This window comes from Hordeum vulgare, chromosome 4H, assembly GCF_904849725.1.
Source record: "Hordeum vulgare subsp. vulgare chromosome 4H, MorexV3_pseudomolecules_assembly, whole genome shotgun sequence".
NCBI lineage: Eukaryota > Viridiplantae > Streptophyta > Magnoliopsida > Poales > Poaceae > Hordeum > Hordeum vulgare.
Window position 1 is genome coordinate 12,159,223 of NC_058521.1, and position 144,179 is coordinate 12,303,401.

Genomic DNA, 144,179 nt, shown 5'->3' on the forward strand with positions numbered 1-144,179 from the left:
TTCATGGAGCATCAAAAATCGACTCGGGACCCCAAAACAATGCGCCATAGCACATCAAATTGGCCCGGAACAACAAAAACAACGAGTTTTCGCGATTTCTCTATAGCCATGCACATGGTTCGTGGAGCATCAAAAATCGACTCGTGACTCCAAAAAAGTGCGCTATAGCCCATGAAACTACCCTGAAAGACAAAAACACCGAGTTTTCAGTTGTCTTGATAGTCGTGCACAGGGGTTCGTGGCATAAATATCGACTCGGGACCACAAAACAGTGCGCTATAGCCCACGAAACTGGCCCGAAATGACAAAAACGCCGAGTTTTTGGGACGTATCGATAGTCGTGCACACGGTTCATGTGGCATAAAATATCGACCCAAGACCCCAAAGAGTATGCAGTCCATGAAATTGGCTCGAAACGACAAAAACAACGAGTTTTTGCGACGTCTCGATAGTCGTGCACATGGTTCACGGAGCATCAGAAATGAACCCAGGACCCCAACACAGTGCGTTATAGCTAAGAAACTCGCCCGAAACGACAAAAACACAGGGTTAATTGAGCATCGAAAATAGACCCGGGACCCCAAAATAGCCCACGAAAGTGGCCTAAAACGATGAAAACACCGAGTTCTTCCGACGTATCGATAGCTGTGCACTCGGTTCATGGAGCATCAAAAATTGACTCAGGGCCTCAAAACATTGCGCTATAGCCCATGAAACGGGTCCGAAACGACAAAAATAACGAGTTTTCGCGACATCTCAATAGTTGTGCACAACGTTCATACAGCTTCAAAAATCGACCCGGTACCCCAAAACAATGAGCTATAGCCCACGAAACTGGCCTGAAACGACAAAAGAACGAGTTTTTGCGACGTCCCGATAGCTGTGCACACGGTTCATGGAGCATCAAAAATCGATCCGGCACCCCAAAAGAGTGCTCTGGCCCGAAACGACAAAAACCACGAGTTTTTGCGATGTCTCGATAGCCTTGCACAGGGTTCATGAAGCAGCAAATGATGGCCCGCAACGATCAAAACACCGAGTTTTTCCGACGTGTCGATAGTCGTGCACACAGTTCATGGAGCATAAAAAATCGAATCGGGACCCCGAAACATTGCGCTATAGCCCCCGAAACTGCCCCGAAACAACAAAAACACCGAGTTTTTGTGACATCTCGATAGCCGTGCACACGGTTCGTGGAGCATCAAAAATCGATCCAGAACCCCAAAACATAGCGCGATAGCCCACGAAACTGGCACGAAACGAGAGAAACAACCAGTTTTCCCGATGTCTCGATAGTCGTGCTCATGGTTCATGCATCATAAATAATCGACCCGGGATACCAAAACAGCGCGCTATTGCCCACGAAACTAGCATGAAACGACAAAAACATCAAGTTCAAGTTTTTGTGACATTCCGATAGACATGCACAGGGTTCATGGAGCATCAAAAATCGACCCGGGACTCCAAACAAGTGCGATATGGCCCACGAAATTGGACCGAAACGACAAAAACACCGAGTTTTTCCGACGTCTCGATAGCCATGCACATAGTTCATGGAGCATCAAAACTCGACTCGGGACCCCAAAACATTGCGCTATAGCCGATGAAACTGGCCCGAAAGAACAAAAACAACGAGTTTTTGCGACGTCTCAATTGTCGTGCACAAGGTTCATGAAGCATCAAAAATCGACCCGCGACCCCAAAACATTGCGCTATAGCACATAAAACTGGCCCGAAACGACAAAAACAACGAGTTTTTACGACGCCTCGATAGCCGTGCACAGGGTTCGTGGAGCATCAAAAATAGACTCGGGACCCCTAAACAGTGCGCTATGGCCTGCGAAACTCGGTTGATGGAGTATCAAAAATAGGCATGCACACGGTTGATGGAGTATCAAAAATCGATCCGGGACCCCAAAACAGTGTGTAGCCCACAAAAGTGGCCCGAAACGACAAAACACCGAGTTTTTCCGACGTTTCGATAGTCGTCCACACGGTTCATGGAGCATTAAAAATCAACTCGGGACCCCAAAACATTGCGCTATAGCCCACGAAACTGGCCCGAAACGTCGAAAATAACGAGTTTTTGCGATGTCTCGATGACTGTGCACAACGTTCATGGAGCAGCAAAAATCGACTCGGGGCCCAAACCAATGCGATGTAGCCCACAAAGCTGGCCCGAAACGACAAAACAACGAGTTTTTGCAACGTCTCGATAGCCGTGCACATGGTTCATGGAGCATCAAAAATCTATCGGGGACCCCATAAGAGTGAGCTATAGCCCACGAAACTGGCCCAAAACGACAAAAACACCGAGTTTTTGCGATGTCCAGATAGCCGTGCACAGGGTTCATGGAGCATAAGAAATAGACTCGGGACTCCAAAACAGTGCGCCATACCCATGAAATTTGCGTGAAACAAAAAACACCGAGTTTTTCCGACATCTCGATAGTCGTGCACACGGTTCGTGGAGCACAAAAAATCGAAACAAGACCCCAAAGCAGTGCGTTATAGCTCACGAAACTAACCCGGAAAGACAAAATCACCGAGTTTTTGGGACGTATCGATAGCCATGCACATGGTTCATGCAGCATAAAAAAATGGACTCGGGACCCCAAAGCAATGCGCCATAGCCCATCAAACTCGCCCGAAACGACAAAACAACGAGTTTTTGCGATGTCTTGATAATCGTGCACATGGTTCATGGAGCATTAGAAATCGATACGGAACCCAAAACAGTTCGTTATAGCCAAAGAAACTGGCCCGAAACGACAAAAACACCAAGTATTTGCGATGTCTTGATAGCCGTGCACCGGATAAATGAATCATCAAAAAATCAACCCGGGACCCCAAAATAGCCGACGAAAGTGGCCCGAAACGACAAAAACACCGAAATTTTCCGACATCTCGATAGCTGTGCACACGGTTCATGGAGCATCAAAAATCGACTCGGGACCCCAAAACAATGCGCCATAGCCCATCAAACTGGCCCGGAACGACAAAAACAACGAGTTTTCGCGATTTCTCTATAGCCATGCACATGGTTCGTGGAGCATCAAAAATCGACTCGTGACTCCAAAAAAGTGCGCTATAGCCCATGAAACTACCCTGAAAGACAAAAACACCGAGTTTTCAGTTGTCTTGATAGTCGTGCACAGGGGTTCGTGGCATAAATATCGACCCGGGACCACAAAACAGTGCGCTATAGCCCACGAAACTGGCCCGAAATGACAAAAACGCCGAGTTTTTGGGACGTATCGATAGTCGTGCACACGGTTCATGTGGCATAAAATATCGACCCAAGACCCCAAAGAGTATGCAGTCCATGAAATTGGCTCGAAACGACAAAAACAACGAATTTTTGCGACGTCTCGATAGTCGTGCACATGGTTCATGGAGCATCAGAAATCAACCCAGGACCCCAACACAGTGCGTTATAGCTAAGAAACTCGCCCGAAACGACAAAAACACAGGGTTAATTGAGCATCAAAAATCGACCCGGGACCCCAAATAGCCCACGAAAGTGGCCTGAAACGATAAAAACACCGAGTTCTTCCGACGTATCGATAGCCGTGCACTCGGTTCATGGAGCATCAAAAATTGACTCAGGGCCCCAAAACATTGCGCTATAGCCCATGAAACGGGTCCGAAACGACAAAAATAACGAGTTTTCGCGACATCTCAATAGTTGTGCACAACGTTCATACAGCTTCAAAAATCGACCCGGTACCCCAAAACAATGCGTTATAGCCCACGAAACTGGCCTGAAACGACAAAAGAACGAGATTTTGCGACGTCCCGATAGCTGTGCACATGGTTCATGGAGCATCAAAAATCGATCCGGCACCCCAAAAGAGTGCTCTGGCCCGAAACGACAAAAACCACGAGTTTTTGCGATGTCTCGATAGCCTTGCACAGGGTTCATGAAGCATCAAATGGTGGCCCGCAAATATCAAAACACCGAGTTTTTCCGACGTGTCGATAGTCGTGCACACAGTTCATGGAGCATAAAAAATCGAATCGGGACCCCACAACATTGCGCTATAGCCCCCGAAACTGCCCCGAAACAACAAAAACACCGAGTTTTTGTGACATCTCGATAGCCGTGCACACGGTTCGTGGAGCATCAAAAATCGATCCAGAACCCCAAAACATAGCGCGATAGCCCACGAAACTGGCACGAAACGACAGAAACAACCAGTTTTCCCGATGTCTCGATAGTCGTGCTCATGGTTCATGCATCATAAATAATCGACCCGGGATACCAAAACAGCGCGCTATTGCCCACGAAACTAGCATGAAACGACAAAAACTTCAAGTTCAAGTTTTTGTGACATTGCGATAGACATGCACAGGGTTCATGTAGCATCAGAAATCGACCCGGGACTCGAAACAAGTGCGATATGGCCAACGAAATTGGACCGAAACGACAAAAACACCGAGTTTTTCCGACGTCTCGATAGCCATGCACATAGTTCATGGAGCATCAAAACTCGACTCGGGACCCCAAAACATTGCGCTATAGCCGATGAAACTGGCCCGAAAGAACAAAAACAACGAGTTTTTGCGACGTCTCAATTGTCGTGCACAAGGTTCATGAAGCATCAAAAATCGACCCGCGACCCCAAAACATTGCGCTATAGCCCATAAAACTGGCCCGAAACGACAAAAACAACGAGTTTTTACGACGCCTCGATACCCTTGCACAGGGTTCGGGGAGCATCAAAAATAGACTCGGGACCCCTAAACAGTGCGCTATGGCCCGCGAAACTCGGTTGATGGAGTATCAAGAATAGGCATGCACACGGTTGATGGAGTATCAAAAATCGATCCGGGACCCCAAAACAGTGTGTAGCCCACAAAAGTGGCCCGAAACGACAAAACATCGAGTTTTTCCGACGTTTCGATAGTCGTCCACACGGTTCATGGAGCATTAAAAATCAACTCGGGACCCCAAAACATTGCGCTATAGCCCACGAAACTGGCCCGAAACGTCGAAAATAACGAGTTTTTGCGATGTCTCGATGACTGTGCACAACGTTCATGGAGCAGCAAAAATCGACTCGGGGCCCAAACCAATGCGATGTAGCCCACAAAGCTGGCCCGAAACGACAAAACAACGAGTTTTTGCAACGTCTCGATAGCCGTGCACATGGTTCATGGAGCATCAAAAATCTATCGGGGACCCCATAAGAGTGAGCTATAGCCCACGAAACTGGCCCAAAACGACAAAAACACCGAGTTTTTGCGATGTCCAGATAGCCGCGCACAGGGTTCATGGAGCATAAGAAATAGACTCGGGACTCCAAAACAGTGCGCCAAACCCATGAAATTGGCGTGAAACAAAAGAACACCGAGTTTTTCCGACATCTCGATGGTCGTGCAGAGGGTTCGTGGAGCACCAAAAATCGAAACAAGACCCCAAAGCAGTGCGTTATAGCTCACGAAACTAACCCGGAAGGACAAAAACACCGAGTTTTTGGGACGTATCGATAGCCGTGCACATGGTTCATGCAGCATAAAAATGGACTCGGGACCCCAAAGCAATGCGCCATAGCCCATCAAACTCGCCCGAAACGACAAAACAACGTCTTTTTGCGATGTCTTGATAATCGTGCACATGGTTCATGGAGCATTCGAAATCGATCCGGAACCCAAAACAGTTCGTTATAGCCAAAGAAACTGGCCCGAAACGACAAAAACACCAAGTATTTGCGATGTCTTGATAGCCGTGCACAGGATAAATGAAGCATCAAAAAATCAACCCGGGACCCCAAAATAGCCCACGAAAGTGGCCCGAAACGACAAAAACACCGAAATTTTCCGACATCTCGATAGCTGTGCACACGGTTCATGGAGCATCAAAAATCGACTCGGGACCCCAAAACAATGCGCCATAGCCCATCAAACTGGCCCGGAACGACAAAAACAACGAGTTTTTGCGATTTCTCTATAGCCATGCACATGGTTCGTGGAGCATCAAAAATCGACTCGTGACTCCAAAAAAGTGCGCTATAGCCCATGAAACTACCGTGAAAGACAAAAACACCGAGTTTTCAGTTGTCTTGATAGTCGTGCACACGGTTCGTGGCATAAATATCGACCCGGGACCACAAAACAGTGCGCTATAGCCCACGATACTGGCCCGAAATGACAAAAACAACGAGTTTTTGCGACGTCTCGGTAGTCGTGCACTTGGTTGATGGAGCATCAGAAATCAACCCAGGACCCCAACACAGTGCGTTATGGCTAAGAAACTCGCCCGAAACGACAAAAACACAGGGTTAAATGAGCATCAAAAATCGACCCGTGACCCCAAAATAGCCCACGAAAGTGGCCTGAAACGATAAAAACACCGAGTTCTTCCGATGTCTCGATAGTCGTGCACTCGGTTCATGGAGCATCAAAAATTGACTCAGGGCCCCAAAACATTGCGCTATAGCCCATGAAACGGGTCCGAAACGACAAAAATAACGAGTTTTCGCAACATCTCAATAGTTGTGCACAACGTTCATACAGCTTCAAAAATCGACCCGGTACCCCAAAACAATGCGCTATAGCCCACGAAACTGGCCTGAAACGACAAAAGAACGAGTTTTTGCGACGTCCCGATAGCTGTGCACACGGTTCATGGAGCATCAAAAATCGATCCGGCACCCCAAAAGAGTGCTCTGGCCCGAAACGACAAAAACCACGAGTTTTTAAGATGTCTCGATAGCCTTGCACAGGGTTCTTGAAGCATCAAATGATGGCCCGCAACGATCAAAACACCGAATTTTCCGACGTGTCGATAGTCGTGCACACAGTTCATGGAGCATAAAAAATCGAATCGGGACCCCAAAACATTGCGCTATAGCCCCCGAAACTGCCCCGAAACAACAAAAACACCGAGTTTTTGTGACATCTCGATAGCCGTGCACACGGTTCGTGGAGCATCAAAAATCGATCCAGAACCCCAAAACATAGCGCGATAGCCCACGAAACTGGCACGAAACGACAGAAACAACCAGTTTTCCGATGTCTCGATAGTCGTGCTCATGGTTCATGCATCATAAATAATCGACCCGGGATACCAAAACAGCGCGCTATTGCCCACGAAACTAGCGTGAAACGACAAAAACTTCAAGTTCAAGTTTTTGTGACATTTCGATAGCCATGCACAGGGTTCATGGAGCATGAAAAATCGACCCGGGACTCCAAACAAGTGTGATATGGCCCACGAAATTGGCCCGAAACGACAAAAACACCGAGTTTTTCCGACGTCTCGATAGCCATGCACATAGTTCATGGAGCATCAAAACTCGACTCGGGACCCCAAAACATTGCGCTATAGCCGATGAAACTGGCCCGAAAGAACAAAACCAACGAGTTTTTGCGACGTCTCAATTCTCGTGCACAAGGTTCATGAAGCATCAAAAATCGACCCGCGACCCCAAAACATTGCGCTATAGCCCATGAAACTGGCCCGAAACGACAAAAACAACGAGTTTTTACGACGCCTCGATACCCGTGCACAAGGTTCGTGGAGCATCAAAAATAGACTCGGGACCCCTAAACAGTGCGCTATGGCCCGCGAAACTCGGTTGATGGAGTATCAAAAATAGGCATGCACACGGTTGATGGAGTATCAAAAATCGATCCGGGACCCCAAAACAGTGTGTAGCCCACAAAAGTGGCCCGAAACGACAAAACACCGAGTTTTTCCGACGTTTCGATAGTCGTCCAGACGGTTCATGGAGCATTAAAAATCAACTCGGGACCCCAAAACATTGCGCTATAGCCCACGAAACTGGCCCGAAATGTCGAAAATAACGAGTTTTTGCGATGTCTCGATGACTGTGCACAGCGTTCATGGAGCAGCAAAAATCGACTCGGGACCCAAACCAATGCGATGTAGCCCACAAAATTGGCCTGAAACGACAAAACAACGAGTTTTTGCGACGTCTCGATAGCCGTGCACAAGGTTCATGGAGCATCAAAAATCTATCCGGGACCCCATAAGAGTGAGCTATAGCCCACGAAACTGGCCCGAAACGACAAAAACACCGAGTTTTTGCGATGTCCAGATAGCCGTGCACAGGGTTCATGGAGCATAAGAAATAGACTCGGGACTCCAAAACAGTGCGCCATACCCATGAAATTGGCGTGAAACAAAAGAACACCGAGTTTTTCCGACATCTCGATGGTCGTGCACAGGGTTCGTGGAGCACCAAAAATCGAAACAAGACCCCAAAGCAGTGCGTTATAGCTCACGAAACTAACCCGGAGGGACAAAAACATCGAGTTTTTGGGACGTATCGATAGCCGAGCACATGGTTCATGCAGCATAAAAATGGACTCGGGACCCCAAAGCAATGCGCCATAGCCCATCAAACTCGCCCGAAACAACAAAACAACGAGTTTTTGCGATGTCTTGATAGTCGTGCACATGGTTCATGAAGCATTAGAAATCGATACGGAACCCAAAACAGTTCGTTATAGCCAAAGAAACTGGCCCGAAACGACAAAAACACCAAGTATTTGCGATGTCTTGATAGCCGTGCACAGGATAAATGAAGCATCAAAAAATCAACCCGGGACCCCAAAATTGCCCACGAAAGTGGCCCGAAACGACAAAAACACCGAAATTTTCCGACATCTCGATAGCTGTGCACACGGTTCATGGAGCATCAAAAATCAACTCGGGACCCCAAAACAGTGCGCTATAGCCCACGAAACTGGCCCGGAACGACAAAAACAACGAGTTTTTGCGATTTCTCTATAGCCATGCACATGGTTCGTGGAGCATCAAAAATCGACTCGTGACTCCAAAAAAGTGCGCTATAGCCCATGAAACTACCGTGAAAGACAAAAACACCGAGTTTTCAGTTGTCTTGATAGTCGTGCACAGGGTTCGTGGCATAAATATCGACCCGGGACCACAAAACAGTGCGCTATAGCCCACGAGCTGGCCCGAAATGACAAAAACGCCGAGTTTTTGGGACGTATCGATAGTCGTGCACACGGTTCATGTGGCATAAAATATCGACCCAAGACCCCAAAGAGTATGCAGTCCATGAAATTGGCTCGAAATGACAAAAACAACGAGTTTTTGCGACGTCTCGGTAATCGTGCACTTGGTTCATGGAGCATCAGAAATCAACCCAGGACCCCAACACAGTGCGTTATGGCTAAGAAACTCGCCCGAAACGACAAAAACACAGGGTTAATTGAGCATCAAAAATCGACCCGTGACCCCAAAATAGCCCACGAAAGTGGCCTGAAACGATAAAAACACCAAGTTCTTCCGATGTCTCGATAGTCGTGCACTCGGTTCATGGAGCATCAAAAATTGACTCAGGGCCCCAAAACATTGCGCTATAGCCCATGAAACGGGTCCGAAACGACAAAAATAACGAGTTTTCGCAACATCTCAATAGTTGTGCACAACGTTCATACAGCTTGAAAAATCGACCCAGTACCCCAAAACAATGCGCTATAGCCCACGAAACTGGCCTGAAACGACAAAAGAACGAGTTTTTGCGACGTCCCGATAGCTGTGCACACGGTTCATGGAGCATCAAAAATCGATCCGGCACCCCAAAAGACTGCTCTGCCCGAAACGACAAAAACCACGAGTTTTTGCGATGTCTCGATAACCTTGCACAGGGTTCATGACGCATCAAAAGATGGCCCGAAACGATCAAAACACCGAGTTTTTCTGACGTGTTGATAGTCGTGCACATAGTTCATGGAGCATCAAAAATCGACTCGGGACCCCAAAACATTGCGCTATAGCCCACGAAACTGGTCCGAAACAACAAAAACACCGAGTTTTTGTGACATCTCGACAGCCGTGCACACGGTTCGTGGAGCATCAAAAATCGATCCAGAACCCCAAAACATAGCGCGATAGCCCACGAAACTGGCACGAAACGACAGAAACAACCAGTTTTCTCGATGTCTCGATAGTCGTGCTCATGGTTCATGCATCATAAATAATCGACCCGGGATACCAAAACTGTGTGCTATTGCCCACGAAACTAGCGTGAAACGACAAAAACTTCAAGTTCAAGTTTTTGTGACATTTCGATAGCCATGCACAGGGTTCATGGAGCAGGAAAAATCGACCTGGGACTCCAAACAAGTGTGATATGGCCCACGAAATTGGCCCGAAACGACAAAAACACCGAGTTTTTCCGACGTCTCGATAGCCATGCACATAGTTCATGGAGCATCAAAACTCGACTCGGGACCCCAAAACATTGCGCTATAGCCGATGAAACTGGCCCGAAAGAACAAAAACAACGAGTTTTTGCGACGTCTCAATTGTCGTGCACAAGGTTCATGAAGCATCAAAAATCGACCCGCGACCCCAAAACATTGCGCTATAGCCCATGAAACTGGCCCGAAACGACAAAAACAACGAGTTTTTACGACGCCTCGATAGCCGTGCAAAGGGTTCGTGGAGCATCAAAAATAGACTCGGGACCCCAAAATAGTTCGCTATGGCCCGCGAAACTCGGTTGATGGAGTATCAAAAATAGGCATGCACACGGTTGATGGAGTATCAAAAATCGATCCAGGACCCCAAAACAGTGTGTAGCCCACAAAAGTGGCCCGAAACGACAAAACACTGAGTTTTTCCGACGTTTCGATAGTCGTCCACACGGTTCATGGAGCATTAAAAATCAACTCGGGACCCCAAAACATTGCGCTATAGGCCACAAAACTGGCCCGAAACGTCGAAAATAACGAGTTTTTGCGATGTCTCGATGACTGTGCACAGCGTTCATGGAGCAGCAAAAATCGACTCGGGACCCAAACCAATGCGATGTAGCCCACAAAACTGGCCCGAAACGACAAAACAACGAGTTTTTGCGACGTCTCGATAGCCGTGCACATGGTTCATGGAGCATCAAAAATCTATCCGGGACCCCATAAGAGTGAGCTATAGCCCACGAAACTGGCCCGAAAGGACAAAAACACCGAGTTTTTGCGATGTCCAGATAGCCGTGCACAGGGTTCATGGAGCATAAGAAATAGACTCGGGACTCCAAAACAGTGCGCCATACCCATGAAATTGGTGTGAAACAAAAAAAACACCGAGTTTCTCCGACATCTCGATAGTCGTGCACAGGGTTCGTGGAGCACAAAAAATCGAAGCAAGACCCCAAAGCAGTGCGTTATAGCTCACGGAACTAACCCGGAAGGACAAAAACACCGAGTTTTTGGGACGTATCGATAACCGTGCACATGGTTCATGCAGCATAAAAAATCAACTCGGGACCCCAAAGCAATGCGCCATAGCCCATCAAACTCGCCCGAAACAACAAAACAACGAGTTTTTGCGATGTCTTGATAGTCGTGCACATGGTTCATGGAGCATTAGAAATCGATCCGGAACCCAAAACAGTTCGTTATAGCCAAAGAAACTGGCCCGAAACGACAAAAACACCAAGTATTTGCGATGTCTTGATAGCCGTGCACAGGATAAATGAAGCATCAAAAAATCAACCCGGGACCCCAAAATAGCCCACGAAAGTGGCCCGAAGCGACAAAAACAACGAAATTTTCCGACATCTCGATAGCTGTGCACACGGTTCATGGAGCATCAAAAATCAACTCGGGACCCCAAAACAGTGCGCTATAGCCCACGAAACTGGCCCGGAACGACAAAAACAACGAGTTTTTGCGATTTCTCTATAGCCATGCACATGGTTCGTGGAGCATCAAAAATCGACTCGTGACTCCAAAAAAGTGCGCTATAGCCCATGAAACTACCCTGAAAGACAAAAACACCGAGTTTTTAGTTGTCTTCATAGTCGTGCACAGGGTTCGTGGAGCATAAATATCGACCCGGGACCACAAAACAGTGCGCTATAGCCCACGAAACTGGCCCGAAATGACAAAAACGCCGAGTTTTTGGGACGTATCGATAGTCGTGCACACGGTTCATGTGGCATAAAATATCGACCCAAGACCCCAAAGAGTATGCAGTCCATGAAATTGGCTCGAAACGACAAAAACAACGAGTTTTTGCGACGTCTCGGTAGTCGTGCACATGGTTCATGGAGCATCAGAAATCAACCCAGGACCCCAACACAGTGCGTTATAGCTAAGAAACTCGCCCGAAACGACAAAAACACAGCGTTAATTGAGCATCAAAAATCGACCCGGGACCCCAAAATAGCCTACGAAAGTGGCCTGAAACGATAAAAACACCATGTTCTTCCGATGTCTCGATAGCCGTGCACTCGGTTCATGGAGCATCAAAAATTGACTCACGACCCCAAAACATTGCGCTATAGCCCATGAACCGGGTCCGAAACGAAAAAAATAACGAGTTTTCGCGACATCTCAATAGTTGTGCACAACGTTCATAGAGCTTCAAAAATCGACCCGGTACCCCAAAACAATGCGCTATAGCCCACGAAACTGGCCTGAAACGACAACAGAACGAATTTTTGCGACGTCCCGATAGCTGTGCACACGGTTCATGGAGCATCAAAAATCGATCCGGCACCCGAAAAGAGTGCTCTGGCCCGAAACGACAAAAACCACGAGTTTTTGCGATGTCTCGATAGCCTTGCACAGGGTTCATGACGCATCAAAAGATGGCCCGAAACGATCAAAACACCGAGTTTTTCTGACGTGTTGATAGTCGTGCACATAGTTCATGGAGCATCAAAAATCGACTCGGGACCCCAAAACATTGCGCTATAGCCCACGAAACTGGTCCGAAACAACAAAAACACCGAGTTTTTGTGACATCTCGACAGCCGTGCACACGGTTCGTGGAGCATCAAAAATCGATCCAGAACCCCAAAACATAGCGCGATAGCCCACGAAACTGGCACGAAACGACAGAAACAACCAGTTTTCTCGATGTCTCGATAGTCGTGCTCATGGTTCATGCATCATAAATAATCGACCCGGGATACCAAAACTGTGTGCTATTGCCCACGAAACTAGCGTGAAACGACAAAAACTTCAAGTTCAAGTTTTTGTGACATTTCGATAGCCATGCACAGGGTTCATGGAGCAGGAAAAATCGACCTGGGACTCCAAACAAGTGTGATATGGCCCACGAAATTGGCCCGAAACGACAAAAACACCGAGTTTTTCCGACGTCTCGATAGCCATGCACATAGTTCATGGAGCATCAAAACTCGACTCGGGACCCCAAAACATTGCGCTATAGCCGATGAAACTGGCCCGAAAGAACAAAAACAACGAGTTTTTGCGACGTCTCAATTGTCGTGCACAAGGTTCATGAAGCATCAAAAATCGACCCGCGACCCCAAAACATTGCGCTATAGCCCATGAAACTGGCCCGAAACGACAAAAACAACGAGTTTTTACGACGCCTCGATAGCCGTGCAAAGGGTTCGTGGAGCATCAAAAATAGACTCGGGACCCCAAAATAGTTCGCTATGGCCCGCGAAACTCGGTTGATGGAGTATCAAAAATAGGCATGCACACGGTTGATGGAGTATCAAAAATCGATCCAGGACCCCAAAACAGTGTGTAGCCCACAAAAGTGGCCCGAAACGACAAAACACCGAGTTTTTCCGACGTTTCGATAGTCGTCCACACGGTTCATGGAGCATTAAAAATCAACTCGGGACCCCAAAACATTGCGCTATAGGCCACAAAACTGGCCCGAAACGTCGAAAATAACGAGTTTTTGCGATGTCTCGATGACTGTGCACAGCGTTCATGGAGCAGCAAAAATCGACTCGGGACCCAAACCAATGCGATGTAGCCCACAAAACTGGCCCGAAACGACAAAACAACGAGTTTTTGCAACGTCTCGATAGCCGTGCACATGGTTCATGGAGCATCAAAAATCTATCCGGGACCCCATAAGAGTGAGCTATAGCCCACGAAACTGGCCCGAAAGGACAAAAACACCGAGTTTTTGCGATGTCCAGATAGCCGTGCACAGGGTTCATGGAGCATAAGAAATAGACTCGGGACTCCAAAACAGTGCGCCATACCCATGAAATTGGTGTGAAACAAAAAAAACACCGAGTTTCTCCGACATCTCGATAGTCGTGCACAGGGTTCGTGGAGCACAAAAAATCGAAGCAAGACCCCAAAGCAGTGCGTTATAGCTCACGGAACTAACCCGGAAGGACAAAAACACCGAGTTTTTGGGACGTATCGATAACCGTGCACATGGTTCATGCAGCATAAAAAATCAACTCGGGACCCCAAAGCAATGCGCCATAGCCCATCAAACTCGCCCGAAACAACAAAACAACGAGTTTTTGCGATGTCTTGATAGTCGTGCACATGGTTCATGGAGCATTAGAAATCGATCCGGAACCCAAAACAGTTCGTTATAGCCAAAGAAACTGGCCCGAAACGACAAAAACACCAAGTATTTGCGATGTCTTGATAGCCGTGCACAGGATAAATGAAGCATCAAAAAATCAACCCGGGACCCCAAAATAGCCCACGAAAGTGGCCCGAAGCGACAAAAACAACGAAATTTTCCGACATCTCGATAGCTGTGCACACGGTTCATGGAGCATCAAAAATCAACTCGGGACCCCAAAACAGTGCGCTATAGCCCACGAAACTGGCCCGGAACGACAAAAACAACGAGTTTTTGCGATTTCTCTATAGCCATGCACATGGTTCGTGGAGCATCAAAAATCGACTCGTGACTCCAAAAAAGTGCGCTATAGCCCATGAAACTACCCTGAAAGACAAAAACACCGAGTTTTTAGTTGTCTTCATAGTCGTGCACAGGGTTCGTGGAGCATAAATATCGACCCGGGACCACAAAACAGTGCGCTATAGCCCACGAAACTGGCCCGAAATGACAAAAACGCCGAGTTTTTGGGACGTATCGATAGTCGTGCACACGGTTCATGTGGCATAAAATATCGACCCAAGACCCCAAAGAGTATGCAGTCCATGAAATTGGCTCGAAACGACAAAAACAACGAGTTTTTGCGACGTCTCGGTAGTCGTGCACATGGTTCATGGAGCATCAGAAATCAACCCAGGACCCCAACACAGTGCGTTATAGCTAAGAAACTCGCCCGAAACGACAAAAACACAGCGTTAATTGAGCATCAAAAATCGACCCGGGACCCCAAAATAGCCTACGAAAGTGGCCTGAAACGATAAAAACACCATGTTCTTCCGATGTCTCGATAGCCGTGCACTCGGTTCATGGAGCATCAAAAATTGACTCACGACCCCAAAACATTGCGCTATAGCCCATGAACCGGGTCCGAAACGAAAAAAATAACGAGTTTTCGCGACATCTCAATAGTTGTGCACAACGTTCATAGAGCTTCAAAAATCGACCCGGTACCCCAAAACAATGCGCTATAGCCCACGAAACTGGCCTGAAACGACAACAGAACGAATTTTTGCGACGTCCCGATAGCTGTGCACACGGTTCATGGAGCATCAAAAATCGATCCGGCACCCGAAAAGAGTGCTCTGGCCCGAAACGACAAAAACCACGAGTTTTTGCGATGTCTCGATAGCCTTGCACAGGGTTCATGAAGCATCAAAAGATGGCCCGAAACGCTCAAAACACCGAGTTTTTCCGACGTGTCGATAGTCGTGCACACAGTTCATGGAGCATCAAAAATCGACTCGGGACCCCAAAACATTGCGCTATAGTCCACGAAACTAGCCCGAAACAACAAAAACACCGAGTTTTTGCGACATCTCGACAGCCGTGCACACGGTTCGTGGAGCATCAAAAATCGATCCAGAACCCCAAAACATAGCGCGATAGCCCACGAAACTGGCACGAAACGACAGAAACAACCAGTTTTCTCGATGTCTCGATAGTCGTGCTCATGGTTCATGCATCATAAATAATCGACCCGGGATACCAAAACTGTGTGCTATTGCCCACGAAACTAGCGTGAAACGACAAAAACTTCAAGTTCAAGTTTTTGTGACATTTCGATAGCCATGCACAGGGTTCATGGAGCAGGAAAAATCGACCTGGGACTCCAAACAAGTGTGATATGGCCCACGAAATTGGCCCGAAACGACAAAAACACCGAGTTTTTCCGACGTCTCGATAGCCATGCACATAGTTCATGGAGCATCAAAACTCGACTCGGGACCCCAAAACATTGCGCTATAGCCGATGAAACTGGCCCGAAAGAACAAAAACAACGAGTTTTTGCGACGTCTCAATTGTCGTGCACAAGGTTCATGAAGCATCAAAAATCGACCCGCGACCCCAAAACATTGCGCTATAGCCCATGAAACTGGCCCGAAACGACAAAAACAACGAGTTTTTACGACGCCTCGATAGCCGTGCAAAGGGTTCGTGGAGCATCAAAAATAGACTCGGGACCCCAAAATAGTTCGCTATGGCCCGCGAAACTCGGTTGATGGAGTATCAAAAATAGGCATGCACACGGTTGATGGAGTATCAAAAATCGATCCAGGACCCCAAAACAGTGTGTAGCCCACAAAAGTGGCCCGAAACGACAAAACACCGAGTTTTTCCGACGTTTCGATAGTCGTCCACACGGTTCATGGAGCATTAAAAATCAACTCGGGACCCCAAAACATTGCGCTATAGGCCACAAAACTGGCCCGAAACGTCGAAAATAACGAGTTTTTGCGATGTCTCGATGACTGTGCACAGCGTTCATGGAGCAGCAAAAATCGACTCGGGACCCAAACCAATGCGATGTAGCCCACCAAACTGGCCCGAAACGACAAAACAACGAGTTTTTGCAACGTCTCGATAGCCGTGCACATGGTTCATGGAGCATCAAAAATCTATACGGGACCTCATAAGAGTGAGCTAAGGCCCACGAAACTGGCCCAAAACGACAAAAACACCGAGTTTTTGCGATGTCCACATAGCTGTGCACAGGGTTCATGGAGCATAAGAAAGAGACTCGGGACTCCAAAATAGTGCGCCATACCCATGAAATTGGCGTGAAAGAAAAAAAACACTGAGTTTTTCCGACATCCCGATAGTCGTGCACAGGGTTCGTGGAGCACAAAAAATCAAAACAAGACCCCAAAGCAGTGCGTTAGCTCACGAAACTAACCCGGAAGGACAGAAACTCCGAGTTTTTGGGACGTATCGATAGCCGTGCACATGGTTCATGCAGCATAAAACATCGACTCGGGACCCCAAAGCAATGCGCCATAGCCCATCAAACTCGCCCGAAACGACAAAACAACGAGTTTTTGTGATGTCTTGATAGTCGTGCACATGGTTCATGGAGCATTAGAAATCGATCCGAAACCCAAAATAGTTCGTTATAGCCAAAGAAATTGGCTCGAAACGACAAAAACACCAAGTATTTGCGATGTCTTGATAGCCGTGCACAGGATAAATGAAGCATCAAAAAATCAACCCGGGACCCCAAATAGCCCACGAAAGTGGCCCGAAACGACAAAAACACCGAAATTTTCCGACATCTCGATAGTTGTGCACACGGTTCACGGAGCATCAAAAATCGACTCGGGACCCCAAAACAGTGCGCTATAGCCCACGAAACTGGCCCGGAACGACAAAAACAACGAGTTTTTGCGATTTGTCTATAGCCATGCACAGGGTTCGTGGAGCATCAAAAATCGACTCGTGACTCCAAAAAAGTGCGCTATAGCCCATGAAACTGCCCCGGAAGACAAAAACACTAAGTTTTCAGTTGTCTTGATTGTCTTGCACAGGGTTCGTGGAGCATAAATATCGACCCGGGACCACAAAACAGTGCGCTATAGCCCACGAAACTGGCCCGAAATGACAATAACGCCGAGTTTTTGGGACGTATCGATAGCCGTGCAGACGGTTCATGTGGCATAAAATATCGACCCAGGACCCCAAAAGAGTATGCAGTCCATGAAATTGGCTCGAAACGACAAAAACAACGAGTTTTTACGACGTCACGGTAGTCGTGCACATGGTTCATGGAGCATCAGCAATCAACCCAGGACCCCAACACAGTGCGTTATAGCTAAGAAACTTGCCCGAAACGACAAAAACACACGGTTAATTCAGCATCAAAAATCGACCCGGGACCCCAAAATAGCCCACGAAAATGGCCCGACACGATAAAAACACCGAGTTCTTCCGACGTCTCGATAGTCGTGCACTCGGTTCATGGAGCATCCAAAATTGACTCGGGGCCCCAAAACAATGCGCTATAGCCCATGAAACGGGTCCGAAACGACAAAAATAACGAGTTTTCGCGACATCTCAATAGTTGTGCACAACGTTCATAGAGCTTCAAAAATCGACCCGGTACCCCGAAACAATGCGCTATGGCCCACGAAACTGGCCCGAAACGACAAAACAACAACATTTTGCGACGTCCCGATAGCTGTGCACACGGTTCATGGAGTATCAAAAAATGATCCGGGACCCCAAAAGAGTGCTCCGGCCCGAAACAACAAAAACCTTGAGTTTTTGCGATGTCTCGATAGCCTTGCACAGGGTTCATGAAGTATTAAAAGATGGCCCGAAACGATCAAATCACCGAGTTTTTCCGACGTGTCGATAGTCGTGCACACAGTTCATGGAGCATCAAAAATCGACTCACGACCCCAAAACATTGCACTATAGCCCATGAAACTGGCCCGAAACGACAAAAACAACGAGTTTTTGCGACCTCTTGATAGTCATGCACAAGGTTCGTGGAGCATCAAAAATCGACCCGGTACCCCAAAACAGCCCACTAAACTAGCCCGAAACGATAAAAACACCAAGTTTTTCTCACATCTCGGTAGTCGTGCACAAGGTTCGTGGAGCATCAAAAATTGACTCGGAACCCAAAAAATCGCGCTATAGCCCACGAAACTCGCTCGAAACGACAAATCAACGAGTTTTTCCAACGTCTCGATAGTCGTGCACAAGGTTCGTGGAGCATCAAACATCGACTTGGGACCCCAAAACACTGTGCTATAGCCCACGAAACTGTCCCGAAACAACAAAAACAACCAGTTCCCCCGATATCTCGATAGCCGTGCTCATGGTTCATGCATCATAAATAATCGATCCGGGACACCAAAACAGTGCGCTATTGCCCATGAAACTAGCGTGAAACGACAAAAACTTCAAGTTCAAGTTTTTGTGACATTTCGATAGCCTTGCACAGGGTTCATGGAGCATCAAAAATCGACCCGGGACTCCAAACAAGTGCGAAGCCCACGAAATTGGCCCGAAACGACAAAAACACCGAGTTTTTCTGACGTCTCGATAGTCGTGCACACGGCTTGTGGATCATAAAAAAATGACACGGGACCCCAAAGAAGTGCGTTATAGCCCACGAAACTGACCCGAAACGAGAAAACAACGAGTTTTTGTGACTTCTTTATGGCCATGCAGAGGGTTCGTGGAGTATAAAAAATCGACCCGGAACCCAAAACAACGCGCTATAGCCCATGAAACTGGCTCGAAAAGACAAAAACACCAAGTTTTTGCGATGTCTCGATAGCCGTGCACACGGTTCTAGGGGCATCAAAATTGACAGAGGACCCCAAAAGAGTGCGCTCTAGCCCACGAAACTGGCCCGAAAGGACAAAACACCAAGTTTTTTTATTGTCTCGATAACCCTGCACAGGGTTCATGAAGCATCAAAAATCAACCTGGAACCCCAAAACAGCCCACGAAAACGGCCCAAAACGACAAAAACACCGAGTTTTCCCATTGTCTTGATAGCCGTGCACACGGTTCATGGAGCATAAAAAATCGACCCGGGACCCCAAAGCAATGCGCTATAGCCTACGTTACTGGCCCGAAACAACAAAACAACAAGTTTTTACGACGTCTCAATAGTCATGCACATGGTTCATGGAGCATCAGAAATCGACCCGGGACCCCTAAAACAGTTCGTTATAGCCCAAGAAACTTGCCATAAACGACAAAAACACCGAATTTTTGTGACGTCTCGATAGCCATGCACAGGGTTCATCGAGCATCAAAAAACGTTCCGGGACCCAATACAATGCACTATAGCCCACGAAACTCGCCCGAACCGAAAAAAAACATCGAGTTTTTGTGATGTCTTGATAGCCGTGCACAGGGTTCATGAAGCATTAAAAAAACGACCCCAGACACCAAGACACTGTGTTATAGCCCACGAAATTGGCCCGAAACGACAAAAACGCCAAAAAAATTCAACGTCTCGATAGCCGTGCACACGGTTAATGGAGCATCAAAAATCGACTCGGGACCCCAAAACATTACGTTATAGCCCACGAACTGGCCCGAAACGACAAAAACAACGAGTTTTTGTGACTTCTTTACAGCCGTGCACAGGGTTCGTGGAGCATCAAAAATCGACCCGGACCCCAAAACAGTGCACTATAGCCCACGAAACTGACCCGATGCGACAAAAACAACAAGTTTTTTCGATGTCTCGATAGTCGTGCACATGGTTCGTGGAGCATCAAAAATCGAGCCGGGACCCCAAAATAGTGTGTTAGCCCACGAATCTGGCGTGAAACCACAAAAACACCGGGTTTTTCCGACATCTTGGTAGCCGTGCACAGGGTTTGTGGAGCATCAAAAATCGACTCGGGACCCCAAAAGATTGTGTAATAGCCCACGAAACTGGCCCGAAACGACAAAAACAACGAGTTTTTGCGACGTCTCGATAACCGTGCACAAGGTTCATGGAGCAGAAAAAATAGACCCGGACTCCAAAATTTTGCGCCATACCCATAAATTGGCCCGAAACAAAAAACATCGACTTTTTCCGACATCTCGATAGCCATGAACAAGGTTCGTGGAGCACAAAAAATCGAAACAAGACCCCAAAGAAGTGTGTTATAGCCCCACGAAACTAACCCGGAAGGACAAAACACCGAGTTTTCGGGACGTATCGATAGCCGTGCACATGGTTCATGCAGCATAAAAAATCGAGCCGGGACCCCAAAACAATGCGCCATAGCCCATCAAACTCGACCAAAACGACAAAACAACGAGTTTTTGCGATGTCTCGATAGTCGTTCACATGGTTCATCGAGCATTAGAAATCGATCCAGGGAACCTAAACAGTTTGTTATAGCCCAAGAAAATTGCTCAAAACGACGAAAACATCGAGTTTTTACGACGTCTCGATTGTCGTGCACACAGTTCATGGAGCATCAAAAATCGATCCGGGACACCAAAACAGTGCGATGTCTCTATAGCCCAAGAAACTCGCCCTAAATGACAAAAAACACCAAGTATTTGCGATGTCTTGATAGCCGTGCACAGGGTTCATGAAGTATCAAAAAATCGACCCAGGACCCCAAAACAGTGCCCTGTAGCCCAAGAAAATGGCTGGAAACGACAAAAACACCAAAATTTTCCAACGTCTCGATAGCTGTGCACACGGTTCATGGAGCATCAAAAATCCACTCGGGACCCCCAAAACATTGCGTTATAGCCCACGAAACTTGCCCGAAACGACAAAAACAACGAGTTTTTGCGACTTCTCTATAGCCGTGCACAGGCTTCGTGGAGCATCAAAAATCGACTGCGGACCCCGAAACAGTGCGTTATAGCCGAGGAAACTGCCACGAAGAGACAAAAACACCGAGTTTTTCAGTTGTCTTGATAGTCGTGCACAAGGTTCGTGGAGCATAAAAATCGACCCGGGACCACAAAACAGTGCGCTATAGCCCACGAAACTGGCGCGAAATGAAAAAAACGCCGAGTTTTTGCGGCGTATCCATAGCCGTGCACACGGTTCATGCGGCATAAAAAATTGACCCGGGACCCCAAAACAGTGTGCGGTCCATGAAATTGGCTCAAAACGACAAAAACTATGAGTTTTTGCGACGTCTCGGTAGTCGTGCACATGGTTCATGCAGCATCAAAAATCAACCCGGGACCCCAAAACTGTGCGTTATAGCCAACGAATCTCGCCCGAAACGACAAAAACACAGGGTTGATGGGGCATCAAAAATCGACCCGGGACCCCAAAATAGCCCACGAAAGTGGCCCGAAACGATAAAAACACCGAGTTTTTCCAACGTCTCGATAGTCATGCACTCGGTTCATGGAGCATCAAAAATTGACTCGGGCCCCAAAACATTGCGTCCCACGAAACGGGACCGAAACGGCAAACATAACGAGTTTCCAGGACGTCTCAATAGTTGTGCACAGCGTTCGTAGAGCGTCAAAAATCGACCCGGTACCCCAAAACAATGCGCTATAGCCCACGAAACTGGCCCGAACCGACAAAACAACGAGTTTTTGCGACGTCCCGATAGCCGTGCACACGGTTCATGGAGCATCGAAAATCGATCCAGGACCCCGAAAGAGTGCGCTATAGTCCACGAAACTGGCCCGAAACGACAAAAACCACGAGTTTTTGCGATGTCTCGATAGCCTTGCACAGGGTTCTTCAAACATCAAAGAACGACCCGGGACCCCGAAAGAGTGCGCTATACCCCACGAAACTGGCAAGAAACGATCAAAACACCGACTTTTTCCGACGTGTCGATAGTCGTGCACACAGTTCATGGAGCATCAAAAATCGACTCGGGACCCCAAAACATTGCGCTATAGCCCACGAAACTGGCCCGAAACGAAAAAAACAACGAGTTTTTGCGACGTCTCGATAGTCATGCACAAGGTTTGTGGAACATCAAAAATCAGCCCGTTACCCCAAAAAACCCCCACGAAACTAGCACGAAACGACAAAAACACCGAGTTTTTTGACATCTCGGTAATCGTTCACAAGGTTCGTGGAGCATCAAAAATCGACTCGGGAACCCAAAAAATTGCGCTATAACCCACGAAACTCGCCCGTGACGACAAAACAACGAGTTTTTACAACGTCTCGATAGTCGTGCACAAGGTTTGTGGAGCATCAAACATCGACTTGGGCAATAGCCCACGAAACTCGCCCAAAATAACAAAAACACCGAGATTTTGCGACATCTCGATAGTCGTGCACACGGTTCCTGGAGCATCAAAAATCGATCCGGAACAGCAAAACATAGCCATGCTCATGGTTCATGCATCATAAATAATCGACCTGGGCTATAGCCCACGAAACTGGCTCGAAAAGACAAAACACCGAGTTTTTCCGACGTCTCGATAGTCATGCACATGATTCATGGAGCATCAAAAATCGATCCGGGAGCCCAAAACAGTGTGGCCCCCGAAATTGGCCCGAAACGACAAAAACACCGAGTTTTTGTGATGTCTCGATAGTCGTGCACATGGTTCAAGGGGCATCAATATCGACCCAGGACCCCAAAAGAGTACGCTCTTGCCCACGAAACTGGCCCGAAACGACAAAAACACCGAGTTTTTTCGTTGTCTTGATAGTCGCGCACACGGTTCGTGGAGCATAAAAAATTGACCCGGGACCCCAAAACAATGCGCTAGCCCACGAAACTGGCCCGAAACAACAAAACAACAAGTTTTTACGACGTCTCGATAGTCATGCACACGGTTCATGGAGCATCAGAAATCGACTCGGTACCCCTAAAACAGTTCGTTATTGCCCAAGAAACTAGCCGGAAACGACAAAAACACTGAATTTTTGCGACGTCTCGATAGTCGTGCACAGGGTTCATGGAGCATCAAAAATCGATCCGGGACCCGATACAATGCACTATAGCCCACGAAACTCACATGAAATGCCAAAAAACATCAAGTTTTTGTGATGTCTCGAAAGCCGTGCACAGGGTTCATGAAGCATTAAAAAACGTCCCCCGACACCAAGACACTTTGTTATAGCCCATGAAATTGGCCCGAAACGACAAAAACACCGAATTTTTCCAGATCTCGATAGCCGTGCACACGGTTCATGGAGCATCAAAAGTCGACTTGGGACCCCAAAACATTACGCTGTAGCCCATGAAACTGGCCCGAAACGACAAAAACAATGAGTTTTTGTGACTTCTTTATAGCCATGCATAAGGTTCATGGAGCATCAAAAATCGACGCGGACCCCAAAACAGTGCGCTAGAGCCCACGAAACTAACCCGAAACGACAAAAACAACAAGTTTTTCGATATCTCGATAGTCGTGGACATGGTTCATGGAGCATCTAAAATCGAGCCTGGACCCCAAAAGAGTGTGTTATAGCCCACGAAACTGGCGTGAAACGACAAAAAACACCGAGTTTTTCCGACGTCTCGGTAGCCGCGCACAGGGTTCGTGGAGCATCAAAAATCGACTCGGGACCCCAAAAGATTGCGTAATAGCCCACGAAACTAGCCCGAAACGACAAAACAACGAGTTTTTGCGACATCTCGGTAGTCGTGCACAAGGTTCGTGGAGCATCAAAAATTGACTTGGGACCCCAAAACAGTGTGCTATAGAGCATGAAACTTGCCCGAAACGACAAAAACACCGAGTTTTTGCGATGCCTCGATAGCCGTGCACACGGTTCATAGAGCATAGAAAAATAACCGAGGATCCCCAAAACAGTGCGCTATAGACCACGAAACTTGCCCGAAACGACAAAAACATCGAGTTTTTCTCAAATCTCGATAGCTGTGCACACGTTTCATGGAGCACCAAAAATCGACTCGGGACCCCAAAACATTGCGCTATACCCACAAAACTTGACGGAAGTGATAAAACAACGAGTTTTTGTGACTTCTCGATAGTCGTGCACACGGTTCGTGGAGCATCAAAAATCGACTCGGGACCCCAAAATAGTGCGCTATAGCCCACGAAACTTGCGTGAAACGACAAAAACACCGAGTTTTTGCGATGTCTCGATAGTCATGCACACAGTTCATGAAGCATCAAAAATCGGCGTGGGACCCCAAAACTTGCGTGAAACGACAAAAACACCGAGTTTTTCTGACGTCTCGATTGTCGTGCACACTCTTAATGGAGTATCAAAAATCGACACGGGACCCCTAAGCAGTGCGTTATAGCCCACGAAACTGACCCAAAAAAAACACCGAATATTTGCGACGTATCGATAGCCGTGCACACGGTTCATGCGGCATAAAAAATCGACCCGGGATCCCAAAACAACGCGCTATAGCCCATGAAACTGGCTCGAAACGACAAAACACCCAGTTTTCCCGACGTCTCGATAGTCGTGCACATGGTTCATGGAACATTAAAAATCGATCCGGGAGCCCAAAACAGTGTGGCCCTGGAAATTGGCCCGAAACGACAAAAACACCGAGTTTTTGCGATGTCTCGATAGCCGTGCAAAGGGTTCAAAGGGCATCAAAATCTACCGAGGTGTCATAGCCCTAGATTGTGGCTTGTAGTTAGTTGCATCAGTGAGCATTCATACATGCATTCAAATCAACTTAATACAATGGGGATGACCTACAATTGGGAAGTGATCAAAACCCGAATGATTTGAAAAATTGACAACAAGGCAATAAAAATTAATACCTTAAAAGGGACTAATAAAATGTTCCACATACTTGGCAAAATAGTGACATCAAATAAATTTTTCAAACCAAAATTTTAAGTCACACAAACATTTTGAAATGGATTTTTGATTTGACCAAATAGCTATTTGGAATGGAATTATTTTGATTCCTTCTATTTTAAAGTTTCAAAAATGTTGAAACTTTTATGTGGCATTGGATATTATTATCTGTGTCACATAATAACATTTTAGGTTTTTATTTTTGGTCAAACAATTTATTTTAAAACCTAAATCTAAATGCCAGAAATAAATAAAAAGAGAAAAAGAAAAAGAGAGAGAGAACCTTACCTGTCGCCTGGCCCAGCCCACCAGGGGCTCAGGCGTCTTCTTCCTCTTGTCAGAAGGCAGAGGAGAAGCTCGCCACGGCGCATGGCCAGGGGCGCCACGCCTCCTGCCTGCCTGGCCTCCCCGCCGCCCTGGTGGCTAGGATAGGCTCGGGAGAGCCATCCCGATTTCCTCCCCCTCCTCTCCATTTCTCTCCCTCTCCTCTGCCCTGCTCTCTCTTTCTTCTGCCGCCATTGGTGAGCTCGGGCTCGAGCTCACCGCCGTGCCTCCGGCCCCTGCTAGTCCTATCCGAGCAGCCCAATCCCTCTGTCGTGACGTGATGCACCTCCCCGTCGAGAGAATCGAGCCGGAGCCCCCCCCCCCTGGCGCTGCCTTCGTCGTCGTCTTCATCTCCGGTCACCGAGATCCGCTGCCGTCGATCTCCTGCCACCGGGCTTCTTCGACCTCCCCGATGCCAAAAATGGAACCCCCGTGAGCCACTGCTTCTTTACCCTCTCTTTCCCCTCGTTCTCCCGCACCGTAGCCCCGTTCCCCACCATGGCCGAGAGCTTCTCGTCGCCGGCCATGTCGTCACCGTCGCTGTGGTGCCTCTCTCGCGCGCTCGGGCTGGGGATCGAGCTCCTAGAGCCGCCAGGAACGTGTTGAGCCCGTCAGCTGCCCTTCCCGTGCCCTGCAGCCTTCACCCGCACAAGGCCGAGCTTCGGCCGCCGCTTCGGCTCGTTGCCGGCACTCTCTCCGGCGACCCTAGCCTCTCCTGATGCCCCTGCAAGATCGGCTGCTTCACCAACTCTGTGTAGCCGTTAACCGCATGCAAAATGGGCCTCTGTAGCGTCGTTTAGTTTATCTCCGGCGAGCCTCCGCCGCGCCCGTGGTCGCCGCCGGCCAGGTTCCGGTAGCCCCGACGTGGCCAACGTATTAGCCTAACTAACCCCCCCCCCCCCCTAGAGCCACTGACAGAGGGCCCCACTGGTGAGTCAAACCTCACTTAGTGCGGGTCAGCGCGGGATTAGCACCTGGGTCACTGACCAGTGGACCCCACTGGTCAGGTTTGACCTGGCCCTGGCGTAGTTGACTGCGGACGCAGTGCTGACGCAGTAATTGATTTTCTATTATAAAATAATTCCAGAAATGTCTAAAACTTCTAAAAATCATAGAAAATAATCTGTAAGTCCAATGAAAATAATTTATATAAGAAAAAGGATCAGAAAAATCCAAAGAATCTTATTGTGGCATTTTCATGCTGGTTTGAGAAAGTTAACAACACCAAATAGGCAAAATGATGAAAAGGGTAAATTTAATAAATAGTTTGGAGATGGAATTTGATTCTTATTTGAATTCCACTTCAATTACTGTCGTGGTTTTGTCACGGCAGATGTCCTTGTGAGAGGACTTAGTACTGGAGCCATCGCACCTTGGTGGCGACTCAAAGGGGTTAAGCGGGAGAGACACGGCGATTTACCCAGGTTCGGCCCCTCGTGAGGAGGTAAAGGCCTACGTCCTGCTTTGGTTTGTATTGATGTGGTTTCGATTACAAAGAGGGCGTAACTCGCCGAACCTAGCACTCGATGATTTCTAACCTTCCCTCTCCTCCCGTGAGACTCGCCTTTATATACAGGTCGAACCCCTAGGGTTTACAAAGGTGCCTTCCTTCCTACAAATCGTGACCCCTGTGGTCTCTAAGTCGCCGTTTTTCCAAAGCTTGGAGACCTTCCAGAAATCATAAACCGTCATACGACCTTGATCCGGTCAGGACAAGGCCCAAATAATTGTTTGGGTGAATCTCCTGATTGGTAACCCGGCCCAACTAGGGCGGTCATTAACAGGTAATATCCCCAACATTAGGCCCCATATTGACATGAACTTCTTTTCACGCCAATACACCCGCTTAGTTGAAGGCGATTCATTCCTCATTTTTCTTCATACGTCAGAAATTGTAGCCCGCCATCTGGCACCGAAAAACTCTTTAAGTCGTCAAACCATTTCTTGTTGGCCTCTTCTTATCCCTCGATTTTCGGGAAGACTGACATAATCCCAACGGATCTCAGCGCATTGTTATCCCAAAATCTTTGGAACGCATTGATAGCGAATCATTTTATCCACCGGCGGTTCCCGCACGCGGCGCCTCGATTCCAGCGCCCGCCCTGATAAATAGACGGGGGGGACAGGACTGACGCTTCCCACCTACCAGTCTCGTCAATCTCCTCCCCATTATCACCGCGAGAAACTCTCATCGCCTCCCGAGGGCTCCGCCGCCGACCGTTCTTTCCGCCTTCGCCCGAGAAGCTTCGGCGCCGCCCATAGGCCTTCGCCGTCGTGAAGCTTCGCACCGCGGCCGATCCGTCCGCCGCCATTGACCACTGCACGTCGTCGACCATCTCGCCGTTCGCCACGAGCTCCACCACCGTCAAAGATCTCTTCGCTCGACGGGACCTCCGTGCTTCTCCAACAACCTTCGTTGCCGTCGGCCTTCTCTGACCAAGAGCATCAGGTTAGGCTACCGCCCATTTACGAATAGATCCAATCCTCGTTTGAAGCTCCAGCGCCGCCATGTTCTTGATGTTCTTCGCGAGCATATGTTGCCTGAACTGATTAGCACAAATGCCGACGAGATAACTAAATGCTTCGAATATCTTCATTTATCCGCTCTTACTTGCGAGCCTATTATAACGTTTCATCAAGCGAAGGGCGTCACCTCGTCCTAGTGATAAATTTGTTGCGCCCAGCCATTTTTCTCATGTTTTTCCATCTATCCAGTAGATCCATAATTTACCTACTGTTTTGCAAAAAGTTGTTTGTAGTCTTTACACTTTGACGTTTTGAACAAACATCTCCATCATCCTTAGAACGTAGCTCCCGAGAATAACCAGACTTCGTAAGTCGCCATAGCAACCCAACTCGGCTCTTGATATGGCGGGTCAAGTTTCCCTCTCCGTCCGTGAACAAATTACTTGGCGCGTTAGATGAACTTATTTCACCCCTTACAGTAGATGTTCAAGGCGTATAAATCCATACTTTACTTCTTTGTAGCATGGGCGCCGTCTTCAAAAGTGACTGGCTTCCTACCAAGGTCGATGACACCATACTAGCAGACTATGTGAAAACGGGCAACTTGGACCCTCTGAATGTTATCGGCTCGCGTACCGGGTTCGGAGAAGATCTCCCTAACCCCAAAGAAGGGGAAATAGTCGTTTTTGTTGAACACCTGGAGCGAGGCTTTAAGCCACCCGGATCAAAGTTTCTTAGAGACGCCATGGCTTTCATGAACGTCCGCCTCCAGGATTTGGGACCCAATTCCATAAGTAACTTATGCCAATTCCAAGTGTTCTGCGAGGCTTATCTGCGGATTGAGCCCTCTGTTCCTTTATTCTGGCACTTTTTCCATCTGAATCGCCAAACGGAATTCCACAAAGGCCCCAGCCTGGAACTCGGCGGTGTCAATGTCTAGCGCCGCAGGGATAGCCCATTTCCCTCACTCGCCATGCCCAGCCATCCCAAAGGTTGGGGCGAGTCTTGGTTCTACTGTCAAGAGACTTCTCCGAGGAGGAGGAATCAGAATTCATCCCAGTACTGTCCGAGTTAAGATCCTTGACAAACAACGGCCTTACTGGGGTTGACCTAATCCGCTGCTGGGTCGAATGGCGTATTCTCCCTCTGAGTCGCCGGGACTGTCTGATGTGCGAATTTGATGGCACCCTAGATCATCCTCAATGTTATTTCCATACGGCTTTAACAGAAAAGGACATCGTCACCATTATCAAGAAGCTGAGTGGCGAGCCTGCGGGAATATGCGGCCAAATCGGCCTCAAGCCTTTCTGCAAAATTAACCCGGCACCCAACGTGAACAAATCTAACCCGCCTTTGGTCTTTACTTCTTATGCTTCATTTGTATTGTGGTTTTTGTAACATATGCTATTTCAGAAAGGCGATAAGTTTTGGTCCAGGAAGCCCAAAAGGCCAGCCATGAAAAATGTTAAGCCACCTTCAAAGAAAACCAAGGGTAAGGGCAAAGCTGCTACGGCTGAGCCATCCGAAGTCGATGAATCTCAAGTCGGCGATGCACTTTCGGAGGTAAAAGTTCATCCTCTTTTTACTTGCCATTCACTACCGTTAATCTTTGTATTTATATCTCTGTCTCTCTTGAAATAGACTGAAGACAACGAAAGCCAGGAGGACTCTGTTGAGGTAATTTCTGTTTCCTCCGATTCATCTCCTTCTCCACCTAAGCCGGCCAGGCGAGTTTCTGGGAAAGTTCCCTTCTCACACCCAAATGCTTGTTTGGACCCAAATTTCCTACTGAAGAAAGCACAACATACTTCTAATCGGAAGACCCGAAGTCATTCCGGTGATCTGGTGTCCGACTTACCAGCAACGAACAAAAGGAAACTAAATGAGGTACTTATGAATAACAATTCTTCATGTTTCTTTGGATCACATCTGTAACCCGCCTATATCTTTGACGTATAATTCTTGTAGAAATCTCCTCCTACATCTGGCGACTCAGTGATGTCGACACTTCCGCCAATGATTCGAGTTCCTGGGTAAGTCTTTTGATAATCTTACTTTGAATTCTGAGGGTAATAGACTTCCAGTTCCTTAATGCGCTTGTCCCTTCTTTTAGGGCACAGGCCAAAAAAAGGAAAACCAACGGATCAACTCCTGTCACAACTTCAGAGCCCATCAAAGAATCAATGCCGACTCAGGACAACCCGGACCAAGGCGAGCCTGAAAATCAAATGGATCTTCCAGACTCGCCCAAGGAAGCAATGGATGCCCCTAAGTCGCCAAACCCATTGATGACAACAGAAGACCCGGATGCTGTAGTTATTACTGGTACCGGCTTCTCTAAGCCGGCGGCAACGGTTTTGTCAAGGCATGTGGCATCCTCCTCTCAAGCCATTCCCGAATCTGGACTCTCCAAGGCGAGGCTTTCTGAATATGAAAATCTCGAGTTCAAGGAACTCTGCTCTTGCTTTTCAAGTCGCCTGGAGGCGAGCTACGAGATGGAGAAAAGCCTGCTGCGGATGTTAAAAAACAAACATGAGGTAAGTTTGGTTATATTGTATTACTTCCTTTAACCCCCAAGGGCCGGGTCATCAGTAAAAAGATGAGCCGGGTCTTGATAAAAATTTAGAAAAAACTTTGCGACCAGTAACCCCCAAGGGCCGGGTCATCAGTAAAAAGATAAGCCGGGTCTTGAAAAATTTAGGAAAAACTTTGCGACCAGTAACCCCCAAGGGCCGGATCATCAGTAAAAAGATGAGCCGGGTCTTGAAAAATTTAGGAAAAACTTTGCGACCAGTAACCCCCAAGGGCCGGATCATCAATAAAAAGATGAGCCGGGTCTTGATATCGTATAATTTCATCTGAAAATAAAAAATTATACATTAGCCCCCAAGTGTGAGGGATATTTGCTTGCAATAGTTCTGAGACTTGCCCCTTTTTTGTACTTTCAACAGGAAACTCTTGCTCCGACTGAATCGGCGCTTGGCGATTTAAAGAAAAACTTATGTGGTCAGCAAGATCCCGAGCTAAGTCGGAGGAGAAATATCAATTGGCCTTGGCTGAGCAGGAAAAACTAAAAGTCGATCTGAATAGAGCTCAAGCTGACCAAGATGCTGCCATAAAAAGAGCAGAAATGGCTGAAGCCAGGCTGGATACTGTGCAACAAGAATTGTCCGGCTTAAAGCATCATATCTCAAACATGACGTAAGCCGTCTTTGGTAAGCTTACTTAAACTTTTGGTCTTTTCTGCCTCCTTTTTCCTTTTTATCGTAAGTCGCTGATTATCATGACCCCTTACTCAGGTCCGAGAGCCGCCAACCTTCAGGAAGATTGTGTGTTGATGCTAAAGGCGATTTACACGTTGACAGAACAACTGTACACCGGCAGTGTATTAACTGTTAAGGTTGTGATGGGTGCCAAAGAGCCAATAACTTCCATAAAGAAGGTGCTTGGCTTCCTATCCAAACTTCCCCCTCAAATTGGCGAGTTAACTCGGTCAGCCGCCCGAAGAGGTGTTCTAACTGCCTTGAGTCGCTGCTTGGCGTATGCTCCAGAGATCAACCCGGAAGAGGTAGCGGCAGGCTTTCCGCAACTCAAAGATGATGGGTCAGAATTCGTTGAAGAGGACTATCAACATGTTGTCAAGGACTCCCGACTGGCAGCAACCCAACTCGCAGCAAGTCTTGATTTATCAAAGTATCAGGCGGCTTATGACAGCAAAAACAAGAAGGTCAACCCGCCTGCCTTTGTGACGACCAATTTAACTCCTCGGCGACCCAAGAACCCTTTTGACTTGGAAGCAGACCTGGCATCCATCCTGACTGATGAAGAGGACTTCGCAGCTCTGGCTAAGTGCAACTGGGTATTGGGCGACTTGCAAATTGAGGTCGGCCAAAGCTCGCAGCCAAATGATCCTATGATAACAACAGAATAAACCTCATCGATTTGGCCTGAGAGCCATGTAATAGGTCTTTTTCATAAGTCGATACTGTTTTTGTGATACTCTTCGAAAGAATCTTTATATCGCCCTTAAGGCGATTCGAAATATTTGACCTGCCATTTGAGAATCCTTTATGATGCTTAATCCGTCATGGACGAAGTAATTCTGATCATCATCCTGACTTAAGCTTTGAAAACAACATATGTGAAATCAAATAAATGATAACAAATATTTTCAAGAAGAATCAGAAAGAAAGGTTAAAAACCCTCATGGCTATGCCAAAAAAAAGATAAAAACCGCAATTTCGTCGGCTCATAAGTTCGCGACAGAATGGGGCGAGTCAGAAAGCTCGAGCACACACCCAAAACGATGATTTCATCGGCTCATAAGGTCGCGACAGGACGGGGCGAGTCAGAAAGCTCGAGCACACACCCAAGAATGAAGGTTTCGTCGGCTCATAAGGTCGCGACGGGATGTGGCGAGTCAGAAAGCTCGAGCACACACCCTATAATGCAGGTTTCGTCGGCTCATAAGGTCGGGACAGGATGAGGCGAGTCAGAAAGCTCGAGCACACACCCTATAATGCAGGTTTCGTCGGCTCATAAGGTCGCGACAGGACGAGGCGAGTCAGAAAGCTCGAGCATGTTGGAAATATGCCCTAGAGGCAATAATAAATTAGTTATTATTATATTTCTTAGTTCATGATAATCGTTTATTATCCATGCTATAATTGTATTGATTGGAAACACAATACTTGTGTGGATACATAGACAAAACACTGTCCCTAGTAAGCCTCTAGTTGACTAGCTCGTTAATCAAAGATGGTCAAGGTTTCCTGGCCATAGGCAAGTGTTGTCACTTGATAACGGGATCACATCATTAGGAGAATCATGTGATGGACTAGACCCAAACTAATAGACGTAGCATGTTGATCGTGTCATTTTGTTGCTACTGTTTTCTGCGTGTCAAGTATTTATTCCTATGACCATGAGATCATATAACTCACTGACACCGGAGGAATGCTTTGTGTGTATCAAACGTCGCAACGTAACTGGGTGACTATAAAGATGCTCTACAGGTATCTCCGAAGGTGTTAGTTGAGTTAGTATGGATCAAGACTGGGATTTGTCACTCCGTGTGAACGGAGAGGTATCTCGGGGCCCACTCGGTAATACAACATCACACACAAGCCTTGCAAGCAATGTAACTTAGTGTAAGTTGCGGGATCTTGTATTACGGAACGAGTAAAGAGACTTGCCGGTAAACGAGATTGAAATAGGTATGCGGATACTGACGATCGAATCTCGGGCAAGTAACATACCGAAGGACAAAGGGAATGACATACGGGATTATATGAATCCTTGGCACTGAGGTTCAAACGATAAGATCTTCGTAGAATATGTAGGATCCAATATGGGCATCCAGGTCCCGCTATTGGATATTGACCGAGGAGTCTCTCGGGTCATGTCTACATAGTTCTCGAACCCGCAGGGTCTGCACACTTAAGGTTCGACGTTGTTTTATGCGTATTTGAGTTATATGGTTGGTTACCGAATGTTGTTCGGAGTCCCGGATGAGATCACGGACGTCACGAGGGTTTCCGGAATGGTCCGGAAACGAAGATTGATATATAGGATGACCTCATTTGGTTACCGGAAGGTTTTCGTGCATTACCGGAAAAGTTTCGGGCTCATCGGTAGTGTACCGGGAGTGCCGGGAGGGGTGCCGGGGACCATCGGGAGGGGTGTCACGCCCCAAGGGGTCTCATGGGCTATGGGAAGAGATAAACCAGCCCCTAGTGGGCTGGAATAAGTTCCCACTAAGGCCCATAAGGTTTGAGAAGGAAAAAACACAAGGTGGAAAGAGTTTCCAAGTGGGAAGGTGGAATCCTACTCCAAGTAGGATTGGAGTAGGACTCCTCCACCTCCAATTTCGGCCAAACCTTTAGGTTTTGAGGCTGCCTCCTCCCCTCCCTCCCACCTATATATACGGAGGTTTTAGGGCTGATTTGAGACGACTTTCTCACGGCTGCCCGACCACATACCTCCATAGTTTTTCCTCTAGATCGCGTTTCTGCGGAGCTCGGGCGGAGCCCTACTGAGACAAGATCATCACCAACCTCCGGAGCGCCGTCACGCTGCCGGAGAACTCTTCTACCTCTCCGTCTCTCTTGCTGGATCAAGAAGGCCGAGATCATCGTCGAGCTGTACGTGTGCTGAACGCGGAGGTGCCGTCCGTTCGGTACTAGATCGTGGGACTGATCGCGGGATTGTTCGCGGGGCGGATCGAGGGACGTGAGGACGTTCCACTACATCAACCGCGTTCACTAACGCTTCTGCTGTACGATCTACAAGGGTACGTAGATCACTCATCCCCTCTCGTAGATGGACATCACCATGATACGTCTTCGTGCGCGTAGGAAAATTTTTGTTTCCCTTGCGACGTTCCCCAACAGTGGCATCATGAGCTAGGTTCATGCGTAGATGTCTTCTCGAGTAGAACACAAAAGGTTTTGTGGGCGGTGATGTGCGTTTTGCTTCCCTCCTTAGTCTTTTCTTGATTCCGCGGTATTGTTGGATTGAAGCGGCTTGGACCGACATTACTCGTACGCTTACGAGAGACTGGTTTCATCGTCACGAGTAACCCCCTTTGCTCAAAGATGACTGGCAAGTGACGGTTTCTCCAACTTTAGTTGAATCGGATTTGACCGAGGAGGTCCTTGGATGAGGTTAAATAGCAACTCATATATCTCCGTTGTGGTGTTTGCGTAAGTAAGATGCGATCCTACTAGATACCCTTGGTCACCACGTAAAACATGCAACAACAAAATTAGAGGACGTCTAACTTGTTTTTGCAGGGTATGATTGTGATGTGATATGGCCAACGATGTGATGTGATATATTGGATGTATGAGATGATCATGTTGTAATAGAAATATCGACTTGCACGTCGATGGTACGGCAACCGGCAGGAGCCATAGGGTTGTCTTTATAACTAACATATGTGCTTGCAGATGCGTTTACTATTTTGCTAGGATGTAGCTTTAGTAGTAATAGCATAAGTAGCACGACAACCCCGATGGCAACACGTTGATGGATGATCATGGTGTGGCGCCGGTGACAAGAAGATCGTGCCGGTGCTTTGGTGATGGAGATCAAGAAGCACGTGATGATGGCCATATCATGTCACTTATGAATTGCATGTGATGTTAATCCTTTTACGCACCTTATTTTGCTTAGAACGACGGTAGCATTATGAGGTGATCTCTCACTAAAATTTCAAGACGAAATTGTGTTCTCCCCGACTGTGCACCGTTGCGACAGTTCTTCGTTTCGAGACACCACGTGATGATCGGGTGTGATAGACTCAACGTTCACATACAACGGGTGCAAAACAGTTGCACACGCGGAACACTCGGGTTAAGCTTGACGAGCCTAGCATGTGCAGACATGGCCTCGGAACACATGAGACCGAAAGGTCGAGCATGAATCGTATAGTTGATATGATTAGCATAGGGATGCTTACCACTGAAACTATTCTCGACTCACGTGATGATCGGACTTGAGATAGCGAATTTGGATCATGTACCACTCAAATGACTAGAGAGATGTACTTTTTGGGTGGGAGTTCTTAAGTAATATGATTAATTGAACTAATTGTCATGAACATAGTCTAATGGTCTTTGCGAATTATGATGTAGCTTGCGCTATAGCTCTATTGTTTTTATATGTTCCTAGAGAAAATTTAGTTGAAAATTGATAGTAGCAACCTTTGCAGACTGAGTCTGTAAAACCGAGGATTGTCCTCGTTGCTACGCAGAAGGCTTATGTCCTTAATGCACCACTCGGTGTGCTGCACCTCGAGCGTCGTCTGTGGATGCTATGAACATCCGACATACACGTTACTGATGACTACACGATAGTTCAGTGCAAGATACTTGATGGCTTAGAAGCAAGGCGCCGAAAACGTTGTAAAACGTCACGGAACATAAGTGATGTTCCGAAGAGATGAAATTGTGATTTCATGCTTGTGCCCTTGTTAAGAGGTACGAGACCTCCAAACAAGATTCTTTGTCCACAAAGTAAAGGAGAAAAGCTCAATCGTTGAGCATGTGCTCAGATTGTCTGAGTACGACAATCGCTTGAATCAAGTGGGAGTTAATCTTCCAGATGAGATAGTGATGGTTCTCCAAAGTCACTGCCACCAAGCTATGAGAGCTTCGTGATGAACTATAACATATCAAGGATAGATACTATGATCTTTTGAGTGATTCGCGATGTTTGACACTGCGAAAGTAGAAATCAAGAAGGAGCATCAATAGTTGATGGTTAGTAAAACCACTAAGTTTCAAGAAAGGCAAGGGCTAGAAGGGATACTTCGTGAAACAGCAAAACAGTTGCTGCACTAATGAAGAGACCCAAGATTAAACCCAAAACCCGAGACTAAGTGCTTCTGTAATAAGGGGAACAGTCACTGAGGCGGAGCAACTCTAGATACTTGGTGGATAAGAAGGCTGGCAAAAGTCGAGAGAAGTATATTTGATATACATAATGTTGATGTGTACTTTACTAGTACTCCTAGTAGCACAAGGGTATTGGATACCGGTTCGGTTGCTAAGTGATTAGTAACGCGAAATGAAAGCTACGACATAAACGGAGACTAGCTAAAGGCGAGGTGACGATACGTGTTGGAAGTGTTTCCAAGGTTGATATAATCAAACGTCGCACGCTCCCTCTACCTTCGGGATTGGTGTTGAACCTAAATAATTGTTATTTGGTGTTTGCGTTAAGCGTGAACATGATTGGATCGTGTTCATTGCGATACGATTATTCATTCAAAGAGAATAATGGTTACTCTATTTGCTTGAATGATCACCTTCAATGGTTTATTGAATCTCGATTGTAGTGTTACACATTGGTGCCAAAAGATACGAGTTAATAATGATAGTACCACTTACTTGTGGAACTGCCGCTTGAGTCATGTCAGTATAAATTGCATGAAGAGGCTCCATGCTGATGGATCTTTGTACTCACCTGATTTCGAATCACTAGTGACATGCAAATCATACCACGTGAGCAAGGCCTTGTTTTCATTGAGATGAAATAAGATAGTAACTTATTGGAAGTGATACATTTTGATGTATGCAGTCCAATGGGTGCTGAGGCACGCAGTGGATATCATTATGTTCTTACTTCACTGAAGATTTGAGTAGATACTAGAGTATTTACTTAATGAATCACAAGTCTGAAATATTGAAAGGTTCAATTCTGTTTCAGAGTGAAGTTCGTCGTAACAAGAGGATAAACTGTCAACGATATGATCATAGAAATGAATATCTGAGTTACGAGTTTTGGTACGCAGTTAAAACAATGTGGAAGTTGTTTCGCAGTTCATGCCACCTAGAACATCATAGTGTGATGATGTGTCTGAACATCATAGCCACGCACTATTTGGTATGATGCATACTATGATGTCTCTTATCGAATTACCACTATCGTTTATGGGTTATGCATTAGAGACAACCGCACTCACTTTAAATAGGGCACCGCGTATTTCCGTTGAGATGACACAGTATAGACTGAGGTTTGGAGAAATCTAAACTGTCGTTTCTTGAAAGTTTGGGGCTTCGACACTTATGTGAAAAAGTTTCAGTCTGATAAACTCGAACCCAAAGCGGATAAATGCATCTTCATAGGATATCCAAAACAGTTGGGTACATCTCCTATCTCAGATCCGAAAGCAAAGTGTTTGTTTATAGAAACGGATCCTTTCTCGAGGAAAGGTTTCTCTCGAAAGAATTGAGTGGGAGGGTAGTAGAACTTGATGAGGTTATTGAACCATCACTTCAACCAGTGTGTAGCAGGGCGCAGGAAGTTGTTCCTGTGGCGCCTACACCAATTGAAGTGGAAGCTGATGATGGTGATCATCAAGCATCGGATCAAGTTACTACAAGCCTCGTAGGTCGACAAGGTCGCGTACTGCTGCAGAGTAGTACGGTAACCCTGTCTTGGAGGTCATGTTGTTGAGAAACAGTGAACCTACGAGTTATGGAGAAAGCGATGGTGGGCCCAGATTCCGACAAATGGCTGCAAGCCATGAAATCCGAGAGAGGATCCATGTGTGAAAACAAAGTGTAGACTTTGGTAGAACTACTTGATGGTCATAGGACTATTGAGTAAAAATGGATCTTTAAAAGAAGACAGACAATGATGGTGATAAGTCACTATTAAGAAAAGCTCGACTTGTCGCAAAGATGTTTTCGACAAGATCAAACAGTTGACTATGATGATACTTTCTCACTCGTAGCGATGCTAAAGGTCTGTTGGAATTATGTTAGTAGTTGCTGCATTATTTATGAAATGTTGCACGTAGGATGTCAAAACATTGTTTCCTCGACGGTTTCCTTGAGCAAACATTGTATGAGATACAACCATGAGGTTTTGTCGATCCTAAGGATACTAACAAGTATGCAAACTCCAGCGATCCTTCAATGGACTGGTGCAAGCATCTCGGAGTTGGAATATACACTTTGATGAGATGATCAAGGATTTTGGGTTTGTACAAGGTTTATGAGAAACTTGTATTTCCAAAGAAGTGAGTGGAAGCACTATAGAATTTCTGATAGGTATATGTGGTTGACATATTGTGGATCAGAAGTAATGTAGAATTTCTGTAAAGCATACAAGGTTGTTTTGAAAGAAGTTTTCAAAGGAGTACCTGGATTACGCTACTTGAACGTTGAGCATCAAAGATCTATGGAGATAGATCGAAAAGCGCTTAATGGAAGTTTCAACAAGATGCATGCCTTGACAAGTTTTTGAAAGGAGTTCAAAATAGATCAGCAATGGACTAAGGAATTTTTCTCGATTATGGAGGTGGTTAAAGAGTTTGTCGTAAAGGGTTACGTCAATGCAAGCTTTGACACTAATCCGGATGACTATGAGTAGTGAAACGGATTCGTATAGTTGAGTAGATATTTGGAGCATTTCCGCATAGCACGTAGTAGCAGCATCTATAAGATGACATAAAGATTTGTAAAGGACGCACGGATCTGAAAGTTTCAGAACCGTTGACTAAAACCTCTCTCACGATCAAGACGTGATCAGACCCCATAACTATATGGGTGTTGGATTCGTTGGAATCACATGGTGATGTGAACTAGATTATTGACTCTAGTGCAAGTGGGAGACTGTTGGAAATATGCCCTAGAGGCAATAATAAATTAGTTATTATTATATTTCTTAGTTCATGATAATCGTTTATTATCCATGCTATAATTGTATTGATTGGAAACACAATACTTGTGTGGATACATAGACAAAACACTGTCCCTAGTAAGCCTCTAGTTGACTAGCTCGTTAATCAAAGATGGTCAAGGTTTCCTGGCCATAGGCAAGTGTTGTCACTTGATAACGGGATCACATCATTAGGAGAATCATGTGATGGACTAGACCCAAACTAATAGACGTAGCATGTTGATCGTGTCATTTTGTTGCTACTGTTTTCTGCGTGTCAAGTATTTATTCCTATGACCATGAGATCATATAACTCACTGACACCGGAGGAATGCTTTGTGTGTATCAAACATCGCAACGTAACTGGGTGACTATAAAGATGCTCTACAGGTATCTCCGAAGGTGTTAGTTGAGTTAGTATGGATCAAGACTGGGATTTGTCACTCCGTGTGAACGGAGAGGTATCTCGGGGCCCACTCGGTAATACAACATCACACACAAGCCTTGCAAGCAATGTAACTTAGTGTAAGTTGCGGGATCTTGTATTACGGAACGAGTAAAGAGACTTGCCGGTAAACGAGATTGAAATAGGTATGCGGATACTGACGATCGAATCTCGGGCAAGTAACATACCGAAGGACAAAGGGAATGACATACGGGATTATATGAATCCTTGGCACTGAGGTTCAAACGATAAGATCTTCGTAGAATATGTAGGATCCAATATGGGCATCCAGGTCCCGCTATTGGATATTGATCGAGGAGTCTCTCGGGTCATGTCTACATAGTTCTCGAACCCGCAGGGTCTGCACACTTAAGGTTCGACGTTGTTTTATGCGTATTTGAGTTATATGGTTGGTTACCGAATGTTGTTCGGAGTCCCGGATGAGATCACGGACGTCACGAGGGTTTCCGGAATGGTCCAGAAACGAAGATTGATATATAGGATGACCTCATTTGGTTACCGGAAGGTTTTCGTGCATTACCGGAAAAGTTTCGGGCTCATCGGTAGTGTACCGGGAGTGCCGGGAGGGGTGCCGGGGACCATCGGGAGGGGTGTCACGCCCCAAGGGGTCTCATGGGCTATGGGAAGAGATAAACCAGCCCCTAGTGGGCTGGAATAAGTTCCCACTAAGGCCCATAAGGTTTGAGAAGGAAAAAACACAAGGTGGAAAGAGTTTCCAAGTGGGAAGGTGGAATCCTACTCCAAGTAGGATTGGAGTAGGACTCCTCCACCTCCAATTTCGGCCAAACCTTTAGGTTTTGAGGCTGCCTCCTCCCCTCCCTCCCACCTATATATACGGAGGTTTTAGGGCTGATTTGAGACGACTTTCTCACGGCTGCCCGACCACATACCTCCATAGTTTTTCCTCTAGATCGCGTTTCTGCGGAGCTCGGGCGGAGCCCTACTGAGACAAGATCATCACCAACCTCCGGAGCGCCATCACGCTGCCGGAGAACTCTTCTACCTCTCCGTCTCTCTTGCTGGATCAAGAAGGCCGAGATCATCGTCGAGCTGTACGTGTGCTGAACGCGGAGGTGTCGTCCGTTCGGTACTAGATCGTGGGACTGATCGCGGGATTGTTCGCGGGGCGGATCGAGGGACGTGAGGACGTTCCACTACATCAACCGCGTTCACTAACGCTTCTGCTGTACGATCTACAAGGGTACGTAGATCACTCATCCCCTCTCGTAGATGGACATCACCATGATAGGTCTTCGTGCGCGTAGGAAAATTTTTGTTTCCCTTGCGACGTTCCCCAACAGAGCACACACCCTATAATGCAGGTTTCGTCGGCTCATAAGGTCGCGACAGGACGAGGCGAGTCAGAAAGCTCGAGCACACACCCTATAATGCAGATGATTTCGTCGGCTCATAAGGTCGCGACAGGATGGGGCGAGTCAGAAAGCTCAAGCAACACCCTAAAATGCAGGTTTCGTCAGCTCATAAGGTCGCGACAGGACGAGGCGAGTCAGAAAGCTCGAGCACACACCCTATAATGCAGATGATTTCGTCGGCTCATAAGGTCGCGACAGGATGAGGCGAGTGAGAAAGCTCGAGCACACACCCTATAATGCAGATGATTTCGTCGGCTCATAAGGTCGCGACAGGATGAGGCGAGTCAGAAAGCTCAAGCGCCACCCTAAAATGCAGGTTTCGTCGGCTCACAAGGTCGTGACAGGATGAGGCGAGTAAGAAAGCTCGAGCACACACCCTATAATGCAGATGATTTCGTCGGCTCATAAGGTCGCGACAGGATGGGGCGAGTCAGAAAGCTCAAGCGCCACCCTAAAATGTTGATTATGTCGGCTCATAAGGTCGCAACAGGATGACAAAAACTGTTCATTTAATGAAGAAGCCCCCAAGTCAGGGAGTATATTCAACTTTATTGCTTTATAATGAAACTGAAAAACTTACAAAATGTAGAGCTTAAGAGCTCAAGTGTAATAAGGCCGCAGGTGGGCAATATTCCAGGGGCGAATTGACTCAGCCTCCGTGGTTGGCCGGTTAGGCCGGAGATCCACCAAATAATAAGAGCCATTGCGGAGATTTTTACTGATGACGAACGATCCTTCCCAAGGTGGTGACAACTTATGCATGCCTGCACGATCTTGTATCAACCGAAGAACCAAGTCGCCTTCCTGAAAGGTCCGACTTTTAACCCGGCGGTTGTGATAACGCCGTAGAACCTGTTGATAGATAGCTGAACGGGCCGCAGCCAGGTCACGTGCCTCTTCTAAGGCGTCCAAAGAATCTTGACGCGCCAGCTCATTGTCTTGTTCCACATATGCGGCGACTCTAGGTGAATCATGCCTTATATCAGTGGGAAGGACAGCCTCCGCTCCGTAGACCAGGAAGAAAGGGGTGAAACCCGTGGACCTGTTCGGGGTAGTCCGGATACTCCACAATACTGAAGGCAATTCTTGAACCCAACACCGTGGGGTTTTTTCCAGGGGAACCATGAGTCGGGGCTTAATCCCTCGCAAAACCTCCTGATTCGCCCGTTCTGCCTGCCCGTTAGATTGCGGGTGAGCGACTGCAGAAACATCAAGCCGGATATGTTCTCGACGAGAAAACTCCTGCATCGCCCCTTGGGACAAGTTAGTACCATTATCGGTAATGATGCTGTGCGGGTATCCAAACCGGAAAATCAACTTTTTCAAGAATTTTACCGCTGTCTCCGCATCACAAGCTCCAATAGGTTCCGCCTCAACCCACTTGGTGAACTTATCAACCGCCACCAGCAGATGGGTCTTCTTGTTAGAGGACATTTTTAAAGGGCCGACCATGTCCAGCCCCCAGACTGCAAAAGGCCAAGTGATGGGGATCATCCATAATTCCTGAGCCGGCACATGAGCCTGCCGCCCATAACGTTGGCATCCTTCGCACCGACGAACTATATCTTCCGCATCTGCATGAGCCGTCAGCCAAAAGAAACGATGACGGAAAGCCTTTGACACCAAAGAGCGTGACCCGACATGATGCCCACAATCTCCGGAATGAATGTCATTTAAGATTATGCATCCTTCTTCGGAAGAAACGCATCGCTGAAAAACTCCAGAGGCGCTCCGCTTATATAACTCGCCATTGATGATGACCATGGATTTGCTGCGCCGAATGATTTGGCGAGCCAAAACTTCGTCTGCTGGTAACTCGCCCCGAGCGAGATAAGCCAGATAAGGAAGAACCCAATCCGGAGTGACATGGAGAGCCGCCACGAGCTGGGACTCAGGATGTGGTACTGCCAATTCCTCCTCTGATGGTAGAATCACGGACGGTTTATACAAGATATCCAGAAAAACATTAGGAGGAACCGGCTTTCTCTGGGAGCCAAGTCGCGAGAGGGCGTCAGCTGCCTCGTTGAGGCGCCGATCAACATGGTCCACCTGATAACCATGAAAATGACCCGCCACTTCAGACACAGCTCGTCTGTAAGCCGCCATCATGGGGTCCCGAGAATCCCAGGTACCTGAAACTTGTTGTGCCACCAAATCAGAGTCGCCAAAGCATCTGACTCGTGTTAGATTCATCTCCTTGGCGAGTCGCAAGCCTGAAGCAAAGCTTCGTATTCCGCCACATTGTTAGTGCACGGAAACATGAGTCGGAAAACGTAACAGAATGTATCTCCTTGAGGGGACACCAACACCACACCATCTCCCGAGCCTTCCAGCTGCCTAGATCCATCAAAATAAATAGTCCACTAAGTGAGATCAGGCCGGTCTTTCGGAGCCTGTAGCTCCGTCCAGTCATTGACGAAATCAACTAAGGCCTGGAACTTGATGGCTGTGCGGGGGGTATACTGTATGTGGTGGGGCCCATGTTCTATTGCCCACTTGGCGATCCGCCCTGTTGCCTCCCGATTCTGGATGATGTCCCCAAGGGGGGCAGAGCTAACCACTGTGATAGGGTGTTCTTGGAAATAATGCTTAAGTTTTTGACTCGCCATAAACACCCCCATATACCAACTTCTGCCAGTGTGGTACCGCTGCTTGGAAAGAGTTAGCACCTCGCTGATAAAATATACCGGGCGTTGCACTGGGTATTCCTTCCCTTCCTCCTTTCTCTCAACGACCACTGCCACACTTACTGCTTTGGAATTTGCCGCGAAATACAGAAGCATGGGCTCTTTTTCAGTCGGGGCGGCCAGGACCGGCAGGTTAACCAATTGGCGTTTCAGGGCTTCGAGCGCCTCGTCTGCCTCATTCGTCCAAACAAACCGATCGGATTTCCTCGATTAACTGATAAAGAGGGATCGCCTTCTCCCCCAGGCGACTCACAACACGTCTGAGGGCCGCAATGCGACCCGCCAGTCGTTGAACTTGATTAGCGTTTGCCGGCTTTCCAAGGGATGTAACTGCTTCGATCTTGTCCGGGTTAGCTTCAATGTCGCGCTCCGATACCAGAAAACCCAGCAATTTCCCTGCAGGCACACCAAAAACACACTTGGTGGGATTTAGCTTCATCTGATATACCCGTAGGTTATCGAACGTTTCCTTGAGGTCCTCTAGTAGCGTCTCCCCCTGGTGGGTTTTGATAACAATATCGTCGACATAGGCATGAACGTTGCGACCGATTTGGTTGCGGAGGCAATTCTGGATGCAGCGTTGATAAGTCGCCCCCGCACTCTTCAGTCCAAAGGGCATGGACACATAAAAAAAAGCCCCGAAGGGGGTTATGAAGGCTGTTTTCTCTTGATCCTCCACGGCCATCTTGATTTGGTGATATCCTGAGTAGGCGTCCAAAAAACACAATCGTTCACATCCCGCCACCGAGTCAATGATCTGGTCGATGCGGGGAAGAGCGAAGGGATCTTTTGGACAGGCTCTGTTGAGGTCTGTGTAGTCGATGCACATACGAAAAGTACCATTCTTCTTGAGTACCAAAACCGGGTTAGCCAGCCATTTGGGGTGAAAAACTTCCACGATGAAACCGGCGGCTAAAAGATGGGCAACCTCTCCCCAATCGCCTTGTGTCGCTCATTAAATCTGCGAAGGTACTGCTGGATGGGTTTGCACTTTGGGTCAACATTAAGATGGTGCTCAGCGAATTCTCTCGGCACACCAGGCATGTCAGAAGGTTTCCATGCGAAGATGTCCCGATTATCACGGATGAATTCGATGAGCGCGCTTTCCTATTTGGGGTCTAGACCCGTCCCGATGGTGAATTGCTTGGATGAATCGCCAGGCACGAAATCGATCGTCTTAGTGTCGTCCGTTGGCTTGAACTTGAGGGGCGACTCAGAATCTGTAGTCGGCTTTTTTAGGGGTGACATGTCCGCCGGGTCAACATTGGCCCGATGGTGTTTGAGCTCTTCCGCAGCACAGGCGGCTTCCGCATAAGCCGCGTCCCCTTCTTCACATTCCTTTGCAATCCTTCTATCTCCATCAACCGTGATGGGTCCTTTGGGACTAGGCATTTTGAGCTTGAGGTAGACATAGCACGGGCGAGCCATGAAGCGGGCGTAAGCCGGCCGCCCAAACAGCGCATGGTAGGAGCTTTTCAATTTGACCACCTCGAAGATCAGTGACTCCGACCTATAATTCTGCGCAGTTCCAAATGCCACTGTGATCCTGACTCGGCCTATGGGATAGGCTGACTTGCCTGGGACGATTCCGTGGAAAACCGTAGTTGAAGGCATCAGGTCTTTTTCCAGTAGGTTCATCCTTTGGAAAGTGTCAAAGTATAGGATATTGATGTTGCTGCCACCATCCATTAGCACTTTTGATAGGGTGTAACCCCCAACTTGGGGAGCCACGACCAACTCCAGATCGCCTGGGTTATCAACTCTCGGCGGGTGATCCTCCCTGCTCCACGTTATGGTTTGCTCACACCAATGGAGGTATCTAGGAAGCGCCGGTTCGGACACACTGTACGCCCGGTGACTCACCTTCTTATCACGCCTGCAAGCATTAGTGGTGAAAACATGATACTACCCATTGCTTAACTGTTTGGGGTTGCTGTGGAAGCCCCCATTATCGTCCTGACCCTGCGGAGCCCCCTGTGGGGGTGGCTGCTGGAAGGCTCCTGGCGGGTTATACCGCCGCTGGTGGTGCACCGGGTATTGGCCGCCGCCTGGCTGTGGGCCTCCCTGAGCCCCCTGTTCGGGAAGACCACCAAAGGGGTTCTGTCTCTGGTTGGGTGCGGCGAATTGCTCCTGGCGCTGGTCCGGGTCATCGTTTCGACTCTTCTTGATCGCCTCCGCCCGAAACTCTCGCATCACGAAGCAGTTTTCCCAAGAGTGAGTCGCCGGACCGTCTGCCGTGGCGTGGTGCGGGCAAGGGCCTTTGAGTAGCTCTTCGTAGTTACGCGGCCTCTTCCTGCTAAACCCCCTATTTTTCTTGTTGCCATTGTTGGTGTTGGTATTGGCGACTAAATCCGAGGGCTCTTCTTGTGGCCTTCGCTTGCTGTTGGTCCCTTGATTGTGTCGTTTATGTCCCTGGAAGCGGGTATGATTCTTGGATGACTCGCCCTTCTTGGGCGAATTAGCCTTACCGTCTTCACCAGGATCTTTGGTGTCATCAGCCTCAGCATACCTAGTGAGGGTGTCCATCAGTTCTCCCATGTCTTGGACCTTTCGCTTGAGTCGCCCTAATTTTTGCACCAAGGGTTCGTAATGGCAATTTTGCTCGAGGATCAGCACAGCCTGAGCCGCCGTAATGCCATCTGACGAATGGATAATTTCTGCGACCCGCCGTGACCAATGGTGAGCCGACTCATCCGGGCGCTGGACACAGTGCTGTAGATCGACGATCGTCATTGCGCGTTTGCAAGTTCCTCGGAAGTTTTTGATGAAACGCTCTTTTAACTCGGCCCATGTCTGGATGGAGTTGGGAGGTAAGTTTTTCAGCCAAGTACGTGCTGACCCCTCGAGCATCATCGTGAAGTATCTGGCGCAAACCGCCTCGTTTACATCGAGCATGTCCATGGCGATTTCATAACTCTCGATCCACGACGCCAGCTCAAGGTCTGGGGTGTAATTAGGCACCTTTCTTGGCCCCTTGAAGTCTCTGGGCATCCTTTCGTTACGAAGGGCGAGGGCCAAGCATGGTACTCCTACTCGCCCTCCGCCCCCGACGAGGGGGCCGGGGTGTTTTGGACGTTTGGGAGATCCCGGCCCGGCGGGTTCGGTTCAGGCGGGTTGTCCTGTGGGACGTGTCGTGGTCCGCTGTTTACTGCGGGCTGGTCCTCAGGCCGACTCCTGGTGTAACTTGCCTGGCGGGTGGAATGCAACCTCTCGAGGCTATGTGAGAACTGGGCGTTTTGAACCACCGTTGTCTTCAACATCTCGATGGCGTTCCTTGCTTCTATCTTAGCAGGGGTGTTGCCGTGAATCGGAAGAGACTCCAGATGGCGAGTTGCGGCCAGCACGTTATCCACCGGGTTGGAAAAGAGGCCTTGAGGCGTCCGGAATCGGGGAATGTGACCCTCAACTGGCTGAGCCGGCGGGTTAGGCGGGCGGGCCGGTCCTCCCCCCGGGGCGGCTCCCGCCCCGGGGGTTCGTGGAGTGTCGAACAGGTGGGTCGGGTTGAGATCATGGGGCAGGCGACCCTGGTGTCTCCGCTGATGGACGGTGTCGGATGCGCGCTGCCGTCTCTCGAGCCGCGAGTTGTCAGTGCTTAAACGCATCCTTTCGGCCGTAATTTGAGCTTGCCGAGTCTCGATCCTGGCGGACTCTATCTCGGCATCCCGATGAGCCTTTGCCACTGCCTCTCTGAGTTTCGCCAGTTCCGTGTTTATCTCCTCCTGGTTTTCTCGTGTGAGGGGAGTCGCCATTAGCCTCGTGATTTCCGCCGCTAAATCCACCAGGACTGCGGCCGGGCTCCTGGACGTCTCGCCGGTTCCATCACCTCTAGTAGGGTTTTGTGTGGGTTGAGTCACCCCTGCCATGTAGATGGCGATCTGGCGGCGGGTTCGGTCAAGGACTTCGGGGTCCATGGCCAGCGACAAGCCCCCAAGACAATCCCCATGCAGAGACCGGATTGAATCTGAGTCGCCCATGGATGATTCGTCATCAGAGTTGACCGGTGTAGTTTCCTGAGTCGCCGAGCGCTCTGGCTCCTCCGATCCCTGCGTGAACCCCACAAAGACCGGGCAGTCAGATTTGGCGTTATCACTGGGCGGACGTACCTGGCCGGCTCGACGATGTCGGTGGAGGTGTCCGGCTCAGGTGCGGATGATCCAATCATGTCGATGAAGATGTTGATCTTGCCGAAGGGGACCGTGTAACCAGATTCAATCGAATCCGCTTCAGGTCCCCATCGCTAGTTGTCGATGTAGGTTACCCCGCGGCGGCTCCGAGTCATGATCCCCATCGCGTAACTCCCAAACCCTGGTAGGGCTCCCTTTGAGAACTCAACTCCACCGTGCGTAGGCCCCACGGTGGGCGCCAACTATCGTGGTTTTATCACGGCAGATGTCCTCGTGAAAGAACTTAGTACTGGAGCCATCGCACCTTGGTGGCGACTCAAAGGGTTAAGCGGGACAGACACGGCGATTTACCCAGGTTCGGCCCCTCGTCAGGACAAGGCCCAAATAATTGTTTGGGTGAATCGCCTGATTGGTAACCCGGCCCAACTAGGGCGGGTCATTAACAGGTAATATCCCCAACAATTACTATGCTCAAACATTGGTCAATGCAAATTAGTACCTCAAATTACTAACTCCATACATGTTGGAACAATTTGTTATGAGCATCAGGTCGAATCAATTAAAAGGGTATCCGGAAAAATAACCGGCTTGAAGTGATGTTTGAATCCTAATTCAAACCAACTTCAACTTAAGAAATGATAGCCACATTAGCCCTGGCACCATTCATTCCATGTCTTGAGCATGCATCATAGTGTTGCATTTCCGTGAAGTAATTGTTGCTTGTTTGCCGGTGTTGTTCCCCCTCGGTAAACGATGTTTCCGACGATGTGATCGTTGACATTGATGAAGACTTATTGCTATCTTCAGACGTGTCAGGCAAGTAAACCCCCTTGAGCATATTGAAATAAACCCACTCTCTCGCTCATGCTCTCTTTTACTGCATTAGGACAAACATGATTCAACTGTACATGTTATCGGTAGTTGAACCCATTCCTCTGCATGACCTGATTTTGTCACAGTAAATAGTTGAAACCACTTAGCATGAGTAGCAACTGCTTGAGCCTTTTTGTGCTTACTCATCCATGCTTGTTACAATGCCTGCTATGCTTAGAGTCGTATCGGGTCTGATCCATTTGGATGATGAATCAGAATGGTTGTGTTCATGTCCTACAGTGTGAGAGTAAAAGTGTGAATCCGATTTGGTAAAGGTAGCGATGAGAGGCCATGTAGGAGTACATGGTGGGTTGTCTCATTGGGACCGTCCTTAAGAACTGAGTTCCGTGTGTGTTATCCAAGACAAGATACTACCACACATTGGGATACTTAATTGACCCTCTCGTCTTATTAATCGCCTAGATCTCTGTCCAGGAGTTACAATTAGTTTCTGGTGTTTGTAGGAAAAGTGTTGGTGGCCGTGTTTAGCTCTGCCCGATGGGGTAGGCTTCACTACGGTAGATACACAGTGGCACGGTGTACCAAGTGGCACCCAGATGGTGGGCTTGGGAACCCTGCGCACATCGTTTGGGGCCGTAGAGGAAACCTCGGTCGGACTTCCTTGTGGGTTCAGTCTCAAATAGGCGATAAACCTGGACTAGGGTCTTGTGTGGTTAACGGTCGTAGCGGACACCCACGCCAGTGCTTCCGCTTGAAGGTTGCCGAGATGCATGACGTGCACATGGTGATAAGTGGTGGGAGCGTGTGTGAAGAAGTATACCCCTGCAGGGTGATTTAATCTGTTCGAATAGCCGCGTCCTCTGATATGGACTACTTGGAAACATTTCGTGGTACATAGACAATTTAAATGGATACTCTAAAACATGCAAGATAAGTGTGAGTGCTATGGAAGGCCTTCTCATAGGGAGACGAGAGTGGATCCATAGTGGTGTATTGAATTGGTGAACATGTGGACTCGTGTGCGCTATCCCACCTCAAAGAAAGAACTTGTAGTCATAGTACAGGTTAGCCAAGAGTCAAAGCTGGCTTGCTGCAATCAAACCCCACAATCCTTTCATTGAAACATGATGCATATGTAGATAGTTCTGATGTAAGACTTGCTGAGTACCTTTGTACTCATGGTTGCTTTATTTATGTTTTTGCAGAGAAGACTTAGACTCATTTAAAGGTTCTACGCGATGTGTTCGATGTTGACCGGAATAGCTTGGGAATCCCAGACAGAGGTCTGGCTCCTTTGGTAGGGTCGTAGTAGCTTTTCATGCTCTTCCAGCCACTTTTAGTAGATGTCTGTACCCAGACATGATTTGCTTCCGCTTGTTGTTTGTATGACTTGAGTTTCGGGTCACGAGACCCATGTTTGTAATATCATACTATGTTAACTCTTATGAATCTTTAATAAATGCTTGAGTCATAGAGTTATGTTGTGATGCCATGTTGTATCTACACATATCGTGCATAATGTCTGTATGTTTGAAATGCATTATATGTGTGGGATTCGACACCTAGTTGTTTGCCTTTAGTTGTACTCTTTACAAGGAAATGCCTCTTTGTGCTTCCATCGGGCCTTGGTAGCTTGCTACTGCTCGGAACACATTGATTGACCGGCATGTATCCTTCTTTGCTGTTGTGTCTGTCCCCTCGGGGAAATGTCACGCTGTGTAATGGAGTCCTTGTAGCTTGCTACGACTCGTCTACACACGCTGATGAACGACACCTGCCTTGCTGGGTTATGTATGGCTGTCCCTGTACGGATGTACCACTTGGGTTTATAACTAGTCATGTCGACCCGGGTTCTTGTCGTTTGAACCCTAGCTACACATTCATATACGTGAGCCAAAAGACGCAAACGGTCCCGGCCAAGGTAAGGTGGCGGCCGTGGAGTTTACCGTGCGTGAGGCCGCAAAGTGATGTGATGTGTTACAGGCTGGGTTCTTATGACCTAGGATCTGGGTCCCGACAGCTTTGGTATCAGAGCTTGACTGCCTGTAGGATAACCAAGCCAAACTCGTCGATGTTGAGTCTAGCAACTCTTTAGTTATATAAGGGAATTGTTTGTGGAAGGGAACGTAAGCTCTTTTTACTCCTTTCCTTGTGTCATTCTTATTCTGAGTCACCCTCTTCTTTATTCTACGGGGTTTAAGAATTAGGCTTTCTCATCTATTCATTAGGATGACGAGTTACTATGTTGGAGATTTATAGAAAAGTTGTTGTCTTCCTGGATCAGTGTCTCCATAAGAATTCAATTGTTATGTTGTTAGTTTTCTTGCAGGTTGCCTCATATTTCATGCCCGTACAGCCGTTATGTTGTCCGAGTTTTCCAAAGTTCCCAAATAGTCTGATGCGATTGCAAATTCCTTCCTCTTTTTCCAATGTCTTTCGGCCGGACAAAGCACACTAATAATTGTGTTGAGGTACTCTATTACCCCGACGTTTTGTTGAAGTATTAGGAAAACATGTCACCTCGAAAGCTACCCAATAGTCTAGATGTGTGCTATGTCTTCCAGTGCGATAATTCTGGCCATCATTTTAGAAAAACATCTCGTGATGTTATTTAGTTTTTAGGTATTCGATTCTGGGTCATTGAATCCAAGGATCATTCTGCTCCTCTCTGTTGACAGTGTTGCTAGTTCCTTTGGAATGATTAGTAACCTTGTTGTAGCTCCCAAGGTTCATGGTATATCATTTTTCCAACACCATGAATCATCTTTGGCAGAAGTTCTCCGTGAACTAAAGATCATAACAAGAGTGCTTGTGATGAGTTCTCTACTCCATATTGTGATTCTGCCTACTTCCCCCTTCTGCATGGGTTATCTGGAAGAATTATGTTGAACTCGTTCGACATGCTAATCCATGCATCCACAACTCAAGAAACCACGTGCTCTTGAGTTGGCCCTATCTAGTGTATTCTGACCTTCATCCATGAGAGGATAGTCAATAATAGTTGTGCATTCGTGTCATTAATGTCCTTTATTTCGTGGTCTGTCAAGTTGTTCTATTCTCGAATGATTGGGAGAAGCAAACTCCAGTACCTCATCCATTTCTTGGATTGGGACAAAGTAGTTGTATTCCACAGATCGAAATGCTAACCCAGCTTTTGTTCCGTTCTATCTTGGAGTATTACCCTCTTGTTGTCAAGAATGTCGTGAGAATTGCACCATCTCTTATAAGCTCTTGATGTAGTGATACTTTTCGATATCATTGTTCATTCCTCGGTTTTCGTGTTGGTTGTAACCGGAATATCGACAAGTGAACCATGATGTGTGAAATGAATACTCCTAGCAATGTTATTGCTTGGTAGTTAATGGACAATAAATTCACTCTTATGGTGATGATGATTGAATCGTCATCCTAGTATTGACCGTGCTACCTAGTCCATGTTTCATGGTGCACTTTTCGATCAATGAGTTAGGATTTTGTCAATCCCTCGCTCTATTGATCACATCGTCTTGCCCTGAAAAGCGAGATTGTTCCCGAGCTTAATCAAATATTGGTGGTTCATGATTTCCGAATATCTTCTCGGAAGTATTACCAGGTTGTTTCCTGACTGTTATGATAGCGCTCGTGATCAAGTTGGTTTTTCTATAAACCAACCCCTTCTCCAAGAATCCATACTGTATACCCCGAGCTAGTTGGTTAAGCTAAACAACAACTTGGAGAGTTGGAAGATAAAAGCTTTGCCTAAACTTAGCTCATTTAAAAAGAATATTTTTCCTGTTGTGTGAGTCTGAAGAAAGATGATATTTTCATCGGTTGATTCGTGTGACCAATTGTTGCATATATTATCTTGTTCAATTTTGATTTGAGCATGGGCTATTGTCAAATCAAACTCAGAACCAAAGATTTTCGTAGCGGTGTCTTACTCAGGGTTTTCCTTGAGCCTACACCATTATATTCCTTGATCTGACCAATGCTATTATCCTGCTCACATAGTTGTGGAAATCCATTTATATGGGTATCTTGATGAATTGTTGTTGAGCCCATCGGCAACATTCTAATTTGTTCCATGATCTATGTTGACATTAAGCTAGTGCTAGAAACTTTGTAGACATTGTCTTCGTGTCTCGAGCACGAGGTATATGTTAGGTGTAAGAAGTGACTTCATTTGATGTAAGTTATCGCCGTGAATCCGAGATAAGTTGTTTTGTCTTCTCCGGAATCATCCCAAATCAGTCATGCATGTGCGAGGTATGTCGTGGTTTGATAGCCTTGCAACCTCTCCCTCCATGTGTATCTCCTAGCACACCAAGCCACTAATTGATTTGTTTAAGAAAAAGGAGTTCCTTCCTTAGATCTAATCATATGACTTGTGTAAGGACTTTGGTATTCTTAATGATGGTTTCATTCAGAACTCGGTAGTGTTTTGTTGTAAGATTTTTCATGTGGTCATCATTGTCTTGGGCAGTGTGTTCACATGTGTCTTGCAATCCAGCTCATGTTTTGGAGTTGGCTTTCGTAGTTCATTTCCTGAGAATCACGCAATGTTATCTCGTCGATTTGTGTTGCAAACTTTCTTTTCGGACATGCTGAGTCTGAAGCATCGTGTCACCAACCGGAGCTGAATCTCAGGCAGTTATAATGGTTGGAACTTTCCCCAAGAATTATTATATTGGTCTCTATGTAACCCGGTAAAGTGATGTAATGGCTAACACACCTAGCCGGAAGACTTGATATTATAATATCTTGTATCAGCAATCCTAGCCATCTCCCCGTGAGGACTATGTATGACTTATTTCGGAAGTTGTTCCTCATGGACCTTTTGAGTCCCAAAGTCCGACCTATACTTGATATGCTAAATATCAAGCATGATCTATAATTGGGTTGTGCTAGTACATCAAGGAGAACATTAGAAGCGGAGTGCTAAATGTCTCTCGGTCGATCAACCAGATTTCGTTCCCTTGGCACACCTAAGGTGAAATCTGAGGAAGTGTTGTCTTCTTTTGCATGTGCATCCTCCATCACTTTTCATCATGGTAGTATGTTGTGTCACCAGGATCCTTGGCACGGATGTTGGTAAAACTTGATGAATATGGAAATGCTCAAGTTCTTGAGAGCACGCTCAGACACTAGGTTATATCCTCGGTAATACTTGGAATGTGCCTTCCGTTCGCCAAGTTGTTCTGTAACTCTAGTTTCTTTCCAACTGAGTATGCCATTATTTCAAATTCCTCCAACAATTAATTGTGAATTGCCTTACTCTGGTATGGAGAGTTTCAATGATCTTAGGATCAAAAGTAATTCTTTTTGCCACTTAAGGGAATAACTCTTTGAGTCACCTTCCTAAGGTGCCCTGTTGTGGTATGAAGGGCAACTTAATCCTCGCTACTTTGAAACCTTGCCAGCATCTGTTTTAAGCCTGGATTTGTTGCCTACCAATTGAACCTCTGTCATATGTCTCATTTCCTCGTCCGTGTTATGTGTGTTGTGTCTCAGCTCAAGGGACGTTCCTACGTCTCATTCTATGAGTCGATCTTGAGTTGCTCGATCTTCGAGGAGATCGAATCTTATGTCGTCTCCCTGTTCTTTTGTCGTCAAGCTAGATGAAGACCTCAAGGACAAAGATGTCAAGATCAACATGGTGCGATGAATCAACGTCCTCGGTAGGAGCAAATGGATCGTGAAGATTGTGATAGTAGTGTCCCCTCTTCCTCTTCCCGACTACGCTTGAATCTCGGGACGAGATTCTTGTTTAGTGGGGGTGAGTTGTCACAACCCTAGATTGTAGCTTGTAGTTAGTTGCATCAGTGAGCATTCATGCATGCATTCAAATCAACTTAATACAATGGGGATGATCTACAATTGGGAAGTGATCAAAACCCCAATGATTTGAAAAATTGACAACAAGGCAATAAAAATTAATACCTTAAAAGGGACTAATAAAATGTTCTACATACTTGGCAAAATAGTGACATAAAATAAATTTGTCAAACCAAAATTTTAAGTCACAGAAACATTTTGAAATGGATTTTTGATTTGACCAAATAGCTATTTGGAATGGAATTATTTTGATTCCTTCTATTTTAAAGTTTCAAAAATGTTGAAACTTTTATGTGGCATTGGATATTATTATCTCTGTCACATAATAACATTTTAGGTTTTTATTTTTGGTCAAACAATTTATTTTAAAACCTAAATCTAAATGCTAGAAATAAGTAAAAAGAGAAAAAGGAAAAGAGAGAGAGAACCTTACCTGTCGCCTGGCCCAGCCCACCAGGGGCTCAGGCGTCTTCTTCCTCCTGCCAGAAGGCAGAGGAGAAGCTCGCCACGGCGCATGGCCAGGGGCGCCACGCCTCCTGCCTGCCTGGCCTCCCCGCCATCCTGGTGGCTAGGATAGGCTCGGGAGAGCCATCCCGATCTCCTCCCCCTCCTCTCCATTTCTCTCCCTCTCCTCTGCCCTGCTCTCTCTTTCTTCTGCCGCCATTGGTGAGCTCGGGCTCGAGCTCACCACCGTGCCTCCGGCCCCTGCTAGTCCTATCCGAGCAGCCCAATCCCTCTGTCGTGACGTGCTGCACCTCCCCGTCGAGAGAATCGAGCCGGAGCCCCCCCCCCCTTGCGCTGCCATCGTCGTCATCTTCATCTCCGGTCACCGAGATCCGCCGTCGTCGATCTGCTGCCACCGGGCTTCTCCGACCTCCCCGATGCCAAAAATGGAACCCCCGTGAGCCACTGCTTCTTTACCCTCTCTTTCCCCTCATTCTCCCGCACCGTAGCCCCGTTCCCCACCATGGCCGAGAGCTTCTCGTCGCCGGCCATGTCGTCGCCGTCGATGTGGTGCCTCTCTCGCGCGCTCGAGCTGGGGATCGAGCTCCTGGAGCCGCCAGGAACGTGTTGAGCCCGTCAGCTGCCCTTCCCATGCCCTGCAGCCATCACCCGCACAAGGCCAAGCTTCGGCTCATCGCCGGCACTCTCTCCGACGACCCTTGCCTCTCTTGATGCCCCTGCCAGATCGGCTGCTTCGCCAGCTCTCTGTAGCCGTCAACCGCGTGCAAAATGGGCCTCCGTAGCGTCGTTTAGCTTATCACCAACGAGCCTCCGCCGCGCCAGTGGTCGCCGCCGGCCAGGTTCCGGTAGCCCCGACGTGGCCAGCCTATTAGCCTAACTAACCCCCCCCCTAGAGCCACTGGCACAGGGCCCCACTGGTGAGTCAAACCTCACTTAGTGCGGGTCAGCGCGGGATTAGCACCTGGGTCACTGACCAGTGGACCCCACTGGTCAGGTTTGACCTGGTCCAGGCGTAGTTGACTCCTAACGCAGTAATTGATTTTCTATTATAAAATAATTCCAGAAATGTATAAAACTTCTAAAAAATCATAGAAAATAATCTGTAAGTCCAATGAAAATAATTTATATAAGAAAAAGGATCAGAAAAATCCAAAGAATCTGATTATGGCATTTTCATGCTAGTTTGAGAAAGTTAACAACACCAAATAGGCAAAATGATGAAAAGGGTAAATTTAATAAATAGTTTGGAGATGGAATTTGATTCCTATTTGAATTCCACTTCAATTACTATGCTCAAACATTGGTCAATGCAAATTAGTACCTCAAATTACTAACTCCATACATGTTGGAACAATTTGTTATGAGCATCAGGTCGAATCAATTAAAAGGGTATCCGGAAAAATAACCGGCTTGAAGTGATGTTTGAATCCTAATTCAAACCAACTTCAACTTAAGAAATGATAGCCACATTAGCCCTGGCACCTTTCATTCCATGTCTTGAGCATGCATCATAGTGTTGCATTTCCGTGAAGTAATTGTTGTTTTTTCTTGTTTGCCGGTGTTGTTCCCCCTCGGTAAACGATGTTTCCGACGATGTGATCGTTGACATTGATGAAGACTCATTGCTATCTTCACACGTGTCAGGCAAGCAAACCCCCTTGAGCATATTGAAATAAAACCACTCTCTCGCTCCTGCTCTCTTTTACTGCATTAGGACAAACACGTTTCAACTGTACATGTTATCGGTAGTTGAACCCATTCCTCTGCATGACCTGATTTTGTCACAGTAAATAGTTGAAACCACTTAGCATGAGTAGCAACTGCTTGAGCCTTGTTGTGCTTACTCATCCATGCTTGTTACAATGCCTGCTATGCTTAGAGTCGTGTCGGGTCTGATCCATCTCGATGATGAATCAGAATGGTTGTGTTCATGTCCTACAGTGTGAGAGTAAAAGTGTGAATCCGATTTGGTAAAGGTAGTGATGAGAGGTCATGTAGGAGTACATGGTGGGTTGTCTCATTGGGACCGTCCTTAAGAACTGAGTTCCGTGTGTGTTATCCAAGACAAGATACTACCACACATTGGGATACTTAATTGACCCTCTCGTCTTATTAATCGCCTAGATCTCTGTCCAGGAGTTGCAATTAGTTTCTAGTGTTTGTAGGAGAAGTGTTGGTGGCCGTGTTTAGCTCTGCCCGACGGGGTAGGCTTCACTACGGTAGATACACAGTGGCACGGTGTACCAAGTGGCACCCGGATGGTGGGCTTGGGAACCCTGCGCACATCGTTTGGGGCCGTAGAGGAAACCTCGACCGGACTTCCTTGCGGGTTCAGTCTCAAATAGGCGATAAACCTGGACTAGGGTCTTGTGTGGTTAACGGTCATGGCCGACACCCACGCCAGTGCTTCCGCCTGAAGGTTGCCGAGATGCATGACGTGCACATGGTGATAAGTGGTCGGAGCGTGTGTGAAGAAGTATACCACTGCAGGGTGATTTAATGTGTTCGAATAGCCGCGTCATCTGATATGGACTACTTGGAAACATTTCGTGGTACATAGACAATTTAAATGGATACTCTAAAACATGCAAGATAAGTCTGAGTGCTATGGAAGGCCTTCTCGTAGGGAGACGAGAGTGGATCCATAGTGGTGTATTGAATTGGTGAATATGTGGACTCGTGTGCGCTATCCCACCTCAGAGAAAGAACTTGTAGTCATAGTATAGGTTAGCAAAGAGTCAAAGCTGGCTTGCTGCAATCAAACCCCACAATCCTTTCATTGAAACATGATGCATATGTAGATAGTTCTGATGTAAGACTTGCTGAGTACCTTTGTACTCATGGTTGCTTTATTTATGTTTTTGCAGAGAAGACTTAGACTCATTTAAAGGTTCTACGCGATGTGTTCGATGTTGACCGGAATAGCTTGGGAATCCCAGACAGAGGTCTGGCTCCTTTGGTAGGGTCGTAGTAGCTTTTCAGGCTCTTCCAGCCACTTTTAGTAGATGACTGTACCCAGACATGATTTGCTTCCGCTTGTTGTTTGTATGACTTGAGTGTCGGGTCACGAGACCCCTGTTTGTAATATCATACTATGTTGACTCTTATGAGTCTTTAATAAATGCTTGAGTCATAGAGTTATGTTGTGATGCCATGTTGTATCTACACATATCGTGCATAATGTGTGTATGTTTGAAATGCATTATATGTGTGGGATTCGACACCTAGTTGTTTGCCTTTAGTAGTACTCTTTACAGGGAAATGCCTCTTTGTGTTTCCATCGGGCCTTGGTAGCGTGCTACTGCTCGGAACACATTGATTGACCGGCATGTATCCTTCTTTGTTGTTGTGTCTGTCCCCTTGGGGAATTGTCACGCGGTGTAATGGAGTCCTTGTAGCTTGCTACGACTCGTCTACACACGCTGATGACCGACACCTGCCTTGCTGGGTTATGTATGCTTGTCCCTGTACGGATGTACCGCTTGGGTTTATAACTAGTCATGTCGACCCGGGTTCTTGTCGTTTGAACCCTAGCGACACATTCATATACGTGAGCCAAAACACGCAAATGGTCCCGGCCAAGGTAAGGTGGCGGCCGTGGAGTTTACCGTGCGTGAGGCCGCAAAGTGATATGATGTATTACAGGCTGGGTTCTTATGACCTAGGATCTGGGTCCCGACATGAGGACCCCAAAAGAGTGCGTTGTAGCCCACGAAACTGGCCCGAAACGATAAAACACCAAGTTTTTGCGATGTCTCGATAACAGGGTTCATGAAGCAACAAAAATCGACCTGGAACCCCAAAACAGCCCACGAAACTGGCTCAAAACGACAAAACACCGAGTTTTTCCGTTGTCTTGATAGCCGTGCACACGGTTCGTGGAGCATAAAAAATCGACCCGGGACCCCAAAACAATGCGCTGCTATAGCCCACGAAACTGGCTCGAAACAACAAAACAACAAGTTTTTATGACGTCTCGATAGTCATGCACAGGGTTTATGGAGCATCATAAATCGACCCGGGACCCCTAAAATAGTTCGTTATAGCCCAAGAAACTTGCCGGAAACGACAAAACACCAAATTTTTGCGACGTCTCGATAGCCATGCACAGGGTTCATGGAGCATCAAAAATCGATCCGGGACGCAATACAATGCACTATAGCCCACGAAACTCGCCCGAACCAACAAAAAAACTCGAGTTTTTGTGATGTCTGAGTAGCCGTGCACAGGGTTCATGAAGCATCAAAAAACGACCCCACACAACAAGACCTTGTGTTATAGCCCACGAAATTGGCCCGAAACGACAAAAACACCGAATTTTTCCAACGTCTCGATAGCCGTGCACACGGTTCATGGAGCATCAAAAATTGACTCGGGATCCCAAAACATTACGCTATAGCCCACGAACTGGCCCGAAACGACGAAAACAACGAGTTTCTGTGACTTCTTTATAGCCGTGCACAGGGTTCGTGGAGCATCAAAAATCGACCCGGACCCCAAAATAGTGCACTAGAGCCCATGAAACTGACCCGATACGACAAAAACAACAAGTTTTTCAATGTCTCGATAGCCGTGCACATGGTTCATGGAGTATCAAAAATCGAGCCGGGACCCCAAAATAGTGTGTTAGCCCATGAATCAAGCGTGAAACCACAAAAAACTCCGAGTTTTTCTGACTTCTTGGTAGCCGTGCACAGGGTTCGTGAAGCATCAAAAATCGACTCGGGACCCCAAAAGATTACGCAATAGCCCACGAAACTGGCCCGAAACGACAAAAACAACGAGTTTTTGCGACGTCTCGATAACCGTGCACAGGGTTCATGGAACATAAAAAATAGACCCGGGACTCCAAAATAGTGCGCCATACCCATGAAATTGGCCCGAAACGAAAAAACATCGAGTTTTTCCGACATCTCGATAGCCGTGCACAGGATTCATGGAGCACAAAAAATCAAAACAAGACCCCAAAGCAGTGCGTTATAGCCCACGAAACTAACCCGGAAGGAGAAAAACACCGAGTTTTTGGGACGTATCGATAGCCGTGCACACGGTTCATGCAGCATAGAAAATCGAGTCGAGGCCCCAAAACAATGCGCCATAGCCCATCAAACTCGCCCGAAATGACAAAACAACGAGTTTTTGCGATGTCTCAATAGTCGTGCACATGGTTCATGGAGCATTAGAAATCGATCCGGGAACCCAAAATAGTTTGTTATAGCCAAAGAAAATGGCCCGAAACGACAAAACACCGAGTTTTTATGATGTCTCAATAGCCGTGCACACAGATCATGCAGCATCAAAAATCGATCCGGTACACCAAAACAGTGCACTATAGCCCAAGAAACTTGCCCGAAATGACAAAACACCAAGTATTTGCGATGTCTTGATAGTCGTGCACAAAGTTCGTGGAGTATAAAAATCTACTCGGGACCACAAAATTGTGCGCTATAGCCCACGAAACTGGCCCGAAATGACAAAAACGCCGAAGTTTTTGCGACGTATCGATAGTCGTGCACACGGTTCAAGCGGCATACAAAATCGACCCGGAACCCCAAAACAGTGTGCAGTCCATGAAATTGGCTCGAAACAACAAAAACAACGAGTTTTTGCGACTTCTCGCTAGTCGCGCACATGGTTCATTGAGTATCAAAAATTAACCCGGGACCCCAAAACAGTGTGTTATCGCCAACAAAACTCGCCCGAAACGATAAAAACACAAGGTTGATGGGGCATCAAAAATCGACCCGGGACCCCAAAATAGCCCACGAAAGTGGCCCGAAACGATAAAAACACCGAGTTTTTCCGATGTCTCGATAGTCGTGCAATCGGTACATGGAGCATCAAAAATTGACTCGGGGGCCCAAAACATTGCGCTATAGCCCACGAAACGGGCCCGAAATGGCAAAAATAACGAGTTTTCGCGACGTCTCAATAGTTTTGCACAGCGTTCGTAGAGCGTCAAATATCGACCCAGTACCGCAAAACAATGCGCTATAGCCCACGAAACTGCCCGAAACGACTAAACAACGAGTTTTTGCGACGTCCCGATATTCGTGCACAGGGTTCATGGAGCATCAAAAATCAATCCAGGACCCCAAAAGAGTGCGCTATATAGCCCACGAAACTGGCCCGAAACGACAAAAACCACGAGTTTTTGCGATGTATCGATAGCCTTGTATAGGGTTCATGAAGCATCAAAAAACGACACGGGACCCCAAGACATTGTGTTATAGCCCACGAAACTGGCAAGAAACGATCAAATCACCGAGTTTTTCCGACGTGTTGATAGTCGTGCACATAGTTCATGGAGCATCAAAAATCGACTCACGACCCCAAAACATTGCACTATAGCCCATGAAACTGGCCCGAAACGACAAAAACAACGAGTTTTTGCGACCTCTCGATAGTCATGCACAAGGTTCGTGGAGCATCAAAAATTGACCCGGTACCCCAAAACAGCCCACGAAACTAGCCCGAAACGATAAAAACACCAAGTTTTTCTGACATCTCGGTAGTCGTGCACAAGGTTCGTGGAGCATCAAAAAACGACATAACAACGAGTTTTTACAACGTCCCGATAGTCGTGCACAAGGTTCGTGGAGCATCAAACATCGACTTGGGACCCCAAAATAGTGTGCTATAGCCCACGAAACTGGCCCGAAACAACAAAAACAACCAGTTCTCCTGATGTCTCGATAGCCGTGCTCATGGTTCATGCATCATAAATACTCGACCCGGGACACCAAAACAGTGCGCTATTGCCCACGAAACTAGCGTGGAACGACAAAAACTTCAAGTTCAAGTTTTTGTGACATTTCGATAGCCTTGCACAGGGTTCATGGAGCATCAAAAATCGACCCGGGACTCCAAACAAGTGTGAAGCCCACGAAATTGGCCTGAAACGACAAAAACACCGAGTTTTTCCGACGTCTCGATAGTCGTGCACACGGTTCGTGGATCATAAAAAATCGACACGGGACCCCAAAGAAGTGTGTTATAACCCACGAAACTGAGCCGAAAGGACAAAAACACCAAATTTTTGCGACGTATCAATAGTCGTGCACACGGTTCATGCAGCATAAAAAATTGACCCGGAACCCAAAACAACGCGCTATAGCCCATGAAACTGGCTCAAAAAGACAAAACACCGAGTTTTTCCGATGTCTCGATAGTCGTGCACATGGTTCATGGAGCATCAAAAATTGATCCGGGAGCCCAAAACAGTGCGGCCCCTGAAATTGGCCCGAAACGACAAAAACACCGAGTTTTTGCGATATCTCGATAGCCATGCACACGGTTCAAGGGGCATCAAAATTGACCCAGGACCCCAAAAGAGTGCGCTCTAGCCCACGAACTGGCCCGAAACGACAAAACACCAAGTTTATGTATTGTCTCGAAAACCCTGCACGGGGTTCATGAAGCATCAAAAATCGACCTGGAACCCCAAAACAGCCCACGAAAACGGCCCAAATCGACAAAAACAATGAGGTTTTCCGTTGTCTTGATAGTCGTGCACACGGTTCGTGGAGCATAAAAAATCGACCCGAGAACCCAAAATAATGCGCTATAGCCAACGAAACTGGCCTGAAACAACAAAACAATACGTCTCGATAGTCATGCACATGGTTCATGGAGCATCAGAAATCGACCCGGGACCCCTAAAACAGTTCGTTATAGCCCAAGAAACTTGCCGGAAACGACAAAAACACCGAATTTTTGCGACGTCTCGATAGCCGTGCAGAGGGTTCATGGAGCATCAAAAATCGATCCGGGACCCCAAAAGAGTGTTGTGGCCCGAAACTCGCTCAAACCGAAAAAACATCAAGTTTTTGTGATGTCTCGATAGCCGTGCAGAAGGTTCACGAAGCATCAAAAAACGACGCCACACACCAAGACACCGTGTTATAGCCCATGAAATTGGCCCGAAACAACAAAAACGCCAAATTTTTCCAACGTCTCGCTTAGCCATGCACACGGTTAATGGAGCATCAAAAATCGACTCGGGACCCCAAAACATTACGTTATAGCCCACGAAGTGGCCCGAAACGACAAAAACAACGAGTTTCTGTGACTTCTTTATGGCCATGCACAGGGTTCGTAGTGCATCAAAAATTGACCCGGGCCCCAAAACAGTGCACTATAGACCACGAAACTGACCCGATACGACAAAAACAACAAAAAAAATGATGTCTCGATAGCCATGCACATGGTTCATGGAGCATCAAAAATCGAGCCGGGACCCCAAAATAGTGTGTTAGCCCACATATTTGGCGTGAAACCACAAAAAAAACTGGGTTTTTCCGACGTCTTGGTAGCCGTGCACAAGGTTTGTGGAGAATCAAAAATCGACTCGGGACCCCAAAAGATTGCGTAATAGCCCACGAAACTGGCCCGAAACGACAAAAACAACGAGTTTTTGCGACGTCTCGATAACCGTGCACGGGGTTCATGGAGCATAAAGAATAGACCCGGGACTCCAAAATATTGTGCCATACCCATAAATTGGCCCGAAACAAAAAAAACATCAACTTTTTCCGACATCTCGATAGCCGTGCACAGGGTTCGTGGAGCACAAAAAATCGAAACAAGACCCCAAAGCAGTACGTTATAGCCCACGAAACTAACCCGGAAGGAGAAAAACACCGAGTTTTCGGGACGTATCGATAGCCGTGCACATGGTTCACGCAGCATAAAAAATCTAGCCGGGACCCCAAAACAATGCGCGCCCATCAAACTCACCCGAAACGACAAAACAACGAGTTTTCGCGATCTCTCGATAGTCGTGCACATGGTTCATGGAGCATTACAAATCGATCCGGGAAACCAAAACAGTTTGTTATAGCCCAAGAAAATGGCTCGAAACGACAAAAACACCGAGTTTTTACGACGTCTCGATAGTCGTGCACACAGTTCATGCAACATCAAAAATCGATACGGGACACCAAAACAGTGCGCTATAGCCCAAAAAACTCGCCCGAAATGACAAAAAACACCAAGTATTTGTGATGTCTTGATAGTCGTGCACAAGGCTCATGAAGTATCAAAAAATCGACCCAGGACCCCAAAACATTGTATTATAGCCCACGAAAGTGGCCCGAAACGACAAAAACACCGAAATTTTCCAACGTCTCGAAAGCTGTGCTCACGGTTCATGGAGCATCAAAAATCGACTCGGGACCCCAAAACATTGCGCTATAGCCCACGAAACTTGCCCGAAACGACAAAACAACGAGTTTTTGCGACTTCTCTATAGCCGTGCACGGGGTTCGTGGACCATAAAAAATCGACTCGGGACTCCGAAACAGTGCGTTATAGCCGAGGAAACTGCCCCGAAACAACAAAAACACAAGGGTGATGGGCCATCAAAAATCGACCCGGGACCCCAAAATAGCCCACGAAAGTGGCCCGAAACGATAAAAACACCGAGTTTTTCCGACGTCTCGATAGTCGTGCACTCGGTTCATGGAGCATTAAAAATTGACTCGGGGCCCCAAAACATTGCATTATAGCCCACGAAACGGGCCCGAAACGGCAAAAATAACGAGTTTTCGCGACGTCTCAATAGTTGTCACAGCGTTCGTAGAGCGTCAAAAATCGACCCGGTACCCCAAAACAATGCGCTATAGCCCACGAAACTGGACCGAAACGACAAAACAACGAGTTTTTGCGACGTTCCGATAGACGTGCACAGGGTTCATGGAGCATCAAAAATCGATCCAGGACCCCAAACGAGTGCGCTATAGCCCACGAAACTGGCCCGAAACGACAAAAACCACGAGTTTTTGCGATGTCTCGATAGCCTTACACAGGGTTCATGAAGCATCAAAAAATGACCCGGGACCCAACTGGCAAGAAACGATCAAAACATCGAGTTTTTCCGACGTGTCGATAGTCGTGCACACAGTTCATGGAGCATCAAAAATCGACTCGGGACCCCAAAACATTGCGCTATATCCCACGAAACTGGCCCGAAACAACAAAAACAACGAGTTTTTGCGATGTCTCGATAGTCATGCACAAGGTTCGTGGAGCATCAAAAATCGACCCGGTACCGCAAAACAGCCCACGAAACTAGCCCAAAACGACAAAAACACCAAGTTTTTTTGACGTCTCGGTAGTCGTGCACTAGGTTCTTGGAGCATCAAAAATCGACTCGGGAACCCAAAAAATTGCGCTATAGCCCACGAAACTCGCCCGAAACGACAAAACAACGAGTTTTTGCAACGTCTCGATAGTCGTGCACAAGGTTTGTGAAGCATCAAACATCGACTTGGGCTATAGCCCGCGAAACTGGCCCTAAACAACAAAAACACCGAGTTTTTGCGACATCTCGATAGTCGTGCACACGGTTCGTGGAGCATCATAAGTCGATCTAGAACACCAAAACATAGCGCGATAGCCCACAAAACTGGCCCGAAACGACAAAAACAACCAGTTTTTCCTATGTCTCGATAGCCGTGCTCATGGTTCATGCATCATAAATAATCGACCCGGGACGACAAAAGAGTGCGCTATTGCCCACGAAACTAGCATCAAACGACAAAAACTTCAAGTTCAAGTTTTTGCGACATTTCGATAGCCGTGCACTGGGTTCATGGAGGATCAAAAATCGACCCGGGACTCCAAACAAGTTCGATAGGGCCCACGAAATTGGCCCGAAACGACAAAAACACCGAGTTTTTCCGACGTCTCGATAGTCGTGCACATGGTTCGTGGATCATAAAAACTCGACACGGGACCCCAAAGCAGTGCGTTATAGCCCACGAAACTGACCCGAAAGGACAAAAACACCGAATTTTTGCGACGTATCAATAGCCGTGCACACGGTTCATGCAGCATAAAAAATCGACCCGGGACCCTAAAACAATGCGTCATAGCCCACGAAACTGGCTCGAAAATACAAAACACCGAGTTTTCTCGACGTCTTGATAGTCGTGCACATGGTTCATGGAGCATCAAAAATTGATCCGGGAGCCCAAAACAGTGCGGCCCCTGAAATTGGCCCGAAACAACAAAAACACTGAGTTTTTGCGATGTCTCGATAGCCGTGCACACGGTTCAAGGGGCATCAAAATTGACCGAGGACCCCAAAAGAGTGCGCTCTAGCCCATGATACTGGCCCGAAACAACAAAACACCAAGTTTTTGTGATGTCTTGATAACCCTGCACAGGGTTCATGAAGCATCAAAAATAGACCAGGAACCCCAAAACAGCCCACGAAACCGGCCCAAAACGACAAAAACACCGAGTTTTCCCGTTGTCTTGATAGCCGTGCACACGGTTCATGGAGCATAAAAAATCGACCCGGGACCCCAAAGCAATGCGCTATAGCCTACGTTACTCGCCCGAAACAACAAAACAACAAGTTTTTACGACGTCTCGATAGTCATGCACATGGTTCATGGAGCATCATAAATCGACCCGGGACCCCTAAAACAGTTCGTTATAGCCCAAGAAACTTGCCGGAAATGACAAAAACACCGAATTTTTGCGATGTCTCGATAGCCGTGCACAGGGTTCATGGAGCATCGAAAAAGATTCGGGACCCAATACAATGCACTATAGCCCACGAAACTCGCCCGAACCGAAAAAACATCGAGTTTTTGTGATGTCTCGATAGCCGTGCACAGGGTTCATGAAGCATTCAAAAACGACCCCAGACACCAAGACACTGTGTTATAGCCCACGAAAATGGCCCGAAACGACAAAAACGCCAAAAAATTTCAACGTCTCGATAGCCGTGCACACGGTTAATGGAGCATCAAAAATCGACTCGGGACCCCAAAAGATTACGTTATAGCCCACGAACCGGTCCGAGACGACAAAACAACGAGTTTTTGTGACTTCTTTATAGTCGTGCACAGGGTTCGTGGAGCATTAAAAATCGACCCGGACCCCAAAACAGTGCACTATAGCCCACGAAACTGACCCGATACGACAAAAACAACAAGTTTTTTCGATGTCTTGATAGCCGTGCACATGGTTCATGGAGCATCAAAAATCGAGCCGGGACCCCAAAATAGTGTGTTAGCCCACGAATCTGGCGTGAAACCACAAAAAACACCGGGTTTTTCCGACATCTTGGTAGCCGTGCACAGGGTTTGTGGAGCATCAAAAATCAACTCGGGACCCCAAAAGATTGCGTAATAGCCCACGAAACTGGCCCGAAACGACAAAAACAACGAGTTTTTGCGACGTCTCGATAACCGTGCACAGGGTTCATGGAGCAGAAAAAATAGACCCGGGACTCCAAAATATTGCGCCATACCCATAAATTGGCCCGAAACAAAAAAAAACATTGACTTTTTCCGATATCTCGATAGCCATGAACAGGGTTCGTGGAGCACAAAAAATCGAAACAAGACCCCAAAGCAGTGTGTTATAGCCCCACAAAACTAACCCGGAAGGACAAAAACACCGAGTTTTCGGGACGTATCGATAGCCGTGCACATGGTTCATGCAGCATAAAAATCGAGCCGGGACCCCAAAACAATGCGCCATAGCCAATCAAACTCGCCCGAAACGACAAAACAACGAGTTTTTGTGATGTCTCGATAGTCGTGCACATGGTTCATGGAGCATTAGAAATCGATCCGGGAAAACCAAAACAGTTTGTTATAGCCCAAGAAAATAGCTCGAAACGACAAAAACACCGAGTTTTTACGACGTCTCGATAGTCGTGCACACAGTTCATGCAGCATCAAAAATCGATCTGGGACACCAAAACAGTGCGCTATAGCCCAAGAAACTCGCCCTAAATGACAAAAAACACCAAGTATTTGCGATGTCTTGATAGCCGTGCACAAGGTTCATGAAGTATCAAAAAATTGACCCAGGACCCCAAAACAGTGCGCTATAGCCCAAGAAAATGGCTCGAAACGACAAAAACACCGAAATTTTCCAACGTCTCGATAGGTGTGCACACGGTTCATGGAGCATCAAAAATCGACTCGGGACCCCAAAACATTGCGCTATAGCCCACGAAACTTGCCCGAAACGACAAAAACAACGAGCTTTTGCGACTTCTCTATAGCCGTGCACAGGCTTCGTGGAGCATCAAAAATCGACTGGGGACCCCGAAATAGTGCGTTATAGCCGAGGAAACTGCCCGGAAACGACAAAAACACCGAGTTTTTCAGTTGTCTTGATAGTCGTGCACAAGGTTCGTGGAGCATAAAAATCGACCCGGGACCACAAAACAGTGCACTATAGCCCACGAAACTGGCGCGAAATGAAAAAAACGCCGAGTTTTTGCGACGTATCGATAGTCGTGCACACGGTTCATGCGGCATAAAAAATCGACCCGGGACCCCAAAACAGTGTGCGGTCCATGAAATTGGCTCGAAACGACAAAAACTATGAGTTTTTGCGACGTCTCGATAGTCGTGCACATGGTTCATGCAGCATCAAAAATCAACCCGGGACCCCAACACAGTGCGTTATAGCCAACGAATCTCGCCCGAAACGACAAAAACACAGGGTTGATGGGGCATCAAAAATCGACCCGGGACCCCGAAATTGCCCACGAAAGTGGACCGAAACGATAAAAACACCGAGTTTTTCCAACGTCTCGATAGGCGTGCACTCGGTTCATGGAGCATCAAAAATTGACTCGGGGACCCCAAAACATTGCGTCCCACGAAACGGGCCCGAAACGGCAAACATAACGAGTTTCCGCGACGTCTCAATAGTTGTGCACAACGTTCGTAGAGCGTCAAAAATCGACCCGGTACCCCAAAACAATGCGCTATAGCCCAAGAAACTAGCCCGAAACGACAAAACAACGAGTTTTTGCGACGTCCCGATAGCCGTGCACAGGGTTCATGGAGCATCCAAAATCGATCCACGACCCCAAAAGAGTGCGCTATAGCCCACGAAACTGGCCCGAAACGACAAAAACCACGAGTTTTTGCAATGTCTCGATAGCCTTGCACAGGGTTCTTGAAGCATTAAAACACGACCCAGGACCCCAAGACAGTGTGTTATAGCCCACGAAACTAGCAAGAAACGATCAAAACACCGAGTTTTTCCGACGTGTCAATAGTCGTGCACACAGTTCATGGAGCATCAAAAATCGACTCGGGACCCCAAAACATTGCGCTATAGCCCACGAAACTGGCCCGAAACGAAAAAACAACGAGTTTTTGCGACGTCTCGATAGTCATGCACAAGGTTCGTCGAACATCAAAAATCAACCCGTTACCCCAAAAAAACCATGAAACTAGCACGAAACGACAAAAACACCGAGTTTTTTTTACGTCTCGGTGGTCGTTCACAAGGTTCGTGGAGCATCAAAAATCAACTCGGGAACCCAAAAAATTGCGCTATAACCCACGAAACTCGCCCGTGACGACAAAACAACGAGTTTTTGCAACATCTCGATAATCGTGCACAAGGTTTGTGGAGCATCAAACATCGACTTGGGCTATAGCCCACGAAACTCGGCCGAAATAACAAAAACACCGACATTTTGTGACATCAAGATAGTCGTGCACACGGTTCGTGGAGCATCAAAAATCGATCCGGAACAGCAAAACATAGCCGTGCTCCTGGTTCATGCATCATAAATAATCGACTTGGGCTATAGCCCACGAAACTGGCTCGAAAAGACAAAACACCGAGTTTTTCCAACGTCTCGATAGTCATGCACATGATTCATGGAGCATCAAAAATCGATCCGGGAGCCCAAAACAGTGCGGCCCCCGAAATTGGCCCGAAACGACAAAAACACCGAGTTTTTGCGATGTCTCGATACTCGTGCACATGGTTCAAGGGGCATCAATATCGACCCAGGACCCCAAAAGAGTGCGCTCTAGCCCACGAAACTGGCCCGAAACGACAAAAACACCGAGTTTTTTCGTTGTCTTGATAGTCGTGCACACGGTTCGTGGAGCATAAAAAATCGACCCGGGACCCCAAAATAATGCGCTAGCCCACGAAACTGGCCCGAAAAAACAAAATAACAAGTTTTTACGACGTCTCGATAGTCATGCACACGGTTCATGGAGCATCAGAAATCGACTCGGTACCCCAAAAACAGTTCATTATAGCCCAAGAAACTGGCCGAAAACGACAAAAACACTGAATTTTTGCGACGTCTCGATAGTCGTGCACAGGGTTCATGGAGCATCAAAAATCATTCCGGGACCCAATACAATGCACTATAGCCCACGAAACTCGCATGAAACGACAAAAAACATCAAGTTTTTGTGATGTCTCGATAGCCGTGCACAGGGTTCATGAAGCTTCAAAAAACGTCCCCGGACACCAAGACACTTTGTTATAGCCCACGAAATTGGCCCGAAACGACAAAAACACCGAATTTTTCCAGATCTCGATAGCCGTGCACACGGTTCATGGAGCATCAAAAATCAACTTGGGACCCCAAAACATTACGCTATAGCCCATGAAACTAGCCCGAAACGACAAAAACAATGAGTTATTATGACTTCTTTATAGCCATGCATAAGGTTCATGGAGCATCAAAAATCGACGCGGACCCCAAAACAGTGCGCTAGAGCCCACGAAACTAACCCGAAACGACAAAAACAACAAGTTTTTCGATATCTCGATAGTCGTGCACATGGTTCATGGAGCATCTAAAATCGAGCCCGGACCCCAAAACAGTGTGTTATAGCCCACAAAACTGGCGTGAAACGAAAAAAAACACCGAGTTTTTCCGACGTCTCGGTAGCCGTGCACAGGGTTCGTGGAGAATCAAAAATCGACTCGGGACCCCAAAAGATTGCGCAATAGCCCACGAAACTGGCCCGAAACGACAAAACAACGAGTTTTTGCGACATCTCAGTAGTCGTGCACAAGGTTCGTGGAGCATCAAAAATTGACTTGGGACCTCAAAACAGTGTGCTATAGAGCATGAAACTTGCCCGAAACGACAAAAACACCGAGGTTTTGCGATGTCTCGATAGCCGTGCACACGGTTCATAGAGCATAAAAAATTACCGAGGATCCCCAAAACAGTGCACTATAGCCCACGAAACTTGCCCGAAACGACAAAAACATCGAGTTTTTCTCAAATCTCGATAGGTGTGCACACGTTTCATGGAGCACCAAAAATCGACTCGGGACCCCAAAACATTGCGCTATACCCACAAAACTTGACCGAAGTGATAAAACAACGAGTTTTTGTGACTTCTCGATAGTCGTGCACACGGTTCGTGGAACATCAAAAATCGACTCGGGCCCCCAAAATAGTGCGCTATAGCCCACGAAACTTGCGTGAAACGACAAAAACACCAAGTTTTTGCGATGTCTCGATAGTCATGCACACGGTTCATGAAGCATCAAAAATCGACGTGGGACCCCAAAACAGTACGTTATATCCCACGAAACTGCCCCAAAACGACAAAAACACCGAGTTTTTCTGACGTCTCGATTGTCGTGCACACTGTTAATGGAGCATCAAAAATCGACTCGGGACCCCAAAACATTGCGGAATAGCCCACGAAACTGGCCCGAAACTATAAAAACAACGAGTTTTTTCCATGTCTCTATAGTGGTGCACATGGTTCGTGGAGCATCAAAAATCGACCCGGGACCCCAATACAAAGCTCTATTGCCCGCGGAACTCGCACGAAACGATAAAAACAACGAGTTTTTGCGACATTTCGATAGCCGTGCACAGGGTTCACGGAGCATCAAAAATTGATCCGGGACTTCAAAACACTGCGCTATGGCCCATGAAATTGGCCCGAAAAACAAAAACACCGAGTTTTTCCGACGTCTCAATAGCCGTGCACACGGTTCGTGAAGCATAAAAATCGACACGGGACATGTAGCGACGTCTCGGTAGCCGTGCGTAGGGTTCATGTAGCATCAAAAATCGACCCGGGAGTTCAAAACAGTGCGTTATGGTTCACAAAATTGGTCCGAAACAATAAAAACATCGAGTTTTTGCAACATATCGATAGCCGTGTACAGGGTTCATGCAGCATAAAAGGTCGACCCAAGACCCCCAAAACTTTATGTTGTAAATCACTGTCCGATACCTAGTGCGGCGCCTAAGACAAAGGCACCACACTGCACTGTATGACGTCGAAAGCAATGACATCACATAGTACAGTGTGGTGCTTGACTGTCGCACGCCACACAAAAAGGTCTCGTGAGTGATTTTTTTCAAACACAATTGAGTGTGTGAATTTATTTCGTGTTTAATTCGCCGGACTATCCTTAATCCCTGGACAGATGAGGGAGCAAATTTACAAATTATTATTGGAGACGCCCCTACAAGAGTCATCAATAAAAGTAGTATCAACATTTGTTTGAGGACGGTTTGATAGGAGTGGAAATACCAAGCCGGAGGCCACGTCCTATCCTAGCCTAACCGAGAGGCATTTTGACACGGAGGTAGCAGCAGCATATTGGTCAGACGGATGCGGGCTGTAGGCGACAAAAGCTGTCTAATTTCTGACGGTGCATTTTGACACGGAGGTAGCAGCAGCATATTGTTTTGGCACGGAGGTAGCAGCAGCATATTGGTCAGAACGGATGCGGGCTGTAAGCGACACGGAGGTAGTAGCATATTCGTCAAACTTGTTTTTGTACTCATCTGCCAGCACGCCTTATTTCAGACGCCAACTCACCCAATTTACAAAGCGTTATCCGTGTGCGCTGTGGAAGTGTGGAGTAGAATGGTCATCGTGCATCGCTCGTGCGATTAGAGTACGTTGGCTACTCCAAGCCGAGCCGAGGGGCAGCTCCGGCACGTCATGGGCCGGCTAGGGCCTAGCCGGCTCCGGGAGACCCGGGGGCGCGGTGCCCCCGGAGCCCGAGCAGACACCTCGCCGCAAGACACACAGCGCCGCGCGTAGCAGATCACCCCTTAAATTACTCCGCGGACGCTGACGCCGGCCCGCTCGCGTCATCCACCCCGCGCCCGTCGCCGTCGCCGTCGCGCCCGCTCCACCTCCACCTCCACCCACCGTCGCGAGCCGGGCCACGTCGACGACGGACGGAAGGTACGCGGCGCGCGATTCGCTGGGCCGTCCCCGTCGTGGGCCCTGCCGCTGCGTGGCACCGGCACGCGCAATGACGGCGACCGGCCGGACGGGAGACGCCATACGCTGCCACCCATGGCGATCGATCTCATGGCGGGTGGGCGCGTGCGTGCGTGCATGCGGCAGGCGTGTGGCCGGTGGTAGATCCGGCCGGGCCGCCGGCGGGGGGGACAACCTCGCACGGGCGCCATCATCGCCGGCCACGACTGATTGCCCGGCCCTGCCTCTTTCGGCGGACTACCCTTTAACCAAAAACGGGGGGGCCTCGCTGTTCACTGAGGTGGTAGTGGTAGATCACGGCGACAAAGGCGGCCATGCATGGCATGGGAACCCGGGCCAAGGCCGCGCCCACCCAATGGCAACGGTTTTCCAGGTGGCCTCCTCCTTGTCTGCTGGCCGACATGCCCTTGCCCTTGGCGCACCGTGGTTGCATACAAATATGGATGAGACCACGGCCGATGCCAGCGCGGGCAGGGGTGACTTTCTGCCCAACTTTGTCGTGCTTTCGCTTGTGTACGATCCGTATTGGAGAGGGCCTAGATTATTCGTACTGAGTATTAGTGCACTACTACTGTCTACTACAGTAGTGTAGTAAATCAACTCCAACCACCCAACTTATAGTAGTAGCACAGTAGTACCAAAATTCCGTTCAGTGGACGTTGCTCCTTGGGTAAAGTCGGTACACGATTCCTACGCTTTAACCTTAGGCTTGTTGTTGATAAGCTCCAACACTTTTTCCCCACACAAAAAAGAAGAAACTCCGGCACTTTCCCTACACCTACAAAAAGACCGTAATACCACCACGTTCCTGCTTATGCCACTCGTCAGAATATATAAGTCCGCGAGCCTGCAAACTCTGCCCACGTCAACAATGACTCCTTGTGGCTCACTATCTTGTGTTAAAGTGAGGTGATCATGGTTTTTTGCATGATGGTGACAAAGGGCATGGGTGTGCTGAAATGATAATTTGCCAATTGGGCTCCTGGCTTCTTAGGCTGATCGTAGGGGGAGTAACTTACCAATGCATGTCAAGATAAATTAGCTTATGTACCAAGTGACAAGAGAGATGGTTGTTGTACCATAATATGGTGCCGTAAAAAACAACACACTTCAAGGCAAAATGAGCCTAAATTTGAATAAATGAAGGCATGTATTATACCGTATATATTACTACCTACTATAAATATAGTAACATACTTCCTCCATCCACAAATAAGTGTACATATAGATTAGTACTTAGTCAAACTTTTTAAAATTTCACCAATTTAATAAAAAAATAGTAGCAGCATATATGACATAAAAATGATATATTTGGAAACCTCACGTCAAGACAAATCTATTGATACTAATTTAATGTCATAATGCTAGCACTTTTCTCAATAAAGTTAGTTAAAGTTTAACTAGTTCGACTCACAGAAAAGAAAAATATACACTTATTACCGGACGGAGGGAGTACATTATTATCATCTCTCTGTTACTACTATAAGAGCATCTACAACCAGACCTCTTAAACCCGTTTTAAATATCCGAGAGGTCGTCCGGTAATTGAACGGTCACAAAAATGCAATCCAGACGGACACCTCAAACGAACGGGTTGACCGGTACCCCTCATATCCAACCCAAATATGAGGATGATATGGGGGAGCCCGAGCGTGTCTCTCACGTCGGACCCAGTCCACGCTGGCCCATCCGACCCGACATATATTTCTTCCAATCCGCTCCGAGACCAAACCCTAGCAACATCACTTCACTTCCCTCCACTTCCTTCCACCACCCGAGCTCGCCTCCGTCCATCTCCAAACTTCTCTGGCATGGCGGGCAGTGGATCTGACTCCGACCAGTCTGATCCATCGAGTGGGGTGTCATCTTGTGCAGGTTGGAGTAGGCATTGGTTGTCCGCATTGCACTCTGCCGCTCCCGCGAGGATAGCGCCTCGCCGACGGCAGGATCTGTCTGGTGCGACTCCATAGTGTCGACTCAAAGGGCGCTAAGATCCTCTAACGCTGGATCATCGCGGGAGCCATCAAACCTATCCTTCCCCGCCATCGGTCGGGCGGAGCATGAGTCTCATCGGGACCAATGTGCCCACCGTGGGAAGGAGAGGATAAGGGCCACCGAGCCCCGACTCGTTGCCCACATGGCGGGCGGGAGGCAACTGATGCGGTGGCGCGGGCGGTTGCAAAGGAGGAAGCCATTCGCGTCCACATTGTAAAGAAGCGACAACGGAGGAACAAGCACGTCCTCGCTCGAGAACAAAATTGGGTGGTCCGTGAAATGTCCGGACTGCCTCCAAAGGAGGAAAAGTAGGAAAACGACAATGAGGACAACTCCGACAAGGAGTAGATCCGTCTCAATCCATACCACGTCTTTGACCGGCACTTCCGCGAGAAGGACGATAATGACGCCGGGAAGGGCAAGGGCAGACGGAGATTATCTTTTTCATCATAGCCAAACATGCCAAATTTTGATAGTCCGATGACATCTTGTATGTAGTAGCTAGTGTTAGAAAGAAACAATATATGCCAGGTACCAACGTGTGGACGTGTGCACCAAGTCTTGAATTCGATAGACAAATTCCAACGGGGCGACCCATTTCGTCCGCCGCCGTCCGTTTGGGTCCGTACGAACAAAACTGATGGCCCAACACGCCGAACCATTGCCAAAATGCGTCCGTGTCGACCCATTTCCGACCCAAATTTGAACATGAAACGTGTCGCGCGCCCTCTCGGTTGTTGGAAATATGCCCTAGAGGCAATAATAAAGTGGTTATTATTATATTTCCTTGTTCATGATAATTGTCTATTGTTCATGCTATAATTGTATTAACCAAAAACCGTAATACATGTGTGAATACATAGACCACAACATGTCCCTAGTGAGCCTCTAGTTGGCTAGCTCGTTGATCAGTAGATGGTCATGGTTTCCTGATCATGGTCATTGGATGCCATTGATAACGGGATCACATCATTAGGAGAATGATGTGATGGACAAGATCATGTAGTTCGTCTGCTAGAGCTTTTATAATATCAAGTATCATTTCCTTAGACCATGAGATTGTGCAACTCCCGGATACCGTAGGAGTGCTTTGGGTGTATCAAACGTCATAACGTAATTCGGTGATTATAAAGGTGCACTACAGGTGTCTTCGAAAGTGTACGTTGGGTTGGTACGAATCGAGACTAGGATTTATCGCTCCGTGTGACGGAAAGGTATCTCTGGGCTCACTCGGTAATGCATCATCATAATGAGCTCAGTGTGACTAAGGAGTTAGCCACAAGATGATGTGTTACGGAACAAGTAGAGAGACTTGCCGGTAACGAGATTGAACAAGGTATAGGGATATCAACGATCGAATCTCGGGCAAGTGTCATACCGGTAGACAAATGGAAATTGCATACGGGATTGAGTGAATACTCGACATCGTGGTTCATCCGATGAGATCATCGTGGAACATGTGGGATCCAACATGGATATCCAGACCCTGCCGTTGGTTATTGGCCGGAGAGATGTCTCGGTCATGTCTGCATGTTTCCCGAACCCGTAGGGTCTACACACTTAAGGTTCGGTGACGCTAGAGTTGTTATGGGAATCGTATATGTGGTTACTGAAGGTTGTTCGGAGTCCCGGATGAGATTCCGGACGTCACGAGGAGTTCCAGAATGGTTCGTAGGTAAAGATTTATATATGGGAAGTCCTATTTTGACCACCGGAAAATGTTCGGGATTATTCGGTATTGTACCGGGAAGGTTCTAGAAAGTTCCAGAGTGTGGTCCACCTGCATGGGGGGCCCACATGAACGTGGGTAGTTGGGGCAAGGACCCACACCTCTGGTCAAGGTGCACCAAGATCCTCCCTTAGAAGGAATAAGATCATATGCCGAAGGGATAAGATCAAGATCCCTAAAAAGGGGGGATAATAATCGGTGGGGAAGGGAAAGGATGAGATTTCTTTCCTCCCACCTTTATCAATGCCCCAATGGACTTGGAGGGCGAGAAACCAGCCCCCTCCACCCCTATATATAGTGGGGAGGCGCATGGGAGCCAAACACCTGATTTGATCACCTATGGCGCAGCCCTACCTCTCCTCTTCTCCTCCTCCGCGGTGCTTGGCGAAGCCCTACCGGAGAACCACATAGCTCCACCGCCACCATGCCATCGTGCTGCCGGAGTTCTCCCTCAACTTCTCCTCCCCCCTTGCTGGATAAAGAAGGAGGATACGTCCCCGGGCCGTAGGTGTGTTGAACGCGGAGACACCGTACGTTCGGTGTTCGGATCGGATCTTCCACGATTTGAGTCGTCGCGAGTACGACTCCATCAACCGCGTTCATAGTAACGCTTCCGCTTTGCGATCTTCAATGGTATGAAGATGTTCTACCCCTTTGCTCGTTGCTGGTTTCTCCTAGATAGATCCTTGTGTGACGTAGGAAAATTTTGAAATTACTACGTTCCCCAACATCGGTGTCCGCCCCAACCACCCGCGGTCAACATAATTTATTTCGGCCGCCCTTCACGGGCCCACGCGTCAGCGGCCGCGATCGACCTTTTTTAATCCGAGCGTGTGGTGGGTTCGGCCTTATCTGCTTCCAGAACCCACCCGTCCCCATCTCGCCACCTCGTCGGCGACCAAACCCTACCACCACGTGCCATGGCAGGCTCCGTCCTAACTAAGGGAAAGGTCCCCCGTCTACCCCCGCGCGATCTCCCCATCGGTGTCTTCCCGCCGGCCTCGCGAGCGTGTCAGCATCCCGGTGCACCAAGCGTGGTGGCACTGGGAGCACCGGGCCCCACTACCGTCCCCTGATGTCATCCTCCTGCACCACTGGCATCTGGATACTGAGAGGATCCCGGTGTCGGCCGTGCCGTGGTCGGCGCGAATGCACGCGGAGGAGGCGAGTCGCCGTCGTCGTCTGCTGATGTTGGAGCAGCGGCTCAACCCTTGCTACGCGGTCGACTCTCCCCACTAGGAGCTCTGGTTTGCGGTCGAGCACGAGGAGCAGCGCCGGTGCGGCGTGCGTGGCATGCAGCCAGAAGGCCCTCCATCGCCCCCGCCTGTCGTTAGCGAGGAGGACCGGGAGGCGGAGGCCGTCTACGAGGCGGCGCTGGCAGTCATTCTCCGTGAGAGCGATAGGAAGAGAGGTGCAAGGCCGACGAGGAGGAGGCAACGTACCAGGAGCGGCTCCCGGAGGCCATCGCGCTGTCCGCTGCAGGCGACTGCGTCGTGTCACCTCCGCCGAAGACCGAGCCCACGGAGCCGCAACAGGAGGTCTACGAGTGGACCGGCTGCCTCCGCTAGTGTGTGAGTGCGCCTCCCATCTAGTTGGACGCGACACCGGAGTAGGAGGAAGCCTACCTCCTGCACTGGAAGTCGCAGCACCTGTCGACGGAGCACGTGGAAGGCCATCGGCAGATGGCGCTGGAGAAGAAGGCGGAGGAGGAACGACTAGAGATGGAGGAGGAGGAGCGTCCGTGTTGCGCTCCCACCGCCACCAGCACAACCCACGCCGACAGGACAGACGATGAAGGCGTAGGCAACTGCCCTCTGGAATACGGCGTCCCCCTCGGTCCGCCCTGCGCCTATGTTGGTTGACCTCAGCGACGCCGCCGCCGACGACGACGACGCCTAGGGCTGCTTCATAGTTTAGGTTCTATTTATGTTTAATTAATGTAATGGGGATGCGTGGACTTTTGCGGGCCTTCGTTGCCGGCTTTTAATGTTTAATTAATGCTTGTTTATTATTTTTAGAAATGTTTTTTTTCACGCGAGATAAAAATGGATCGGACCAGCGTTAGACGCAAGCGCCGACCATTACGCCGAAGCGAACGTTGATGTCCGTCGACCTAAACGGACAAAAAACGAACAAAATAGTTGTCCCCTCTTAGAGTTTTTTTTTTGAAAGAAAAATCCTCTTAGAGATAGGTAAATCTTTTATGTTTTATCTCTTATCTCTCTACCTCACGCGTGTATCTCTCCTGGTTATTCCTTAGATCAACCACCTATGTAAACCTACGAGATCCTCTCTCGACTATATCAATAAATACATCGCGAGTTCCTGTTTAAAGGAGTTAGATGCTTTACCCATTTCCAACAGTTGAACGATGAGTGTGCGTTATTTACATAGTTGCATGTAATTGTTTGGATTTAAGATATACTCCTTCGATGAACTAACATAACATTTTTATATTAATTTACGAAGGGAGTACTAATTAAGATGACTGGCCGATGCCGGATTTGCCAAGCCTGGCTGTGCTCTAAGTTACTCCTCGTTGTGACCAACCATTAAGTACTCGATAGTTCATGTGTGTGGCGCCGCATAAACTATGATAGACCCTAATATATTTTTTTCCCTAGATTTTACAGGTGAATGCCTTTTTCCTGTTCAAGTGTATTGTTTCGTTATTTTTTTGGATGGTGGAAATCAATCTTCCTACTCCCTTCGTTTTTAAATATAAATTTTTTAAACATTTTACTACGAATTACATATAATTTAAAATTTATAAAAATCTATATAGTAAAATAAGTTTATATACGTACGTATGTTGTTTGTTGTATAATCTTTAAAATAATTTATATCTAAAAACGGAGGGAGTATATCGGATGGAAAAAGAGCATATGCCATGGCACACACGGTCATCAACCCCCGCAGGCACTATCCCGGGCCACCTGGCAGCGCCGCACACACTATTTTAATTAATCAACAACCAGACCGCAGGAGGAGACCAAGCATTAACACGAGGCACCAGCTTAATTACTTACTACTGTACGTGGATAGATAGAGTTAATTAATTAAGTGCAATTAACCCGCCACCCCCTCGCTTAGTCTAGCATTATCTCCTCCTCCTCCTCCTCCTCCCGTCGCCACCCACCTCGTCGCTCTCGCACCGGCCGCGTGGCGCTCGCTTTCCCTTTCCCTTTCCGCCGGCGCACGTCTCCGCGCTCCTCCACCCGTCCTAACAGCCATGTCATGTTAACCACCGCGATTATCCATCGCCCAATCCCGTCTTAGTTCCGTCCATCCAGCCAGCCAGCCAGCCCGCGTGCGTGCGTGTGGAGTGAGCTCGCCCCTGTCGTCCATCTGTGGCCGCCGATTGGCCGGCCGGCCTCTCGGGATTCTCTCTCAGAACGACTAGAGTGAGAGAGAGAGAGAGGAGGAAGACGCCCTATTGGCCGGGAGCCGCGCGCCCTCCCCCCAGTGGTCAGTCATCTCATCTCGCTCCTCTGCTCCTCCTTTTTATCCTCCTCCGCTCGCTTCTCTTGATTCGTTCCGATGCGGGACGACGGGTGTTTCCATTCTTGGTTCTGGCCGCCGCCGCCGGATGCGCGACGACGGATAAGTTGCCAGGAGGCTTATCCGAATTCCACCGGCTTGGGTTGGGTTGGGTTGGGTTGGGTCGGGGGAGTGGAGACGGAGAGCGAGTGCTGCGGGGATCTCGCTCGTGCGGCGTACGTCGTCGCTAGCCGTTGCCGGCGGCGGGGGGGAGAGTCCCGGCCGGTCGCTGTTAAGACCGGCCGCCGCGGGTCAGGGCGCGATATCCGTCGAATTCGACCGGCGAGGCGAGGAGACGGCGTCTGCTACTGCTTTGCTTTGCTCCGACGGCGGCGGCGGCGGGCGCCGGAGGATTTCCTGCCTCTCTTCCTCGGCCCGGTTGCACTGTTCTAGCTAGAGCATCATCTCCTTTTCACTGTTCTGCTGTGTGTTCCATTGATTGATTCAGGTTAGTGCGTGTCGAACAAACTGTCAATTGACTGTACTGTACTAATCTGTCAGCCGCTGCTACCACCATCACTATGCCGTGAACCCGGAGAAAAGTCGTTGATTGGTTCGATCCTGCTCAGTAGCAGTAGCAGTAATTGCTTCAGTTCCTGGTAGAGTACTCTTAATGATCACGATCCGTCTGTTCTTCTGAGCATCCGGCGCGTGGCAAGTTGAGTTTTTTTGAATGGGCAAGCTCTGAGTTTGCAACGCATCTTCTTCTCCGTTGACCGGCGAGTGTGCCATGTTCTGATGGTGGTGCTGCTGGAACAGCAAAAGAAGCTATGAGCGGCATGGGATCGCGGCCGGGGGAGAGCAACCTGGTGGAGCCAAGAGGGCTGCCGTCCGGCGGCATGGCGATGCAGCCCTGGTGGACGGGGTCCGGGTTCGGGGCCGTGTCTCCGGCCGTCGTCGCGCCGGGAAGCGCCGCGGGGATCAGCCTGTCGAGCAACCCGCTCGGCGGCGGCGCGGCCAAGGGCGCGGCGCAGGGGAAGAAGAAGAAGAAGAAGACGGTCGACGACGACGACGACGCGCGGGGCGAGAGCAGCGACGACGACTCGCCGAGATCAGGGGAACCAAAAGGTTTGTGTCTCTTGTTCTGTCTACTACTTCTACTACTGCATGATTTGTTTATTCCTGTCCTCTGTATTGTTTTCTTTGAAAAATCTTGGATTTTGTGAGCAGAGTGGCTTCAGCAAAATGATGATGAAACTAATGTCCTATCTTCATCTTGTAAACTGAATGTCCCTGAATAGAGAGTAAATATCTTCAGTAACTTATGCACCTGAAAAACTGATGTTATCATTGGATATGATCATGTCTGCAATTCACATACCTTTTCTTTTCTCGACAAGTGAAACATATTAACATCGCGAAAGATATCAATTACACCCGGTCTTTGCACCAACAAGATGTTGAAACACATCAAGGATGCATACAATCAAAAAAGAATATAAAAAGAACAGAAAACAGAAAGAAAAAAAAAGACGCCGTCACGGTGAACAATCACTAGCAGCAGCTGCACTCTAACCACCACCAAAGACAACATTCGAAATACTACAAAATAGGTTCTCTAAAAGCAAATTTACATACCTGATACTCGCTTCCTTGATGTTGTCTGAATGCCAGATGGAAGCTTTGATGAAGAGAAGCAACATGCTGCATCCCGGATGCCTGCTTTGGCGTCGGACTATTTACCACCATACTCACAGCTGGAACTAAGCCAACCAATGGTATGAACTCTTTCCCTACCTGGATTCTTTTTTTTCTGTTGATGTTTGCAAACATATGTGCGCTGTCTAGCGGCGCGATTCATCATCTGAAGGAGATGTGGGTATTGTGCAGGCTTCGGCACCGTACCCGTACCCTGATGCTTACTACGCAGGCATGGTTGGCCCCTATGGCGCTCAAGCAGTGGTATGTTTTTCATGTCAATTTAAACACCGGAAATCATCTCCCCCCTTGTATGAAATTCTAAATTAGCACAGTATATCCGTGCAAATTGTTGTATTACCCGGTAAACCTCGAGCATTTCTGAACTGCCTGCATTCCTTGAGCATTTCTGAAGTGTCTGTTTGCATTCCTTGTGGCACTCGCAGGCTCACTTCCAGCTACCGGGGCTGACCCACTCGCGCATGCCGCTGCCTCTGGAAGTGTCGGAGGAGCCGGTGTACGTGAACGCGAAGCAGTACCATGGCATCTTGAGACGGAGGCAGTCGCGCGCCAAGGCCGAGCTCGAGAGGAAGGCGATCAAGGCCAGGAAGGTGAGCAAATCAGTCTCTCTCCTCCGTTCGTTCCTGCCTGCCTGACCTGTGCTCCGTTGTTCGAGCTCCATTTTATAGTTTGGTAGTAGTATAAGCTCTTGCGTCCGATGCTGCGCGCAGCCTTACCTCCACGAGTCCCGGCACCAGCACGCGATGCGGCGGGCGAGGGGCACCGGCGGCCGCTTCCTCAACACGAAGAAGGACGAGCACGGCGGCGGCGGAGCCGAGGCGGGCAAAGGCGAGCAGAGCGCCTCCGACTACCTCCGGGTGGTGCCGCCGGACCTGCATCTCCGTCAGGCGTGAAGTGGCAGCACCTTGATGCAACCTAGAACAGCGGCTCCTCCTGGCCGCCGGCCGTCGTGCCACGTCGCCACGGCGTGGGGGCTGGTCGGGGATTCAGGGCCTGCTGCTGTGTCCAGGCAATTCATTCTTGGCTTTCGCGTTCTGTTATCACCCCTCTTGTGTTGGATGTGTGCGAGTGGAGAAGAACTAGCAGGCTGTGCGCGTGTGAGATTGATTGTCAGACTCGGGATGGATGGCGTGTGTTTGTATACTGCGGTAGAGTGGGATTTGGCTTGATTTTGATAATTGGGTACTGCACAGAAGAACTGGTGGTGTCAGCGTTCGTCAGTGTCGCGTGCTTCTCGTGCAGAAGCAGGAAGACTGTCTCGAAACTTTCGGATTTCTTCCGGTCTCTTGAGCTCCAAATGTGCATATACTAATAGAGCATCTCCAGCCGCGTCACCAACACCCCCCGTCTAGACCTTTCTTTTATGGTCGGCGCTAAAAACGGCTCATTCATGTTTTCAGGAGCGTGTTTTTCGTCGATGGGGATCAAAATTGGCCTCGACGGTTCCAGCCTGAACCCATAACGCTGGGAGCGCCGAGGAAAGCGCTTTTGACGCGAAACGGATGTAGACCCGTCGAGTCAGCGACTAGGTCCATTCGTCGTCCTCATCGCCTAGTTTCACGCGGAAATCAATGCGAATGTTGCGCCACCGGTCAGCCTTCCATTAATTCTTCACGGGCGACGCAGTGAAGGCGCGACAACACGCGTCCCGGCGACGAACGTTCCGTCCACTTCCATCACACGTTCACACGGCGACACCCGTCAATTTCTTATAAGATTATGTTTTTATTTTAACTTTGTACAAATATCAATGAAAACTATGAATTTCCTTCAAATTTGAGTCATTTTTGGTCGGATTTAGGTCGAGTTTTTTTAAACCGGTTGGGGCCGACCTTTGGGGTGGCGACTCGAAACGCGAGCCCCCCCCCCCCCCCACACACACACGTCGTTTTTTTTGCTGGCGCGCCCCCAAACCGCGCTATTTCACGCACTGGGGGAACGAATGGCTGGAGATGCTCTTAGCTTGAACTACTTCTGTTGATTGTACTACTTGAAAAACACAAATCATCGATCCCTCCGGGCTCCCACCAACGTCCATTGCCACATATGATGAAAACATATCAAGGTCGGCATCTTTATATACATTTCTGCTGGATGTTCATGAGGACTCTGAGTTGGGTCGAGGGTTGGCCCTAAGGCGGGCAGAGCGGGCGGCCTCCCAGGAGCCCCATGAGGCAGGGGCCCCCATCCAGGGTACGTACGTGTACATTAGCGAGGTAGGCTAAACCCCCTACGCTGTAGGACATGGTCTGAACATGGAGAAGGAGGTTGTGTCTAACCTAAGCAGGCAGCGGCTCGTTCCTCGACTCCTCATTCGATGTAGTATTCCGTAGTTGTAGCCTAGAACACACGCTTGTTCGTTTGCCTAGTTATTCCCTTTGAAGACGGCCAGATCTAATCGTGAGTTCGCTTCTTCACAAGGATCACGAGTCGCCGTTTTATCGGCGACCTCCGCTCTCCAATCTCCATTGGAGATGTCATCCGTCATCGACGTACATCACGCTACCAATCGAGAAGGCATCGTATCCGAGGTTTTAATTACTATCCCTATCAGCTAATTGAGTAAATTATCTTTGCTTATATGATGCATAGATTCCACACTCCTCAACGTGTGATGTATTTTATTTTCACCATTATTATGCGTATTTGTGTGTATAGATTATTGATGCATAGATTTGGCACTCCTCAACATGTGATATATTTTTATTTTCACCAGTATTATGTGTATTTGTGTGTAAAAATTATTTCATATGAATTGGTTTTGGATGGATTAAAATTTGTATATATACATGTGCTAGCAAAGTGTCACGTTTATTGTAATGGATCCAAACTGGACTGATACTTGTTCAAAAATTTAAAAAATTACCCTAATTTTGTTCGATATCACTAAAAATATGTTAGATTTCACCTAGTGTATATTCCCTTTTTTTGTTTGTATGGCGTTGAAAAAGGTTGTAGCTGGCTTGGAGAGAATAAGAGATTTTCGTGCAAATTGTCAAGCAAATTAACAAATCTTTTTTCATTACCAAATCTACCTCACAAGCATTAGATGCACATCGGATGGTCAGAAATGAAGGATGGCAGATACGGTAAAGATATTATTACTGTTATATGATAGTTATACATTTACACCTTTGGTTAGATTTTAACAATTCTATGTACTTCTTTAAATATTGATGAACATTTTTAAAAATTTCAATGAATATTTTTTTAAACTGATGAACATTTCTCTGAAAATCGTTGAATCTTTTTGAAATATTAATATTCTATGTTTTTTTTGAATATGGATGAACTTTTTTGAAATTTGATAATGATATGGATGATTTTTTATCAAAATTGATAACACTTTTCAAAAACACATGAACTTTTTTGAATTTATATGAAATTTTTCAAACTTAGTAAAAATTTAAAAAGTTTAACGAACTTTTTCCAAATTGGATGAACTTTTTTATCAGTTTCATTAACTTCTTTTCAAATAGATGAACTTTTTTATAAATGGATGAACATTTTGTAAATATATGAACTTTTTGCAAATGGATGATCCTTTTTCTTTGAATCTCTAAACTTTTTTGATTTTATATTTTTATTTTCGTAACAAATAAAAAATCTGTTATTTTTTCTACTGGATAAACAAAAAAAAAACAGGAGAACAACCTAGTGGGGCGGCCCTTGGCAACGACGCTGCAGGTGCCAGATCGTTAACGAGTACCTGCAGGGCTCCATAGATCCTCCCAAACGCTGGCGGGAGCGGAAAATGCTATTGGACCCATTTTGCGGCAAATAATGCAGTCTCCGCACACTCCACGGACGATATTTGGCCCGGTCCAGTTTGCCTAGCCACCGGTTTTTGAGACCTTTACTATTTGTTTCCTATTTACATTTTTATGTTTCTGTTTCCTCTTCGTTTTTTAATTTTTAATTTCTTTTTCCTTTTTTCAAGGTAATTTTCTCTTTTTTTAAATAATTTCATGATCGAATTTTTTTCTTAAAATGTAAAATAGTTTTTGCTTTTGAGAAAATGTTTATAACTTCAAAAAATGATCTGTATTTTCAGCAAAAGTTCGAAATACCAAAATTGTGTTCAATTTTTAAACTAAGTTCATGTTCAAAAACTATTCTTACATTTCGACAAACGTTCTTGCATTTTGAAAATGTTTCAAATTTAAAAACAATTGTCATTTTACAAACATTGTTTATAAATTCAAAAAATGATTATGTTTTTTTTCTGAAAAATGATCTAGTTTTCCAAAAAATGTTATGGCGTTAACAAAAATGTTCATATTTTCACAAATTGTTAGAAAATTGGAGTTCTAAAAAAGTTCCCTTTATCACAAAGTGTTCGAATTTTTAAAACTCCTGAAAAATGAAAAATTGAGTAATTTTTGAAACTTTGAACAATTTCTTTTGAATTGTTCAATTTTTGGCTCACACTTTCAAAAATTGTTCAATTTTTCAAAATAAAAGTGTTCACAAATGCACATTTTTTGGCTTTTTAAAGTTTGTTCACGAATTTAACACTGTTTGGGAATTTCAGAAAATACTCTTGTTCTGAAAAATTGTTCACGAAGTTAAGAAATGTTCCCTTTCCAAAATTGTTCTTGAATTCTAAAACAGTTGATGTTTAAAAAAAAAAACATCACAAACTCAAAAGGTTAAGTTTTTCAAAATTGTGTTCCCATTCTAAAACTTGTTTCTATTAATTCAAAAAATGTTCGAGTTCAAAATTTATTTTTATTTTCATAAAATGCTCACAATTCCAAATAATGTTCGCATTTCCAAATTTTGTTGAGTGTTACAAAATATGTTCCCTTTCTGAAATATTGCATTCTTATGTTTATGTTCTATAAAAAAATGTTCATGATCTAAAATAAAGTGTTTGTTTTTTCAAAAAATTCCGATTTTTTTTGAATTTGTATACAAAAATTAGACATGATAACATTTCTTGAATTTGTGAAGAAATTTATAAAAGTAGGAACTTTTTGAAAACAAACATTTTTTGGTTTGTGAGTAAAACTACAAAATGTGATCGTTTTTTAAGTACCAAATTTTTTCTAAACTGAAGTGACCAAATTTTGAAATTCTGTTTTTATGGAACTTATGAACGAAAATTGAAAATCCGATTTTTATAAATGTTTTTTTAAATTTGATTTTTAGAAAAAATGAGAAATAAATTTGGGAAAGAAAAATGAAAATGAAATGAAAAGAAAAAAGAACCAAAGAAGAAAAAAGGAAAGGAAAAAAAGAAACAGAAAAAACAAACTAAAAAGTGAAGCATAACTAAAAAACCGGTTCTGGAACTTTCTAGAAATTCTCCAAAACTGTAAAAAAAACATATGGAACCTCTAGAATGTTCCCGAAACCGGGAACACACATAATGCTTAGACGTCCGAGACCAATAGAAAACGCTCGCTCGATCTCTGGCTCGCGTGTGCGAAACGTCAACGACCTGCCGCAGTGCGCCGCGAATAGGAGTTCCCGGTGAAGCACCTATTCGGGTGGTGTTCCTTGCAATCGCAGAGGACGCTTAGCGGGCCGACCGGAACATGAATAAGAAAAAAAACTTGACAATACAAAATAATAGAGGGGATTACCGGAATGCGATCTCATGATCGAAATGTTGCGAGCCCACCGCACTAACCAGTAGACCGAACTAACGTTGTTGATATCCCTGAAAAAACTAAAGTAACCTTGCTGACTAGGGATGGCAATTGGTACCCATTACCCACGTACCTTGCGGGCAAAAACCCTATTAAGGTAAGGGTATGGAACAAAAATTTACCCATGGATATATAAATAGGAAAATCTGAAACCCATCGGGTAGAGCGGGTACGGGTATGGGATCATATAACCCATACCCACATATCCATGTATCCATATAAAATCTTTGTAAAATCAATATTGTGTCTACAATCTACACTATGTCAAGAGTTTGTGAAATGAAAATGTATGACTATGTGTTGTTGTTTATGACTATATGATGTTGTTTATAAGTATATGTTGTTGTTATAATCCGTTTTTATAAACTATGATTATATGTTGTTGTTTAGGACTATAAATTATTTAACTTGTTGATTTACAAACATGGGTGATTTTACCCGCGGTTACTCGTCTACCCTGTCGGATAAAGGATATGAAAAAAAATTGTATCCGTTGACGGGTATGGGTAAGGGTGATGGATAAGCTGGGGGGGCAGGTAAGGGTATGGGGTGGATCCACCCATACCCATACCCTGTGGGTGCCATCCCTATTGGTGACTACTACAAGAACACAGTGCAAGTTAACATTTTCCTTTAGTAAAACACTAACATAAGCCCAATATAAATTATCTGCAAAAAGAAAACGCAAATTCATAAACAGGTTCATCAACTTTTAAGAAATGTTCATCAAATTGAAAAATGTTCATTTAAACAAAGAGTAAATGGAATTCAAAAAAAGTACATCAAAATTTGAAAAGCTCATCAAATTTGGAAAAAATCATCAATTTTGTAAAAAAATCATCAAATTTAAAAAAGCACATCAATTTTGAAAAAAGTTCATCGGTATTGAAAAAACTACAATGAATTTGAAAAAGGTTCATCAAATCCAAAAAAACATCATCGGTTTTAAAAAAACTTTATAATTTTTTTAAAATGTTTATCAATTTTGAAAAAAGTGCATAACTTTTTTATAATAAAGTTCATACAAATTTGGAAAAATTCATTCAACTTAGCAAAAAGAATCCAATAACAGAACAAAATCATTCTAAATAAAAAGAAAAATGAAAAAATATAAAGACATAGAAGAAAAGAGTGAAAAGGGCAAAATGATCACGTAGATGATCGCCGTTTGGTGGTTAGTACGGCGTCATGTACAACAGAAGATCCCTAGTTCCACTCCATCCTATTGCAACTCATTTATTTTTTAGAAAACAGAAAAACAAAGGGCAAGATGGTCCGAGCCGAGTTAGAAGCACCTTCACGTGCCAAATAGGATCCGTCGAGAGAAATTAGTTAGCGAGCGCTTCTTTCGAACGAAATGAGGGAACGTTTCGGTAGCACTCCGCGCGTGACAAGCGATCCCGCGACCGCAAAACAACGAGCGCTCGTAGTGTGTAGTTTTCCCTTTCTGGTTTCTAATTTCATACGTTTTGCAATGTGGCCCCGTACTAGTTGTGTTTTCTGTTTTTCCCTTTCCTTGCGATGCCAAACAGAAAACAAGCAAAAAAAGCACAACCCTTAGAGTTGAATGTGTCATGTTGTACAACATAGAATCAGGACTTCAAAAGCATTTTGAATGTCATGAAGCATGTGAGATGTTCGAGGAGTTGAAACTAGCATTTCAAGTTAATGCCCGGCTTGAGAGGTATGAAACTTGTGATAAGTTCTTCTCGTGCAAGATGGAGGAGAACAGTTCTGTCAGTGAGAATATACTCAGAATGTCAGGGTACTACAACCGCTTGAATCAGTTGGGAGTTGAGCTTCCACCCGAGACGGTTACTGACAGAGTTCTGCAGTCACTGCCACCTAGTTATAAGGGCCTCATGATGAACTATAACATGCAAGGGATGAACAAGTTAATCTCCAAGTTATTCGCGATGTTGAAAGTCACCGAAGTAGAAATCAAGAAGGAGCATCAAGTGTAGATGGTAAATAAAACCACTAGTTTCAAGAAAGACAAGGGTAAGAAGGGAAAATTTAAGAAGATCAACAAGTGAGTTGCCGGTCCCGTGAAGAAACTCAAGGCTGGACCCAAGCCTGAGGCCGAGTGCTTCTACTGCAAGGGGACTGACCACTCGAAGCGGAATTGTCCCAAGTATGTGGCTGATAAGAAGGCTAAAAACGTCAACAAAAGTATATTTGATATACATGTTATTGATGTGTACCTTACTAGATCTCGTAGTAGTGCCTAGGTATTTGATACCGGTTCGGTTGCTCATATTTGTAACTCGAAACATGAACTACGAAATAAATAGAGAGTAGCAAAGGACAAGGTGACGATGCGCGTCGAAAATGGCTCCAAGGTTGATGTGATCGCTGTGGGCACGCTCACTCTTTAATTACCAACGAGATTAGTTTTAAACCTAAATAATTCTTGCTTGCTGCATGCGTTGAGCATGAACATTATATCTCGATCTTGTTTATTTCGAACAGGTTATTCATTTAAATTAGAGAATAATGGTTGTTCTATTCATATGAGTTGCATATTTTATGGTCATGCACCCAATGTGAATGGTTTATTCTTGTTGAATCTTGATCGTAGTGATACACATGTTCATAACATTGATGTCAAAAGATGTAAAGTTAATAATGATAGTACCACTTTCTTGTGGCACTGCCGCTTAGGTCATATTGGTGTAAAGCGCATGAAGAAGCTACATGTTGTTGGACTTTTGGAATGACTCGATTTTGAATCACTTGATACATGCGATCCATGCCTCATGGGCAAGATGACGAAAACCCCATTTTCTAGAATAATGCAGCGGGCAAGTGACTTGTTGGAAATCATACATACTGATGTGTGCAGTCCAATAAGTGTTGAAGCGCGCGGTGGATATCGTTATTTTCTTACCTTCAGTCATGATTTGAGTAAATATGGGTATATTTACTTAATGAAACACAAGTCTTAAAAGTTTGAGAAGTTCAACCAATTTCAGAGTGAAGTTGAGAATCATCGTAACAAGAAGATAAAGATCTGATCGTGGTGGATAATATCTGACTTATGAGTTTCGTATGCATTTAAGATAGTGTAGAATTGTTTCATAGCCCACGCCATATGGAACACCACAGTGTAATGGTGTGTCCAAACATCATAATCGTACCTTATTAGATATGGTGAGTTCTGTGATGTATCTTACTGATTTGCCACTATCATTTTGGGGCTATGCATTAGAGGCAACTGCATTCACTTTAAATAGGGCACCATCTAATGTTGAGACGACATTGTGTGAATTATTGTTCGGCAAGAAACCTAAGCTCTCGTTTCTTAAAGTTTGTGGCTGCGACGCTTATGTAAAAAAGCTTCAGCCTGATAAACTTGAACCCAACGTGGAGAAGTGCGTCTTCATAGGAAACCCTAAGGATACAATTGGGTACACCTTCTATCTCAAATCCGAAGGCAAAGTATTTGTTGCCAAGAATGGATCCTTTCTAGAGAAGGAGTTTCTTTCAAAAGAATTGAGTGGGAGGAAGGTAGAACTTGATGAGGTTACTGAACCGCCACTTCAATTAGAGAGTAGCACAACAGAGAAATATGTTTCTCTGACGCCTACACCAATTATAGAGGAAGCTAATGATGATGATCATGAAGCTTCGGATCAAGCCACTACTGAACCTCATAGGTCGACAAGGACGCGTACAACCCCTCAGTGGTACGGTAATCCTGTCTTGGAGGTCATGTTGTTGGACAATAGTGAACCTATGAGCTATGAAGAAGCTATGGTGGGCCCGGATTCCAACAAATGGTTGGAGACCATGAAACCCGAGATATGATCCTTGTATGAAAACAATGTATAGACTTTGGGGGAATTGCCTGACGGTCGTAAGGCTATTCAGAACAAATGGATCTTTAAGAAAAATAAGGACGTGAACGGTAATGTCACCTTCTATAAAGCATGACTTGTTGCAAAAGGGTTTTCACAAGTTCAAGGAGTTGACTACATGAGACTTTCTCACCTGTAGCGATGCTAAAGTCCGTTAGGATTATGGTAGCGGTAGCTGCATTTTGTGATTATGAAATCTGGCAGATGGATGTCAAGACATCGTTCCTTAATGGTTTCCTAAGGAAGAGTTTTATATGATGCAACCAAAAGGTTTTGTCGATCCTGAAAATGTTGACAAAGCATGCAAGCTCCAATGGTCCACATATGGGCTGGTGCAAGCATCTCGGAGTTTGAATCTTCACTTTGATGAGGTGATCAAATCGCTTGGGTTCATAAAAGTTGATGGAGAATCTTGTATTTACAATAAAGTGAGTGGGAGCTCTATAGCGTTTTGGAGTTCGCTAGAATACGACGACATGCTGAGTTCTCAACGACTAGCATGAATTGAAGGACGATGATTGACGTTGTACCTATTGATAAAGGATTGGACAACTCGACATATTGCTGATTGGAAACAATATAGAACTTTTGGAAAGCATGAAGATATGTTTGAACAAGAGTTTTTCAATGAAATACCTCAGAGAAGCTGCGTACATATTAGGCTTCAAGATCTATAGAGAAAGATCGAGACGCTTAATAGGTTTTTCACAAAGCACATACCTTGATAAGGTTTTGAAGAATTTTAAAATGGATTGATACGTCCATTTTTCATCATGAAACCTTATTGACATTTGTCTTATTATTGTCCATTATTCCCTGTTATTATGTAATTCTTATGTCTTTTTTCTCTTAATATGCAAGGTACATTATGGAGAGGAAAGTATCTCGAAACTGGAATTCTGGGCCGAGAAAATCGAGAAAAAGCAGAAAAATCAAGTTGCTCCAAATGACCTAAAACTTCACGGAGAATTTTTTCTAGAATATATAAGAATTATTGGGCCAAAAATACACCGCTGAGGGGCAGCCATCTGGGCACAAGCCATCAGCCCCCGCTATGCCGTGGCGTGATAGCTTGTGGGGCCCCTGTTGGTCCTCCGATGCCCTTCTTCTCCTATATGGTTTGTTTTACCCTAGAAAAAATCAAGAGATAACTTTAGGGACGAAGTGCCACCATCTCGAGGTGGAAACCTGTGTACATGCCCTTCTGCTCTCCAGCTGAACGATTCTGTCGGAGGAATTCCTCTTCGGGAGGGGGAAATCGAAGCCATCGTTATCACCAACGCTTCCTCCTTCGTGGGAGGACCAATCTTCATCAACATCTACACCAGCACCATCTCACTTCCAAGCCTAGTTCATCTCGTGTATTCAATCTTTGTCTCCAAACCCCAGATTGGTACATGTGGGTTGCTAGTTGTCTTAATTACATCTTGTAGTTGATGCTAGTTGGATTACTTGGTGGAAGACATGATCTTCAGAGTCTTAATAATATTTTTTACACCTCTGATGTTGAACTTGTTGGTGAGATGTAAGTTGTTAATATTGTTCCTGAGGACGTGGGAGAAGTCTTTTTATAAGTAATTATATAAAGTTGGCATTCGTTCGATATTTTGATGATATGTATGTTTTTTATTTCCTTTAGTGGTGTCATGTGAACGTCGACTACATGACACTTCACCATGTTATGGTTCTAAAGGAATTAATTGTGGAGTAACAAGTAGATGATGGGTTGCGAGAGTGACACAAGCTTAAACCCCGGTTTATGTGTTGCTTCATAAGGGGCTGATTTGGATCGACATGTTTCATGCTATGGTTAGATTTATCTTAATTCTTCTTTCGTAGTTGCGGATGCTTGCGAGAGGGGTTAATCATAAGTAGGTTGTTAGTTCAAGTAAGAACAACACCTTAGCGTCGGTCCACCCACATATCAAATTATCAAAGTAGTGAACGTGAATCAACTTAATACGATGAACATGACTAGAAAGAAATTCCCATGTGTCCTCGGGAACGCTTGCCATACATAAGAGAACTTTCAAGCCTGTCATTTGCTATAAAAAGGACTGTGCTACCTTGCTGCACCTTTGCTACTATTGTCACTTGTCACTTGTTATGAATTACCTTGCTACAACACTATCTATCAATGTTACTTACAACCCTTGCATAGAATACCTTGCTAAAAACTACTTATCATTTCCTTATGCTCCTCGTTGGGTTCGACACTCTTACTTATTGAAAGGACTACGATTGATCCCCTATACTTGTGGGTCATCATGGACCAGTCCAAGAAAGGGTTCTTGCTTGTCCTGCAAGGTGTGAAGTTGAGTAAGACTCAATGCCCAACAACTACAGAGTATAGAGAAAAGATGAGTGTCATCCCATATGCCTCAGCCATAGGCTCTATCATGTATGTAATGTTGTACACAAGACCAGATGTCAGCCTTGCCATAAGTATGGCCGGAAGGTTTCAAAGTGATCCCCGAGTGGAACACTTGACAACGGTCAAAAACATCCTTAAGTACCTGAAGAAGACTAAGGACATGTTTCCCATTTATGGAGGTGATCAAGAGCTCATTGTAAAGGGTTATGTTGATGCTAGCTTTGAGACAGATCCAGATGACTCTAAGTCTCAAACTGGATACCTATTTATTCTGAATGGTGGAGCACTCAGCTCGTGTAGTTCCAAGCAAAGCGTGGTAGCAGATTCTACATGTGAGGTGGAGTACATAACTTCTTCAAAAGCAGTGAAGGAAGGTGTCTGAATGAAGCACTTCGTGATGGATCTTGGAGTTGTGCCCAGTGCGCTGGATCCAGTGACCCTCTTTTCTGACAACACCAGTGCCATTGCTTTGGCCAAGGAGCCCAGGTTTCACAAAAGGACCAGACACATAAAGCCCCGCTTCAATTCCATCTGTGATTATATCAAGGAGGAGGACATAAACATTTGCAAAGTACATACAATGTGAATGTTGCACACCCGTTGAGTAAACCTCTCTCACGAGCAAAACATGATCATCACCAGAATTATATGGGTGTAAGATTCATTTCCATATAAAGCTAGATTATTGACTCTAGTGCAGGTGGGAGACTATTGGAAACATGCCATAGAGGCAATAATAAAGTGGTTATTACCATATATCCTTGTTTAGGATAATCGTTTATTATATATGATATAATTGTATTGAGCAGACACTCAGATATATGTGTAGATACATAGACAACACCATGTCCCTAGTGAGCCTCTACTAGACTAGCTCATTGATCAAACATGGTTAAGGTTTCCTAATCATAGAAATGAGTTGTTATTTTATAACTAGATCACATCATTAGGAGAATGATGTGCTAAACAAGACACAACGATAAGCATACATTTGATCGTATCGCTCAGTTTATTGCTACTGATTTCTTCATGTCAAGTATGCGTTCCTAAATCATGAGATCATGCAACTCCCTAACACCGGTGGAATGCCTTGTGTGTACCAAACGTCACTTCTTAACTGGGTGATCATAAAGGTACTATATAGGTACCTTCGAGGGTGTCTGTTGGGTTGGCATGGGTCGAGACTAGGATTTGTCACTCCATATGATGGAGAGGTATCTCTAGGCACTCTCGTAATAAAACATCACAAGAAGCTTGCAAGCAATGTAATTAAGGAGTTAGTCATATGATCCTGTATTATGGAATGAGTAAAGGGACTTGCCAATAACGAGATTAAACTAGGTATGGAAATACCGACGATCGAATCTCGCGTAAGTAACATATCGATGGATAAAGGGAACTGCATACGGAATTCACTGAATCCTTGACATCGTGGTTCGATCGATAAAGATCTTCGTAGAATATGTAGGAACCAATATGGGCATCTGTCTCGGTCATGTCTACCTGATTCTCTAACCTATAGGGTCCGCACGCTTAACGTTCGATGACGATATGATATTATTGAGTTATGTATGTTGGTGGACTAATGTTGTTCGGAGTCCCGGATGAGATCCCGAACATCATGACGAGTTCCGGATTGGTCTCGAGGTAAAGATTTAGATATGGGAAAGTGGTATCCGTTATTCGGAAAGGTTTTAGGTATTTTCGGTATTGTACCGGGAGTGTCGGAACGGTTCCGGGGGTCCACCCAGCCTAGGGGGCACATGGGCTGAAGAGGGAGGCGCACCAGCCCCTGGTGGGTTGGGCACTCCTCCCCTAAAGGCCCATGCGCCCTAGTGGTAGGTGGGGAGGTGCCTTGGAGAGGAGGGACTCCTCCTCTAGGGCGCCACCTCCCTTGTTGGAGGTGGACCGCTCCACTTTGTCGGGCATTGATACGTCTCCAACGTATCTATAATTTTTGATGGTTCCATGCTATTATCTTGTCAAACTTTGAATGTTTTGTATGCCTTTTATATCTTTTCTGGGACTAACTTATTAACTTAGTGCCAAGTGCCAGTTCTTGTTTTTCTGTGTTTTTGACGCTTTTCACAGGAGGATTTTAAACTGTGTCCGAACGGAATAAAACTTCCGAAAAGATTTTTTCCGGAACAAAAGATACGCGCCAGACTTGAGAACTAAGGCAGGGGCCAGCAGGGGACCCCACAAGCCCCCTAGGCGCAGCGAGGGGGCCCGCGCCTAGCAGGCTTGTGGGCCCCATGTGGCTCGTCTGCCCTACCTCTTCCGCCTATAAATTCAGAAAAATTCCACAAGTGCGAGAGAGATCCACGAAAATACTTTTCCGCCGCCACAAGCTTCTGTCTCCGCAAGATCCTATCTGGGGCACGTTCTGGTGCCCTGTCGGAGGGGGGATTCGGATACGGAGGGCTTCTTCATCAACACCATGACCTCTCCGATGATGCGTGAGTAGTTCACCATAGACCTTCGGGTCCATAGCTAGTAGCTAGATGGCTTCTTCTCTCTCTTGGATCTTCAATACAAAGTTCTCCATGATCTTCATGGAGATCTATCCGATCTAATCTTCTTTTGCGGTGTGTCTGTCAAGATCCGGTGAATTGTGGATTTATGAGTTTCTTATGATCTCTCTTATGCATGATTTCATATCCTTGTAATTCTCTTCTAGTTGTGGGTTTTGTTTGGCCAACTTGATCTATGATTCTTGCATTGGGAGAAGTGCTTGGTTTTGGGTTCATACCGTGCGGTGACCTCACCCAGTGACAGAAGGGGTAGCGAGGCACGCATCGTGTTGTTGCCATCAAGGGTAAAAATATGGGGTTTTCATCATTGGTTTGAGTTTATCCCTCTACATCATGTCATCTTGCTTAAAGCGTTACTCTGTTCGTCATGAACTCAATACACTAGATGCATGCTGGATAGCGGTCGATGTGTGAAGTAATAGTAGTAGATGCAGAAAGTATCGGTCTACTTGTTTCGGACGTGATGCCTATATGTATGATCATTGCCTTAGATATCGTCATGTCTTTGCGCGGTTCTATCAATTGCTCGACAGTAATTTGTTCACCCACCGTATTATTTGCTATTTTGAGAGAAACCTCTAGTGAACACTATGGCCCCCGGGTCTACTTCACACCATATTTTTAGCCTTACAATTTTACTTCGTTGCACTTTCCGCCTTCAGACCTCACTTTGCAATCAATCTTGAAGGGATTGACAACCCCTTTATAGCGTTGGGTGCAAGCTCTTTTGTGTTTGCGCAGGTACTCTGGACTTGACGCGATTCTCCTACTGGATTGATACCTTGGTTCTCAAACTGAGGGAAATACTTATTGCTCCTGTGCTGCATCACCCTTTCCTCTTCAAGGGAAAAACCAACGCAAGATCAAGAGACGACAAAAGGATTTTTGTCGCCGTAGCAGAAGAATTTATGGCGCCGTTGCCGGGGAGTATCAAGTCAAGAATAGTCTAACGTCAACATGCCAATTTCTGGCGCCGTTGTCGGGGAGCATCAAGTGAAGCTTATCCAAGTAAGTGTCGCAAACTCATCTCTTGCATTTACTTTTTTGCCTCTCGTTTTTCTCTCCCCCACTTCTGAAAAACAAAAATTTACAAAAATATTTGCCTTTTTTCATTTGCCTTTTTCGTTTGCCCTTTTCTCTCGCTTGCTTAATGTTCGCTTGTGTGCCTGTTTGCTTGCTGAAGTCACCATGACTGAAAAGACCAAACTTTGTGACTTCTCGAATACTAATAATAATGATTTTATTAGTACTCCGATTGCTCCCGCCACTAGTGCGGAATCATACGAAATCAATGCTGCTTTGCTGAATCTTGTTATGAAAGAGAAATTCTCCGGCCTTCCTAGTGAAGATGTCGCATCCCATCTTAATACCTTCATTGAGCTTTGCGATATGCAAAAGAAGAAAGATGTGGATAATGATGTGATTAAATTGAAGCTTTTTCCTTTCTCGTTGCGAGATCGAGCAAAAACTTGATTTTCGTCTTTGCCCAAAAATAGTATTGATTCTTGGAATAAGTTCAAAGATGCTTACATATACAAGTATTTTCCGCCGGCTAAGATTATCTCTCTCCGTAATGATATTACGAATTTTAAGCAACTTGATCATGAACATGTTGCACAATCTTGGGAGAGAATGAAATTGATGATTAGAAATTGTCCCGCTCATGGCTTGAGTCTTTGGATGATTATACAAATCTTCTACGCTGGCTTGAATTTCGCTTCTAGAAATATCTTGGACTCCGCCTCAGGTGGAACGTTCATGGAAATCACATTAGGAGAAGCCACAAAACTCCTAGACAATATCATGACGAACTACTCTCAGTGGCACACTGAAAGTTCACCTACTAGTAAGAAGGTACACCCTATAGAAGAAATTAACTCGTTGAGTGCTAAGATGGATGAGTTAATGAATTTGGTTGCTAGTAGAAGTGCTCCTTTAGACCCTAATGACATGCCCTTGTCTTCCTTGATTGAGAGTAGCAACGCTAGCTTGGACGTTAATTTTATTGGTAGGAATAATTTTGGCAACAACAATGCTTTTACAGGAAACTATGTTCCTAGGCCTTTTCCTAGTAACCCCTCTAATAACTTTGGCAACTCCTACAACAATACTCATGGAAATTACAATAGATTACCCTCTGATCTAGAGAGTAATATCAAAGAGTTTATCAACTCTCAAAAGATTTTCAATGCGTCCATAGAGGAAAAACTACTCAAAATTGACGATTTGGCTAGGAGCGTTGATAGAATGTCTAGTGATATTGATGCTTTTAAAGTTAGATGTGCTCCTCCCAAGATCAATATGGATGAAACTTTGAAATCTATGTGTGTTTCCATGAGTGAGAGCAAAGAAAGAACCGCCCAAATTCGTGCTAGACATGAATGGCTTAAAAGGGCGTGTTCTCGTGATAAGAATCACGAAGATCTTAAAGTGTTTGGTGCGACTCCCATTGAATCTTTGTTTTCTCGTGTCAAACCTAATGATGATGGGGCTGGATACGAATCCACTTTGGTTGAAAAACGCCCCAATGATTCAGGGTCCATCTATCTTGATGCTAAAAGCTGTGAAAGTGGAGTAGAAGATATTAAAACCTTGAGTAGTAATGAAACTACCACTTTGGATTTCAAGGAATTCAATTATGATAGTTTCTCCTTGATTGAATGTATTTCCTTGATGCAATCCATGCTAAACTCTCCACACGCTTATAACCAAAACAAAGCCTTTACCGATCATATCGTCGATGCTATGATAAAATCTCTTGAAGAGAAACTTGAATTGAAAGTTTCTATCCCTAGAAAGCTTCATGATGAGTGGGTACCTACTATCAAAATCAAAATCAAATACTATGAATGCAATGCTTTGTGTGATTTGGGTGCTAGTGTTTCCGCGATTCCAAATTCTTTATGTGATGTTCTGGGTTTTAATGAGATTGAGGAGTGTTCTCTTAATTTGCATCTTGCGGATTCTACTGTCAAGAAACCCATGGGAAGGATCAATGATGCTCTTATTATTGCAAATAGGAACTATGTACCCATGGATTTCATTGTGCTTGACATTGATTGCAATCCTACATGCCCTATCATTCTTGGTAGACCTTTCCTAAGGACTATCAGTGCTATCATCGATATGAAGGAAGGTAATATTAGATTTCAATTTCCTTTAAAGAAGGGCATGGAACATTTTCCTAGAAAGCAAATAAGATTGCCTTATGAATCTATGATGAGGGCTACTTATGGTTTGAGCAACAAAGACGACGATACGTGATTCTATCGCCTTATGCCTAGCTAAGGGCGTTAAACAATAGCGCTTGTTGGGAGGCAACCCAATGAATTTATCTTTTTCTTTCTGTTTTGTTGCGTCCACACCATCATAATTATGTTATGATTGTGTCTTTTGTGTTTCTTTTTGTGTTTGAGCCAAGCAAAACCTTTATGACTAGTCTTGGTGATGGTTGTTTGATCTTGCTAGAAAAAGACAGAAACTTTTCGCTTACGAGATTATTTTCATTTTTATTTAGAAAGAGATTTTCAGTTGATTATTTTTTCTGCTGGTTGATATGCCTTTTGCCCAGGCAGTCATAATTTTTCAGAATTTTTGAGGTACCAGAAGGATACGAAGTATACATATTGCTACACACTGGTCTGTTTTTGACAGATTCTGTTTTTTGTTGAGTTGGTTGCTTGTTTTGATGAAATTATGGATAGTATCGGGGGGTACTAGCCATGGAAAAGTGAGAATACAGTAATCTAACACCAATATGAATAGAAATCAAGTTTGCTACAGTACCTAAAGAGGTGGTAGTTTGTTTTCTTGTGCTAATGATATCACGAGTTTCTGTTTAAGTTTTGTGTTGTGAAGTTTTCAAGTTTTGGGTGATGTTCTCATGGACAAAGGGATAAAGAGTGGAAAGAGCTCAATCTTGGGGATGCCCAAGGCATCCCAAGCCAAATTCAAGGACACCAAAAAGCATAAGCTTGGGGATGCCCCGGGAAGGCATCCCCTCTTTCGTCTTCAATCCATCGGTAACATTACTTGGAGCTATATTTTATTCACCACATGATATGTGCTTTGCTTGGAGCGTCTTGTATCGTAGGAGTCTTTTCTTTTTGTTGTGTCACAATCATCCTTGCTGCACACCTTTTGAGAGAGACATGCACTCATCGTGAATTTACTAGAATGCTCCTCGTGCTTCACTTATATCTTTTGAGCTAGATAGTTTTTGCTCTATGTGCTTCACTTAGATCTTTTAGAGCACGGCGGTGCATGACTTGGTAGTTGGTTTGTGCTATTAAAGTAGTCCCAAAGGTGATAGGTACCCAAAGAGGATACAAAAAAACTTCCATCTTCACGTGCATTGAGTAGAAAGAGAAGTTTGATTCCTCTCAATTAGTTTTGAGACGTGGATTTGGTAATATTAAGAGTTATGTTAGTAGGGTGTTGTGAATCTAGAAATACTTGTGTTGAAGTTAGTGATTCCCGTAACATGGACGTATGGTGAACCGCTATGTTAGGAAGTTGGAGCATAATTGATCTATTGATTGTCATCCTTTGTGTTGTGGTCGGGATCGCGCGATGGTTAACACCTACCAACCCTTCCCCTAGGAGTATGCGTTTAGCACTTTGTTTCGATTACTAATAAAAACTTTCACAACAAGTATGTGAGTTCTTCATGACTAATTTGAGTCCATGGTATAGATGCACTTTCACCTTCCGCCATTGCTAGCCTCTCTAGTACCGTGCAATTTTCGCCGGTGCACAAACCCACCATATGCCTTCCTTAAAACAGCCACCATACCTACCTACTATGGCATTTTCATAGCCATTCCGAGAGATATTGCCATGCAACTCCCACCGTTTCGCCTCATGACTTGTGCCGTCACTCTCATATTTCCATTGCATGATCGTAAGATAGCTAGCGAGATGTTTCAACATCATACGCCAAGCTAGATCGTTGCACATTCCGATACACTGCCGGAGGCATTTCCTATAGAGTCATCATCATTATAAGCTTTGAGTTGTGAGTAAATAAAAGTGTGATGATCGTCATTATTAGAGCATTGTCCTATTTGAGTTAAAAAAAATAAAAAGAGAAAAGGGACAATGCTACTATCTTTTTCCACACTTGTGCTTCATAATAGCACCATGTTCTTCATGATTGAGAGCCTCTTGTTTTGTCATCACCATATGCTAGTGGGAATTCTCATTATATAACTTGGCTTGTATATTCCCAGGATGGGCTTCCTCAAATTACCCTAGGTCTTCGTGAGCAAGCAAGTTGGATGCACATCCACTAGTTCTCCTTTTGAGCTTTCACATACTTATAGCTCTACTGCATCCTTTGTATGGCGATCCCTACTCATTCACTTTGATATCTATTAATGGGCATCTCCATAGCCCTTTAATACGCCGAGTCAATGTGACCATCTCCTCCTTTTTGTCTCACAACTACCACCACACTCTATTCCACCTACAGTGCTATATCCATGGCTCACGCTCATGTATTGCGTGATAGTTGAAAAAGGTTTGAGAAAGTAAGAGTGCGAAAACAATTACTTGGCCAATACCGGGTTGTGCATGATTTAAATTAGTTGTGTGGGGATGATGGAGCATAGTCAGACTATATGATTTTGTAGGGATAACTTCCTTTGGCCTTGTTATTTTGAAAGTTCATGATTACCTTACTAGTTTGCTTGAAGTATTATTGTTTTCATGTCAATAGCAAACTATTGTTTTGAATCTTACGGATCTGAACATTCATGTCACATGAAAGAAGTTACAAAGGACAACTATGTTAGGCAGCATTCCACATCAAAAATTCAGTCTTTATCACTTCCCTACTCGAGGACGAGCAGGAGTTAAGCTTGGGGATGCTTGATACGTCTCCAACGTATCTATAATTTTTGATGGTTCCATGCTATTATCTTGTCAAACTTTGGATGTTTCGTATGCCTTTTATACCTTTTTTGGGACTAACTTATTAACTCAGTGCCAAGTGCCAGTTCCTGTTTTTTCCGTGTTTTTGACCCTTTTCAGAGGAGTATCTTAAACGGTGTCCAAACGGAATAAAACTTCCGAAAATATTTTTTCCGGAACAGAAGATACGCACGACACTTGAGAACCAAGGCAGGGGCCACCAGGGGACCCCACAAGCTCCCTAGACGCGGCTGGGGGGGGGGGGCTGCGCCTAGCAGGCTTGTGGGCCCCGTGTGGCTCGTCTGCCCTACCTCTTCTGCCTATAAATTCAGAAAAATTCCAAAACTGACGAGGGGATCCACGAAAATACTTTTATGCCGCCGCAAGCTTCCGTCTCCACAAGATCCCATCTGGGGCACGTTCTGGTGCCCTGTCGGAGGGGAGATTCGGATATGGAGGGCTTCTTCATCAACACCATGACCTCTCCGATGATGCGTGAGTAGTTCACCATAGACCTTCGGGTCCATAGCTAGTAGCTAGATGGCTTCTTCTCTCTCTTGGATCTTCAACACAAAGTTATCCATGATCTTCATGGAGATCTATCCGATGTAATCTTCTTTTGCGGTGTGTTTGTCGAGATCCGATGAATTGTGGATTTATGATCATATTATCTATGAATCTTATCTGCGTTTCTTCTGATCTCTTATATGCATGATTTCAGATCCTTGTAATTCTCTTCGACTTGTGGGTTTTGTTTGGCCAACTTGATCTGTGATTCTTGCAATGGGAGAAGTTCTTGGTTTTGGGTTCATACCGTGCGGTGACCTCACCCAGTGACAGAAGGGTTAGCGAGGCACGCATCGTGTTGTTGCCATCAAGGGTAAAAAGATGGGGTTTTCATCATTGGTTTGAGTTTATCCCTCTACATCATGTCATCTTTCTTAAAGCGTTACTCTGTTCGTCATGAACTCAATACACTAGATGCATGCTGGATAGCGCTCGATGTGTGGAGTAATAGTAGTAGATGCAGAAAGTATCGGTCTACTTGTCTCGGGCGTGATGCCTATATGTATGATCATTGCCTTAGATATCGTCATGACTTTGCGCGGTTCTATCAATTGCTCGACAGTAATTTGTTCACCCACCACATTATTTTCTATTTTGAGAGAAGCCTCTAGTAAACACTATGCCCCCCGGGTCTACTTCACACCATATTTTCAGCCTTACAATTTTACATCGTTGCACTTTCCGCCTTCAGATCTCACTTTGCAATCAATCTTGAAGGGATTGACAACCCCTTTATAGCGTTGGGTGCAAGCTCCTTTGTGTTTGCGCAAGTACTCTGGACTTGGCGCGATTCTCCTACTGGATTGATACCTTGGTTCTCAAACTAAGGGAAATACTTACTGTTCTTGTGCTGCATCGCCCTTTCCTCTTCAAGGGAAAAACCAACGCAAGCTCAAGAGGCAGCAGAAGGATTTCCGCCGCTGTAGCATCGTTCTGCCGGAAAACTCATCTACTACTCCGCCCTAGCTCGCTAGATCGAGGAGGCGGAGACGTCATCAAGCTACACGTGTGCTGAATGCGGAGGTGTCGTCCGTTCAATGCTTTATCGGGACGGATCACGATTGAATCGTGAAGACATATGACTACATCAACCGCGTTTATAATGCTTCCGCTTAGCGATCTATAAGGATATGTAGAAACACTCTCCCTCTCGTAGCTACGTGTCTCCATGGATAGATCTTACGTAGGAAAAAAATTGTTTCCCGTGCAATGTTTACCAATAAATTTGACCTTTTTTAGATGAATTTATGCAAAATCTTCACACCCAGTTTAAATTTTGCTTTGACCACTAGCTTTATCTTGTTATTTCACACGATTTTTGTGTTGCATGTTTTCTGTTTGATGTTCAGAAATGAGTAAATCTATATCTTCTATTATACTTATACCATACAAACAGGTTCATATGCCCATGTTATGAAAATAGGCAAAAACTTCGCACTCCATGGACCATTTGAAATTTCTTTTGATCACCAGCTTCATCTCACTGTTTCACACGACTTTCCTGTTGTACGTTTTCTTTTTCACGATAGTCGGCAGATAGATCCACGTCTCCGTATTGACCGTACATACATACATGTAACTAATGGGCATCGATGGGCTGAAAAAGGATTCACGTCGAGACGCCCACTCGGTTTTGTGATCGTTGGATGAACATCCAAGGTCTATCACACCTTCTTTTACCTTTAGCCGACCCTTCTCTTCTTCCTTAAGCACCTTGTTTCCGAGTGAGGTAAATGCACCAAGTAAATAAGAGGTGAGGTTAATCGTCTGTACCTACATAGCATGCACAAGGGTTTTTTTTACCCGAGTAGGAAATTGGTTCATAGGACGCTACAAATTTTAACGTGTCGCTGTAGCTCTTTAGCAGGCACGCTAAAAATACAGCACGCTGCTCATATTTAATCATATTTCATCATAGAAAGAAACTACTCCTCGTCGATCATCCAGGAGGAAAGCCTTCGCATACATCAAGGGTACGGTTGCGGGGAAAGTGTATGGCTGGAAGGAGAAACTCATCGCAAAGCCAGGGAAAGAAATTTTAGTGAAGGTCGTCGCACAAGCCATTCCGACCTACGTTATGTCTTGCTTCTACCTTACTAAGACATTCTGTGAGGAGCTCAGTTCGTTACTGGGGAGATATTGGTGAAGCCAACAAGATAAAGAGGATACTATCCACTGGATCAGCTGGGAGAAATTAACAAAACCGAAAAATCAAGGCAGACTGGGATTTCGGGACATGGACTGCTTCAATACGGCGATGTTGTCCAGACAGATTTCGAGGCTGATTAAGTTCCCGGACACGTTGTGTGCTAGAGTCCTTAAGGCCCGGTATTTCCCAATACGCATGTGCTTGAATGTAACGACCAAGATGCGGTCCTTTCCGATCTAGGGGTCGAGGCCCCCGAATAGGAAAGAAGCGCATCTAAGCGTTTCGCAAGCAAGTAACATAGCACAAATAATAATAAAAGTAGACAGTTCGGGATTCAACTGTCTTCTTATTAAACTCAGAGTACATCACAGATACAATCAAGGTAGTTCCGCTACGGACTACAAAACATGGAAAATGCTATGCTACCCTGCTGCAGGCCCACGATCACGACCACACCTCAGTCCTCTGGATAGTTCACGTAGAGGCGGTCTGTCTCCTCGCCGTACTGCCACGCCAACTGGGTGCCGTCGGGATCATCTGCCTCTGGGGTACGTGTACGTGCTGGGAATTTCGGGGGAATCCGTGAGCCACGGGGACTCAGCAATCTAAGACCTTGGTGCCAGAACTAGTCATGTTATTAGGTAGGGTAAGGGTGAAGTGTATAAGGCTGCAGCATCCTAAGCTTGATTAAGTGGCTAACTTACGCAAGGTAGAAGTGAAGGTGGTCTACACTAGCGGTCGGGATTACTTGATCACTAAGTGATCCTGAACACCTATCTACGGCATTCATAACCCCACCGTGTTCCCGGTCGAAGAGAGATCTTCGAAGGGACAGTCACGGTTACGCACACAGTTGGCAATTTTTATTAGTTTATGTTTAATTTCTCTAATACCGGATGTTAACAAAATATTCCAAGTTGCCACATAACCGCGGGCATGGCTTTCCGAAAGATTAAACCCTGCAGGGGTGCTCCAACTAGTCCATCACAAACGAACACAGGCCGCAAAGGCATCCTCTATCACGAATCTCGTGATCTCGTCGGATTCCTTAGAGGAAAACCTTAACTCTGGGGAGAACCAAAGCTTCACTGGGATTCCTATACGCAAGATATACCGCTAAGGTAAGGCAAGGCTAGCAGGACCTCCCGGTGTGTCAACGACCCGATAAGAGCCGCGTATCTCAGTCTCAGGACAACACCGTCTATGCAAAGTGCACAAGGACCAAACCTCAAGTTTCCCTGGGGTGGTCTTGCCGACTGCTAGGTGATTGGACCAACACTCATGAGGAGCACTGGCCCGGGTTGTTGATTAAATTCCTCGGGGTAGCTATTCCCTATGCAGGTTATTAGGTGATTAGCAAATAATACCAATGTTGGGTCCTGCCGGACAAGCCTTAGCACTTCGCGATTTATCGAGGGGGTCCCCATAACAACCCCGAACGTGTTAGGAGCGATCATTATGGAATCAAACACCGGTAACCGGTAACTAAGGCGGCAATAACGGAACAAAGCACCCGACAAAAGGCTAGACCTCCCGTCATTTACCAAGTATATAGGTGCATTAATTAAATAACAGAATTTAAGATAATGATATCAAGCTCATGTTATCACATGAGTCAAAGCACCTGCATCTAGCAATGCTATCATTAGTAGCTGAGCAAAGCCTACTTAGCCATACAAGTTTTGCTAGGAAGGAGAACGGTGTTTGGGCTCATGGCATATGAAGAGGCAATTTAATTTCAGTGGTAGGCAGCGAGCAATAAGACATGGAAACGAAAACTAGCATAACAAGTCTAGAGATGGAATCAAGGTCATATCATCTTGCTTGTGATATCCTCAGCTTGGAATGGTTCTGGTTCGTCCTGCACGTACTCTCCTGACTCCACGTATTCGTTCTCCAAACCCGGTGCTACCCAACATAAGAATAACAGCCAATGAACAGCAGCACCACATGATGCACGAGATGAAAAACGGGCATGCATCACTAATTCTATCACTAGCACAAGCAAATTAAACTACTGCAAGTTTCTGGACAGAACTGTACATTAAGCTATTTTGACATGCATGAGAATGACATGAAAAGATGCGGCTCGTGAAAACGATGCAAAACCATATAAAGAACATTGCAAACGGAGCTACGGATCAACGGGAATCAACGATACAAGATATGAAGCTCTACGTGAAAGATTCAACACCACACTCACAATTGGCACAAATCTGGTATTCCCAGGTTGCCAAGACATGTATCATTCCAACATGAATGGAATGGAGCAAGGAAGAACACCACAACACTCCCTAAGCTCACACAATGACCAAAATGACAAAACTACATAATCTGCCATAATCTGCATCTTAGCTCTTTGGGAGCTACATGCAACATAGCTACATGCCTCCAAACATGACAAACAATATATGTGGTTGTTTCCAACCAAGAACACTACAAGAGCACCAGCAAGAATCACAGCAAAAGGAATTAAACTCTAGAAGATACAAGGCAACAAACTTTCCCAAAACCATCAGATCTCAGGGACTTAGTGAAAATTCCTGCACCTGAGTTTCTGTCTCTGTTCTGAAGCTTTTTGACAGCAATCGAAACACAACCTACTGGACTCCAAATGATTAGAAATTTGACAGGGAGCTTCACAAACATATCAGGTTCCAAATCCTAGCACTGAACTAAGGCTAGTTCTCAACAGAATGACCAGCACACACTCTTCTATAGGGGAAGAAAATGTTTCCAGAATCCAGACTTAGTGAAATTCCAGATTTCATTAATCTGGAATTTTTCAGCCACATGCCCACTTTGTCTAGGCATAGTTTTCACACACATAACACCAAGTGATAAATGACACCACTATGGTGTAGAGCAAAACCCCTACTACTATCACACAAAAAGCTCATGCCCTTGGGCTCCACCTATTCCATGGAATCAAGGAACAAACTTGCAACAAATCTGAATATGTCAACTCCATAAAGTATCCTACTAAGACAACAACTACAAAGGTTGATTTCATGTGCACAATGACAAAGTGACATGGGGGTTTGAACCCCATGTTTGTGTCATGCACATCAACAACACAATTACTTCTCACAAGTCACCCCACACACACAACATCATGCCCTCTCACATATGGTCATGTGAAGGTGCATAGTTTTGCAAGGTGGGAAGTTCCACACACACACACACATATATCATCACCACAAACCCCATCACAGGCTCTCAACCCCAAGAACAACATGAGGGGGAAAACTACTAAGCAAGTAACTTGGAAGAATCACCTCTCAAACACTTCTAGTAGGTACCACATGTGGTGTGCTCTCACTACACACATATCTCCATACCTACACCATCATCTACACTTACAACTCCTATGCACACATGCCTACTTGCAATCACACCATCAACATAAACAAGCAAGATCACATACACACATATCACTTAAGCCACAAACACACACACATATCAATATTCTAGTGTGTGCAAAACACACACACAAATACAACCTGCACCCAGCTACACTAGCAGGAAAAGAATTAAAAGGCCACCTTGATGTCTATGCATAAATAAAAGAAGTAAAATAATAAAAGAAAAGCAAAAAAAAGAAATATGCATCAGGGGCTCCTGGGAATCGAACCCAGTACCTCTGGTACACAGCAACAACACCTAGCCACTACACCACAGCCACTATGTCGACAGGGTAGGGGAAGTAAACAGGGTAACATTTCCCTGTTGCTACTGTGCAATTTAAATCAGCAAAACCAAAAGAGTGCCGAGGGGGGATCGAACCCACGCCCTCCATCAGGCACGCCACGCTAGTTACCACTGGGCTACGAAACGATGTGTGAACCACTACGCGCTGCAAAACAAAAGAGGTAACCTCCCTGCTCATCTGCTACCGGCGACTGACCGAAACAGGGGAGGGGTCTCATCGGCGATGCGAGCCAAATACAGCTCCGGCTCGTGGAGGGGAGGAAGCCCACACCCACATGAACCCATTCCATGTCCCAACTACTCCCGAGGGACGCTACAACGGCGTGTCGACGGTGACCAGCGGCTCCGGCGACAGAGGCAACGCGCGCAACGAATCTACGGCTACGGTGCTTGATCTAGCACAAGGAGGAGGGAGGAGGAGTACTACCTCACATACAGGTCGAGGAAGAAGCGCCCGTAGAGGAAGTAGCAGGAAGAAGGGCGCGGAGCGGCGGAGCTCATCGGAGAAGGAGCGCCTCCGGGAAGAAGACGAAGCAGGGTCGGGGAAGACGATCTAGCGGCGGGAACGAGCCCGTGGAGAGGCCCGCGAGCTCCTGGACCTCTCAACATGGAGGAAGAGGTGCCACAGCGACGATGGCGACCTCCTTCAACCGTCGGCCATGGCGGATCCGCCTCGCTTACCTTGCTGCGACGATGCAGAGAGGAGGGAGATGAGATCTGGGTGGAGCGGCGGCGGGAGGGGGAACCCTAGCCGGGGCACGGACGCCAAGGCTCTTTATAGGGCGAGAGGGGAAGCGAGGGGCGCGCGGTGGCCATGTGCGCGTGCTCTCTCCGGTGGAACAGAGGGGAACGGGAGAGAAAGGATGACAGGAGGGACCCACTACTTCGCTGGAAAGGAGGTGGACGACGACGGACGCGTGACGGGCTGCGAGGGGGAAGGAGAAATGGGCCGCTAGGTGGGAGGGAGCCCACTTAGCGCGCTAGATAGGGAAATAGAGCCCCCTGTCTATTTCCTTTTAAAAATAAAACAGAGAAAGGAAAAAAAATAGGCACATGACAAAGTAAAAGGGTTTAAATCAAATGAAAAATTGTCGTGGACCTGAAAATGAACCAACTATCTAAATAAAATACTTCCAGCATTTATGGGGTTACTTTCATAAATCCAAAACAACATTTATTTAATCTGTTTTGTGATTTATATTCACCCTCATGACCAAGAATCAAACTCCAAATCATCACATCATCATCTCCACAATAACCTCTAAACACAAGACATTTTAAAACAGCTTTTGGGAAGATGGAATTTTGAACATGAGATAATAGGAAAGGGAAAGGGTTTGAAATTGCAATGAGCTTTGAAAATACCTAGCAACCACTCCTACACACCACACCCCATCATCACATGGCATCAACACATGAAATTACAAGACCCACTCTAAGACATGACAAGGTGTAGATGCAAGCAACACAAGGCATGGTAAGAATGGTATGATATGTATGCATGCATGCAAAAGAAGAAATACAAGGTGACACATGAAATCATACATGCATAGATAGTTCTCATGACAAAGTCAAGGTGGTCCCACATGTAAGGTTACAAAAAGGGAAAGCTTTACACTTGGGGCACTACATTGAAGCTACTCCAAAACTGGGCATCTCCTACTCATGGCGAAGCCTGCTGCATGAGCTGGAGCTAGTCAAAGAGGGCTATATATGGCGCATTGGTGATGGCGAAAGTGTCTGCATATGGACGGTGTTGGAATTATGCCCTAGAGGCAATAATAAATGTATAGTTATTATTATAATTCCTGTATCAAGATAATAGTTTATTATCCATGCTATAATTGTATTGAATGAAGACTCATTTACATGTGTGGATACATAGACAAAACACCGTCCCTAGCATGCCTCTAGTTGGCTAGCCAGTTGATCGATGATAGTCAGTGTCTTCTGATTATGAACAAGGTGTTGTTGCTTGATAACTGGATCACGTCATTAGGAGAATCACGTGATGGACTAGACCCAAACTAATAGACGTAGCATGTTGATCGTGTCATTTTGTTGCTACTGTTTTCTGCGTGTCAAGTATTTATTCCTATGACCATGAGATCATATAACTCACTGACACCGGAGGAATGCTTTGTGTGTATCAAACGTCGCAACGTAACTGGGTGACTATAAAGATGCTCTACAGGTATCTCCGAAGGTGTTAGTTGAGTTAGTATGGATCAAGACTGGGATTTGTCACTCCGTGTGACGGAGAGGTATCTCGGGGCCCACTCGGTAATACAACATCACACACAAGCCTTGCAAGCAATGTAACTTAGTATAAGTTGCGGGATCTTGTATTACGGAACGAGTAAAGAGACTTGCCGGTAAACGAGATTGAAATAGGTATACGGATACTGACGATCGAATCTCGGGCAAGTAACATACCGAAGGACAAAGGGAATGACATACGTGATTATACGAATCCTTGGCACTGAGGTTCAAACGATAAAGATCTTCGTAGAATATGTAGGATCCAATATGGGCATCCAGGTCCCGCTATTGGATATTGACCGAGGAGTCTCTCGGGTCATGTCTACATAGTTCTCGAACCCGCAGGGTCTGCACACTTAAGGTTCGACGTTGTTTTATGCGTATTTGAGTTATATGGTTGGTTACCGAATGTTGTTCGGAGTCCCGGATGAGATCACGGACGTCACGAGGGTTTCCGGAATGGTCCGAAAACGAAGATTGATATATAGGATGACCTCATTTGATTACCGGAAGGTTTTCGGAGTTACCGGGAATGTACCGCGAATGACGAATGGGTTCCGGGAGTTCACCGGAGGGGGGTAACCCACTCCGGGGAAGCCCATAGGCTTTTGGGGGACACACCAGCCCTTAGTGGGCTGGTGGGACAGCCCCAAGGGAGCCTATGCGCCAAGATAAGAAAATCAAAGGAAAAGAAAAAAAAAGAGGGAAGAAGTGGGAAGGGAGGGGGACTCCTCCCACCAAACCAAGTCCAACTCGGTTTGGGGGGGGAGTCCTCCCCCCCTTGGTCGGCCGACCCCTTGGGAGTCCCTTGGACCCCAAGGCAAGGTCCCCCTCCCTCCTCCTATATATATGGGGCTTTTAGGGCAGATTTGAGACGACTTTCTCACGGCTGCCCGACCACATACCTCCATAGTTTTTCCTCTAGATCGTGTTTCTGCGGAGCTCGGGCGGAGCCCTGCTAAGACAAGATCATCACCAACCTCCGGAGCGCCGTCACGCTGCCGGAGAACTCTTCTACCTCTCCGTCTCTCTTGCTGGATCAAGAAGGCCGAGATCATCGTCGAGCTGTACGTGTGCTGAACGCGGAGGTGCCGTCCGTTCGGTACTAGATCGTGGGACTGATCGCGGGATTGTTCGCGGGGCGGATCGAGGGACGTGAGGACGTTCCACTACATCAACCGCGTTTTCTAAACGCTTCTGCTGTACGATCTACAAGGGTACGTAGATCACTCATCCCCTCTCGTAGATGGACATCACCATGATAGGTCTTCGTGCGCGTAGGAAATTTTTTGTTTCCCATGCGACGTTCCCCAACAGTGGTATCAGAGCTAGGTTCATGCGTAGATGTCTTCTCGAGTAGAACACAAAAGGTTTTGTGGGCGGTGATGTGCGTTTTGCTGCCCTCCTTAGTCTTTTCTTGATTCCGCGGTATTGTTGGATTGAAGCGGCTTGGACCGACATTACTCGTATGCTTACGAGAGACTGGTTTCATCGTTACGAGTAACCCCCTTTGCTCAAAGATGACTGGCAAGTGACGGTTTCTCCAACTTTAGTTGAATCGGATTTGACCGAGGAGGTCCTTGGATGAGGTTAAATAGCAACTCATATATCTCCGTTGTGGTGTTTGCGTAAGTAAGATGCGATCCTACTAGATACCCTTGGTCACCACGTAAAACTTGCAACAACAAAATTAGAGGACGTCTAACTTGTTTTTGCTAGGTATGATTGTGATGTGATATGGCCAATGATGTGATGTGATATATTGGATGTATGAGATGATCATGTTGTAATAGAAATATCGACTTGCACGTCGATGGTACGGCAACCGGCAGGAGCCATAGGGTTATCTTTATACTATTATATTTGTGCTTGCAGATGCGTTTACTATTTTGCTAGGATGTAGCTTTAGTAGTAATAGCATAAGTAGCACGACAACCCCGATGGCAACACGTTGATGGATGATCATGGTGTGGCGCCGGTGACAAGAAGATCGTGCCGGTGCTTTGGTGATGGAGATCAAGAAGCACGTGATGATGGCCATATCATGTCACTTATGAATTGCATGTGATGTTAATCCTTTTATGCACCTTATTTTGCTTAGAACGACGGTAGCATTATGAGGTGATCTCTCACTAAGATTTCAAGACGAAATTGTGTTCTCCCCGACTGTGCACCGTTGCTACAGTTCGTCGTTTCGAGACACCACGTGATGATCGGGTGTGATAGACTCAACGTTCACATACAACGGGTGCAAAACAGTTGCGCACGCGGAACACTCGGGTTAAGCTTGACGAGCCTAGCATGTGCAGACATGGCCTCGGAACACATGAGACCGAAAGGTCGATCATGAATCATATAGTTGATATGATTAGCATAGGGATGCTTACCACTGAAACTACTCTCAACTCACGTGATGATCGGACTTGGGATAGTGTAAGTGGATCATGAACCACTCAAATGACTAGAGAGATGTACTTTTTGAGTGGGAGTTTAGCATATAATTTGATTAAGTTGAACTCTAATTATCTTGAACATAGTCTAAGTCCACTTTGAATATATTTGTGTTGTAGATCATGGCTCACGCAAGTGTCATCCTGAATTTTAATACGTTCCTAGAGAAAGCTAAGTTGAAAGATGATGGAAGCAACTTTGTAGACTGGGCTCGTAATCTTAAGCTAATCTTACAAGCTGGAAAGAAGGATTATGTCCTTAATGCTGCGCTAGGAGATGAACCACCCGCTACGGCTGATCAGGATGTTAAGAACGCTTGGTTAGCACGTAAGGAGGACTACTCAATAGTTCAATGTGCAGTCTTGTATGGCTTAGAGCCGGGACTTCAACGTCGCTTTGAGCGTCATGGAGCATTTGAGATATTCCAGGAGTTGAAGTTTATCTTTCAGAAGAACGCCCGGATCGAGAGGTATGAGACCTCCGATAAATTCTATGCTTGCAAGATGGAGGAAAACTCGTCTGTCAGTGAACATGTGCTCAAAATGTCTGGGTACTCAAACCGTCTAGCTGAACTGGGGATTGAACTCCCGCAAGAAGCTATCACTGACAGAATCCTCCAATCACTGCCGCCAAGCTATAAAGGCTTTGTGTTGAACTACAACATGCAAGGGATGAACAAGTCTCCCGGCGAGTTGTTTGCGATGCTGAAAGTCGCAGAGTCTGAACTCCGTAAAGAGCATCAAGTGTTGATGGTGAGCAAGACCACTAGTTTCAAGAGAAACGGCAAAGGCAAGAAGGGCAATTCGAAGAAGAGCGGCAAGCCTGTTGCCAATCCGCCGAAGAAACCCAAGGCTGGACCTAAGCCTGAAACAGAGTGCTTCTATTGCAAGGGTATGGGTCACTGGAAGCGCAATTGCCCCAAGTATCTGGCAGATAAGAAGGCGGGCAAAGAAAAATCAGGTATATTTAATATACATGTTATTGATGTGTACTTAACCGGCTCTCGTAGTAGTGCCTGGGTATTCGATACCGGTTCTGTTGCTCACATTTGCAACTCGAAGCAGGAACTGCGGAATAGACGAAGGCTGGCGAAAGACGAAGTGACGATGCGCGTAGGAAACGGTTCCAAGGTTGATGCAATCGCCGTCGGCACCGTGTCACTTCAACTACCATCGGGATTAGTGATGAACTTAAATCATTGTTATTTAGTGCCTGCGTTGAGCATGAACATTATATCTGGATCTTGTTTATTGCGAGACGGTTACTCTTTTAAGTCTGAGAATAATGGTTGTTCTATTTCTATGAGTAACATCTTTTATGGTCATGCACCGAATGTGAGAGGATTGTTCATATTGAATCTCGGTAGCGATACGCATATACATAACATTGAGACCAAAAGAGTTAGAGTAAACAATGATAGCGCCATATTTTTGTGGCACTGCCGCTTGGGTCATATTGGTGTAAAGCGCATGAAGAAACTCCATGCTGATGGACTTTTGGAGTCACTTGACTTTGATTCACTTGACACGTGCGAACCATGCCTCATGGGCAAGATGACTAAAACTCCGTTCTCCGGAACAATGGAGCGTGCAAGTGACTTGTTGGAAATCATACATACCGATGTGTGTGGTCCGATGAGCGTGGAGGCACGCGGCGGATATCGTTATTTTCTCACCTTCACTGACAATTTAAGTAGATATGGTTATGTCTACTTGATGAAGCACAAGTCTGAAACATTTGAAAAGTTCAAGCAATTTCAGAGTGAAGTAGAAAATCATCGTAACAAGAAGATCAAGTTCCTACGGTCTGATCGTGGGGGTGAATATCTGAGTTTCGAGTTTGGTACTCACTTAAGACAATGTGGAATTGTTTCGCAGTTAACACCGCCTGGAACACCACAGCGTAATGGTGTGTCCGAATGTCGTAATCGTACTTTGTTAGAGATGGTGCGATCTATGATGTCTCTTACTGATTTGCCGTTGTCATTTTGGGGTTATGCATTAGAAACAGCTGCATTCACTTTAAATAGGGCACCATCAAAATCCGTTGAGACGACACCATACGAACTGTGGTATGGCAAAAGACCAAAGTTGTCGTTTCTTAAAGTTTGGGGATGTGATGCTTATGTCAAAAAGCTTCAGCCTGAAAAGCTGGAACCCAAAGCGGAAAAGTGCGTCTTCATAGGTTACCCAAAGGAGACAGTTGGGTACACCTTCTATCTCAAATCCGAGGGCAAAGTGTTTGTTGCTAAAAACGGAACTTTTCTCGAGAAGGAGTTTCTCTCGAGAGAATTGAGTGGGAGGAAGATAGAACTTGACGAGGTTGTCGAACCTCTCATCCCTCTGGATGGTGGCGCAGGGCAAGGGGAAACCTCTGTCGTTGCGACGCCGGTTGAGAAGGAAGTTAATGATGATGATCATGAAACTCCAGTTCAAGTTTCTGTTGAACCACGCAGGTCGACGAGATCACGCGCTGCTCCAGAGTGGTACGGTAATCCCGTCTTGTCAATCATGTTGTTAGACAACAATGAACCTGCAAATTATGAAGAAGCAATGGTGGGCCCAGATTCCAACAAATGGCTAGAAGCCATGAAATCCGAGATAGGATCCATGTATGAGAACAAAGTGTGGACTTTGGAGATACTATCTGAAGGCCGCAAGGCTATTCAGAACAAATGGATCTTTAAGAAGAAGACGGACGCTGACGGTAATGTGACCGTTTATAAAGCTCGACTTGTGGCAAAGGGTTTTTCACAAGTTCCAAGAGTTGACTACGATGAGACCTTCTCACCCGTAGCGATGCTTAAGTCCGTCAGAATCATGTTAGCAATAGCTGCATTTTTCGATTATGAAATCTGGCAGATGGATGTCAAAACGGCATTCCTTAATGGTTTCCTTAAGGAAGAGTTGTATATGATGCAACCCGAAGGTTTTGTCGATCCTAAAAATGCTGACAAGGTGTGCAAGCTCCAGCGATCCATTTATGGACTGGTGCAAGCATCTCGGAGTTGGAACAAGCGCTTTGATGAGGTGATCAAAGCATTTGGGTTTATACAAGTGGTTGGAGAATCTTGTATTTACAAGAAAGTGAGTGGGAGCTCTGTGGCGTTTCTAATATTATATGTGGATGACATATTACTGATTGGGAACAACGTAGAGCTTTTGGAGAGCATAAAAGGTTACTTGAATAAAAGTTTCTCTATGAAGGACCTAGGAGAAGCTGCTTACATTCTAGGCATTAAGATCTATAGGGATAGATCAAAACGCCTGATAGGACTTTCACAAAGCACATACCTTGATAAAGTTTTGAAGAGGTTCAAAATGGAACAGTCCAAGAAAGGGTTCTTGCCGGTGTTACAAGGTACGAGATTGAGTAAGACTCAGTGCCCAGCAACTGATGAAGATAGAGAGCACATGCGCTCCGTCCCCTATGCTTCAGTCGTAGGCTCTATCATGTATGCAATGCTGTGCACTAGACCGGATGTTAGCCTGGCCATAAGTATGGCAGGTAGATTCCAGAGTAATCCAGGAGTGGATCACTGGACGGCGGTCAAGAATATCCTGAAGTACCTGAAAAGGACTAAGGAGATGTTTCTCGTGTATGGAGGTGACGAAGAGCTCGCCGTAAAAGGTTACGTCGATGCAAGCTTTGACACAGATCCGGACGACTCTAAGTCGCAAACCGGATACGTATTTATTCTTAATAGGGGTGCAGTAAGCTGGTGCAGTTCCAAGCAAAGCGTCGTAGCAGATTCTACATGTGAAGCGGAGTACATGGCTGCCTCGGAGGCGGCTAAGGAGGGTGTCTCGATGAAGCAGTTCATGACGGATCTTGGAGTGGTGCCAAGTGCACTGGATCCAATAACCTTGTTCTGTGACAACACTGGTGCCATTGCCTTAGCAAAGGAACCAAGGTTTCACAAGAAGACCAGACACATCAAACGACGCTTCAACCTCATCCGCGACTACGTCGAGGAGGAGGACGTAAATATATGCAAAGTACACACGGATCTGAATGTAGCAGACCCGCTGACTAAACCTCTTCCACGACCAAAACATGATCGACACCAGAACTGTATGGGTGTTAGATTTATTACAATGTAATTCACATGGTGATGTGAGGGCTAGATTATTGACTCTAGTGCAAGTGGGAGACTGTTGGAATTATGCCCTAGAGGCAATAATAAATGTATAGTTATTATTATAATTCCTGTATCAAGATAATAGTTTATTATCCATGCTATAATTGTATTGAATGAAGACTCATTTACATGTGTGGATACATAGACAAAACACCGTCCCTAGCATGCCTCTAGTTGGCTAGCCAGTTGATCGATGATGGTCAGTGTCTTCTGATTATGAACAAGGTGTTGTTGCTTGATAACTGGATCACGTCATTAGGAGAATCACGTGATGGACTAGACCCAAACTAATAGACGTAGCATGTTGATCGTGTCATTTTGTTGCTACTGTTTTCTGCGTGTCAAGTATTTATTCCTATGACCATGAGATCATATAACTCACTGACACCGGAGGAATGCTTTGTGTGTATCAAACGTCGCAACGTAACTGGGTGACTATAAAGATGCTCTACAGGTATCTCCGAAGGTGTTAGTTGAGTTAGTATGGATCAAGACTGGGATTTGTCACTCCGTGTGACGGAGAGGTATCTCGGGGCCCACTCGGTAATACAACATCACACACAAGCCTTGCAAGCAATGTAACTTAGTATAAGTTGCGGGATCTTGTATTACGGAACGAGTAAAGAGACTTGCCGGTAAACGAGATTGAAATAGGTATACGGATACTGACGATCGAATCTCGGGCAAGTAACATACCGAAGGACAAAGGGAATGACATACGGGATTATACGAATCCTTGGCACTGAGGTTCAAACGATAAAGATCTTCGTAGAATATGTAGGATCCAATATGGGCATCCAGGTCCCGCTATTGGATATTGACCGAGGAGTCTCTCGGGTCATGTCTACATAGTTCTCGAACCCGCAGGGTCTGCACACTTAAGGTTCGACGTTGTTTTATGCGTATTTGAGTTATATGGTTGGTTACCGAATGTTGTTCGGAGTCCCGGATGAGATCACGGACGTCACGAGGGTTTCCGGAATGGTCCGGAAACGAAGATTGATATATAGGATGACCTCATTTGATTACCGGAAGGTTTTCGGAGTTACCGGGAATGTACCGGGAATGACGAATGGGTTCCGGGAGTTCACTGGAGGGGGGTAACCCACTCCGGGGAAGCCCATAGGCTTTTGGGGGACACACCAGCCCTTAGTGGGCTGGTGGGACAGCCCCAAGGGAGCCTATGCGCCAAGATAAGAAAATCAAAGGAAAAGAAAAAAAAAGAGGGAAGAAGTGGGAAGGGAGGGGGACTCCTCCCACCAAACCAAGTCCAACTCGGTTTGGGGGGGGAGTCCTCCCCCCTTGGCTCGGCCGACCCCTTGGGAGTCCCTTGGACCCCAAGGCAAGGTCCCCCTCCCTCCTCCTATATATATGGGGCTTTTAGGGCAGATTTGAGACAACTTTCTCACGGCTGCCCGACCACATACCTCCATAGTTTTTCCTCTAGATCGTGTTTCTGCGGAGCTCGGGCGGAGCCCTGCTGAGACAAGATCATCACCAACCTCCGGAGCGCCGTCACGCTGCCGGAGAACTCTTCTACCTCTCCGTCTCTCTTGCTGGATCAAGAAGGCCGAGATCATCGTCGAGCTGTACGTGTGCTGAACGCGGAGGTGCCGTCCGTTCGGTACTAGATCGTGGGACTGATCGCGGGATTGTTCGCGGGGCGGATCGAGGGACGTGAGGACGTTCCACTACATCAACCGCGTTCTCTAAACGCTTCTTCTGTACGATCTACAAGGGTACGTAGATCACTCATCCCCTCTCGTAGATGGACATCACCATGATAGGTCTTCGTGCGCGTAGGAAAATTTTTGTTTCCCATGCGACGTTCCCCAACAGACGGAGCCTTGGGTACCAAGGCCCTAGTCAAGACGGGTGATTACGCCCAGGCGGGGCAATCTTCTTGAGCATGTCAGTGATCTCATCGACCCGGCGATCGGAACCTAGGATGAGAGACTAGTTCGTGAGACCTTCTGGCCTGATGATGTCCGACATATATTGCAAATCCCGTTGAGAGAAGGTGTGCCGAATTTTGTGGCTTGGCAGTATGACAGTAAAGGTATCCATTCTGTAAAGAGCACCTACAAACTGCAAGTTAAAATCGGCAAACCATTGGAGCAGGGAGAGGTGGGGTCTAGCTCAACAACGGCGAGTATAAGCCCATGTTCGGATGACTCTTGGACCAGATTGTGGACGCTCCCAGGACCGAGGAACATTCAAATGTTCGCTTGGAGGATGAAGCATGAATCCTCGGCCCTGCGCTCTAACCTCAAGAAGAGGGGGTTCCAGTGGAGGACACAAAGTGTTTTTCTATGAGATGGCAGATGGGGATGGAGGCCACCTATTCATCAAATGCAAATATTCCAAGGTGGTCTGGAGAGAGCTGGACATGGAGAAGGAAAGGATGGATCTGCAGGACATCCATTCTGTGCACCACGCTTTAGATTACATATGGAATTTGAGTGAGGTAAAGCGCATTCACATCCTCACGTTCTGGTGGCTTTGGTGGTCTAATAGAAACAAGCTCGGGGAAGGGGAGTTGTCGGAGTCGGCAGAAGTAGTGGCAAGAAGAATCAAGGTTAATGTACTTGAATACATGCATATATACAATAAGCCAAAACCTGGGAAGAGCAATACACAATGGAGGCCGCCCCCTCGAGATTTGATCAAGATAAACGCGGATGGATCTTTCACCCCGGGACAGGACGACTCGGGCTGGGGTGTTGTCGCTCATGATGCTGCTGGAGAGGTTACCGCTGCACGAGCGGGTCGTGAGGACAATGTGCAAGACGCGTTTGCTGGTGAGGTTCATGCACTCTCGCATGCAATAACACTCGCAGCTGACCTCGGCTTGGTCAGAGTTATCTTCGAAACTGACTGCACGTTGCTCCTGGAAGCTATGGATCTTGCTCGAGTGGATGCCTCGACGCATGGAGCGGTGATTGATGACCTTAATTTTCAATTTAACATCTGGTTATCAAAGCATGAAATATCGGTGTGTTGCTGAGAGGCAAATTCTGTAGTGCACCAGTTTGCTAATCTAGGGCGCATGTATGAAGCAAACCACTATGAGGAGTGGGAGTCCCTTGTCCCTGCCCAAGTGGCAGTTTGTGTTGAGGATGATTTGCCCCAGCACATTTAAGTTATTGAGTATTGTTTTACCTTCAATAAAAACTAATGGGCATCGATGCGCTGAAAAAGGATTCACGCCCAGACGCCCAGTCGGTTTCGTGATCGTTCGATGAACATCCGAGGTCTATCACACCTTCTTTTACCTTTAGCCGGCCCTTCTCTTCTTCCTTAAGCACCTTGTTTCTAAGTGAGGTAAATGCACCAAGTAAATAAGAGGTGAGGTTAATCGTCTGTACCTACGTAGCGAAGCAACAACATGTTGCATTGTAAAAGCATCTCCAAGAAACGCATCGCCCCTGTACGTCAGCGTGGATGACACAAATGGGCTTTTGGCCCAGCTCATGGCCCGCTCGGTCCCGCCGAGCTCGGTCCTGGCCCGCTCAAGAAAACAGTCGATCCAGTCCGTGAAATATAGATCGAAAAATCTTCGGTCCGGTCCGGTTAAAGCTCGGACCGCTCGGTGGGATCGAAGAAGAAGCCCAGGCAAACGAGGCAACATCCGCAGATCGTGCTCGTGTCGTCATCTCCCTCGTCCACATGACGGCCGAAAGAGAAAGAAGAAGACTCACGTTACGTGCTGCCTTATTCCCTTTTATTCAGTCGAGAGAAAATATAAAGAACGAGAGAAATGGGGTTATCCCATGATCACGACGCCATCAGAGACTCATTTGTTTTTGCTCCACCTATGGAGATAACTGCATACAAGATCATACGGAATAACATCCCTCCATGATTCACGGCGTTGTTTCCTTTTGCTTTCAAATCTAAGTAATCTTTCTCTTTGTTTTCAATCTATAAATCTCTCCCTTTATTCTGTATGGACTCCACACCGTTGTTTCCTTTTAATCATGACTAAAAAACAAAATAGGTTCGATCCGAGAATTACGTTGCCAGGCCACAATTAACTGCACGTCCAATTCTATCCACACATCACGGAAAGGCTAATCGTGGGCTCATGCACGTTGTAGATTGCTTGCATGTGCAACAGAGAAAACTCAACTGCTAATCGTGGGCTAACATCACTTTTCCACGGCTCGTCGTCTACCTCTCGCTACCGGCTCTCGCGCACATCTTTAACCTCGCCACAACACCCCCTCTCCCTCGCGCCTCTCTCTCCGCCACCCATCAGATACGTCTTCTCCGGCTCCGGCCACTATGATGCTTCTCCGACCACCTGTACGGCAACCTAGGCCTACATGGCAGTGACTGCACATCGCCAGGACCGTGAGGACCGTCGGGCTGCACCGAGCTTCATGTCCAACGGTCCGGTCCCAGGAATCAGGACCGCCGCACTGCTCGGTCCGGACCGTCGGCGGCCGATCCAAACGTCGGCTTGGACCGGGACCGGACCGGCTCGGACCGTGTCCACCCTGATCTGTACGCGTAAAAAAATTACAGCATGCACAAGGGCTTTTTTTACCTGAGTAGGCAATTGGTTCATCGAACGCTACAAATTTTAGCGTGTCGCTGTAGCGCTTCAGCAGGCACGCTAAAAATACAGCACGCTGCTTATATTTCATCATAGATAGAAACTACTCCTCGTCGATAGTTCATAGATAAAAACATACTTCATACATAATAAAAACGATAATAAAGATAAAAATTACTCCTCATTGTCTTTCTTCGACTCGCTGGTGTCCTCCTCTGACTCCTCCGTCGTGATGAAGGCGTCAACCCACCATTCATCGTCGGGATTCCAAGTCGACGCTTCTTTGAACTCGATGTTGAAGAGCGCAGCCTGCTTCCGCATACGCCTGTCCTCGTGATAGGTGGCTCGCTCCCTCCTCTCCGCCCTCCTTTGCGTAAAGAATTCGTGCTCGTGGAGGACGTCCTGCGGGAACTGTTGACGCCACGTCGCCATGGCATGCTCCTCCATCTCACCGATACGAGGCGGCGCTCCCGCCTCCAGTTCTCGCGACGGTCCTCTTCGGTGACAAGCCATGACGAGGCGCGAGCCGCTGCGCCCACTCCCCGCGTCACCACCTCGGGGAAATTCATCTCCCTACGAGGCCGCCGAAGGTGCCACCCCGCCGCGTCATAAGCGCGGGCGGTGTCTCCCGGGTTGTCCAACGTGCCGAGGCCGAGGCGTATCTCGACGAAGAAGGTGACGGAGGGGCATGCACGGACGCCATGGTAGCACAAACTTTCGCGGGGACGCGACGACGGCGAGGCGAGAAGGAAGAGCGATAGAGAAGACGCATGGCGAGGCAGGGCGATGAAGAGGGCACGTGGAGTGACGTTGAATTTATAGCGTGTGTGCGTCGACACGTGCCAAAACTGTCGCGCGAGCCCCTGCTTTTTCCCGCGTGCTTCCGTTTTCTTTTACGCGTTGTTTTTTTGCTGCGTCCGTTGGAACGCGTGGTGCGTTAAAATTTTGGTTTTTCATGCGCGTTTTATTTGACTCATCCGTTTGAAGATGCTCTAACAAAACAACCGTGTGCGATTCTTCTCAGTCTGATTGAGGAGGATGCATGCCACCAAAAGAAATTATCCGCACAATGTGTTTTTCTTTTACCCTGTATATTCATCAACCTCATTCAAGATGCTGCAGGCTACCAAACAGACGATCATCAGTGTGGACGTACGCTCCCCCGTGTTTCTTTCCAGCCGCATGTCGGCAGAACCTTATCTGCATCCAACCAACAGAGCAATGCAATCTGCCACACCTCCTTTCTTTCACGCACGCACTGGCGGAGCATACTTACATGCGAGCGCCTCTGACCCATCCCCGGCCGCTTTATCCCCACACCATCGATCGTGCGTGGGTGGTACGTACGACGGCAGTACACATCGTACCGGCAGGCATCAGAGGGCGCCCCTGTCCTCTTCCCGGCCTCGGCATTGCCACAAATAATCGACGCCGGCCCATCCCAGGGAAGCAGACAAGGCCGGCGCATCCCGTCGGTCGACTCGCTGTTGCGCATCGGCCAGGTACGGCCGGCGCGTGTGCAAAGCGTAGTATGCCAGTATGCCACTCGCCTCGCCCAGTGGAGGGCGCAGGGTACGGCGGCCGGCGCGTGCGCGCGCCAGAGCGCCCGCATGCATGCATGCATGCATGCCAGCGCGCCGCACAGTGCGCGCCCGCGGCACAGCGCGTGCGCGCGCGCCGGCAGCCCAATCCGCTGGGGCGACGGGGGAGCTCGCGCCGGGCCGGCGTGTAGCGCGCGCCCTGGGCGAGCCGACCGGCACCAATAATTGACCCACCCGCTCTCTCTCTCGCGCGCGCGCTGGACGATGGATCGATCGGCCAGGTCCCTCTGCTGCTGCTGCTGCTGCTGGTGGCCGGGCCATGCGTGTCTCGGTGCGGCAAGCCGGGCGGGCCATGCGTGTGGCAGTGTACATGCATGGCTGGCGCGGCAGCGAGGGACGGGGCGCGCGCGCCGGCCCCCGCGCAGGCAGGGCCGGCAAGCGGCCAATGTGGGAGACACACACGCAGGTAACAGCGGCGGGGCGCAGAGGCCAGGGGCGTGGTTCATTTGTGGCAGGGCAGCTGTGGGCCTGTGGGTTTTGTCGCCTCCACCCCCGTTTTGCTCACCTCCTTTTTATGGCAAACGTTTCGACCTGTTGCCTGCTGCTTGGCCTCTAGTATCACCGCATACTCCCTCGGGTCGTTCTCATTTGGCATGTAAGCTTTTGTCTTGAGTCAAACTTCATGCCCCCTCTGTCCACAATTACTCGTCATACATACAAATGGATAAGAGAAATATATTTAGAACTAAAATACATCCATTTTATGATAAGAATTTTCAGACAGAAGAAGTAAAAAATATATTATATTTATATGGAAAAAAATATTAACATATTCTCTTTATTTTCTTATATACAAGATCACTATGAACATACAATGCAAAAAATTAAATTCATGATACATTTAATGATATATAATTTTTATTATTAAAGGTTGATATTTTTTTCTATAAAGCTATTCGAATTTTACAAAGTATGGCTTCGAAGAAATCTTATATGCAAAATAAAAAGGAACGTTGGGAGTAAATCATGGTTCTTTTTCTTCCAGTTCAAATGCATTGGCACACATATATAAGAAGAAAAAATTATGCTTTAGAGCGTCAACAACCGGGCGTCCTAAACCCGTCTCATACGTCCGGACGAGCCGTCCGGCCATTGACCGATCGTGAAATTTTGATTCAGTCGAATGTCTCAAGCGGGCTTCAAACGCCTGGGCTAATAGACACCCCTCATATCCATCCTAAATATTAGGTGAATATCGGGCGGTCGGGCGCATCCATCACGTTGGACCCGGTCTTCGCTGGCCCGCCCGGCCCCACATATATTCGTCTCCATCCGTTCGTTGGATCAAACCCTAACCACTTCACTCCCCTCCACTCCCCTCCGTCACCCAAGCTCACCTCTGATGATCTTTGGTCGTTTCCGCCATGGCGGGCAGTTGAACTGAGTCCTTCACTTCCCGATCCATCGACCACGAGGTTATCCCAAGCGACCCTAAGGAGAAGATGGACATTTGGCTTGCGCTCCGTCGCTCCCGGGAGGCCACCACCCGACGACAGCGCTCGGACTCGGAACGTCGGGGATCCATTGCATCCGCACAACCAGTGCATGGATCCGACGTTGCTGCCTCATCGGATGCCGTGCGGTCCATCTGGCGTCTAAATGTTGTGACAGACGCAAAACCCTACGTTGGCGTGCCGAGAATGCACCATGGGCGTCCACGGATGCAAAGATGGTGTGGCATGCCCGTCGTGCGAGGCTGCGGGCTCGGGAAGCGACGGAGGCCCTCGCGGTGGTGGACGTTCGAGAGGCGTAGTCGCACTCTCCGGCGCCCTCTATGGTGAACTATTGCGGGTGTCGCAACCGCGTCGTGGTGGATGTTGGCTCCTCCGAGGAGGGATCCGTCATCGATCTCACGTCCACCGGGACCGTCCTACTTATGGACTCCGATGAGGAAAAGTAAGGCATGGGAGACTACAGGAGCTCTACTCTCGTGAGTCGGCTAGCGTCCCATGTGTGACGATCGAACCGACACTATGAGGGGCTCAGCCAGTCGCCGAACAATGGCACGACGAAGCCGGACGAGCTTCGCTTACTATTAGGTTTACATTGCATGTAATAGTATGCATTTGAGGTTCTCTACTTTAAGGTATCCGATTATAGATGCACTGTCTAACGCTTGACCGGTGAGTGTCCACGAACGTTTCCCCCTCTTTGAATTTCACGGTCGTCCGCTTTCCTCTAATCTCTACCAAATAATAAAGCACGGGCTGCTTGTAGTCGTCCATCGCGCCATTTTGCAAATAAACCCCTTAGTTTTCTATAAATTAACCCCAAGTACACATTTAAGTCACACCTGAATCGTTCTTTTTTGCATTTTCTAAAAAAAACTGACGTTTTAGGTAATCAACCCGCTGTCCATATTTAAATCAACCAAACTGTTTATTTGTTTTAACAGAAAAACCCTTGACGTTTTGGTTAATCACTGTGTAGTTTATGTAAAGCAAAAATATCCATATTTTTTAAACCAAACTCCGATTTTAACATGTTATATATGAAATTTGATTAGAAAAATATGTGCAATCTAAATATGATGCTACTTTTAGGTGTTAAATATTTCTAAAATGTTAGTTTTGATGCAAACTTAATCTATAGCACATGGTTCATTTTTTCGTACCCGCGGCCCGAATTGCAAATGAATACCCATAAAAAACAGATTGAGAAAAAAACATCAAGAACCACGCATGCACACCTATAAAAAACCCTCGCGAAAAAACAACATATTTCTCATCTTATTTCGAGCGAGTGTGCGTGCGCGCGAGAGAGGGAGAGGGGGAGGAAGAGAGGGAGAGAGAGAGACTTGCTACATTCAAACGTGTTTTCGTTGTATGAGCACTAAGGCCACTATGAGCAACACAAATATGATGTCATGTCAAATTAAAGGACGTAGACCTATTCAGGTCTTGAGTCATGATTATATTTCCTATTTATAAAGATTAAAGTTGATGGTAAGTGCACATGTGGGTCCAACATCCTTTCAAAATAAATAAATACATGCATCCACACATGTAAAACTACGAACTTTCCAAGTGATATATAAAAAAATGTACTTCACTTATATGTGAGATCTATCATAAATAAACAAATACACTACTTTCATGTGAGATCATTTTTTTTGTAAAGGGAACAAATAACAAACACAAAAGTGTGAGTTCAACTCAAAATCGATATTGGTTTTAGTTTCTCTTTCCAGCCTACTATGGTCATTTGAAATTCTTTGGTGCACCGTGCCTCTGACCGTATTTTTTGTCATCTCTTAATATAACTATAAATCACACAACGACCACAAGAACACTAACATCATTTGACCACCTCATATGCCAATGGCTCCGTGGCAACACACGGATATCATGCTAGTTGGGCTAAAAACGTGTATTATTTTCTCTTCCGTTATAACACACATGCTCTTTTCTTAGTCACCAATCAAAATAGTTAAGTGATCCATAGTTGTAGGGTTATTGTATAATGAAACTACTCATTTGCCAACGACCGTCAACCCCTTCCCTCAGCCTCGGCACTTACACGTAATACCACATGTCATTTGGATTTATTTATTTTTGAAAAGGAGGATTGATACGTCCATTTTGCATCATGTTTTTATGTTGATATTTATCGTTTTTTGAGCTGTTATTTCACTTCAGGGTACAAGAATTATGCCTTTTCTCTCTTATTTTGCAAGGTCTACATAAAGAGGGAGAATGCCGGCAGCTGGAATTCTGGCCTGAAAAAGGAGCAAGTTTGAGATGCTTATTCTGCGCAATTCCAAAAGCCGTGAAAATCAACATGGGTTTTTTTGGGAATTTATAAAAAATACTGGGCCGAAGAAGTGCCAGAGGGGCGCCAGCAGGTGGCCACAAGCCTGCTAGGCGCGGCCACCCCCCTGGCCGCGCCTAGGGGGCTTGTGGGCTCCCTGTTGGCCCACTGGCCCCCCTCTTTTGCTATAAGAAGGGTTTCGGTCTGGAAAAATTCGAGAGGAGGCTTTTCGCAGGATTCGCCGCCGCCACGAGGCGGAACTTGAGCAGAACCAATCTAGAGCTGTGGCAGGACAATCCTGCCGGGGAAACTTCCCTCCCGGAGGGGGAAATCGTCGCCATCGTCATCACCAACACTCCTCTCATCGGAGGGAACTCATCACCATCAACATCTTCATCAGCATAATCTCATCTCCAAACCCTAGTTCATCACTTGCAACCAATCTCCGTCTGGCGACTCCGATTGGTACTTGTAAGGTTACTAGTAGTGTTAATTACTCTTTGTAGTTGATGCTAGTTGGATTACTTGGTGGAAGAGTTTATATTTAGATCCTTGATGCTACTCATGACCTCTCTGGTCATGAATATGATTATGCTTTGTGAGTAATTACTTTTGTTCCTGAGGACATGGGATAAGTCATGCTATAAATAGTCATGTGAATTTGGTATTCGTTCGATATTTTGATGTGTTGTATGTTGTTTTGGTGTTATGTGAACATCGACTACATAATACTTCACCATTATTTGGGCCTAGAGGAAGGCATTGGGAAGTAGTACGTAGATGATGGGTTGCTAGAGTGACAAAAGCTTAAACCCTAGTTTATGCGTTGCTTCCTAAGGGGCTGATTTGGATCCACTAGTTTAATGCTATGGTTAGACTTTGTCTTAATTCTTCTTTCGTAGTTGCGGATGCTTGCGAGAGGGGTTAATCATAAGTGGGATGCTTGCCCAAGTAAGGGCAGTACCCAAGCGCCGGTCCACCCACATATCAAACTATCAAAATAACGAACACGAATCATATGAACATGATGAAAACTAGCATGACAGAAATTCCCGTGTGTCCTCGGTAGCGTATTTCCTCCTATAAGACTTTGTTTAGGCTTGTCCCTTTCTACAAAAGGGATTGGGCCACTTTGTTGCACCGTTGTTACTTTTGTTACTTGCTACTTGCTGATACGTCTCCAACGTATCTATAATTTTTGATGGTTCCATGCTATTATCTTGTCAAACTTTGGATGTTTTGTATGCCTTTATATATTTTTTGGGACTAACTTACTAACTCAGTGCCAAGTGCCAGTTCCTGTTTTTTCCATGTTTTTGACCCCTTTCAGAGGAGGATTTTGAACGGAGTCCAAACGGAATAAAACTTCCGAAAAGATTTTTTTCGGAACGGAAGAAGATCGGGAGACTTGAGAGCCAAGGAAGGGGGTCCTCAGGGACCCCACAAGCCCACATGGCGCGGCCAGGGGGTAGCCCGTGCCGTCCAGGATTGTGGGCTCCCTGGGCCACCTCTGCCCTAGGTTTTGCGCCTATATATTCCCTAAAATCCTAGAAAAAATCAGGAGATCATCGAAAGTACTTTTCCGCCGCCGCAAGCTTTTGTCTCCGCAAGATCTCATTTGGGGCACGTTCTGGTGCCCTGCCGGAGGGGGGATTCGAACACGGAGGGCTTCTTCATCAACACCATGACCTCTCCGATGATGCGTGAGTAGTTCACCATAGACCTACGGGTTCATAGCTAGTAGCTAGATGGCTTCTTCTCTCTCTTGGATCTTCAATATAAAGTTCTCCATGATCTTCATGGAGATCTATCCGATGTAATCTTCTTTTGCGGTGCGTTTGTCGAGATCCGATGAATTGTGGATTTATGATCAGATTATCTATGAATCTTATTTGACTTTCTTCTGATCTCTCTTATGCATGATTTCATATCCTTGTAATTCTGTTCGAGTTGTGGGTTTTGTCTGGCCAACTAGATCTATGATTCTTGCAATGGGAGAAGTGCTTGGTTTTGGGTTCATACCATGCGGTGACCTCACCCAGTGACAGAAGGGGTAGCGAGGCACGCATCGTGTTGTTGCCATCAAGGGTAAAAAGATGGGGTTTTCATCATTGGTTTGAGATTATCCCTCTACATCATGTCATCTTGCTTAAGGCGTTCCTCTGTTCGTCATGAACTCAATACACTAGATGTATGCTGGATAGCGGTCGATGTGTAGAGTAATAGTAGTAGATGCAGAAAGTATCGGTCTACTTGTGTCGGACGTGATGCCTATATGTATGATCATTGCCTTAGATATCATCATGACTTTGCACGGTTCTATCAATTGCTCGACAGTAATTTGTTCACCCACCGTAATCCTTGCTATTTTGAGAGAAGCCTCTAGTGAACACTATGGCCCCTGGGTCTACTCCACACCATATTTTCAGCCTTACACTTTTTACTTTGTTGCACTTTTCGCCTTCAAATCTCACTTTGCAAACAATCTTGAAGGGATTGACAACCCCTTTATAGCGTTGGGTGCAAGCTCTTTGTGTTTGTGCAGGTACTTGATACGTTCATTTTGCATCATGCTTTCATGTTGATATTTATTGCTTTTTGGGCTGTTATATTACTTGTGGTACCATATTTATGCCTTTTCTCTCTTATTTTGCAAGGTTTATTTGAAGAGGGAGAATTTAGGCAGCTGGAATTCTGGACTGGTAAAAAGGAGCAAATCCTAGTCCACTATTCTGCACATCTCCAAATGCCCTAAAAGTTACGTGGATTTTTTGGGATTATATAAAAAATACTGGGCGAAAGAACTACCGGAGGGGGGCTGCCAGGGCGCCACAAGCCCTGACACCGCCACCCCTGGTGGCGGAGTGGGGGCTTGTGGGCTCCCTGACGGCCCACTAGCCCCCCTCTTTTGCTATACGAAGCGTCTTGGTCCAGAACAAAAAAAAAATCAGTGGAGAGCTTTTTCGTGGTTTCGCCGCCGCCACGAGGCGGAACTTGAGCAGATCCAATCTAGAGCTCCGGCAGGACGATTCTGCCGGGGAAACTTCCCTCCCGGAGGGGGAAATCGTCACCATCGTCATCACCAACACTCCTCTCGTCAGAGGGGAGGCATCTTCATCAACATCTCCATCATCACCATCTCCTCTCCATTCCCTAGTTCATCTCTTGTAACCAATCTTTGTCTCGCAACTTCGATTGGTACTTGTAAGGTTGCTAGTAGTGTTGATTATGTTGGGGAACGTCGCATGGGAAACAAAAATTTTCCTACGCGCACGAAGACCTATCATGGTGATGTCCATCTACGAGAGGGGATGAGTGATCTACGTACCCTTGTAGATCGTACAGCAGAAGCGATAAGAGATCGCGGTTGATGTAGTGGAACGTCCTCACGTCCCTCGATCCGCCCCGCGAACAATCCCGCGATCAGTCCCACGATCTAGTACCGAACGGACGGCACCTCCGCGTTCAGCACACGTACAGCTCGACGATGATCTCGGCCTTCTTGATCCAGCAAGAGAGACGGAGAGGTAGAAGAGTTCTCCGGCAGCGTGACGGCGCTCTGGAGGTTGGTGATGATCTTGTCTCAGCAGGGCTCCGCCCGAGCTCCGCAGAAACACGATCTAGAGGAAAAACTATGGAGGTATGTGGTCGGGCAGCCGTGAGAAAGTCGTCTCAAATCTGCCCTAAAAGCCCCATATATATAGGAGGAGGGAGGGGGACCTTGCCTTGGGGTCCAAGGGATCCCCAAGGGGTCGGCCGAGCCAGGGGGGAGGACTCTCCCCCCCCCCCCCCAAACCGAGTCCTACTTGGTTTGGTGGGAGGGAGTCCTTCCCCCTTCCCACCTCTCCCTTTTTTTTTCCTTTCCTTTGATATTTTCTCTCTTGGCGCATAGGGGATTAGTGGGCTGTCCCACCAGCCCACTAAGGGCTGGTGTGACCCCCCCAAATACCTATGGGCTTCCCCGCAGTGGGTTGCCCCCCTCCGGTGAACTCCCGGAACCCATTCGTCATTCCCGGTACATTCCCGGTAACTCCGAAAACCTTCCGGTAATCAAATGATGTCATCCTATATATCAATCTTCGTTTCCGGACCATTCCGGAAACCCTCGTGACGTCCGTGATCTCATCCGGGACTCCGAACAACATTCGGTAACCAACCATATAACTCAAATACGCATAAAACAACGTCGAACCTTAAGCGTGCAGACCCTGCGGGTTCGAGAACTATGTAGACATGACCCGAGAGACTCCTCGGTCAATATCCAATAGCGGGACCTGGATGCCCATATTGGATCCTACATATTCTACGAAGATCTTATCGTTTGAACCTCAGTGCCAAGGATTCGTATAATCCCGTATGTCATTCCCTTTGTCCTTCGGTATGTTACTTGCCCGAGATTCGATCGTCAGCATCCGCATACCTATTTCAATCTCGTTTACCGGCAAGTCTCTTTACTCGTTCCGTAATACAAGATCCCGCAACTTACACTAAGTTACATTGCTTGCAAGGCTTGTGTGTGATGTTGTATTACCGAGTGGGCCCCGAGATACCTCTCCGTCACACGGAGTGACAAATCCCAGTCTTGATCCATACTAACTCAACTAACACCTTCGGAGATACCTGTAGAGCATCTTTATAGTCACCCAGTTACATTGCGACGTTTGATACACACAAAGCATTCCTCCGGTGTCAGTGAGTTATATGAGCTCATGGTCATAGGAATAAATACTTGACACGCAGAAAACAGTAGCAACAAAATGACACGATCAACATGCTACGTCTATTAGTTTGGGTCTAGTCCATCATGTGATTCTCCCAATGACGTGATCCAGTTATCAAGCAACAACACCTTGTTCATAATCAGAAGACACTGACTATCATTGATCAACTGGCTAGCCAACTAGAGGCATGCTAGGGATGGTGTTTTGTCTATGTATCCACACATGTAAATGAGTCTTCATTCAATACAATTATAGCATGGATAATAAACTATTATCTTGATACAGGAATTATAATAATAACTATACATTTATTATTGCCTCTAGGGCATAATTCCAACAGATTACTCTTTGTAGTTGATGCTAGTTGGATTACTTGGTGGAAGAGTTTATGTTCAGTTCCTTGATGCTATTCATTACACCTCTGATCATGATTATGATTATGTTTTGTGAGTAGTTACTTTTGTTCCTGAGGACATGGGATAAGTCATGTTAATAATAGTCATGTGAATTTGATATTCGTTCGGTATTTTGATATGTTGTATGTTGTCTTTTCCTCTAGTGGTGTTATGTGAACGTCGACTACATAACACTTCACCATATTTGGGTCTAGAGGAAGGCATTGGGAAGTAGGAAGTAGATGATGGGTTGCTGGAGTGACAGAAGCTTAAACCCCAGTCTATGCGTTGCTTCGTGAGGGGCTGATTTGGATCCACTAGTTTAATGCTATGGTTAGACTTTGTCTTAATTCTTCTTTTGTAGTTGCGGATGCTTGTGAGAGAGGTTAATTATAAGTGGGATGCTTGTCCAAGTAAGGGCAGTACCCAAGCAACGGTCCACCGACATATCAAACTATCAAAGTAACGAACGTGAATCATATGAACATGATGAAACTAGCATGACAAAAATTCCCGTGTGTCCTCGGGAGCGTTTTTCCTCCTATAAGACTTTGTTCAGGCTTGTCCCTTGCTACAAAAGGGATTGGACCACTTGCTGCACCATTGCTAATACTTGTTACTTGTTACTCTTTGCGTGCTATGTTTCAGCTCGCTACACAATCACTTGTTACCGCTACTTTCAGTGCTTGCAGTTATTACCTTGCTGAAATCCGTTTATCAGAGCCTTGTGCTCCTCGTTGGGTTTGACACTCTTACTTATCGAAAGGACTACGATTGATCCCCTATACTTGTGGGTCATCAGTACTCTGGACTTGACGAGATTCTCCTACTGGATTGATACCTTGGTTCTCAAACTGAGGGAAATACTTACTGCTCCTGTGCTGCATCACCCTTTCCTCTTCAAGGGAAAAACCGACGCAAACAAGAGAAGTAGCAAGAAGAATTCCTGGCGTTGCCGGGGAAGGACTTTTGTTGCCATAGCAGAAGAATTTCTGGCGCCGTTGCCGGGGTGGATCAAATCAAGAACTCATCCAAGTAGGTGTCGCAAACTCATCTCTTGCATTTACTTTGTTTGCCAGTTGCCTCTCGTTTTCCTCTCCCCCACTTCACCAATTTGCCTTTTTTGTTTGCCTTTTCGTTTGCCTTTTCCTTCGCCCTTTTTCTTGCTTGCTCTTTGCCCGCTTGTCTGCCCGCTAACATGGCCCAACCAAGGGATTTTGATGCTCACTATGCAAGGTTAGAAGAGATTGAAACTAGTGTTAAGGGCTTCATGTCTACACAGTTTGAATACAACAGTTACTTTCGTAGAGAACTCAAGGAGAAAAATTCTTTTCTGGCTTTTTATGAGTAGAGAAGTTGATGATATGGCCAAAGATTTCCTTGCACTAAATTCTGAGTTTGCTCGTCTTGAAAAGTTGGTAGGCCAGATCTCTGATAAGCAGGCTACCTTAGTCAATAAAATGGCTGCTAAACCCGATACTCGTGATGAAAATCACGAAGATCTTAAAGTGCTTGGTGTGACTCCCATTGAATCTTTATTTTCTTGTGTCAAACCTAATGATGATGGGGCTGGATATGAATCCACTTTGGTTGAAAAGTGCCCCAATGATTCGGAGTCCATCTATCTTGATGCTAAAAGCATTGAAAGTGGAGTAGAAGATATTAAAACTTTGAGTAGTAATGAAATTACTACCTTGGATTTCAAGGAATTCAATTATGATAGTTGCTCCTTGATTGAATGCATTTCCTTGATGCAATCCATGTTAAACTCTTCACACGCTTATAGCCAAAACAAAGACTTTACCGATCATATCGTCGAAGCTATGATAAAATCTTTTGAAGAGAAACTTGAATTGGAAGTCTCTATCCCTAGAAAGCTTCATGATGAGTGGCAACCTACTATCAAAATCAAAATCAAAAACTATAAATGCAATGCTTTGTGTGATTTGGGTGCTAGTGTTTCCGCGATTCCAAAGTCTTTTTGTGATGTTCTGGGTTTTAATGAGATTGAAGAGTGTTCTCTTAATTTGCATCTTGCGGATTCTACTGTCAAGAAACCCATGGGAAGGATCGATGATGTTCTTATTATTGCAAATAGGAACTATGTACCCGTGGATTTCATTGTGCTTGACATTGATTGCAATCCTACATGCCCTATTATTCTTGGTAGACCTTTCCTAAGGACTATCGGTGCTATCATCGATATGAAGGAAGGGAATATTAGATTTCAATTTCCTTTAAAGAAGGGCATGGAGAACTTCCCTAGAAATAAAATAAGATTGCCTTATGAATCCATGAAGAGGGCCACTTATGGTTTGAGCACCAAAGACGACGATACGTGATTCTATCGCTTTTATGCCTTTCTAAGGGCGTTAAAAAATAGCGCTTGTTGGGAGGGAACCCAATAAATTTATCTTTTTCTTTCTGTTTTGTTTCGTCCACACTTTCATAATTCTATTGTGATTGTGTTTTTTGTGTTTATTTTTGTGTTTGAGCCAAGCAAAACCTTTATGATTAGTCTTGGTAATGGTTGTTTGATCCTGCTGGAAAAAGACAGAAACTTTTCGCTCACGAGATGATTTTTAATTTTTATTCAGAGAGATATTTTGAGTTTATTCTTTTAGCTTCTGGTTGATATGAATTTTTCCGAGGCAGTCGTAATTTTTCAGAATTTTTGAGGTAACAGAAGTATACGAAGTATACAGATTGCTACAGACTGGTCTGTTTTTGACAGATTCTGTTTTTGTTGAGTTGGTTGCTTGTTTTGATGAAACTATGGTTAGTATAGGGGGGTACTAGCCATGGAAAAGTGATAATACAGTATCCCAACACCAATATAGATAGAATTCAAGTTTGCTAAAGTACCAAAAGAGGTGGTAGTTTGTTTTCTTGTGCTAATAATATCACGAGTTTCTATTTAAGTTTTGTGTTGTGAAGTTTTCAAGTTTTGGATGATGTTCTCATGGAAAAATAGATAAGGAGTGGAAAGAGCTCAAGCTTGGGGATGCCCAAGGCACCCCAAGCCGAATTCAAGGACACCAAAAAGCCTAAGCTTGGGGATGCCCCAGGAAGGCATCCCCTCTTTCGTCTTCAATCCATCGGTAACATTACTTGGAGCTATATTTTTATTCAGCACATGATATGTGTTTTACTTGGAGCGTCTTGTATCGTAGGAGTCTTTTCTTTTTGTTGTGTCACAATCATCCTTGCTGCACACCTTTTTGAGAGATAGAGACATGCACTCATCGTGATTTTGCTAGAATGCTCATAGTGCTTCACTTATATCTTTTGAGCGAGATAATTTTGCTGTATGTGCTTCACTTATATCTTTTAGAGCACGGCGGTGCGTGACTTGGTAGTTGGCTTATGCTATGAAAGTAGTTCCAAATGTGATAGGTACCCAAAGAGGATACAAAAACCTCCATCTTCATGTGCATTGAGTAGAAAGAGAAGTTTTGGTTCCTCTCAATTAGTTTTGAGACGCGGATTTGGTAATATTAAGAGTTATGTTAGTAAGGTGTTGTGAATCTAGAAATATTTGTGTTGAAGTTAGTGATTCCCGTAGCATGCACGTATGGTGAACCGCTATGTTAGGACGTCGGAGCATAAATGATCTAATGATTGTCATCCTTTGTGTTGAGGTCGGGATCGCGCGATGGTCCCCTCGGAGTATGCGTTTAGCACTTTGTTTCGATTACTAATAAAAACTTTCGCAACAAGTATGTGAGTTCTTCATGACTAATGTGAGTCCATGGTATAGATTCACTTTCACCTTCTACCATTGCTAGCCTCTCTAGTGCCGCGCAACTTTCGCCGGTACACAAACCCACCATATGTCTCCCTCAAAACAGCCACCATACCTACCTACTATGGCATTTTCATAGCCATTTTGAGATATATTGCCATTCAACTCCCACCGTTCCGTCTCATGACTTGTGTTGTCACTCTCATATTGCCATTGCATGATTGTAAGATAGCTAGCGATATGTTTCAACGTCATACGCCAAGCTAGATCGTTGCACATCCCGGTACACTGCCAGAGGCATTTCCTATAGAGTCATCATCGTTGTAAGCTTTGAGTTGTGAGTAAATAAAAGTGTGACGATCATCATTAGAGCATTGTCCCATGTGAGGAATAAAAAAGAGGCCAAAGAGCCCAAATAAAAAAAAATAAAAAATAAAAAATAGAGGCCTAAGAGCCCAAATAAAAAAAGAGGAGAGAAAAAGAGAGAAGGGACAATGCTACTATCTTTTTCCACACTTGTGCTTCATAATAGCACCATGTTCTTCATGATTGAGAGCTTCTTGCTTTGTCACCACCATATGCTAGTGGGAATCTTTATCATATAACTTGGCTTGTATATTCCAATGATGGGCTTCCTCAAAATTGCCCTAGGTCTTCGTGAGCAAGCAAGTTGGATGCACACCCACTAGTTCTACTTTTGAGCTTTCACACACTTATAGCTCTAGTGTATCCTTTGTATGGAAATCCCTACTCATTCACATTGATATCTATTAATGGGCATCGCCATAGCCTTTTGATATGCCAAGTCAATGTGACCATCTCCTCCTTTTTGTCTCACAACCACCACCACACTCTATTCCACCTATAGTGCTATATCCATGGCTCACGCTCATGTATTGCGTGATAGTTATAAAAAGTTTGAGAAAGTAAGAGTGCGAAAACAATTACTTGGCCAATACCGGGGTTGTGCATGATTTACATTAGTTGTGTGAGGATGATGGAGCATAGCCAGACTATATGACTTTGTAGGGATAACTTTCGTTGACCTTGTTATTTTGAAAGTTCATGATTACCTTGCTAGTTTGCTTGAAGTATTATTGTTTTCATGTCAATAGCAAACTATTGTTTTGAATCTTACGGATCTGAACATGCATGTCACATGAAAGAAGTTGCAAAGGATAACTATGCTAGGTAGCATTCCACATCAGAAAATCATTCTTTATCACTTCCCTACTCGAGGACGAGCAGAAGTTAAGCTTGGGGATGCTTGATACGTCTCCAACGTATCTATAATTTTTGATGGTTCTATGCTATTATCTTGTCAAACTTTGGATGTTTTGTATGCCTTTTATATATTTTTTGGGACTAACTTATTAACTCAGTGCCAAGTGCCAGTTCCTGTTTTTTCCATGTTTTTGACCCCTTTCATAGGAGGATTTTGAACAGAGTCCAAATGGAATAAAACTTCCGAAAATATTTTTTTCGGAACGGAAGAAGATCGGGAGACTTGAGAGCCAAGGCAGGGAGTCCTCAGGGACCCCACAAGCCCTCATGGCGCGGCCAGGGGGGAGCCTGCGCCGTCCAGGCTTGTGGGCTCCCTGGGACACCTTTGTCCTAGCTTTTGCGCCTATATATTCCCTAAAATCCCAGAAAAAATCAGGAGATCATCGAAAGTACTTTTCCGCCGCCAAAAGCTTTTGTCTCCGCAAGATCCCATTTGGGCACGTTCTGGTGCCCTGCCAGAGGGGGGATTCGGACACGGAGGGCTTCTTCATCAACACAATGACCTCTCCGATGATGCGTGAGTAGTTCACCATAGACCTACGGGTCCATAGCTAGTAGCTAAATGGCTTCTTCTCTCTCTTGGATCTTCAATATAAAGTTCTCCATGATCTTCATGGAGATCTATCCGATGTAATCTTCTTTTGCGGTGCGTTTGTCGAGATCCGATGAATTGTGGATTTATGATCAAATTATTTATGAATCTTATTTGAGTTTCTTCTGATCTCTCTTATGCATGATTTCATGTCCTTGTAATTCTCTTCGAGTTGTGTGTTTTGTCTGGCCAACTAGATCTATGATTCTTGCAATGGGAAAAGTGCTTGGTTTTGGGTTCATACCATGCAGTGACCTCACCCAGTGACAGAAGGGGTAGCGAGGCACGCATCGTGTTGTTGCCATCAAGGGTAAAAAGATGGGGTTTTCATCATTGGTTTGAGATTATCCCTCTAAATCATGTTATCTTGCTTAAGGCGTTACTCTGTTTGTCATGAACTCAATACACTAGATGCATGCTGGATAGCGGTCGATGTGTGGAGTAATAGTAGTAGATGCAGAAAGTATCGGTCTACTTGTCTCGGACGTGATGCCTATATGTATGATCATTGCCTTAGATATCATCATGACTTTGCGCGGTTCTATAAATTGCTCGACAGTAATTTGTTCACCCACCGTAATACTTGCTATTTTGAGAGAAGCCTCTAGTGAACACTATGGCCCCCGGGTCTACTCCACACCATATTTTCAGCCTTACACTTTTTACTTCGTTGCACTTTCCGCCTTCAGATCTCACTTTGCAAACAATCTTGAAGGGATTGACAACCCCTTTATAGCGTTGGGTGCAAGCTCTTTGTGTTCGTGCAGGTACTCTGGACTTGACGAGATTCTCCTACTGGATTGATACCTTGGTTCTCAAACTGAGGGAAATGCTTACTGCTCCTGTGCTGCATCACCCTTTCCTCTTCAAGGGAAAAACCGACGCAAATAAGAGAAGTAGCAAGAAGAATTCCTGGCATTTTTGGGGAAGGACTTCTCTTTCCGTAGCACTTGCTAACAGTCATCTCACCACACAACTACTTGTTACCGATAATTTCAGTGATTGTAGATATTACCTTGCTGAAAACCACTTGTCAGATCCGTCTGCTCCTCGTTGGTTTCGACACTCTTACTTATCTAAAGGACTATGATAGATCCCCTATACTTATGGGTCATCAAGACTCTTTTCTGGCGTCATTGCCGAGGAGTGAAGCGCCTTTGGTAAGTGGAATTTGGTAAGGCAACATTCATATAGTGTGCTGAAATTTATTGTCACTTGTCACTATGGAAACTAATCCTTTGAGGGGCTTGTTCGGGGTATCTTCACCTCGAACGGAAGCACAAAGAGTTGCTTCTCAACCTTCTGCACCTACTGAAAATATGTTCTTTGAATTTCCTTTGGGTATGCTTGAGAAACTGCTGGCTAATCCTTTTACAGGAGATGGAACATCACATCCAAACTTGTATATAATCTATGTAGATGAAGTTTGTGGTTTATTTAAGCTTGCAGGTTTTCCCGAGGATGAGGTCAAGAAGAAGGTCTTTCCTTTATCTTGAGGGATAAGGCGTTGACATGGTATAGGCTATGTGATGATACTGGATCATGGAACTACAATCGGTTTAAATTGGAAATTCATCAAAAGTTTTATCCTATGCATCTAGTACATCGTGATCGGAATTATATTTATAATTGTCGGTGAATACTCACAACATATGCCATGGGTAGGCTAAAGTCGGTGAGAACCGAAGGAACAAAGGTGGGCACTGGGAACGAGGTTGGTACACGCATGGGACGCACGATGTACCCAGGTTCAGGGCTCTCCGTAGAGATAATACCCCTAATCCTGCTTGTGTGTTTGATGTATGAGAACAGAGTACAATGTTGCTCCTGGAGCTGCGTTGGGAGGAGGAAGAGGGGAGCAGCCGGCTCGTCTCTACCTCGCTCTCTGTTGGTTGGTGAGTGTGTAGTGTTGAATGACTTGCAAGTGATCGGCCCCTCTGCATGGGGGGCGGCCGGGGGGTTTTATAGACGAACCCGCCGGCCTACAATATGGATAAAGGGTACAAGCGTGGTACCCGGCTGGCTGCTTCGCCGGCTGGCCACGGGCCCACAAGGGTCTTGTCTTGTCGATGAGGGGCCCACCGGCTGGATGGTCTCGTTTACCTGTGGGACCCGCCGGCTGGCCAATGGGGCTCCCGTGTAAGGTTGACGCTGAGCACGCGTTGTACGTCAAGCGTCGCCCCGCGAGATTCTTCATGCGCAGGCAGTACGACCGCCTCCACTGTTCCCCACGCCGATTGCAGTAATGGAGTGGGAGTGTGACGGTCCGACATCAGGCTAGGTGATGGATCAGAGCCGGGGTAGGTCAGCGCCGTGGCTGCCGACGTTCGTACCTGCCGGGCGTCTTGATCCAGTACCTTTGCTGACGCGTAGCTACCTTTAATCGTGAGTTCCTTTCCTGACCTACGATCTGATGTGACTGGTGATCCCCAGCCGGCTAGCCTGCTTGGTCAGCCGGCTTGAGGGTGGCCGCCTCCTCCCCAGTCCGGCTGGCGGGACCAGGCCGGCTCTGAAAGGCAGGCCGCCTGCATTCTAGCCGGCACGGGCTGCCTGGCCGGCCAGAAAGGTGGCCGTCTCGTCTTCCAGTCGGCACGCGATGCCTAGCCGGTCAGAAGACTTGGGCTTTGGGAATCTCCATGCCTTAATGTCCATTTGGCCGGAAATGAAGGAACAGGCTTGATGAGCCTACCCCGGGGTTATCCCCCCGACACTAGTCCCCGAAGCTGGCGAGGTCTGCCGCCTGCTGGCGGGCGGCCTCACCGGCTTGTTGGTTTGTCTTGATATTTTGGTTGTTGTTTGCGGCGTAGGATGCCGGCTTCGGAGCCGGGTAGCTTCGAAGCGACGCCTCGGTCCAGTCCTAACTGGCCCGGAGAACGCCACGTGCCAGGCCCCGCCTGGCGTAATGATGGCGATTACTGTTGACGGGACCAGGCCTGGGCCTTGGGTCCCGCCACGACGCCCCCTCGGCCTTCGCGTGGAGATCCTCTGTGGATTTACTCCGCGATGGTTGGGCTTAGGGGATCGTTACCGCCCGTAATACACGGAATTAATGGGGCCCGACACACACCGGTCCCCTCCCCACGACGCTTCGTGGGGGTTTAAATGGGACGCGAGGGTTTCGAGGAGGCCATTCGCCCCCTCTTCTCGCCCTGCTCTGTGCTTTCTCCCTTCTTGCGCCCTGAGGAGAAGAGCTCGCGCCCTTCGTCTCCTTCTTCTTCGCCGTCGAGGCCTCGCTGACCGCTTCGAGCTCTCGCCACCCGCAGCCATGGCCAGTGGATCTTCTTCAAAGAAGTCGTCGGCGCAGGGGGGCTGGCTGGGCAGCGATGTCGATGAGAGCTCATCGATGCGCTATGCCATCATCGACTGCTGCCCCCGGCCAGCCAAGTGTCGGTGTGCCTTCCTAGCTCTGTGGCCTCTCCCGCACCTGTCGCGGGAGAGGTTGTGGTCTTCGCCGAGCATTTCTACCGGGGTTTCGGGCTCCTGGCTAGCTCTTTCTTTGGCGAGTGGCTCCAGTTCTTCGGCCTACAGGCGCATCATCTGGCGCCGAACGCCATACTGCAGCTGGCCGCCTTCATGGTCCTGTGCGAGGGCTTCGTGGGGATCGAGCCTCGCGTCGATCTGTGGCGCAGCCTGTTCTTCTTCAAGCAGCAATCCATCGCCATGGAGAAATCCGAGGTGGAGAAGCTCAAGGGGTCGCGCCCCATGACGCCGTGCGGGGCCGCGTTGGTGCATCACCGCCCGAAGTCCGGCTTCCCCCAGATGCCTTTGCAAGACTCCGTCAAGCACTGGCAGAAGGGGTTCTTCTACGTGAGGAGCACCGACCCGGCCCCCGAATGCCCTCAACATGCCCCCGTTCGCCATCGCCCCTCCGACGCGGCAGAACTGGGACGTGAAGACTCCCAAGCCACATCCTGAGGTGGCGCTTATTCGCGCCCACCTTGATATCTTGAGGGAGAGCGGCCTCCTCGGCCGCGCCCTTCTCGCCAACATGGTGGTCCGCTGGATTCTGCCGCTGCAGAGGCGGCCGCATCTGGTCTGCTAGATGAGCGGTCGGCTTGATCCATGCCGGCTGTCCATCAAGAGGTTCACCCCGGGCGCTGTAGCGCGACGGGTGAACCTGATCTCCTACGCCCGCATGGATGAGGGCGGGGAATGGACATGGGGGATGTCCCCGTTCAACCGGGCTCACCCGCCTCCGATGGTAACCTTACTCCCTTCTTTTCTGTCGTTTTGTTTTGAAGCTGGTGGCGTTTGTTGAGCCTGGTTGAATTCCTTTCTTGTAGATGTTCAAGACCCTGCAGGGGTCCCTCCGTCCGCCTGCTCCTGACGCGGACGCCTCCGAGATGGAGGACGAGGATGCGATGGAGCCCCGCTCAGACTCCTCCGCTGGCTCGGGAGATCCCCTCGAGTCGGAAGGGACCGAGCCGTCTGGTGAGTACCCGCGGCACACCCTAGCAGACTGGACGGACGATGATGAGGAAACCTCATTCTGCTCTAATGCAGCCTTCGAGGGGGACTCCGACGAGGTGGAGGAGGTCACCGGTCCACTACCGTCGCACGGCCGGCGTCAAGGTGGCGGAGCGACCGCTGCTGACGAGGCAGCCGGCAAGAAGGGCAAGGGTGTCACAGCTTCCCGGCCGGCCTCTAAGCGACCGGCGCCGGGTCCCCCAGCCGGGCAGTGAGCACACGGCGCCAAGAGGCGCCGTGGCGATGGCCGGAGGCAGGTCCCGGTAGTTGTAGGGTATGGTTTCCTCCTCTTCTTCCTTCCATATTTTGAGATGAATTTTGTTCCTGAGAAGCTTGGCTTGACAGGGAGGCGGAGGATGCGGATGAAGACACCGCCTCCGCAGCCGAGCGGGTCGGCTGGGCAGCGGCCGATGCTGCCGATAGGGAGCTGGAAACAGAGTCCAAGCGCCGGTGGGACACGGCTGCGGGGAAGGCCGCCGTGGGTCAGCCTTGCCCCAGCCGGGTCAAGAGGCCGGCGGAGAAGCGTGCGAAGGCTAGACAGGACCCCTCCGCACACCCTCGTGTGGAGGAGCCAGCTAGCGAGGCCGCCTCCAGGGCGAACCCAAGGACCGAAGGGGCCCAGCCGTTTGAACCGGCAGCCCCGGAGCAGGTGGACCTGGAGACGATCCCGGTTTCTCCTAGGGCCGAAGCGGCTCCTGACGCGCCGGTGCTGGATCTGACCGTGCCGGACGCGGCCCCTGATGCTCCAGGGGCGACCATGGATGCGCCGGACGCGACTCATCTGCCTCCTACGGAGGAGGTAGCGCCAGCTGGGACGGCGCTCGAGCCGGCCGTCGAGCCGGTGCCATCGTCGTCCCCCAGCACGGCCCTGTTGCGCTAAGGGCAGGGGGCCGGCCCGGGAGCCGGCCCATGAAGTCATGGCGGGCGGCGAACTTGGCCCGCCTGCAAATGCCCGCCGGCACCATTCTTTCCGGCGTGCCGGAGCTGGTGACGCTGCTTACCAGCGGCCGGTCGAAGGTGGAGCAGGCGGCCCGCATGGTGTGCGGCGACATGGAGCGCCTGGAAGCCCGCGCCCAGGTAGGCCTTGCATTTTCTGCTTTTTCTTTGCGCTTTTTTCTCTTCTCTTGTCGTCAGTGGGGGTGCGACAACGCACCACTGGGTGTAGCCCCCGAGAATCGGGCGGGTTGATTGCCAACCGGTCCGAATCTCTTGGAGGCCTTTTTCTCTGCATATTTTTCTTCAGTGGGGGCGCGCAAGCGCACCCACTGGGTGTAGCCCCCGAGAATCGGGTTGGTTATGCTTTTAACCAGGTCGAATCTTAATCATGTTCCCTTTCTCTCCCCTATGGGAGGCGCTTTACGATGCTCATGTACAGGCGTACAACGAGCTTCGGGAACAGCACCTGGGGGCTGATAGCCGGATCGCCGAGC

At 46.6% G+C, this 144,179-nt stretch overlaps 1 protein-coding gene across 2 annotated transcripts; it reads left to right on the plus strand.

The window, feature by feature from the left end:
- The first annotated feature begins 79,930 nt into the window (after positions 1–79,930).
- On the plus strand, positions 79,931–83,209 carry LOC123447281 (nuclear transcription factor Y subunit A-7-like). 2 transcript variants are annotated; one of them, XM_045123871.1, is made up of 6 exons: positions 79,931–80,283; positions 81,115–81,423; positions 81,970–82,073; positions 82,186–82,257; positions 82,440–82,604; positions 82,725–83,209. In XM_045123871.1, exons 2-6 carry the CDS (start codon positions 81,126–81,128, stop codon positions 82,905–82,907), a joined length of 822 nt encoding a protein of 273 aa, XP_044979806.1. In that variant the 5' UTR covers positions 79,931–80,283; positions 81,115–81,125; the 3' UTR covers positions 82,908–83,209. The 2 variants fall into 2 exon arrangements, with proteins under 2 accessions (XP_044979806.1, XP_044979804.1); XM_045123869.1 differs by lacking the exon at positions 79,931–80,283 and adding an exon at positions 80,290–81,013.
- The last annotated feature ends 60,970 nt before the right edge of the window (positions 83,210–144,179 follow it).

Excerpts from the sequence above, each read along its gene's own strand:
- LOC123447281 (XM_045123871.1), top strand. The coding sequence starts at position 81,126 with ATGAGCGGCATGGGATCGCGGCCGGGGGAGAGCAACCTGGTGGAGCCA. Across the intron at positions 82,258-82,439 it reads CCTATGGCGCTCAAGCAGTG|GCTCACTTCCAGCTACCGGG; the intron begins GTATGTTTTTCA and ends TGGCACTCGCAG. Across the intron at positions 82,605-82,724 it reads AGGCGATCAAGGCCAGGAAG|CCTTACCTCCACGAGTCCCG; the intron begins GTGAGCAAATCA and ends TGCTGCGCGCAG.